This window comes from Amborella trichopoda, chromosome 13, assembly GCF_054954075.1.
Source record: "Amborella trichopoda isolate Santa Cruz 75 chromosome 13, AtrichopodaSantaCruz75HAP2 v2.0, whole genome shotgun sequence".
Lineage (NCBI taxonomy): Eukaryota > Viridiplantae > Streptophyta > Magnoliopsida > Amborellales > Amborellaceae > Amborella > Amborella trichopoda.
In genome coordinates this window covers 29,167,253-29,311,431 of record NC_142348.1, presented here as the reverse complement: position 1 = coordinate 29,311,431, position 144,179 = coordinate 29,167,253, and the positions used below count along the sequence as shown (strand labels likewise).

At 37.9% G+C, this 144,179-nt stretch overlaps 1 protein-coding gene, 1 long non-coding RNA gene and 1 other non-coding gene across 8 annotated transcripts; 2 read left to right on the top strand and 1 right to left on the bottom strand.

Annotated features, from left to right (window-relative positions):
• The first annotated feature begins 38,077 nt into the window (after window positions 1-38,077).
• Window positions 38,078-48,411, top strand: LOC18444947 (pentatricopeptide repeat-containing protein At4g21300). 5 transcript variants are annotated; one of them, XR_016047231.1, is made up of 4 exons: window positions 38,231-38,597; window positions 40,915-41,340; window positions 42,682-43,664; window positions 46,104-48,411. It is a non-coding gene; the product is annotated as a pentatricopeptide repeat-containing protein At4g21300 (transcript). The 5 variants fall into 5 exon arrangements; XR_016047232.1 differs by lacking the exon at window positions 42,682-43,664; XR_016047233.1 differs by lacking the exon at window positions 40,915-41,340 and having other exon boundaries at window positions 38,248-38,597.
• Window positions 48,412-89,073: 40,662 nt separating this feature from the next.
• On the bottom strand, window positions 89,074-142,033 carry LOC18444952 (uncharacterized). 2 transcript variants are annotated; one of them, XM_011629021.3, is made up of 19 exons: window positions 141,778-142,033; window positions 141,496-141,655; window positions 125,340-125,411; window positions 125,117-125,188; window positions 124,870-124,941; window positions 124,638-124,709; window positions 124,406-124,477; window positions 124,148-124,219; window positions 123,918-123,989; window positions 121,361-121,432; window positions 121,172-121,243; window positions 120,660-120,731; window positions 118,095-118,163; window positions 115,346-115,411; window positions 115,149-115,193; window positions 110,778-110,842; window positions 89,838-90,217; window positions 89,526-89,724; window positions 89,074-89,440 (listed from the first exon to the last, which is right to left on the bottom strand). In XM_011629021.3, the coding sequence occupies exons 1-19, from the start codon at window positions 141,872-141,874 to the stop codon at window positions 89,262-89,264; spliced, it is 1,980 nt and encodes a 659-aa protein (XP_011627323.1). In that variant the 5' UTR covers window positions 141,875-142,033; the 3' UTR covers window positions 89,074-89,261. The 2 variants fall into 2 exon arrangements, with proteins under 2 accessions (XP_011627323.1, XP_088711483.1); XM_088855357.1 differs by lacking the exons at window positions 89,074-89,440; window positions 89,526-89,724; window positions 89,838-90,217 and adding an exon at window positions 96,503-96,824.
• On the top strand, window positions 135,613-136,534 carry LOC148779150 (uncharacterized). Its single transcript, XR_016047228.1, has 2 exons — window positions 135,613-135,943; window positions 136,038-136,534. It is a non-coding gene; the product is annotated as an uncharacterized LOC148779150 (long non-coding RNA).
• Window positions 142,034-144,179: the final 2,146 nt, after the last annotated feature.

Sequence of the window (144,179 nt, the reverse complement as noted above, 5' to 3'; positions counted from 1 at the left end):
CCCTCATCCTGCTCCAGGATAATCACACTGTCCTCCAATTTATCTGGTAACTCTCTACTTCCAGACGCACCCAATCTTCCCCTCTTCATCACTAAGTGAAAGGGAAGAAAACGATCTTACACCATCTTTTAGATATGATTTCAAAAGCCAAAATAGATGATCAATGGAGACCAAAAGACTCATTTGTTCTCCTGAATATTTGCTATACGTTTGAAGGGGATGAGGGTTCATTTCCAAAACTTGCATGCATCCCCATCAAAGCACATTCTTTCCCGAAGTCCACCTGGTTCCTCAGGCCCTTCAATCGGATCCAAAAAACTTCTTTCTAAATCTCTATCTCGAAATTCACCTCCTAAAATATGTGTCAAAATAGATGAAATATCTGAGATATCCAAAATATGCTCCATTGGGACCACCATTTCACCTAACAAAAAAGATGATTTTTTTATACCACATCCTTGGTTTAGATTAGCTTTAAAATTTCCCTCCTCTATTTGCGAGCAATTGGAAACTATCGTATTAGATGATGTGGTAGATTTAGCTACCAAAATAGTCTCTCCACTATCTTTACATTTCAGTTTCCAAATCTTCTTAGTTTGAATTGTTGAACGAAAAGAATTTGAATTAAACTTCTTCTGACGTGCACGTGGCTCAAATGTAGCCGACATATTACTGCAACTATCTCGAGACGAGGCATGACAGAATTTTGCTGCACTTTGTTGCAGAGATCATTAGATGTCACAAAGCGATGAGGCCTTTTGTTAAGTACTTGAACCCATTCATCAACATTATTTGAAACTATTGGACTCACCTTCATTGTGATACCCCCTTCTTGAATATCATAATGCCTACTTCCTTCTACTAACATCTACCAATAAATCATCTTTTCCTGTATATAATCTGATAGGGTTTGGCCGAGGAGCGAACTTATGACATATTGGATCCTTTTAAAAATCCCAATCAATAGAATGAAACTCTCCATATCGAGTGGCTAGGTCTTGAAAAACACCAAGGTTCCAAGCATGAACCAAAATACCCCAAAACCTAACCCACACCAAGTTCTTAGGAATGAAGGAAATATGAGTGGAAGATTTCCATTTATCAACGGTCAGCTATCTCCTTCCAACTCTCCAATGGCTAATACGAATAGCTTTGGATACATCTTCTTCAAAAAAATGCAACTTTGTTTCTTCTTAAAATCTTAGTCACCGACTCATAGGATAGTATCCACGCCCATCTTGCCCAGTGGCTTAACCCAAAGATGTCCACCAAAGGTGGAGAAAAACATCCAACTATTATTGAAGAAGGTTTATGTAAATTATCTAATAAAACTGATTTGTTAACCTTGATAGTAGGGCAAGAAAGGTCAAGCTTATCTGATCCAATACTCTCCCGTACACCATTCTCCTTTCTTCCTCCTTTCTTCCTCCTTTCTTCTTCTACTAACCTAATACCATTGGGGGCCTATTTCCAAGCTCAAACGCTTTCTTCCTCCTTTCTTCTTCTACTAACCTAATACCATTGGGGGCCTATTTCCAAGCTCAAAATAGACCAATTTAGATTTGGTTCAAAATAAACCGATTTGTTCACATGGTACAACTCACCCTCAAGCTAAAGGGAATTTTATATGAATATATAGAAGACCTCGAAAATACGAGTTCTCTTGTCTTGGAAGCCAACCTTGTGCACAAGAAGGTCCACAAGCTCATTCGTGTTGAAAAACCCATTTGTGAATTGGTGGCGTTATTAGAATACATAGAGGAAACCTGGCCGGAAAATCCCATTTTCCCAATGATCCCCTATGAGAAGGCTCGAGCTCGATTATGAGCAAACTTCATTTGATTAGAAGATAATATTTGTAATTTGTGGTTGTGCGATATATTGAAGGTCTTAAGACTCTTAAATCTAGATATGCAAGTTTCTCAATTGAATTTGTGGATTAGACTAGTACTAAGTATTTTCTCTTAATGAGTAGTGTCTTGTCGAATTAATCAATGAGACAAAGATAATATAAAATTTTGGGATCGATAAATCCCCTTAAGCTTATGCCTTGCCCTTGGGGAAAGTAAGCATATAATATCAATTTCTTTTTGGGACAGGTTATGGATATGAATAAAGGTAATTCAGAAGTATTGAGGTTAAAGAAAATCCCCAAGTTGGTGTTCTGCTCATGAAAGTAAGTGTACAATTTTCTTGTGCTGTTGCACCAAATCTTTTCTATTAAGTAAATAAATATGTCCTAATCCATTGATAACAACATTTAAAGAAAAAGTTCAATTATGCTAGTTTCTAGGTTTAAAACAGTACAGTATGCTAACAACTCCCGTAAAAAACCTGGTTAATGGTTCACGACAATATTCTTTCTCTCAAAGTAGATCAAAACTTATGGTTGTGATATATGTTTTGATAGATTTTAAGCACAAGAAAGACACATATCAATCATTTAGGTACTTGCATATCTACATGTATGTCTTCTTATTAAACTACAGTTAAGAGGTAGACAAGTGTTTCAAGAACAAATAGGATCTTATCTTTGGAGAAGTATAGTATGTCACATTTGAAAAGAACTCATGGTAGAATTCATTTTTTTTAGGATAGAAGGGGTACATGAAAGGTACACACGAATTTTTAAGAGCACATAAGAGGTTGTACAAACTAATTTGAGGGTTATTATATAATAATTCATATATTATATTGAATTATTGATAACCGACTTGTTAAGTGTGGGGCTATGGCTCTGAGGAGAGGTTTTGAAGTTATTGGGAATATTTGTTGCAAATACAATAGAGTCTTAAATGTGGTGATTACTGGACTACTTCTTCATTGCAAAAGTTGAACAAAGTTTTTCCCTGAGATTGAAGATGACGTTTTATAAATAGTATGAGATAGATGGTTTAATCTCCATCAAGTCATTATCACTATTGGTATTTCAGGATAGTCTATGGTGGATGAACTAAGAGAGCTAAGATTTGGAAATGACTTGTTCTTCAAGCATATTTTTGGGTTTTAGGCATATGGAATGTGCTAATTATGGATTAATAGAGGAAAAGAGGGAGAGTTATGGTCAATATTTGCATACTGTGTAAGAATGATGAAGAAGATGGGGATCACTTTTTTCTAGTGTATCTATTTTCTCAAAAGATTTGGAGTTGGGCCCGCATTAAGTTGGGTTTTGGGGAGGTATTCTAATATCATGGATCACCTAAATCTTGCTAATCTCCCAGAAATAGGCAAAAATCATTTGGAAAGCTTTTTAAGCAGCTATTCCATGGGAGATTTGGAAAAAATAAATAGATGGGTTTTCATTGGCTAATTTTTTAGTGAGGACATTATTAGAAGTAGGATCATGCAAACCCTATTCAGCTAGCGGCGACCAATAAGTACTGTTCGGGTATCTCTAAAGTGGATCTTCGCTTGAACTTGGACAATGTGGTTAAATTAAAAGTAGTGAGAAGATGAATACTTGAAGATGGAGACCACGACTTCAAGGTTCACTCTAGGTAAACTTTGATGGAAGCTCTTAAGATAACCCTGGCCTAGAAGCAGTTGAGGGTTTAATTAGAGATTATTGGGGATCTTTCATATTCAGGTATGTGACAATGTGTAGATACGCCATTTTAATTCTGACAAATTATGTGGTTTCCTCAACCCTTAGGATCGTATTATCCTAGTAAATCCAAATCTATAGCCCACACAACCTACCATGTGACCCAGAACCATTTTGCCTACCCAGAACCCTGCAGATACCCTGTTTTGACCCAAAGTCATGCAAACGCCATGTTTTACTAAAAAAATCACCAAAAATAGTAAAATAACTCTTTTTAACTCAAAATTTCTCTGGGAGCTTCATAACAACCTGCACTATTAACTTGACCAAAGAAAATTTAGTTTCAGACATTTTGGGTATAGGCGACACTGCCAGTGTCGCCCAGCCTAGATTGGGAGACACTATTGGTATCGTCCACCAGTGTAGGCGACGCCTCCAATGTTGCCCGGGTGACACCACTGGTGTCACCCAGCCAATTTGATAAAAAATTGGCAGGACAACTCATTGGTCAATCATGGGCAAAAAGTTTCCATTTTGGGTAATCTTGATCTAGGCGACAGTGCCCAGCCCAGACTGCCCAAAAATGGTAGTTTCCGCACAAGAATGATCCCCTGCCATTCTAGGCTAATTTTCCCTCATTTTGGCCAATTTTGGCTGGGCAATGCTGCTAATGTTGCTAAGAGCCAGGACCTCAGATAAGCAGTCCATGGTTGGTAACTGACTGGTGATGGAAAGTTTCCCCTTTTCCAAACAATTTCATTTTATAAAACCTCATTTCGTGGCCATTTAGGGAGAGGAAGATTCAAACCCTTGCCCCTTTGCTCAGAGAAAGTTAAGCCTAAAAACCTAACCTAAAGACCCTAGCCCCTTTGCTCAGAGAAAGTTAAGCCTAAAACCCTAACCTAAAGACCGTATCCCGAAGCTTGAGAAACCTTAAGCCATGAAAGGATAGGTCCAAGAATCCTGACCATCTTTAGTCATCTCTAGGGCACAACAACCCTTTAAAATCAGAGATCTTCTGGTCAACTTCTAAATTAGAGAAGCAAAGAGGACGCTGATTCTGATACGAGCAAGCCCTCGAAGGCTCAGGGGTCCCTGGCCATCCGGCCCGGTTTGGTATTATTCTCTTACCCTTTCTTTCTTCTTCTTCTTAATGTTTTGATTTTATTTTGATTAATTTTGGTCAGTTTTTTGCTTTGAACTTGTGTTTTAATGTTTTGGATCATGCTGGCTTTGCCATAGATCTGAGAGAAGATCTGCTCGTTTCTAGGCAGATCTAGCCTCAAATATGAATTCGATTTTTCCCACATTCTCTATCAACGTCTTTTAAAATCATTTTGTGGCATTCAAATCTGAAGGATCTTCTTTTGAATATCGCTCTGATTTGCATCGTAAACAATTTGCCGCCCACCGTGGGGCCTTTCGAGCTTGATCCGAGCTCCGAAACACAATTTTTATTTCACTGTTTTTACTGTTTTCAGTCACAAAAAATCGGCTGTGACCAGGACCCAAGGTTTTGGTGCTGTGAAACCCTGTATGTCCTAGGCGACACCGGCAGTGTCACCTAGGTCCAGGGTGACATGCCCCCCTGTCACCAAGATCCGGAGGTCCCAAAACATTTATGGGACCCCCGAGTCATTTTCCAGGACCCTTTTTATGTCTGATCATCAATTTTCAATTAAAAATAATTTTTAAAAAAATACCAAAAAAATATTCTTCTTAGTACAGGTCTGTTTTATCTATACTTTTCTGTTTGATTTTAGTTTAATTAATTTTATTAGAAATCATGATTTTCCTGTCTTTTCATGTTTAGGTTAACGTTGATTCATCAGATTTCATAAAAAAAATAAAAAATTGGGGTGACACCACCCGTGTTGCCCAACTGTGTGTGTGACACCACCAGTGCCGCTTGGGCGACACCACCCGTGCTGCGTGGGCAACACCACTTTTGTCGCTCAATTTCAAAGGTCCCGGAAAAATTATAGGACCCCACAACCCTATTCCAGGAACTTTTTTGTTACTATTCATCAATTCTTGGGTCAAAATAATTTTTTCTAAAAAAATACAAAAAATATTTTGCTTAAAGATAGGTCAGTTCTATTTGTGCTTTCTGATTTTATTTTAATTTGTTAATTTTGATTGAAATCATGTTTTCCCTGCTTTCGCCATTCTTAGTTTAACTGTATTTCATCAAAATTAAAAGATAAAAAAAAAAAAAAATACATCGAGGGTTGCTTGCACCCTTCTTGAATCGTGTCCCATTCGAGTCACCCTCGACTTGGCTCGTGCTAGACTTAGCACGAACTGTCCTTGGTCTCATTGTTTCGACTGTCCCTTCTTAGGGGCTGCTTACCCCCCCATCTATATTGTACTTCGAGTGCGCATCGCTAGGCATGACTAGTGCCAAGCACACACTTTATTTCTTCATTGCATTGTGTGCTTGACAATTGTTTTTTATTGCGTTCTTCTTTACACACTCCAGCACACACCGGACCGGGAATGCCCAGGAAACCAATAAAAAAATATTTCGAATACCCCCCAAAATCCCCATTAACGATGTGAGGGGAACCTAGCCTTAAGAGTCGAGGGGGGTTGAGATTCGCGTAACTTTAACTTTGAGCGCCCCTCCGTAATCCTTGCCTCAAATCAACTCCGCGTATAGTAGGACCTGGTGAAAATCCTATAACAGGAGGCCAAGACTTATGTGGGGACCTATATCAGCCTAGCCACAGTTCAATAGTTAGGAACCACTCTCAAGCCAAGCTTACCTATAATCTAAGTCAAATGTTTTTGTGTGTTGTGCTTGCTTATTTATGTTGGTTAATCAGTTCGGACCCTCTTTTGGTCCGAGCAGATCCCTCTCGATTCAAGTTCAGGCTTGTACCAAGCTTAGCCCAAGTCCGAACCAGGTTTCGCCTTGGTCCGAACTTAGGCCCCCTTCTTGGTCCAAGCCTAGGCGAGCCGAGATTGGCACCGTTCTACGTCTAGATTCTAGTCTAGTCTTAGCCTAGGTCTCAATTATGGCTTTGCCCCTAGAGTCAGGCTAAGTCTGCCTTAAGTCGTCGAGTCTAGATCTTACCAACTCTAGATTCTAGAACCCCACCAAAATCAATCACCATGTCAGTCACTCAAGGCGACTATGATGATTGCTCCACGGTAGACTTTAAGCCTAACCTGCCCAAACCTAGAAGCCAGTATGATGTGATCCCTTGGGATTATCAACATAACTCAAGTCAATCCATTATCCAATGCCTAGGTCTTCAATTAAAGGCAGAGTCCCAAGGGTCCACTCCTAATCCTGAAATCTGTGTGGTCCGAAAAGTCGACTCTACCCAAAAAACTATGAATCGTCAAGGGGTTCGACAGGGCGTCGTCCTACAGGGGCTTTTAGGCAACCAAAGTAGAAGCCGAGCGAGGGAAGAAGTTCACGCCGTATCTAATGCCCATTCCCAGAACTCGCACCGAGATAACTCTGGGGCACAACGATCTTAAAACCAAGACCCACCTAGGTCTTGGGAATCTAACCTAGCCTCGAGCCACCATAATATAGCTCGTGTTGACCTGAACATTGTACAAAGCATAGGTGTCACGCCCCAAGAATTTACAATACTGATATTCCTGAGATGTGACAGTCAAAACATATATACAATTCTTTTTAGGACAAATTTACAATGGCGAATTCTTACAAAGTAACAAAAGAAAGTTTAAGCACAACTACACCATCTTCCAGAGTTGATCTTGACGAGCACTCAAAATGAAACCGCAGTTATCCTGAAAAAAATGTTTACCATAATTTGATGAGTTTGGTTACTCAGTAAGTGATCATTATAATCCTAAAAATAATCATGGTTGAAAGATATCAATATTTTAAAAAAGGAGATCTATTAACAGAAATGCATCAACAGTTTCACTTTAAAAAATGCATGATTAAGTATAATTCGAATAATTGAAATGCGTATAACATTTTAACGTCAGTGCATAATTCAAAAGATTTCACAAAAGACCCTACTGGCATCCCAAGTAGGTCACCTATATACCCCATCAGCATCCTAATAGGTCCACTTAATACCTATCGGTGTCCCAGATAGGTCCACTTAATCCCTGCAGGTCCACTTATACCTCATCGGCGTACCAGATGAGTCCACTTAATCCCTACCGACGTATCGAACAGGTCCACTTATACCTCACCGGCGAACCGGATGAGTCCACTTGCATACTTAAAGTATTTCTAAATCTTTTTAAACATTCGAAAGCAGCAATATCATGTTTATTGAAAGTTTAGGATTGTTACAATAGGTCTCAATTTAGACTGAATCTTAGGCGAGATGGGCATCCAAGCTGCCCTTAAAGTGTAGTTGACCTAGGTTATATTGTTCATGCCTCATCTTACGGGTCCATCCCAACCAATTTAGTGGTATAGGTCAACCCCTAGCACAACCGAGTCAGCTAATTCTTCAATTGATCTCTCTAGTTCATCCGGTCCAACAAACCGTGCAATTTCTGCAACCGGTGGCTATACCTATGGGTCAGTACGCCCCTCAGGTACAAATGTATCAAACCGCCCCGGTGAATGTAGATCATCAATCTCAGGCCCATGTAGGCCAACATGTACCCTTTCTTGACTCATCAGTCTATGCTTGGGAACCCACCGACCGATGGGCCTACTATCATGCCAAATACCCAACACTAAGGCATCATAAAAGCAATGCAGGATATGCTTGTAAGAATGGGCATGTACGAAATTCTACCCCCGAAGCCCTATATTCATGAGACCCTTGGAGGCATGGAAGACCTTCCCCTAGGATTTGTCATCCCAGAATTTAGAAACAAGTTTAATGGGAAGAGCGACCTCGATACTCACGTCAACGCATACCTCCTCTCCATTTGAGCTTTGCGAGATAAGCCTAACCAATTGAAGGCCATATTTTAGCAAACATTGACCGGCGAGGCCTTAAACTGGCATCGGAGAATAATGTCTGCTCAACCACACATCACTCTAGACGAAATGTTCAACCTATTCGTCTCTCACTATCGCCGGTTGACACCAAGATCTCTCTTCTTGAGCAAGCTCAGTGCAACGAAACAAAACCCAGGAGAATGCTTTGAGGATTTCATCGGTCGATTCTGCGAGGCGGCGATGCGGGTCATAGAATGTCCACTTTTGGACCCAGCCAAAATCTCCACAACTTTAGAGAATGCCACTCCTGAATATAGTACTTTCTTTAGCCAAGGTCTTATCCCCCACTCCTTCGACTCCATGATTGAGCTTGTGGCACGACATGAAAGGCCAAGAGGGACACCCCTCAACACCATGCCCGTCAAAAAACCAATAACAACACCCCTAAATAAGAACAAAAACAATAACAAGGGGAATGCTTCTGTTCAGGTTAATGAGATTGTCGTTAATGGGCCGGTTCAAGGTCAACCCCTCAGCACAACAATCGGAACCAAAACCGAAGGAGTCAGCTTAGAGCCAACGCTCAAAATAATAACCAAAAGTGAGAGGATAATTTCACCCCTCTCAAAAACCCATTAGAAAAAGTGTTGGAATTACTCCTGGCTAAAACTATGGTTTATCTCCCGCCACCATCTGGACCACCATTTCAAGTCATGGATAAGAGCAAGTGGTGCAAATGGCATCAAAACCATGCTCAAGATAATCAAAACTGCTTGTATTTGAAACAGGTGATTCAAGGGTTAATCAATAGGGGGGACATCACTGTCACACCTAAAAATCAACGTGTCGAAGAGCCTAATCAAAAGATGGGTATCTTCACAAATGCTCTCCCTAAAAATATGGTCACAACGATCAAAACTTCGGGATTTCAAGACAACTCAAGAGAGAATGTCATCATTCACATGATTGAGAGTGGAGACGAAGAATATGATCCCAGTCATTCATATTTGTTTGTGATCATCACTTTAAAGAGTCCGAAGAAGATTTTTTTTTTTAAGAGGAAACCTTTCACCTCCAAACCTCGATAACCTTCCCAAATGGGACCAATATGGCGAAGATGATACGTTAGAAATCGATATGCTCAGAATCAATGAAAAGGCATCATCTCCCAAACAACGGGCCAACACCCCGAAATCTCCCATTACTCTCGCTAGGGTTGACCCTATCGAGCTTTAGGCTAGCGACGTTGATTCCCTAACTCAAAGAGGTCGAGTGTTCAAACCCATTCAATTGATAGCCGATACTCTTGATGAAAGAATGAGAAACACCTAAAACGCCAAACAACTAGCAGGGGTTGCAGATCACAAACCGAATAAATAAATTCAAGGATTCGCAACCACCTATGATCTACCGGCTCATGTCAAGAGAATCCAGGCTCAAATCTCCATCTTGAAGCTGCTTGCCAATTCACTAGCACATAGAGCCCAGATCGAAAAGGTTATCGCCAAGACACACATCCTGAGCAACACACAGCTAGATGAGTTGTGTGGAATGATCGACCAACTGATGGTACCAATGTCAATCGTGTTCACAGACGGTGACATCCCAGCCAGCATCAACCGCTTTCATGTCCAACCTCTGCACGTCACCATTTTCATGCAAGGATATGAGATACGAAGAGTGCTTGTGGATAATGGGGCATCCTTAAACATTTGCCTTATGAAAACAATGAAGTAGATTAGAAAAAGCCCCGATGACTTCGAGCCATGTCAACTAACTATCGTTGCATACTACGAGACCAAAAGACAAGCTGAAGGCAGTATGCCTCTCACACTCAATCTCGGCCCTATTGCCCAAGTGATAAAGTTTTATGTCTTAGACATAAAACCTTCATTCAACATGTTGCTAGGAAGACCGTGGCTGCATGAAAACCTCGTGGTCGCCTCTACACTTCATCAATGCCTCAAATTTCTGACTAAAAATGGCATTGCAAAGGTATGTGTTGAACCCCTTTCTTTTCTCAATCTTAGTATAGGTAACAGGAAGCTAGCGGTAGGGGTCGAGCTTGGAGAAGTCCCATTTGCTTCCTTCGAGCATGCTGATTGTGCCACCTTACGCCTAAAGGTCGGCGACCGCATTCCCCAAATCTTGCATACTTCTGCATCGATGGATGACATTATCTAATGTCAAAATCGATATGATTTCGGGTCGCTCGAGGCTTCTCCCAAGGCTTCCAACTAGGCCAAGGCTTGGGAAGTCATGAGCAAGGCATAAAAGAGGCGATTTCATAATTACCCAAAGCCAAAACTGAAAGTGGGGATCGAAGAGGACTCAGATGTTCTCTCACCTTATTTCAAAGCCGGATGAAGCCTTTAAGCCATCCGGGCTTTGTATTTGGAGGCATTCAAAGCCTCGACCCTCTCGATTCCCGTCCTTCAAAACGGTCAAAGGTGATCCTTGAATCTAAAGAATAATTCCTCTTCCACACCTCAACACACACAAGAACTAAGGATTGAAGACCTTTTTGCTGACTTGGATTTGGAGGTATACACAATTGGCTTGGACACAACCAAGCGTGCTTATCCGTCTATTCAAACCCAGGGACGAAATTAGTCAATCACTCTCTTGTCTTGAGAATCGCTGGAAGCATACCAGCGACACCTTCAAGTCTTGGTGCCAAAAAATGGATCGGTGCAGGGTGGCCATCTAGCCGCCCTATGCGTCCAGTCCCCAACACATCTCTCGCGAGTCCCATAAAGGACTCCCCTTGTGTCATTTCAAAATCCGTCGAAAATTCAAAACATGTTAAATTGATAATAATGAAAAAGAATTTTAAAAAATGACGAACACCCAAGATAGCCAAATAATGGTGCACAATACCCAAGATGGCGAATTGGACGACCAATATAAAGATCAAGAGAGCCAAGAGTCTGAAGAAATCCCTCAACCTGAGGAACTCACTTCATATGTTAAGCAATTCAGGAAGAGGTTCGATGGTGACCCAACGGCTATCATCGAAGAGACGATCGACGTAAATCTAGAAACTGAGAGGGACTCAAGGTTAACCAAGATTGGAACCTCCCTATCTCTTGAGGAGCGGGAAAATATGATTTCCTTTCTCAAGGAATATTGCGATGTCTTTGCTTGGTCATACGTTGATATGCTAGGTTTAGATCCCACATTAGTGCAACATCACCTAATATTCAACGAAGGATCAAAGTCAGTTTCCTGTTACCAAATATAGATGCGTTGGTTGACAACACTACGAGACACGAAATGTTGTCGTTCATGGATGGCTTTTCGGGTTACAACCAGATCCTCATGGCAGAAGAAGACCAGACCAAAGTGCAATTCATAACGCAATGGGGAACCTACTGCTACTGTGTCATGCCATTTGCCTAAAAATAGCTGGGGAAACTTATCAACGGGCAATGACTAGCATCTTCCATGACTTAATTCACATCATCATGAAAGGCTATGTCGACGACATCCAGGTTCGATCCGCTCACCAACTTGAGAACCATTTTTGAAAGACTCCGAAAACATTAACTCAAACTCAATCCACAAAAATATGCCTTTGGAGTTGAATCTGGCAAATTACTAAGCTTTATAGTAAGCCAAAGGGGCATTGAGGTGGACTCGTCCAAAATACGAGCCATCACTGAAATGCCCCCTCCCCGGAACATCAGAGAAATCTGTGAGCTTTAAGGTCACGTACAATCCATAAGGCGTTTTATTTCACAATTAGAGGACAAGTGTGCGCCATTCAATAGACTCCTTAAGAAAGATACCCCATTCATATGGGACAATGAACGCTAAGAGGCGTCCGACCAAATTAAGGAGTACCTAACCAAACCTCCCATCCTAAGTCCTCCTAATCCAGACAAACTCATATTCCTATACATATCTGTGAAAGACAAGACCATGGGGGCAATATTAGGACAATACAACGACCATGGAAAGGAACAAATGATGTACTACATCAGCAAAACCATGGTCAACTATGAGACAAAATACATAGACGTGGAGAAGCATTGCTTAACACTTGTGTGGTCCATGTAAAAATTAAGACGCTATATCTTATCTCATACAGTCAAGCTCATCTAAAAAATAGACCCACTCAAGTACCTATTGGAGAGACCAATCCTTAATAGTTTAGCAAAATGGAGAATGCTATTGAGCGAGTTTGAGATCGAACATGTCACTTAAAAATCTATCAAAGGACAAGCCATTGCTAACCACTTAGCAAAACACACACTGTCAGATAACACTTCCATTAACACGGATCTCCCTGATGAGAACCTCTTCACAATTGAGGACTCAATTTGGGAGCTATACTTCGACGGTGTAAGGAATGAATACAGGCAGGTGTAGGTATCATACTATGCTCACCTGAGAAGATTTTAATGCGAACAACTATCAGATTGAATTTCTCATGTACCAATAACATTGCTGAATATGAAGCCTTGATAGCCGGGCTCGAGAACGCTATGGGAATGAAAATCCAGCAAATGTGAGTAATTGGTGACTCCTTGCTCATCATAAACCAAGTTTAAGGGATTTGGAAGGTGAAAGAAGAAAAACTCAAATCCTATCAAGAAAAGGTGGAAAAGATGATCCTATATTTTAAGAAAATCACCTTTCATCACATATTTAAGGAAAATAATCAGTTTGTCGACACCCTTGTGATTGTTGCTTCAATGATTGATATTGAGAAATCATCACGCTGCCATTTTACATCAGGAACAAACATAACCCTTCCCCACCAAGGATCAAAAAAGAAATAGAGTAAGAAAATGAGAATGATGGGGAAGTGTCTCTCGTGGAGTCAGATGCGTTAGTTAGGGCAAACCATGGTTCCACGATGTTTTTTCCCTACTGAAAGATGGTTTATACCCTGAAGGAGCCACCAAAAAGGATAAAGAAGCCCTTCAAAGGTTTTCTATGGGATTCTTAGTAAGAGGTGATCTCTTGTTCAAGAAGTCCTTCGAAGACATCATTCTGGTCAAGTCAAAGACCAGGTCCGAAGGCTCATTCTTAGTTCATCCTTGATTCAGTTCATGTCCACATCCGGTCTGAGTTTCAAAACCCTCTAGGTCCAAGCCCAGACTTGCACCCAGCTCAGTCTAGGTTCGAACCAGGCTCACACCTTGGTTCGAACCTAGACCCACCATTGGTCCGAGCCAAGACTCGTGCACCCATCTAGTCTAGATCTTAGTCTAGGTTCTAGCATAGGTCAAAGCTTAGAGTTGCCTCTAAAGCTAAATTAGGCTTACCCTAGTTCTGGGTCTGAACCAAAACCCATTGAGTTTAGCAAGTCTTGGTTCCAATCTAGTCTTAGCCTAGATTGTCGTTAACGGACCAGCTCAAGATTCAGCCACTCAGCACAACAATCAGAACCATAACTGAAGGGGTCAGCCTAAAGCTAACACTCGAAATAATAACCAAAGGCAAGAAGATAATTTCACTCCTCTCAAAGACCCACTGGAAAAAGTGCTAGAATTGCTTATGGCTAGAAACATGGTTTATCTCTCGCCACCAACTGAACCACCATTTCAAGTCACGGATAAAAGCAAGTGGTGCAAATGGCATCAAAACATTGCCCATGACACCCAAAACTGCATATATTTGAAACGGGTGATTCAAGGGTTAATCAATAGGGGGGACATTATTGTTGCACCTAGAAATTAACCCGTCGAAGAGCCTAATCAAAAGATGGGTATTTTCACAAACCCTCTCCCTAAGAATATGGTTACAACGACTGAAAAACTGGGAGCTCAAGACAACGCAAAAGAGAACGTTGTCATTCACATGATTGAGAGTGGAGACGAAGAAGATGAAACCAGCCAAATCATATTTTCTTGTGATCATCACTTTCAAAAGCCCGAAGATGATCTTTTGAGCCTTTTGAGAGGAACCCCTTCATCTCCGAACCTCGACAACCTGCCCAAATGGGATCAATATCGCGAAGATGATATGCTAGAAATAGATATGGTCAGGACCAATGAAAAGGTATCATCTTCCAAACAAGGGGCTAACACCTCACAATCTCCCATTACTCTTGCTAGGGCCGACCATATTGAGCTTTAGGCTGGCGAGGTTGATTCCTTAACCCAAAGAGGCTGAGTGTTCAAACACATTCAACTGATGGCTGACACTCACAATGAAAGAATGTTTTTGCCAAACAACCAACAAGAGCCACCGATCACCAGCCGAATAAAGAAACTCAAAAATCTGCAACCACCTACGATCTACCAGATCATCTCGAGAAGATCCAGGCTCAAATCTCCATCTTGGAGCTACTTGCCAACTCACCAGCATACAGAGCCCAGATCGAAAGGGTTCTCGCTAAGACACACATCCTGAGCAACACACAACCGTATGAATTATGTGGAATGATCAACCAACTAATGACACCAATGTCAATCATGTCCACGGACGATGACAACCCGACTAGCTTCAACCGCTTTCATGTCCAACCTCTGCACATCATTGTTTTCATGCAAGGATATGAAATACGCAGAGTGCTTATTGATAATGGGGCATCCCTAAACATATGCCCTATGAAAACGGTGAAGCAGATAGGCAAAAGCCCAGATGACTTCGAGTCGTGTCAACTAACTATCGCTGCGTACGATGGGACCAAGAGACAAGCTGAAGGCATACTACCTCTCACACTTAAGATCGGCCCAGTCGTCCAAGTGATAATGTTTTATGTCGTAGACATAAAACCTTCATTCAACATGCTTCTAAGAAGATCGTGGCTGCACGAAAACCTTGTGGTCGCCTCTACGCTCCATCAATACCTCAAATTTCCAACGAAAAATGGCGTCGCGAAGGTATGCACTGAACCCCTGTTTTTCTCAATCCTAGCATACATAACGGGAAGCTAGCCGTAGGGGTCGAGATTGGAGAAATCCCACTCGCTTCCTTCAAGCAAGCTGATTGTGTTACCTTACGCCTAGAGGCCGGCGACCCTGTTCCTCAAATTTTGCAAACTTCTGGATCGATGGAGGACATTATCCAATGTCAACATCGATACGATTTCAGGTCCTTTGAAGCTTGGCACATGCTCCTCTCCCAAGGCTTCCAACCAGGCCAAGGCTTGGAGAGTCAAGGGCAAGGTGTAACGAAGGTGATTTCTGAATCACCCCAAGCAAAAACTAAAAATGGGGAACGAAGAGGACTCGGGTGTTCTCTCGCTTTATTTCAAAGCCAGATGAAACCTTCAAGTTATCCAAGCTTTGTATCCGGAGGCATTCAAAGCCTTGATCCTCTCGATGCCCATCTTTCAGAACAGCCAAAGGTGATCCTTGATTCCCCAACAGGGAATAAATCTTCTTCCACATCTCAGCATATACAAGAACTGGGAATTGAAGACCTTTTTGCTAACCTGAACTTGAAGGTATGCACAATCGACTCTAACACAGCCAAGCGTGGTCATCTGCCTACTCAAACTTAGGAACAGAATTGGTCGATCACTCCTCTATCTCGAGAATCACTGGAAGCATACCAGTGGCACCTTCAAGTCCCGATGCCAAAAACCGGATAGGCGCAGGGTGCCATCTAACCACCCTGCACGTTCAGTCCCCAACATTTCCCTCACGAGTCCCATTAGGGACACCTCTTGTGACATTTCAAAAACTGTAGAAAATTCAAAACATGATAAACCTGATAATAATGAAAAAGAATTTAAAAAAATAGCGCTCACTCAAGATAGCCCAATAACGGTGCATAATACTTGAGATGATGAATTGGAAGAGCAAGATGAAGAGAGTCAAGAGTTTGAAGAAATCTCTCAACCTGAGGAACTTACTTCTCATGTTCAGAAATTCAAGAAGAGGTTCGATGGTGACCCAACAGCTATCATCGAAGAGACGATTGACGTAAACTTAGGAACCAAGAAGGACCCAAGGTTAACCAAGATTGGAACCTCCTTATCTTCTGAAGAGCGAGAAAAATGTGATTTCCTTTGTCAAAGAATCGCGATGTCTTCGCTTGGTCATACGATGATATGCCAGGGCTAGATCCCACATTAGTGCAACATCACCTAATATTCAACGAAGGGACGAAGCCTGTAAGAATGAAACTCTGACGCCAAAAGACCCACCTTGAGCTCAAAATTAAAGAAGAAATCGACAAACTACTCAAGGCGAAGTTCATTACCCCCGTCGATTACTCGGAATGGTTGGCCAACATAGTTGCCGTACCCAAGAAAGATGGGAAGATCCGAGTGTGTGTCGACTACCGAGACCTCAACAAGGCATGTCCAAAGGACAACTTCCCTTTACCAAGCATAGATGCCTTGGTCGACAACACTGTGGGGCATGAGATGCTATCATTCATGGATGGCTTCTCGTGTTACAACCAAATCCTCATGGCAGAAGAAGACCAAAGCAAGACGTCATTCAGAACACAATGGGGTACCTACTATTATAAAGTCATGCCTTTCGATCTAAAAAACACAAGAGCAACTTATCAATGACTAGCATCTTCCACGATCTAATGCATACCGTTATGGATGACTATATCGACGACATTCTGGTCAAGTCAAAGACCAGGTCTGATAATCTCACCAACTTGAGAACCATTTTTGAAAGACTTCGGAAACATCAACTCAAACTCAATCCACAAAAATGTGTCTTGGGAGTTGAATCTGGTAAATTACTAGGTGTTATAGTAAGCCAAAGGAGCATTGAGGTGGACTCGTCTAAAATATGAGCCATCACTGAAATGCCCCCTCCCCGGAACATCAGAGAAATCTGTGGGTTTCAAGGTCACATACAAGCCATAAGGCGTTTCATTTCACAACTGGCTGATAAGTACGCACCATTCAATAAACTCCTTAATAAGGACACCCCATTCGTACGGGATAATGAATGCCATGAAGCATTCGATCAAATCAAGGAGTACCTCACCAAGCCTTCCATCCTTAGTCCTCCAAGTCTAGATAAACCCCTATTCTTATACATATCAGTGAAAGACAAGACCATGGGGGTAATGTTAGGACCATATAACAACCATGAAAAAGAACAAACAATATACTATATCTACAAAACCATGGTCGACTATGAGACAAGATACACAGATGTGGAGAAACACTACTAACACTTGTGTGGGCCATGCAGAGACTAAGACATTATGTCTTATCTCATTCAGTCAAGCTCATATAAAAAATTGACCCACTCAACTACCTATTGGAGAGGCCAATCCTCAACGGACATTTGGCAAAGTGGAGAATGCTATTGAGTTAGTTCGAGATCGAGTATGTCACTCAAAAATATATCAAAGGACAAGTCATTGCTGACTACTTAGCTGAACACACACTGCCAGACAATATTCCCGTTAGCACAGATCTCCTGATGAGAACCTCTTCATAATTGAGGACTCGATTTGGGAGCTATACTTCGACGGTGCAAAGAACAAACACCGGTCAGGTGTAGGAGTCATACTATGCTCATCTGAGAAGATTTTAATGCCAACAGCCATCAGATTGAACTTCCCATGTACTAATAACGTTGCTGATTACAAAGCCTTGATAGTCAGGCTTGAGAATGCCATAGGAATGAAAATCCAGCAAGTACGAGTGATTGGTGACTCTTTACTCGTCATAAATCAAGTTCAAGGGATTTGGTGAGTGAAAGAAGAAAAGCTCAAACCCTATCAAGAAAAGGTGGAAAAGATGATTCCATACTTTAAGAAAATCACCTTTCAGCACGTAACTAGGGAAAATAATCGGTTCGCCGATACCCTTGTGACCCTTGCTTCAATGGTTGATATTCCTTTAGAAATCACCATGCTGTCATTCTACATCAGAAACAAACATGACCCTTCCCCACCAAGGCTCGAAAAAGAAATAGAGCAAGAAAAGGAGAACGATGGGGAAGTGTCTCTCATGGCTTCAGAGGCGCTAGTTAAGGCACAACCGTAGTTCCACAATGTTTTGTCCTTGTTAAAAGATGATTTGTACCCCGAAGGAGAAAGGATAAAGAAGTCATTCGAAGGTTTTCTATGGGATTCTTAGTAAGAGGTGATCTCTCATTCAAAAACTCCTTCAATGGCATCATTTTACAGTGCCTCGATCAGCAAAAAATCGACCTAGTACTGACAGAGTTACACAATGACGAAGGTTATTCTGGGGCAGCTGCCTTAGCTTAGAAAATCAGGCGTCAAGATTATTACTGGACCATTATGGCCGAAGATTGTTGGAAGTTCGTTAAGAGGTGTCCCAAATGTCAACTTTATGGAGACCTCATCCATGCACCGTCCGTACTACTCAACTCAACACCGCCCATATGGCCCTTTGCCATGTGGGGTCTTGATATCATCAGAATGATCTCACCGAAAGCCTCAAATGACCACCATTTTATATTAACAGCTACATAGTACTTCACAAAATGGGTAGAGGCCGCATCATTTGTCAAAATTGAAGGACAACATGTTGCCTGTTTCATAAAGGACAACATTGTATTAGGATTCGGAGTTCCTGAGTCCATCATTACTAACAATGGATCCAACTTCAAAATGAAAAGGTCACCAAGGTATGCAAAAATTTTGGGATAACGAAAAAATTCTCCACACCTTACTACCCTCAAGGAAATGAACAAGCAGAGGCCACGAACAAAGAACTTCTCAAGGTTATAGACAAAATAATAGAAGGTGGTAGAGATTGGCACGAAAAGCTAAATGATGCGCTATGGGCCTACCGGACAACCGAAAAGACTCCTACTGACATGACCCCATACTCATTGGTGTATGGTATGCAAGCAGTGCTACCTATTGAGGTTGAGATACCATCGCTCCGAGTACTTATTCATAAAAATTCAGATGAGGAACAAAAGATCGAAGCACGAATTGCTGTCCTCATTAATTTGGATGAAAAACGACTACGAGCAATAAAATATCGTTGCTTACCAGCGTAGAACCGAGAGGGCATACCAAAGAAAAGTTCTTCCTCGACAATTCAAAGAAGGAGACATGGTACTCAAGAAAATCTTCTACACTCTTGCAAATCCACACCCTTTAGGCAAGTTCAAACCTAATTGGGAGGGGCCATTCGTGGTTACCCGAGTGCATTCAGGTAATTCTTATAAGATAAAAAATCATTAGGGGTACGAACTCAACGACCCCGTTAATGCGTGTATCTCAGAAAATACTACCCATAACGGGCTAAAAAACGTGATGAAAACCTGAAAAGGCATCACAAAGAAAAATAAAAACATAATAAAAACAAAAAAATGGACGTGGTGAAACCTGAAAAAGCATCACGGGTAAAAGGAATAAAAAGATCTCATAGAAGGAGCTTTCGATGCAAAACATTCAAGTACAAACAAGTACTTGCAAGTTTCAATAATACTGCACAAGCAGACCCTGAGGATGAAGACTCCTCCTAAACCCTGCAGGTCCCCAACAGAACCAACTCAGAAAGATGTAAGAGGGTGACATGAATGGAAAACAGAAGTGATTTCGACGAACCCTGAAAAACGTCGAGGACCTCCAAGATGGAAGCCTGACATGAATCTTTAGGGCTCTTCATGGCTCCACGAAGCAGAGGATGAAAGCTCCAAAGGTAAAAAGACAACTTCGTGATTTTTGAGTTCTCACGATCCCACAAGGGAATCCTTTCATCATCTTTGGGTAGAATATAACAAAGAAAATGACCACCAAAGGGGCCACAAGTGGCAAAACTGTAAGGCCCATCCCTTTTAAAAATGTTGTTTCAATTTGATTGTTAAAATCATCCATTTTCAAAGGCTTTCTCCTTTTATAAGGGACTTCCTCCATCACTATAAGAGGCTAAATTGTTAGTCAATCTGACCTCGCTCTCGAATCCTATGCCTGTTATGAAGGCTTGAAACCAGCCAAACACTCCATGGTTGTATGAGTATAACTACCAACTACCACCTATTAAAGATGGGTGAATCTCACCAATGACGAAATTGGCTAGTCTAGGAGCGCTTTTCTCTCGACTGGATCCCCTGAGGCAAAATGAGGTGAGCTCATCCCCGTATGTGCATATGACTGTTCGATAGCCGGAGATTCGAGACAAGAGTTTGTAAGAAATTCAGTTTGAGAAATGTGTGCAAGGAAAGTGTTCTACTATGCTTGAATGAATCAAATGCACACTTACTACAATAATGCCCAATAGGGGCAATAAATAATAATAATAAAAAAACAAGAAGGGGTTTTTTAAACTCCCCATAACAAGGAGAAGGCTGCAAAGGACCTCCCAACAGGGGCAGAATTATCCCAAAAGTAAAATAATATATATATATATATATATATATAATTTATTTATTTATTTATTTATTTATTTATTTACTATTATTTTTTTAGGCAGCACCACTAGTGTTGCCCACATCTCTCATATCACATTTAAATCCCAACTTGTATGGCAATACTCCTAGTGTCGCCCAAGTTTTTTATGTCAAAACCTCTTTGTTTTTATTCCCAAACTTTCAATAAAAAAAAACTTGTTTTTTAGATGGGCGACACCAGCTGTATCGCCCAAACCTGGGCGACACGCCCTGTGTCTCTCAAACGTTTTTTTCAAAAATGCCCCCACTTAATTTTTGGGACTTCCAAGGATCAAACATGGTTTGTCATGGTTTTTTATGATCATTTTCAAGAAATTTTATTAACTTTTAAAATAAAACGCTCCTCAGTGGCATGAGCCTAAACTGCTAACCAATTTTCCAAAAAATTTCAAAAAAATTCAAAAAGAATTAAAACGCTCCTTGGTGGCACGAGCCTAAACTTCCAACCATTTAAAAAAATAAAAAATAAATAAAAAAGACAACGCTCCTCTGTGGCATGAGCCTAAACTGCCAACCAATTTTCCAAAAAATTTCAAAAAAATTCAAAAAAATAAAAATGCTCCGCAGTGGCATGAGCCTAAACTGTCAACCAAGTTTCCAAATTTTCAAAAAATAAAAAAATAAAATAAAAAAGAGAGAACACTCCTTGGTGACATGAACCTAAACTGTTAACCAAAGTCCGATCTAGGGCATAACCACCTTGTTTCAATCGGAAAACGTCAAACTCGTGCGACGTTAAAGTGCCGAGACAGGAAAAACGTCAAACTCGTGCGACTTTAAAGAGCCGAGATAGAAAAAACGTCAAACTCGTGTGACATTAAAGAATCGAGACAGGTAACGTTTAGCCCCGTATGACATAAAATGTCGGATGTGTTCAGGGCACAACCACCCTGTTTAATGTGTTCAGGGCACAACCACCTTGTTCAAACGTCTAACGCCATATGACGCTAAAGGTCAGGTATATCCAGTTCATCGCCAAACTCGTGCAACATAAAAGAGACGAGACAGGTAACATTTAGCCTCGTATGACGTAAAATGTTGGAGGTGTTCAGGGCACAACCACCCTGTTCAATGTGTTCAAGGCACAACCACCTTGTTCAAATGTCTATCCCCGTATGATGTAAAAGGGTTGGGTATATAGTCCATCAATGCATGACACTAAATTTCTTAGAGGGCTCTATGGTTGCAGGAGTTAAAACTGCTAACCAACCTTGTTTTTTAAACATCTTCCTCTTTTTAAAATTTTCACTATATGTTTTGTATTTTCAAAAACTTTAATTTCTTTGTTAAAATCGTGACCTATCTCTGCTTCGAGTTCTATTTCAAATCTCCCCCTACCTTCAAAATTTCTAAAAGGTATTTTAAAACAAAGGAGCTTGGACACTCGTATATGATGATTGCCGCATTTGCCGCATTGCAGCCTCGTCTCTCACTTCGGATTTGGCCGGACAAGTCACTTCCTATAGAATGCCTTTCCCTATAGACATCCTTAGGAAACCCTAAGGAATCAAAGAAAATGCTAGGGTTCAAAATTCAAATTGTGAAAACCCCTGAAGTTAAGTGGCATGCCTAGGAAATCCGACTCGAGTTTCAAGCTTGTGTAACTCATCGACATCTCATGCTAAAAACCCTAGGAAGAAAAATGCCTTAGGTGGGTGAGCTTGGTGAGCGCAATAACTTGGACAGAAAGTTGGCGTGCCCCTTGACCACGTGACTTCAGGAAAAAATTTAAAATGCCTACTTTATCTTTGACATTCACCTACCCCTCGAAGGACAGGGTATGCCAAAGTGTCTACTTCTTTGCCACTCACCTCTCCCCCGAAGGATAGGGAGTGCCAAAGAGGGGCAACTATAGACACCCCATTTTAAATCTGGCACTTTCTGTGGTTTCTTGACCTTTAGGATCATACTTAACCTAGGAAACCCAAATCCATAGTTCACACAACCTATCTTGTGACCCGAAACCAGTCTACCTGCCTGGAACCTGCAGAAACCCTGTTTTGACACAGATTTTTGTAAACACCCTATTTTACCAAAAAAACCACTAAAAATAGCTAATAATTTTGTTTTGACCCAAATGTTTTCTGGTAGCTTCACAAGACGATGAGGAACACACTTGGAAAGAAAATTTTGAATTTGGAGAATTTTTTGTTTATGCAGCACGGAGCATGCTGCCAAGGCGACATGAGCCGTGCTGCCCAGCCTTGGGCTACACAGGGCTTGCCGCCCAAGCGACACGGGGAGTGCCGCCCAGCCATGGACAACACGACCCATCCACCCAGTCCAGATCAATTTTTTCAATTTAACTTGGGCGGCACACACTGTGCCGTCCAGGTGACACGTCCCATGCCACCCAAATCTGCCTCCCTAAAATGTTATCTTTGACTGGGGGGATTTATTTGTTGCGGCAGGATATCCTTCCCAATGCATTTTGACCCCTATAAACCCTCTTTCGTGGCATTTTGAGGAGGAGAGAGATTAAAACCTGGGGACAGCTAGAAAAACTGGAAAGAGCTGCATTAGAGAAAATCTGAGAGAAAAACTCAGAGAGAAAACCTTAACTTAAGCTAAGCCTGAGAATGCTAGTTCTAAGCCATTTTCAGGGCACAACCACCCTATTCAATCAAGACTTGCTGGCCGACATCCGAATCAAAGAGGCAAAAGAAGACTGGCTCTGATACGGATGAGCCCCAGAAGGCTCGGGAGTCCCGAGCCATCCGGCCCTATTCGGTATCATTTCCTTCATTTTACTTCTTCTACTTTATCATTTTTATTTCATTTTGATTTATTCATTTGCTTAAAATCGTATTTTATAATGTCTTGGATCATGCTGGTGCTGCCACAGATCTGAGAGTAGATCTGCACGTTTTTTGGCAGATTTGGCCTCAGATCTGAATTCGGTTGGTCCCACTTTCTTTACCTTTTTATTTCCATTTCATTTTCATTAGTTTAAGGTGTTCAAATCCGAGAGATCTTCATTACTAGATCTGTTAGATTTTGCATCATAAACACACGTAGGCAATTCTTACAAAATAAAAAATTAGGAGGGGTACGAACTGAACAACCCAATTAATACGATGTATCTCAAATAATACTACCCGTAACGGGCTCAAAAGCTTGGTGAAAACTTGAAAAGGCATCACAAATAAATAAATAAATAAATGGACATGGTGAAAACCTGAAAAGGCATCACGAGTAAAGAAAAAGAATAAAAAATCTCTGATTCAAAACCTCAAATACAAATAAGTACCTGCAAGTTACAACAGTATTGAATAAGCAAAACAATCAAGTACAAACAAGCATTTGCAAGTTCCAACAATACAGCACAAGCAAACCCTGAGGATGAAGACTCCTCTTAAGCCCTCCAAGTTCCCAACAGAGCTAACTCAGAAAGATGTGGGAGGGTGACATGAATGGAAAACCGAAGTGACTTCGATGAACCCTAAAAGAACGTCGAGACTTCTCCAAGATCGAAGCCTGACAAGAATCCAAAGAACTCTTCATAGACCCACGAAGCACAGGATGAAAGCTCCAAAGGTAAAATGACAACTTAGAGACTTTTGAGTTCTCACGATCCCACAAGAAAATCCTTTCATCATCTTCGGGTAAAACATAATAAAGAAAATGACTACCAAAATGGCCACAGGTGGCAAAACTATAAGGCCCATCCCTTTTGAAAATTCTTTTTCAATTTAATTGTTAAAACCGTCCATTTTCAAAACCCTTTTGAAAATGACATCCTCCATCACTACAAGAGGTTAAACTATTAATCGATCTGGCTTCGTTCTCGAAGCCAACTTCCTATGTCGGTTATGAAGGCTTGAAACTAGTCAGGCACTCCAAGGTTGTATGAGTATAACTACCAACTACCATACATCGGAGATGGGTGGACCTCGTCGATAACAACATTGGCTAGTTTGGAAGCATTCTCTCTCTCAGCTAGATCCCCTGAGGCAAAATGAGGCAAGCTCATCCCCGCATGTGTATGACAGTTCGATAACCAGAATTTTGGGACAACAATCCTACAACTAGGGTAGCTGAGTTTGTAAAAATTCCATTTGAAACGTGTGTGCAAAGAAAGTGTCCCACTCTACTTCGACGAATCAATTGCACATGTATAGATGAACCAATACCCCATAACAAGGGCAGCAAAAAACAAAAAAGAAAAAAAAAAAATATAGGGGATTCCACAATCCCAGAGGATCAATCAAAATGAGAAATAAAGTTATGGATGTCTCAAGATTTCGACTTTATTCATTCATTGAAAATGAGCTTATTACATGCACTTACACAATCAACTCTGGTCCCGAAACCAAAATTTCTACCGTTCTAACATACTTCAATGAAAATAAAACTACTGAAAAATAAGTGTGATCATGAGTTCAACTTATTCATGTCAAGAAAAAAAAAAAAAAAACTTTGGCTTATTCAGTCTTTGACTTGGGATCAACATTCTTCTCCTTGAGTTCCGCCATGAAGGCCGCCCATCGAGCCAATTCAACTTCAGCATCTTCCAAACTAATATCAGAAACATCCTCATTCGATTTAACCCACTTATTTTAAAAAGAGACATCGTCTTCTCCAGAAGACACGAGATCTCGAGCTGGGACAGAACGTTCATCACGGAGTCTCGAGAACTTTGAACACAACGGAAGAGGGTAAGCATGGTCTCACCAAGAATAGTAGTTGGAGGTGGTCGTGGGCTTGTCTTGCTTGATCAACCCCTTACTAGAAGAATACTTCTTTCCCTTCCACGACAAACCCGCCTTGACCAAAAGGGTGGAAGAGTATAGTCGAAAAGGAAAAATAAGGCGGCAATCGATCGCCTCTCTTGAGGAAATATAATTTTGAGTTTGACGGAACTAGTGATGCACCCTTTAAGAGAAATACCCCTCTTTGAAGTACTACCCCGCCATAATAAGACATGAATACCCCATAGAAGGCAGAAATAGGGGCACATTCTCAAGACCCTTGATCACCCAATCAAAAGACGACAACTCGTCCAAAACCGTCGATAATATTTGAAGTCTCGAGGTCGCGTGGAGTCGTTGACATATGCCACTCCAAGAGCAGCAGATACAGTCGTCGTTGATAAAGGGGGACGAACAATGACAATGTGTTCATAGGCCCAAATCTGCATATAACAGGAGCCAAAAGGACCCCAACAGGTCAGTAGCTAACAATCTAGAACCTTAGAACCATCCGAGGTAGAATGACCTGGGCGACACTACTAGTGTGGCCCAGTCTGACCTGGACGACACCAACAATGTCGCCCACACTAAAGACTCCTAGATCAGTCCGGAATGGTTCCAGTGACTTTTTATGGAAAAAATATGAGATCCAGAGACGAAAACCAAAAGAAAAACTGAGTTGCAAGGGAAAAAATAAAATAAAATTGAGTTTGACAATATACTTGTAGAATCAAGGTACTGCCCTCGATGAATCGGTTGCCTCGCGTGACCCGATCGTAGAGACCCCGATAAATGCCTGCCAACATGGCCTGAATAATGGTGTAACCCACTCGCTCCCAGAAGGCCTGGACTAAAGGAACAAGAGAACTACGAACCGTCTTACGACCACTCGGAAAAAGAAAGGATCCCAACAGCACAAACAGGAAAATATGAATTTGTTTGACCGCCCGAGACCGCTCTCGATTCTAGACTAGCAACTCCATATTGAGCCACTGACTGTGTGAGGAGTAGGCAGCCCCAACAGCCACATACCCATGATGGAATGATCGTTAGTGGCAGTGGAGGGTTGATATGCAATCCCGGCCAAGCTCTAGCCAGAAACCCTGGCAATTTCCTCCAAAGTTGGCATTGTCTCTCCCGTAGGAAGGAAGAAGGTGTTTGTTTGATAGTTGAACTTCTCAGCAAGTGCCTCGCAGAGCGGAAAGTTCACATGGCAAGAGGCCATGTTCAAGATACCTATGATCGAAACTGGAGTAAAAAAGGCCGTGAGCTCGGGCTGTTGCCGAGCGAAAAGAAACCAATCCCTGAACCAGCTCTTAATGACAGGGAAGCCATTGACACGGCAAGGAACTTCCCCCGATTGAAGGCCCTGCGAGATATGGGAGGGAAGACCTTCAGGGAAGTCCCTAACCCTATAAAACAAAGGAAGAACATCCTCCTCTCCTCCATTATCGCCCGCTCAGAAACCTTCCCTTTACCCTTGGAAATAGCATTGTCATTCCTAAGAGCCGTGAAAGCCTAATAGTGAGAACAAGAAAAACTAGTAAGATCAGAGGGAAGATGATGAAGAGGGAAGATGATGAAGATGAGAAGAAGAAAGAAGAGCTTGAAGGCTAAAAGGAGAATGGGAAAAAGGGGGATTTTATGGAAAATAGGAAATCTCACCCAAAACTCATCCTGTAGGTTTCCATTTCGGCTAACAGAAGGTTGAGGCAACCTCAAGACCTTCCAAAACAAGAAACTTGAATGTTGGAGGCCGTTGGTCTGGGCGACACAACTGGTGTCACTCAAGTCTGTACCTTGTTTAGGGTGACACTACTCGTGTCGCCCAGGTGACGCCCCTGGTGTCGCCCAAATCTTCATGAAACAAACTCCCCTACTTAATCCCAACATTTCCAAATAAAAAAATATATTTTTTATGGACGGGCAAAATGCAGGCATGTCACCCAGCCTGTGAGAGCGACACCACTAGTGTTGCTCAAATTTATTTTTGCAAAATTTCCCCTAGTCAAGTCCTAAGACATTTCATGATCAAAACTATGTTCTTGTTGAAATCAACTGTTTTCAAAGGATTTTGAAATGAACTTTTTCAGACGGCTTTTCAAATGCTCCTCGGGGGCATGAGCCTAAATTGCTAACCAAGATTCAAAAAATGTTGAACTCGTGCAACGTAGAAGAGCCGATACAAGAAAACGTCAAACTAGTGCGACATAAAAGGGCCAAGACCGGAAGAGCTTCAAACTAGTGCGACGTAAAAGAGCCGAGGCAGGTAATGTCTAGCCCCATATGACGTAAAAGGGTTGGGCGTATTCCGTCTAGCCCCATATGACGTAAAAGGGTTAGGTGTATTCCGTCTAGCCCCATATGACGTAAAAGGTATCCAGTTCAATGTCTAGCCCCGTATGACGTAAAAGGTCGGGTGTATTCCATCTAGCCTCGTATGGGGGTGTATTCCGTTTAGCCCCGTATGTGGTAAAAGGGTCGGGTGTGTGGTCCATCGCTGCATGACGCTAAACTGCTTAGAGGGCTCTATGGTTGCAGGATTTGAAACTGCTAACCAACCTTGTTTTTTGAATATCTTTCTCTTTTAAAATTTTTTGCTATATGTCTTGTGTTTTCAAAAACTTTAATTTCTTTGTTAAAATCGTGACCTGTCCAAGCTCTGGATTCTATTTTAAAAATTCCCCTTGTTTCAAAATTTCTAAATTTTTTTTTTAAAAACCAATGAGCTTGGACACCATATATGATGATTATCGCGTTGCCACGATTAGTCTCTCTCTTTGGAATCGACTAGACAAGTCTCTTCCTATATAAAGCCTTAAGAAACCCTAAGGGAATCAAAGAAGATGCCAGGGTTAAAAAATTTCAAACTATGAAATCTCTGAAGTTAAGTGGCATGGCCAGAAAATCCAACTCGAGTTTCAAACTTGTGTAACTCATCGACATCTCATATCGAAAATCCTAGGATGAAAATGCCCTAGGTGGGTGAGCTCGGTGAACGCAATGACTTGGAGGGATTAGTTGGTGTACCTTTTGACCACGTGATGTCAGGAAGAAATTTAAAATGTCTGCATTATCTTTGACGTTCACCTACCCCTCGAAGGATAGGGAACGCCAAAGTATCTACTTCTTTGTCAACTGTAGACACACCATTTTAAATCTTACAAATTTTGTGGTTTCCTGAATCTTTTGGACCGCATTATTCTTGTAAACCCAAATCTATAGCCCACTTAGCCTACCCTGTGACCCATAATCATTTTGCCTACCCAAAACCCTGCAGATACCCTATTTTCACCTAGAGTTTGACAAACGCCCTGTTTTACCAAAAAAATCACCAAAAATAGTAAAATAATCTTTTTTGACCCAAATTTTCTCAGGGAGCTTCACAACAGCCTGCACTACAGACTTGACTAAAGAAATTTTAGTTTGGGACATTTTTGGCCTGGGCAACACTGCCAGTGTCACCCATCCCAAACTGGGGCGACACAACTGGGTCGCCCACTAATGTGGGCGACGCCTCCAGTGTCACCTGGGTGACACCACTAGCATCGCCCAGCCCAATTTAATCCAAAATTTGCACGACAACTCACTGGTCATTCCTGGGCAAAACGTTGTCGTTTTGGGTAGTCTTGACCTGGGCGACACTAGTAGTGTCGCCCAACCCAGACTTCCTGAAAATGGTAGTCTTTGCAAAACAATGATCCCCTACAATTTTGGGCCAATTTTCTCTCATTTTGGTCAATTTTGATTGGGCGACACTGCCAGTGTCACCCAGACTCGAGAACCCAGATAGGCAGTCTAGGGTTGGTAACTGGCTAGTGATGTAGAGTTTCCCCTTTTCCAAACAATTTTAGTTTATAAAACCTCATTTTTTTTGCCATTTAGGGAGAAGAAGATTGAAACCCTAGCCCCTTTGCTCAAAGAAAGTAAAGCCTAAAACCCTAACCTAAAGCTTGATAAACCTTAAGCCATGAAAGGATAAGTCCAAACACCTGACCATCTTCAGTCATCTCTAGGGCACAACAACCCTTTAAAATCAGAGACCTTCTAGTCAACTTCAGAATCAGAGAGGCAAAGAGGATGCCGGTTCTGATATAGGCGAGCCCTCGATGGATCAAGGGTCCCGAGCCATCCGGCCCGATTTGGTATTGTTCTCTTACTCTTTCTTTCTTCTTCTTCCTACTATTTTGATTTTATTTTGATTAATTTTGATCAGTTTTCTATTTTGAACTCGTGTTTTAATGTTTTGGATCATGCTGGCTCTGCCACAGATCTGAGAGCAGATCTGCTCGTTTTTTGACAGATCTGGCCTCAAATATGAATTTGATTTTCACCACATTCTCTATCAACTTCTTTGAAAATCAGTTTGTAGTGTTCAGATCTAAAGAGCTTCTTTTAGAGATCTCCCCGATTTTCATTGTAAATACAATGTAACTAATAATGAGGCTTAAATATATATGTGATTATAGGGGCTGAGACCTTTTAAAGGGTTGCAAGTGGGTAAGACACTTTTATTGGAAGGAGGTCGACATAATGTAATTTAATGCTGTAACAAAGAGCATAAAATACTCTCGAAACTCATAAAGGTATGGTTGCAAGTTATAGATTTCATCGGTAGATTTAATATCTCCATCACTCATGTCTATGAGGAGGCAATCATGAGGCAAATCAATAGGCTAAATAGCGGGTTGCACTTTCGAGCTTATCTTTTTGTTCATGATTTAATGTAATATTTGTTTTATCTTACTTTGTTTTGATAATGCAATTCCCTAATTCCAACAAATTAAGCAATTTCTATAAATAAACATTTACACAAAAACACAAGTACCAAGATACATGACTATGCAGATACAAGAGTCACTAAAAAAAAATATCAAAAGAAAAGAATATGCAACTCCAAAAGTCAAATATAATTATTCTTTAACGGCATGACTCATCTCTTGCTAAAAATTACGTGGCTTTATCAATCATATGCGGATTACAACCTTTCATTCAAGTACATCATTTATTCAAGATTTTCATGAAAAATAGTAAAAAGAATAAGATGATGCAATCTTTATAAGGCCTAGCTTAGGCCTCATAAAAAAAAGTAAAGATTTACTTTAAAACCTTTTCTCAAAAACACTTCAAAAAATTCTTATGATGGCTCTAAAATCTATTTTTCTACTGCCAATTATAAAATTTGTAGCCCAAAAAATGATATCTGTGAACACTTGAAAATGGATAATATGTTATAATATACACTATTTTTAGAACTTGGAATCCTGATTTTTTGAAAAACATATTGGTTAAGGTTGAAATGGTGGATTTTAAGGTTTAATAGTTAAGAGAGAGACTGAAACTGTCTTAAGAAATATTGTTTAGGCATTCTTACATTATTTACCCTTAATGGTAATTCTGTCTACTATATATAAATGAGTAATGATCCTATAGGACCCTCCTCCACCCATGTGTGTAGGACCTCAAACGATCACTATCAAAGTTGGCACAGATATCTAAACAAGTTATCACATAGGTGTGAGACTTGATTTTTCTAAAGATCCGAACAAACTTTAATGATGATTTTTTAAGGGTCCTACACACATAAATGAGAGAGGGTCCTAAAGGATCATTTCTCATATATATATATATATATATATATATATATATATATATATATATATATATAGCATATAGTTTGTCCTCTAGTATCTACTTGAAGTACATTGGGACATAAAGTAGTCATAACTTTATAATAAAGTCGATATATTATGGCAATATTTTGGGATCCTATTCTCATATCAAACCCTTGTGTTTTTAGGTTTAAGGATAAAACATTTAAACTATTAGAATCTGTTAAAGATACAGAATAATTAGAAAAACAATTAAAATATATTGGTCCACTAAACAGACTGGATTCCACCATTCCGAGTAGTGAATCAGAAAACCGATTATGCCTTGTATCTCTTAGGCATACAAGGACAGAATTGTTTAGTCATAATCGTGTTAATGGTTTAACTGCTATTTGTATTAAACCAATATGTAGATATTTATAATTCTTATTTTTATGTTCTTGTAATATTTTATTTGATAAGAGTTGAAAGTCTTCCTGGTTCGTAGTAACAGACAAAGTTTGTTCTACTGTTTTTATAGCATAACCTATTTTTAAATTAAATGTTCTTTTTTTATAAATATTAAAGATGGGTACTTTTGGTATATTCCAATTTTGTATTTGGTTTTCAATATCATTTATCACTATTTCTTCTTTGTTCTTAATTCGTAGAGTATTACTAGTTTGACTAACAGCTTTATATGTAAGATTTCTAATAAAATTTTCCATTTGTAGGTTGCGGATGAGTGTTATCTGGACAGTCCTCTTTGACTACCTCTTATATCTGTTTCGACCTCAGCAGCTCTTTTGGCCTTAACGGTATTTAGACTGGGTGTCTGAGCGTCTCTAACCCCATGATATAGTTCTTGGAACAATAGTATTAGATTTTTCTATATTTGTTTGAAATAATATAGTTTGAAATAATATAGTTTGTCCTCTAGTATCTACTTGAAGTACATTGGGACATAAAGTAGTCATAACTTTATAATAAAGTCGATATATTATGGCACTATTTTGGGATCCTATTCTCATATCAAACCCTTGTGTTTTTAGGTTTAAGGATAAAACATTTAAAATATTAGGATCTGTTAAAGATACAGAATAATTAGAAAAACAATTAAAATATATTGGTCCACTACACATACTGGATTCCACCATTTCGAGTAGTGAATCAGAAAACCGATTATGCCTTGTATCTCTTAGGCATACAAGGACAGAATTGTTTAGTTCTAATCGTGTTAATGGTTAACTGTTATTTGTATTAAACCAATATGTAGATATTTATAATTCTTATTTTTATGTTCTTGTAATATTTTATTTGATAAGAGTTGAAAGTCTTTCTGGTTCGTAGTAACAGACAAAGTTTGTTCTACTGTTTTTATAGCATAACCTATTTTTAAATTAAATGTTCCTTTTTTATAAATATTAGAGATGAGTACTTTTGGTATATTCCAATTTTGTATTTGGTTTTAAATATCATTTATCACTATTTCTTCTTTGTTCTTAATTCGTAGAGTATTACTAGTTTGACTAACAGCTTTATCTGTAAGATTTCTAATAAAATTTTCTATTTGTAGGTTGCGGATGAGTGTTATCTGGACAGTCTTCTTTTACTACATCTTATGTCTGTTTCGACCTGAGCGGCTCTTCTGGCCTTAACGGTCTTTAGACTGGATGTCTGAGCGTCTCTAACCCCAACTCTCCGACCAATTTTCTTAAATGGACAATTTTATTAGATTTCTTAAGATGAAGTTGTTTTCAAACTAGTGATTCTCTACAAGATATGAACAGTGAACAAGTGTGAATTGGTATGGCTTTGATACCATAAACGCGCCAAGAACAACCAGTTTAGAATACGACCTACAAATCTATTTTTAAAACTCTATCTTAGGAACATGAACAGAGTATAATTATACTTAATTAATTGTTGTAAGATTCCTATATAATAAAAGAATAAAAATATTATATAGACAATAGAGATTAAAGAAATATCTAAGACAATCCAAGAAGTATGAGTTGAATTCCTAATTTTAATATTGAATACTAATTTAAATTGCATGAAGAATAAACAGAGTGATCATATAAAACCTTATAGAATATTGCAACTCACTGTTTACAATTACAATAACTGGAGAAGATACTCCATTCAGAAGGACAGTAAGAGGGAAGAGAAGGGATATTACAATCACACATCTAAAATTACAAAGTAATAGAGGTTACCAACTGTATATCGCTTATACAGGATTGTTATGAAAGCAAACCTACTGTATGAGAATTTACAGTAGTAAAGAAAGGAGAAAGAGAAAGAGAGATGAGGAAGAGATGACTCAGGGATGTGATGAAGAAGGTCTTCTCGTATGGCGTCCTTGAAATTCGACCTACCTTCTTTGTTGAGGGAAGTGGTATTTATAGATGCAGGGAGGTGCAGATGTGCGACAGGTGGATGGTTGGGATGCTTTTATGGTTCATGCTTATCTTCAGGAAATCTGGCGGTGGTAGGTGAGCTGGCTGATGGTGAAGGAGATGGAGCGTCGATGGCGATGGAGCGTCGATGATGTGGTTGTGAAGATGCTTTATGGATAAGGGTGGGTTGTTGTCGTGGCTCAAAAATGTCGAGGATGTGGTCGTTTCCCATTTGTCTACGAAGGATCTGATGTGACAAATATTTAGTCAAATCAAAACGGAATCTTTGACATTGTAGTTGGGGTCTTTTCGTGATACGTGGCAATCGCTGAGGTGAGGAGTTCCTATGCAAGGGAATATTTACTGTAGTTGGGGTCTTTCAACTAAAAAGAAATATGCTTTTTGCTTTTGGGTCATATCAAAAGAGAATAAAGATAAAGATGAGGTCATATCAGCTGTGGCTGAGGTCTTGTCTTCTGATGAGTCGGGTCTTTGGTTCAACCTTCGGGTTTTTGACTAAAATCTTCGAGGAGAGGATTTCCAGACGGAACAGTTTCTTCTGATGTGGTAGGTATTGTTGAAGGGTCGGCAAAGATTGCAAAGAGTTGTTTTTCAATATCTTCGAGCGTAGCATGGGGATGAGTTTGTTTCATTTTTTGAATATACGAAGAAAATGTATTTAGGGTAACAGTATTATTAACATGAGTATTATAACAGAACTCTGAGGAAGGAGGAATACTCTTGAGTGGAAGAGATTGTGGGTTAGTGCTGAATATATCCCACCATTTAATTTTTACAGTTTTCCCAAGGCGGGGAATGTATTCAAAATTATTTGAAGTATTTTCATTAATATCATATTCCCATTTGACGATCCATGGGATCTGGTATATGGCCATGACATACAAATGGTAGTCGATTTGGTCAGAACAAGTATTATGCTCACAAAATTTAGTTTGGAAGGCTTGAAAGGAATCAGGTATGATTTGGGTAGAAGACCCCCCAAATAAAGAACCAATGACGGATCCAACTGGGGAACCTTTCAAGTATGGGCGTTTTGAATTGAATATACTATGAGTGAGAATTATTTCGATTTTGGTAAAAGAAGACTTTATGCCAAGCTTCAAGATATTCTGCATATCGATAAGATTTATATTGATATTCTGTATTTAATAATTTTTTTTCTTGTGTGGGGTTATTACCCCAATCTTCATATGATAAAAAATTTTTGATTTGTAACTTGCAGTAGGCATATAAATTGGTATTGCCTTGGAAGAAGTGGACAATTGATACTGAACCTGTTTCCATTAAAACAGACTCATATCATTCTCTAGTTTTGATGCCATTAAGAGGACTTAGATGGTTTTGAAAATATAGGGGAGCTAATTTGTTTGAGTTGATATGAACATGTTTGTCATCAATGATAATATCGGCAATGAAAGCATTGTCAATGTATACTGACTTAGTTGAAGAGGAGGATGATTTATATGGGATTTGGGCTGGAGAAAAAGCAGGACTAGATGATGTATTATGCTATGGACTTTGGATAAAATATTCGGGTACATTGGTAGATCGTAAAGGAGATATGGGTTGTAATTGTAAAAACGGTTGGCTGAGCACATGGAGCTCAGCTTGATGCAAAGGAACTAAGTCCATAGGGGTTTTTCCCTGAGATTTTTGAGATGTATTAATATTCATATTCTTATGCTTATAAAAAAGTTGCAATCCGTAAGGGAGTGGCTCTTCAGGTGGAAGAGGTGGTAATGTACGGCCCCCCTGCAAAAATTCACGGGTAAGAAAATCAGGTAAAGAGTTAGAAGCACCGTGAAGATGTTTAATGGAGAAATCAAAAGCAGATAAAATAGCTTGCCAACAGGCAAAGATTTGTTTGGAAACTAGATTTTGAACATCCTTTTGCAGGATATCTTTGGCAGCTTTGCAATCAGTTCGAATAAGAAAATGTTGATTAAGAATATCACTTTGAAATTTGGTAACACAATGAATAATAGCAAGTAATTCTTTTTTGACAATAGATTATTTCTTTTGTGTGGGATTCCATGCTTTCGAGGTAAAGCGAATAAGTTGTTCTTTGGAATCTATAGATTGTTTTAAGATTCTTCCTAATCCGATGTCCGAAGCTTCACATTCAATTATTTTAATGGCAGTTGGATTAGGTAAAGTTAAACAAGGCAATTCTTTAGCTTTCAACTTAAGTCGTTGAACAGCAGTTGTATGAAGATCCGTCCAGGGTGGAAGATTCTTTTTGAGTCTATCATATAACGGTTTTGCATTAAGAGCAAGATTCTTATAAAAATCACTAATATAATTAAGACATCCTAAAAATCTTTGAAGTTCAGTTTTATCGAGGATTTTATCAGGAAATTTATCAGCAAATAAGATAGATCTATCAATAGGAATGATAGTGCATTGATTAATGTTATGGCCTAAAAACCTGATCTTAGTTTGAAATAAATTTATCTTTTTAGCTGAAACAACTAAGCCAACATGTTTTACGGTATTGATAAAAGTATTAAGATGTTTAAAATGCTGATCAATCGAATCAAAAAATATTAAGACATCATCAATGTATACTATCATAAATTTATAATAGGGATTGAATACATCGTTCATGATTTTCTGAAATTCAGAAGGAGTATTTTTAAGACCAAAAGGCATAACATTCCATTCAAATTGGCCGAATGGTACATTAAATGTTGTTTTGTATTTATCTTCCTCTTTAATTTGTATTTGCCAGACACCTGACTCCATATCAAACTTAGAAAAAATGACTGCATGTACAAGTCTGTCTAATAAATCTTTTTTATTCGGAATTGGATATCTAATCCATTGTAAAACTTTATTAAGAGGTTTATAATTAATAACTAAACGAGGAACTCCTCGTTCTTTTTTAGCATTCTTATTTACATAAAAGGCTGAGCAACTCCAAGGAGATTGACTGGGCCTTATAAGTTTTTTCTGTACTAAATCTTTTATTTCTATTTTACATGTTTGTAATAATTCAGTGTTCATTTGAATTGGTCAGGCTTTTGTAGGGATTTTCTTTTCATCAAAATCAGGCTCATATGGTAATCCAATAATATGTTGTTTTCGATTCCAAAATGCATTAGGTAATTCATTACAAATTTATTTTTCAATTAAAGTTTTGAGTGTTTGTATCTTGTGAATTACTTCAGTGGATTGTAATTTGTCACTTATTATTTTATGTTTTATTTCTGTTTGTAAAGAGCATAGGAAATTCTCTTTTTGTTTGATAATTCCTTTTATATTATTTATTTCTTTAATTTTAGGTTTATCTAAAAATTCAAATTGAATAGTAGTATTATCTAGATTTCCTACTAATGACATGTCACTACTGGATTGAGAGTCTGTATCGATAGTTGTAAGAGAATCATATAGTTGTACTATATTAAATAACTGATTTCTGACTACTTCATCTACTATAAAAGTTTCGATTTTCTTTTTCACTTTACATTGGCTTTTATAATAACCAACTTTTCCACATTTATAACAGACGGGTAATTTCCTTTTACCCTTCTTTTTTAATGTAGAATATTTGGGAGCAAAGCGTTTGGTAAATTTGTCTCTTTTCTCTCTATGTTTATATCTCTTAGAATGATATTTTTCCTTTTTTCCTGATTTGTGTTTCTTTTTATGGATTTGATTATTACTTTTGTCTATATGATAACCAAATTGTTAACAAAAATCACCTAATTCTTTTTTACCAGTCATTTGTTGTTTATTTAACTGTTTTTTGAGTTTCATATCTGTGCATAAGGCTAAACCTTCTGCACATATTTCAGCAGATAATTCTCCTAAAGTATATTTAGAGTAAGATATTACACCATTATTTTTATTCTTTAGTCTTTCTTTGACTTTTTCGACAAATAAATAAGGTAATCCAGCTATAAATTTTTCTTTCCAGTGTTCTAGCTGACTATCTTCTCTTAATAATAATAGGGGAAAAAATACATCTTTATACCGTTTATAATGAGATAAGGTAGGACATTTTAAATTAGACAAAAAATTCTCAGATCTTGCAGCTAAGACGGCTGTATTTCCTATAAAATGAAGTGTAATCTTATATATTAATGTATTTACTGCATCACTTTCTGTATAAAGGATGTCTTGATTCTGTTCATTTTTCACAGTCCATTGTCTTGTACTATTTAGTATTGTCTGTTTAACATGTTCTGGGAGCTGGAAATCCCACCATCCTCGAAGCCATCCTGTAAACCCATAGATTATGGCTTTCGCGATTTCTTGGTCATGTGTTCCTACCATTTTGCATGCAGATGCATACATGGTCATATGTCGCATGGTGTTTAAAATTTGATGTTCAGATATTCCATCAATATTCCAGTTTACTAAAGCTCTTCCTGAATAAGAAGAAGTATTGAATATGAAGGTTTCTTCAAATTGTATATCAACTGTTTTATTTATATATATATATATATATATATATATATATATATATATATATATATATATATATATATATATATATATATATATATATATATATATGAGAAATGATCCTATAAGACCCTCCCCCACCCATGTGTATAAGATCCCCAACGATCATCATTAAATTTGACACGGATCTATAAAAAAGTTAAATTTTATACCCATGTGATAATTTTTTTAGAGATCCGTATCAACTTTAATAGTAATCTTTTGAGGTCTTACACAGATAGGCGGAGGAAGTCCTATCGCATTGCGTATGGGAGCTCCGTGCGCCAAAGGTTTCAATGGGGTCGCATTTGAACCGACGGTGGTCATTCAAAAGGGGAATTCGCGCGGGGCATAGACCTGTAACCCTCTCTCCCTCGCGCATGCGTAGCCCTGCAAATCTCCCTCGCGTGAACGCTACCTACTACGTCAAGCCTCTCTCCCTCGCCTGGTATTCAAAAGGGAAAATCTCTCTCTCTCTAGAAACTCAGCAATTATCCAGAGCTCTCTTTCTCTCGCAGCTCACCAAATATCCAGAGCTCTCTCTTTCTAGAAGCTCAGCAAATATCCAAAGCTCTCTCTCTCTCTAGAAGCTCAGCAAATATCCAGAGCTGTCTCTCTAGAAGCTCAGCAAATACCCAGAGCCTCTTTCCTCTTCAAAGTTCAAAGCTCAGCAAATATGCAGGTAGTCTTCGAATCTCTTCTCTCTCTCTCTCTCTCTCATTCATTTGGACGTCCGAGCTAGAAACCCCCAAAAAAAACTTCGTTGAATCTCCATTGAAGCCAATCAATAAAAAAGCTCAGGTATTGTGTATTTTTGGATTTGGGGTTCAATGGAGCTGATTAAGCTGAAATTTTTAACACTTAAGCTGTTTGCATCTGTATTTTTGGGTTTTTTGCTTTGAAAACCCTATGATGGGATCCTAGGTCTGATACATTCAAATTGCATGCATCTCACGGTGATTATTGCGTGTTTTATTTTCTCCCACTAGTATGTATTATATGTGAAATTGGGTAGACCTTGGGTGGCAGGCTTGCGCAATCTGGAGAGTATAAATTTGTCATTTACTCAAATTACTGATAGCGGTTTGAGAAGGCTCTCTGGTAGTATAAACCTTCTTGAGCTCTTAGAAGGGGGGAACGCTCTTTAAGCTCATCAATGTCGATTTTGTGGTTTTTTGAGCTAAAAAAAAAAAGAACCACCACCCAAAAATCCAACAGTGAGAATTTCTTTGAAAAAACCAATGATTTATAAATGAATTAAAATAATTATTTTCTTTTGAATATATATAATGAAGAACCAAGAAAACCCCTCTCTTGCTCGCTGTCACAGAGGTACGAATAGACCGTTGGCGCACGGAGTTCCGACCGTCGGTTCAAATGCAATTTCTGTAAGGCCTAGGCCACATAAAAAAAGTAAAGATTTACTTTAAAACCTTGTCTCAAAAACACTTCAGGCGTAAAAAATTCCCATGGTGACTCTAAAATCTATTTTTCTACTGTCAATTATAAAATTTGTAGCACAAAAAATGATATCCGTGAACACTTTAAAATGGATAATATGTTATAATATATACTACGTTTAGAACTTGGAATCCTGATTTTTTTACAAAAATAATAGTTAAGGTTGTTAAGGTTTAATTGTTAAGAGAGAGACTGAAACTGTCTTAAAAAGTGTTGTGTAGGGCATATTTTCATGTTTTGCCTTCAACAGTAATTATGTCTAATATATATATATATATATATATTAATTTGTAAATCGTTGGTGTGTTAAATGAATGAGTACCAGCGTACTCTGTCCTCTAATTTTATAGGGTTTTGTATTCTATCATGGTATTAGAGCTTTTGATCCTCCACTTCTCTCTACTTCTGTCAACGGGGATGTAATCGGCAAGGGCTTCATTTATCTCTCTCATCTTCTCTACTCTCATTTAGATCTATTTTCTCTCTCTATATTTGTTCGTGGATTTTCTTACTGCAATTAGTATTTATTTTGTCCTCTTTTTTCAAAAGCTTTGCATTGTCCTCATCTCTTGGTCTTTTGCTCCATATCCCATTGGTTTGTCTTCATCTCTTGGTCTTACATATAACATTAGAGGTGTACATTGAATATCATTTGCAAATTGAAAATAATGTCATCTTCTTATCGTTTTTACCTGAAAGGTGTAAACTTCTACCAACTCTATGCCGAACTACTCTCTGCGAAGCCAAACCTGAGTTTGGCAACCTTTGTGCTGAACTGCCCTCGGTTAAGTCAAACCAAAATTCAGCACTCCCACCTACCGAAGTAGGTTCTATCTTCCCTAAAAACTTTGGCAATTGTGGTGCCGAAGTAATCACTATCATTCCTCATAATTGTGTCTCTTCTAGTGAGCACATTATTTCCCAACCTCCAAGTCAAGTAGTTCCTTTTTTTTAACTATGGCCTCTCTAAGCTTTCCATCCTTCATCTCCATTAAACTCAATAGAGACAACTACCTCAAATGGAAAGCCCAAGTTTTAAATTGCATTGAAAGCTTGAATCTTGAAAGTCATATTGATGGGTCAAGTCGGCCACAAAATGAATATATTTATGAGGAATTAAAAGAAAATCAAGGCACCAATCCAAAACCATCAAAGGACCCTAAATTTTTGGAACGACAAATGAAAGATAAAACACTATTGAATTGGTTATTTTCTACTCCCTCTGATGATCTGCTTACTGAAGTGATGCACCTAAAGATAGCTCAAGAAGTGTGGTTGACACTTTACAATACGTATCAAAGGGAAACATTTACCAATTTTCTTCAATTTAAAAACAAAATTGATTAACTTACAAAGGGGTTTTCAATTAGTGACTAAATGGCTAAACAAGTTCAAAACTATATGTGACCACCTTGTTGCAATTGGTAGTCCAATAAATGATCCAGATATGGTCCTCTATATTATCAAAGGTCTTGGTTCAGAGTTTAAGTCCTTTGAGACCTCCCTGATGACTAGACCTCTATTCCCCTCCTTTTCAGAGCTGCGATCTGCTCTCCTCACATATGAAGCTTGGTTTGTATCTTTATCGGTTGTTGAAAGTAATCATCAAGCTTTAGTGAACACATCACCAAGGCACACAGGGTGATATTGTCGAGGACGTGGCTGTTATGAAGGTAGAAGAAGTGGAGATCGTAACCAATATCAATAAGGTATTCTTGGAGCAAATCCATCTTACCATCAACCTCCTCAGTAAAGGAGTATGCCACCTCGAGTAACTTGCCAGTATTGTGGAATACATGAACATATTGCTAAAAACTGTTGGGACAGTAAAACTGCCCTATCGTCCCACGATGTGCTAGAGCATAATTTCAGTAATCTCTCAGCCACTGTCCCAACAGATCGTTCCTGGGTTATGGACTCTGGTGCAACTGTTCATATGATAGATGACAACTTTCAACTTCGAGGTATGATTCCTTACCATGCCCCTTGCATGGTATTTACTAGAGATGGTACTGCCTTACTTATAACCCATATTGGAACTGTGTCTATTTCTACTACTTTTGGTATCCCTAATGTTTTACTTGTTCCCAAACTAAAGAAACAACTCATGTATGTATCTCAATTTGCTAAATAAATTTGCTAAATATTTGAAGTGTTGTTTTGATTTTACTCCTCTTGGTTGTGTTGTGAAGGATCTACAAAGTAGGAAGGTGATTGCTGAGGGTGTATGTGCTTCAAAATGATAAACTTTACGATCTAGCTACAATTACCTCCAAAGCTAGACGATGAGCTTTTATTTTGTGGCATGAGCGCTTAGGTCATCCTAATTTCACTACTGTCAGTCGTCTTGGAAGAGAGTTATCTCTATGGAAGAGAGTTATTTCTACCTAATTTTGTTAATGACCTATCTCATGGTTCATTATGTCTTCTTATTAGTTAGGAAAATAACCTGAGTCTACACTTGACTCATCAAATAAAAAATCTAATAGTCATCTTTATTTAATTCATAGTGATGTTTGGGGTCTAGTCCCAATTACTTCCATATTTTGTTATAGAGTTTATGTTATTTTTGTGAATGAGTATGCTCGATATATTTAGATATATTTCTTGAAACAAAAATATAATGTGTTTAATTGTTTTGTTAAATTTCACACCTATGCTGAGCATTAATTTGCTTGTAAACTCATGGCCTTTAGGTTTGTTGGAGGAGGTGAATTCACCTCTTATGGTTTAAAGAATATTTGAGTCTGCATAGAATCCATCATCAATGCTCATATCCATGCCCTCCAACACAAAATGGTGTTGCTGAGTGCAAGCGTTGTCGTATTGTTGAGAGTAGGCTTTTCATGATGTATGCTAGTGGCCTATTACAATTCCTTTGGCCATAAGGCTTTTCCATTGCTATGTATCTCATTCACAGATTGTCAAGCTCTACATTATCTTTCATATCTCCATTCCAAAAGATTTTTTGTAGTAAACTAGATTACTTTTTTTTTCGTGTCTTTGGTTGTGTACGTTTCCCACATATTCACTCTTCTCAAATAAATAAATTTCATTCTAAGGATCATGAGTGTGGGTTTGTTGGCTACAGCTCAGAATATAAAGGTTATCGATGTTATGACAAACTGTCAAGATGCTTCTTTATTGCAAAATATGTAACATTTGATGATTGCTTCTTTATTGTAAAATATGAAACATTTGATGAAACTAAGTTTTACTTTAAAAACCAGTGTTCGCTAACTAACACAAGTCATGGCATGCCAAATAATGTGTTTGTACTTATTTCACAGCTTTTTTAATTACAGGAAAAAACACACTTGCAAGCTCTTATCTCTTCTGAAGTTATAGATAAACCATCTCAGCCACATCACCCTCATAAGTCATCTCGTTACTCTGATAGGTCTGATCTACAACCTATTTTCTCAGCAAACACTTCACCACCACCTTCCCGCTCTCATACTCCAAACTTGGATGCGTCTCTCACTATACCACATGATTTACCTAAAAGACCTTTAGATGTTTCACCTATACCCCTACGCCGTACGTTTCGCTCATCATAACCTCCTAAGCATCTTTTACACTATCAGGCGTACTCTGCAACCATTCCCTCTCGTGACATTAACTAAGTCCATAAAAACAAAATACCCTATTGAAAACTTTACCTCAAAGAGATTTTCTCCCAATCTTCAAGCATTTGCAACACGAGTTTCTCAAATTCCAAAACCAACCACCTATGCAGAAGCTGCCTCTAACACTGTTGCCTCTGACACTAGGTGACTGATCTCAATGAAAGAAGAGATTGATGCACTTAAAAGGAATCATACTTAGGAATTAGTGTCATTACCTCTAGGCAAAATTGTTGTGGGCTCAAACTACGTGTACAAAGTTATGGTCCAATGAGAATGACTCAGTTGAAAGGTTGAAGTCTAGACTAGTGGTCAAGGGGTTTAGTCAGGAATATAAAATTGATTATGATGAAACCTTCAGTTCAGTTGTGAAGGCGCCCACTATTCGATGCATCCTGGCTCTATCATTTATGTTTAATTGGAAACTCCATCAACTTGATATCAAAAATGCATTCCTTCATGCCGATTTGAAAGAAGAATTGTATATTCAACAATCCAAAGGACTTGAAGATCCCTTACAACCTCATTATGTCTGCAAATTGAAAAGGACTATCTATGGACTCAAGCAAGCTCCTTGGGCATGGTCAGTTGTCTACTCCATCGTGTTGGTTTTCAAAGAAGCAAAGTTGACTGCTCCCTATTTTTAAAAAGATCATCCTCAGGTATTATCCTTCTTCTGTTCTATGTGGATGACATTATTTTTACTGGAATTGATAATCAAGGCATTAAGCATATTAAGAAAAACTTAAAATTGGACTTTGAGATGAAAGTTCTTAGAGAATTGAAATATTGTTTGGGTATTGAAATTCATCGAATAGTGAAAGGCATTGTTCTCACCCAACATAAATGTATTTTTTACTTACTCTCTAAAACATGGATGTTCGGATGCAAGCCTATTTCAACTCAGCTGAAGTAAATAGCAAGTTAAGGACTGAAGAAGGGGAATTGTTATCTAATCATTCCTTGTACGGAAGTGTAGTTGGTAGCTTTCAATATTTCACATTCGCATGCCTTGATATTATTTATGCAGTAAATACAGTATGTCAGGTCATGTAGGCACCCCGATAACTCATTGGGAAGCCACAAAAAGGATTTCGATGTATTTAAAGGGTTTTATACATTATGGTTTATTTTATACTTCCTCTAGTCCACCTGACCTCAAAGCGTACTCTGATGTTTTTTGGGTAGGGTGCCTTTGTTCCTTTGCCTCATCAACTAGTAAACATGTTTACTAAACCTTTGACAAGGCTAAGACACCACGAGTCCACAAACATGCTCTCAATGCACAAGATGTATGCTCGGCTTGAGGGGATGTTAAGAAAGATTGAAACTGTCTTTAGTAATATTGCATAGAGCATTCTTTCATTCCTTACTCTCAAGAGTAATTATGTCTACTCTATATATATATACACTAAGTTGTAAATCGTTGGTGTGTTGAATGAATGAATACAAGTCTCTTTCTCTCTCGGGTTTTCATATTCTATCATTTATGTCCCCAAAACTGAATGAATACAAGTCTCTTTCTCTCTCGGGTTTTCATATTCTATCATTTATGTCCCTAAAACTGCAATTTTGGATGTGTTTGTAGTAAGGCTTTATTTTTTTTCCACGAGGCCTAAGCTTTATTTGAACGAGTTCCAAAAAGGAAATACATAGATGTCTGCATGCAGTACACATGATTACATGAAGGAAAAAATTTATATAAAGTTGCAATTAGAATTAAGGTGTATCTCAAAAATCCATTAAAAAAAATGCTATTTTGATGTTGAAAACCCTTTAATTGATCATCTCGACATCAGGATATATAAATATGAAATAAAAAAAACGATTTTGAGTCCCAATAATAGTACGAGTAATGATCCTATGAGACCCTCTCACACCCATGTGTGTAGGATTTCAAAAGATCATCATTAAATTTAACACAAATTTCTAAAAAACGTTATCAAATGGGTATGAGACGCTATTAAATTTAGCACAGATCTCTAAAAACGTTGTCAAATGGGTATGGGACTTCACTTTTCTAGAGATCTATGCCAAATTTAATAGTGATCCTTTGATGTCCTACAAACATAGGTGTGGGAGGGTCTCAAGGTCATTTTCCTAATAGTGCATCTTGCAACGCATTATCTCGACCGTCCATTTTCAAGATTTTCATGTGTTTCTAGACCATATTTAAAGTTTAAAATTTATACTTAAATGAAAATGGATTCTCGTGCCATCCTAATAATTTTTTATATCTAAATTATACCTTATCTTAAAATTTGAAGGTACGCATTAAGTTAATTGTTTGAGGTTGCAACCTTATGCAAACCACACCATTACATGAATCCCTCTTACTACAGTTATTTATGCTCCCATCGTATACAAACCCAAGTGTGAGTACAAAGTCCACATACTCCGCAGCCATCCAACCCTATCTCGCCTGTGAAATTGTGAACAGAAGAACTACTCTCTCTCCCTCCCCCTGTGAATACAAGAACTGTTCTCTCTCTCCATGTGAATAAAGATACTACTCTCCCCTCTCTCTCTCTCTATGAATAGTAAAACCGCTCTCTCTCCCTCATTGTGATTCATTAGAATGAGCGAGTACTGGTAGTACACATGGTGGGTAGCGTTCAATTGCTGCAAGTTGAGCCACCAACTTCCCCAAATCGCCAACCTCAACCACCAGACCACTCCTCCCTCTCTGCACCCGGCCATTCACCCACCACTCTCTCTCTACAAAGAGGCAAGCAACTCCACGCCCTCCTCTGCAAGCAACCCCAACTCATTTCCCCCCATGACCGTCTCCAACTTCTCTCTCTCTATGCTCGCCATGGCGCTCTTCGAGAGGCCGAGCTCGCCTTTCTCACGACACCACACAACCACAGCAATAGCTCCTTCTCTTGGAACCTCATTATTCGTGCCTTTACGTCGAGTGGCTTCTACTCTGATGTTCTCAATATCTTTGTTGAAATGCTTGAGTCCAATTCACTACCAAATCGATTCACCCTGCCCTTTGTTTTCAAGTCTTGCGCTGTTCTCCAATGCCTTGGCCCTGTTAGAGATATACACACATTGGTTTTCAAGGCCGACTGCCAATTTGATGTCTATGTTTGCAGCTCTTTGATCGACGCCTATGCGAAGTGTGGAAGAGTTTGTGAAGCTCGTCGAGTGTTTGATAGAATGGGTGAAAGGAACATTGTTACTTGGAATTCCATGATTGCCAGTTATGCGAGAAACGGCTTTCTGGAAGAGGCAATGTGTTTGCTTTATGAGATGAGTAGGGAATTTGGGGCTTCTGTGAGTTCTTGGAATTCTCTGATTGCTGGTTGTTCTGAGGCCAATGCTGAGCTTGTGCTTGAATGCTTCGCTTTGATGAGCTCAGCTTCGGTGAAACCCAATCTTAACACGCTCAATACCATCCTCCCTTTGTTACCCACTTTTGCTTCTTTGGACCATTGTCGTGAAATCCATTGTTTTGTGATCAGGAATGGCATCCCAGATCATGGCATTGTGTCTGTGCTTGTCATCCTCTATGCCCACCATTGCTGCATGGACTGTGCATTACGAGTGTTCGAAGACATTCAGTTGAAAAGCACAGCTGTATGGAACACAATGATAGCTGGATTTGTTGATATCAATAGGCTTGACCAAGCTTTCGAAATGGTTAGAGAGATGAAGAGGCTTAGTAGTGAGAGGCCTGATAGGTCGACCCTCACTCTGCTTCTTCCTGAATTGCATCGCCTAGGCACGCAGGCTAGCAAGCTCGGTGACTGCATCCATGCCTATACTTATCGTAATGGTTTGGAGTTGGACACATCAGTGTTCAATGCTTTGGTTGCCATGTATGGAAGGAGCAGGCGCATAGAGATCTCCAGAAAAGTTTTTGAGAGAACTCAAGGGAAGGACATTGTTTCTTGGAACACCATGCTCTCAAATTATGTAAATAGTGGATATTTCAATCAAGCTTTCCACCTCTTCTCCCGAATGCACACTGAGGATGCAAGGCCTGATGAGTTCACAATTCCATCAGTTCTTCAGTCATGTGGACACTTTGCATCAGTCCAAGGAGGTTCCTCTGTCCATGCCTATGCCTTCAAGGGAGGGTTTATAGACGACTTGTGCGTAGAGAACTCCCTCATAGATATGTATGGGAAATGTGGGTTCGTTGAGTTTGCAGAAAAGGTGTTTAGAGAGATGCGACAAAGAGATTTTGTGTCATGGAATGCCATGATCTCTTGTTATGCCGCTAATAAGCATCCCAATGAGACCCTCTCACTCTTTGAAAGCATGCAAAACCAAGGCTGGAGACCAAATGGGGTGACCTTTGTTGCCATCTTATCAGCATGTAGCCGTGGCGGTTTCGTTGATCAGAGCTTGGAGTACTTGGCCTTGATGAGTAGCAAGTATGGCATTGAACCAGATATTGAGCACTATGCTTGTGTGGTCGATGCCTTAGGCCGTTCAGGTCAGCTTGATGAGGCATACGAGCTTATCATGAGTATGCCCATGGAGCCTGACGATTGCGTTTGGGGTGCATTACTTGGTGCCTGTAGAATTCATGAGAACGTTGACCTAGCTGAAATAGCAGCGAGGCATCTGATAGAGTTGCAGCCTGAGCATCCTGGGTATTATGTACTGCTTTCGAATATCTATGCAGATGCTGAGAGGTGGGGAGATGTCGCGAGGGTTAGGGCAGCTATGAAAGAGAGGGGAGTGAAGAAGTACCCTGGTTGTAGTTGGATTGAGTTCGACGATGGTGTCCATATGTTTGTAAATGCAGACAAATCCCATCCACAATTCGCTGAAGTATATTCCACCTTGAATTGGTTGAGTGCACATTTGAGAACCGCAGGTTATGTGCCTGTTATGGACTTTCATTTGCAGGATGCTTAAGAGAACGAAACAATGGATTCCTTTCTTCTTGTACGCTAAAGGCCTCAAATCAATTAACTGCACATTTGAGAATAGTGGGTCTTTATTCCTGTTACAGACTTCAAGTGTGGGGATGTTAAGAGAATGCTGCTATGGAGTCTGTACTTTGTGTAAACTGGTGCCACAATAAAATAATTAGCCTTTACCATTGGTTGATAATGTAGGGACATATACTGGACCATCAATCAAGTGATGGCACATTTGGGACATAATGTGCTGTATCATTGTTATGGACTTTGTCTTGCAGCATGTTAAAGGGTGTGATCCAATGAGTCCAATGAGTAATCCAATTAAATAATTAGACCCCATGGGTGAATGACTAGCAAATGTATGTTATCAGTAGAGGACAAATGCAACTTGCAGATGTTAAATTCAGAAAATATAGACTGCAAAAGAACTAAAACCCAAGTTGTAAAGGCAAAGAAGAAATTGTAAGATGCTCTATGAAAAACTGTCCAAGAAATACATTTTTGGCATGACAACATATTGATATATCTCACTGTCAGTGAAGCCTACTGATAAGGATCCTTCGCTCTCATTCATCAAGGCATAGCCATAGCAAGTTGTGCATCACGCTGAGAAAACATTGTTGACGTTCATAATTGAAAGGCCAGTGGTAGGGGAAACTCTTTGGAAGATGAATATGGCTTCTTCACAGGACATGTAGATCCCCATGGGCTGATGAGAGGTACTGCCACCTCTAATTGTGGTTGAACTGGTTTTCCAGTATTCAAATCAACTTGGCCGAGGTACTCGGGCCTTGGTCAAGGCGATTTACTCGGACAAGTCTGAGTAACTTGCTCTAGTCTAATTCATTTTTTTTAAGAAAAAGAAGATAAAATCCAGTTATATATATTATAAATCCCACATTCTTATCATCAAGCAAGACTTGCCATGTTGGATATTTTTTTCCCCCTAAATAGGCCACTTTGCAAGAGGTCTAGACCTCTATTCAGGTGGGAGGCTAATTTTTTTTTTAAAACTCCAAAAAAAGAACGTTTTTAAAAGCGGGAAAAATTGGCTACTATGGGGATTAGAACCTAGCAGAGTTGAACTTTAGGTGGTATTATTAACCAAAATGACACTTCAATGCATCTAATTTAGATGTGATGTATTAATATAATTAAACTAAAAAAAATATAATGTACAACCAACTTGCCTAAAACTCGCTTCGCCCATAGAGTGAGGCCGAGTTGCCTCGGTTGAGTCTTAGGATCATGACATCGTGTCTGTGCCTCAATCGAGTTTCAGGCAACTCAAACTTGCCCTATGGGCTAGGCGAGTTTTGGGCGAGTTGGTTGGACATCATATTTTATTTAGTTTAATTATATTAATACATCACATCTATATCACATGCGTGGAAATGTCTTTTTGGTTAGTACTACCACCTAAAGTTCAACCCTGCGAGGTTCGAATCCCCATAGTAAGCCACCTTTTCCCACTTTTAAAAAACTCATTTTTTTGGAATTTTAAATCCCCATAATAAGCCACCTTTTCCCACTTTTAAAAAAGTCATTTTTTTGGAGTTTTAAAAAAATCACATGCATTGAAATTTCTTTTTGGTTTAGTACTACCCACCTAAAGTTCAACCCTACCGGGTTCCACCTTTTCTCGCTTTTAAAAACATCCTTTTTTTTATAACCTCGCCCGAATGGAGGTCTAGACCTCTTGCAAAGTGGCCTTTTTACAAGGAAAGCCATAACTAACACAACAATTGTTGCTTGATGATAAGAATGTGAGATTTATAATATATATAATTGGTTTTTATCTTCTGTCACTTGAAAAAAAAAAAAACAAGAAGACTCGGACGAGTTACTCGGACTCACCGCCTCGGCCAGGGCCCGATTACCTTGGCCAAGTCGATTATTTGAACACTGATTTAAACTGAATGTGGGAACCTAGCTATTTAGTTGGTCCTTGAGGACATTGGTGTATTGTTTATTGTTTGAAAAAATAAGTGACTTCATATGTTTACTATAAGAAGATGTCTGTCACTTAAAAAAAAAAAAAAAAAAACAAGACTCGGACGAGTTACTCGGACTCACCGCCTCAGCCAGAGCCCGATTACCTTGGCCAAGTCGATTATTTGAACGCTGATTAAAACTGAATGTGGGAGCCTAGCTATTTAGTTGGTACTTGAGGACATTGGTGTATTGTTTATTGTTTGAAAAAATAAGTGACTTCATATGTATACTATAAGAAGATGTACAAGTATTTGTATAATGAAATCGAACCCCAAACAGGGGCGCAAAAATCTCAATCAGATCCCAGAAAACCAGAGTAAAGCTTTATACAAGAAAGCTTTACACATAGTAACCGTGAAGAAGCATGCATACAGACAGTGAAGGTATTGCTGGCTGGTGAGGGCATCGGCCTTTGAATTCGAATTGTGCCAGGAATGGTTAAAGGATAGGAAAAGGTAGTCCAACGAAGCATCCACTTGATTGAAGAGTTGTTTCAAGTACTGGCCCATCAAATGAAACTCAAGCAGTCGCTTTCAATTTGAAGCGAGGAACCACATCTGCAGTCTTAGAGTTTCAGGCCCTTAATAAGGGTCCTTGCCTGAGCCATTGTGGAATCAATATTTCCAATGAAGCCTAAAAATGATATAAATGCCAGTATTATTTCTAAGCAAGCCCCGAAATCCTGATCTGCTTGAATTGCTTAGGAGGCAACCATCAAAATTCAGTTTAATGAGCCCATGGAGAGCCTTCCAGGTGCTGACTTGATTATGAGCCCAGAAAATCCTATGGTGATGAACCCAAAACATCACAATGGCCTTAAACTTAGTTTTGCGAGGCTTGTATACCCATTTCTCTACCCTGAAAACTTTTTAACTTCCAAAAGAGCAACCACGCCATGAGAATTGGGGGAGAACCCCCCCGGGTAGGGGGGGGAGATGGTTGGACATCACTTAAACGGGCCAAAAATATAATTCCAAAATTGTATTGCCCCTGAGCAGTGTAGGAACAAGGGATCTATGGATTCCTCCTCTTCACCTACTAGTTTTACGGCCATACTCTTCTTTGGAGTTGATTATATCATGATTGCTCTAAACCAGTTAAATGCTTGAAACTTCAGGGGCCCAATAACAAATGGTAGGGACACTGTTTGACAGGATAGAAATAAAGTACATGGAGGAGACTAAGAAGTGCCTTGATGACACCGGGGGCTATGCTAGCTTGTCAAGAACCTGGGGATGTCGAGGTTTCAAGAAACAGAGCCAAAAGGGAGATTTCCATGTCCCTAAATTCTCCCAAACCTATGGAATACTCTCAATGTGAGTGAGAGTGTGCTCTATTTAGGTAACTAGAACAAGGCATGAGTTGGGAGCCAACTCTATTTGGGATGTAGTGGTACCGTCCCTCTAGCCTTGCCGTATGACCAGGCCTTATCTTGGAAAACTGATCCACAGCTTGGGCTAGAAAGGTTTAGTCTATATGATGTGCATTCCCAAAAAAAGGCCCACCAGTGCTCTATCGAAATCGGAATACCCTAGTGGTGAATGCTTAGCTATGAAATATAGATACACCTCTTGCGGTTTGACTGTGTGTCGACACTTGGTAGACACTCACACGCTATAGACACTTGTGGACATGCATACGACACCTCTATTAAGTGTCCGCTACCATGTTTCTTTTTCAGATTTTTTTTTTTTATATTGAGGTATCTTTTTTTTATATATATAAACTTCATTTTTCATTGAAGAATATTTTATTTTAAAACTAATAAATAATTTAAAATAAAAATAAAAAATATTTCTATTCGTTAAATTAGGGTTTCCATAAGCTATTGGTACTATAAATTAAAAATACAATCTATTACAACTACCATGAAACTGTTTAGGGCTTTTACCTCCCTAACTAGTTTCTGCCTTTGCAAGCTATAGACCATTGGTTTCTTCTTTTCCAAACTATAGACTACTGGATATTTATATTTCTTCAACTTTTTTGCTCTTTTATTTTCCTTGTTCCTTGCTCCCTGTAAGATCTTTGTTGTTCCATCTTTTTTGCAATTAATAATATGAATTGCATTATATATTGCCTTGTCCTATCAATTGACTCTATTAGTTTTGAAAGCTTGGATTTTGGATGAATACATTAGGACTCTTTTCAATATCCACACAATAAAGGTGCTACATTTTGATTTAATAATTAGGTAATATTTTGTGGTTTTTTTTTTTTTTTTTTTAATATCATGACAATGCAACCCTGAATTGGTCTTTAAGAAATTTTAATGAATAAAATTTAGATTCACAAAATAACATTTTGGAACTATTAGTTTAATTATATTTATTTTTTGGATGCTTTACTATTGGTATATGACATGAAAATTTGCATGTGTAAATGCATATGTGAACTACACAGGTTTTAAGATATGTATATATAAAAGTATGCATTTATGTAGATATTTATATATTATACATACATGTGTGTGGATGTCATGTTTTCGACACTTTTATCTGTGTCATAAATAGGACCCCCGTATCTGTGTCTATATAACATAGATGCTGAGCCATAAGGAAACCAAGACACTCATGAGTGGAGCGGAACAAGAGGAACCAATATGCTTTTCAGTTGGCTAGGAGGAAACCAATGCACTCCAATGCAGTGGAATGATGGCCTATGAGGGTTAGTGCCTAAAAGCCCCAACACAGTAGGAACACAGTATCCTACACAACATACACACATGATAGTTACATTCGACCAAAGATTGGTCAAAGGCCTAGATGGGTCTTCGTGTGCATGTTGTTAATCATAATTGGTCATAGGTATGTTGGTTTTGTTATACACTATTGTAACTTATTCTAGTTGTAAAGGATAAATATGTAATTTTTGAATTTATTTGGACCCTTATCTAACTCTTAATTGTGCAACCCTTCTCTCAAAAATGAATTGGGCGTCATGTCATTCTTCTTGCGTTCTGTCTATCCATCTCAAACTCTATCACAATTTGTTTTTCACTTTCAAGTAGTCAATGTGATATTCTAACATGTTATTAAAGCTAAGTTCAACTATTAAGGTAAGTCACTGATCAAAGGTATCAAATTATCTCTTGTCTCTATTCTTTGTTAGTCATTATTTAGATTGATCATGTTATTGTCAATATTGATGTGAAACCTTAGATCTATCCCTTTTAATTTAGATTTCTAAAACTTTTTTAACCTTGAATCTTTTCTTCTCTTGAAATCTCTTCTTTACCCTAATTCTCTTCTTTACGTAAATCTCTTCTTTTCATATGCCACGAAAGCATGCATAAAAACCTAGATCTCTCTTACGTGAACCTCATCCTCTCTCTAAATCTCTTATTTACACTAAACTCTTTGTTTTGACATTTGTTTTGTTGGGTAAGTAAAAAATGGTAAAGTCAGTGGAGATTTGGGCGCCTACCTTTTGGTCCTTATCCTTTGGTGAGAATAGAGTCAGAGACCTCATCATGGGGCTCAACAATACTACGGTCAAAACTTTATGACATTTTAGCAAAAAAAAATATAAGTTAATAGAGATTTGGGCTCCTACCCTTTGGTAAGAATGGAGTCAAAGACTTCATCATGAGGCTCGTTGGTACTACCTCCAAAAAGCCCCAGCTCATTCTCAAGTTAAAAAGAAAATTATTGCCATTAGCTTCTACTCATTTGATCCCATGAAATCTTCCGGTCTCCTCAATATTTCTTTACCCAAAAGTTACCATTAAACTTTCTTTTTCCAATTTCACGGAAAGGAGTTGGATTCCTTTCATTAGAAGCATGTGATTGATGGGTCACATTGATGGATCGTGCAAGGCACCACCACAGTTCATCACTAAGGCCTTGTTTGGTTCATAAGTAACAGGTTGCATGCATAAAACTCTTTGCTATGAAAGAGTTTTTCAATCCTAGTTTTTCCTACATTTCATTTTACATGCTTGGAATTCGAGTGTACCTAGTTTCTGATGTTTAGCAACTTGTTTGGTAAACTATCTCATGGAATCTGGATTTTAGTCGTTCATTTGCAATGTTGATGATTGGATATCAACATCCATCCAATAAAGTTGATTTCTTCGAAACAATCAATCTATAGTGTTTTAAAATACGGACAGTTTAGATGAAAAGTTTTGTTCGCTTTATTAAATTATGCGAGCATAATTAACTGATGGTTTAGATAAAAAGTTTAGTTTACTTTATTAAATTAAACGAGCTTCAAGCTTGATTAACTAATCTGAGTATTTTTTTCTCTCACTCTCTCTGTCTTGTAATATTTTTTCTCTCTCCCTACTTTAAAATTCTCAAAATATTATTTGGATTGGATTTATGTAGGAAGTTAGGGGACTGGCTTAGCTGGAAGAGTTCAAGGGCTTCACCAGAAAGTTATTTTGAACATATCCTTTGATTATGGTATTCCATACCTCTACATTTTTTTCAGATAATCGATCGAGGACCTTCCTTGCTAAATATATGACTGAAACCCCACAATAGGCACAGATCAAGCGCTAGTAGCAAAAGAGCAATTACAGTAGCTTGGCCAATGCTTTAGGAGCAACTCATAGAAAGAGCCTAATGGTTTAAAAGGAAGCTGGAAAAATGTTTTTAAAACTCCCAACAAATTGCCATTCTTGCCGTTTTAACATAAAATTAAAGAGCTTAAGATCTTTTGAAGCTTGCCCATTCCTAACAAACCATAAAATCATGGTGTTATAAGTGATTGTGTTTTCAAGGCATTTTATCAAACAATGACTGCTCCGAATGAGAGTCCACACAATTACAGTTCTAGTTTAGCAGAGAATTTGATTTGGGTTCACCCCATTGAGTATAATCTATAAGTGTATAGTCACACCCAATCTTAACTCTTGCAATTCAATTAACGTATAATGGTCCTGTTTCAAGCCATTGGAAACTGATTTAGAATAGAACCAAGAGATTTTTCAGGTCCGTGTATTATACATGTCAATTTTTGGCTTAGAGAAAGTGTCAAAGAGTTTTGTGGCTTCATCTAAAAAAAAATCTAAAATATCCTTTTTCACACACCTTTTCTCTCTCTCTCTCTCTCTCTTCGGCAATCAAGACAATGTGCTCCGGCGATACGAAAACTTGCTCCGACAGTAGACCTTCTGGAGCCAGGGCACTCTTGCGGTTGATTACGTCACTCCGATGGTACAAAAACAAGCTCTGGCATTACAAACATTCGCCCCGGTAGTACACCTTTTGGAGTCACAGCGCTTCGGTAGTGAGGTAGTTCACTCCGGCAGTAGACGAATTTGCTCCGGCATTACGTGATCTCGCTTCGACAGTACACCTTTTGGAGACATTTCGCTTGAATGCGCTCCGGCAGTAGGGTCATTGGAGCCACAACACTCTGACAGTGCATTAGGGCGCTCCGACAGTGTTTTCAGCGCTCCGGCTATAGATGAAGAGGCTCCAGTGGTACACCTAGTTCCTGCAGTGTTATTCTACGCTCCGAAAATACGCAACTTGGGATCGCCAATTGAATTTTTTTGTATGGGAAGGACATTTCCGTCCCAAAAATAACAACTTTTTACCTTGGGGGATTTTGCGAAGAAAAGTTGTGGGAAAAAAAGTTAAGAGGAAAGGTTGACTAGGGGATAAGTTACGTAAATAGTACATTTTGAGGGAATTACGGAAGGATTACGAAACTCATATACCGAATAATCTCATGCCAGTCTAATGCATTTGAGGCAGGAACTTGTGAATTGCACAAAAGGAAGATAAATCCATATTGGAGTTCTAGCTAAAATCAAAGGAATATGTGATCACATTGCTATGATTCAGCATCCTGATACTAACAAAGTATAGTATAATTTGCGTTGAAGGGTATTGGATATCAATCTAAGATTTTTGTTACTAGTGTTTGCTCTATACCACCATAACCCACTTTTGTAAAGTTATGTCATCTACTACTTTAGCATGAAGCTATCTTTCCTATTAAAAGGACAATACAACAATCAAGTATGAATTTCTATGATGTTTTATTTATTAATAACAGTAATTCATCCTCCTAGGAATGGTTTTTGTGCAGCTAGAAGCAGAGTAAGAAATGACAGAGGGCATGGGGGTCATGGTAGATGTGGATTTTATGCTAATACTGCTAGGAATAACATCCTACCTCCACTTAACAACAATAATAATAGGAGTTCTCATAGGAATAGTGGTATATTATGTCAGATGTGTGGAAGGTGTAACCACGTAGCTTCTAACTATTATATAGATATGAATGGAAACCCTGCGATACGAAAGTAACCAGCATACTACTCTAAATATATCTATTAATAGGGCAATGAGTAATGAAAGTGGTTGGAGTTCATATTATCATAGGACAACTGGCTGCATTGAGTACATCTAGGGAGAATCTTGTCATTGCATCACCATCTAAAGTTAGATAGATCTTTGATAGTGGAGCAACCATTTGACAAGAATTTGAAGTGTGTTCTCTTTCCTTGTCCCTTGCTCAAGTAGCGGGTGAGATGGGTCCTCTCACCACATTACACATTTTGGGAGTGCCATCATTCAAGCTTCTAAACATCTTATACATCTCAAAAATGTTTTCCTTGTGCTAAATTTAAATATAATCTTATTTCTATGTCATAGTTGGTTAAAGAGAATCATGTCTTCTTTGTTTATACTCCTAATTGTGTTCTATTGAAGGACCAACTATCCAGGGCCATATTAGCTAGTGATTCATGCATGAAGAGTTGTACAAAGCCGATGATGAATCAAATAAATTCCAAACTCTAGTCATGTCTTATCATGTTAATAAAGATGCCAATGTGTGGCATCATATATTAGGTCATTGTAGTATGAGGTCTTTAAATAAGTTTTGTAAATAAGGACTTATTTCCTTCAATGTTGGTCATCCTTGTGGGTTTATTTTTCATAGTTGTCAATTCGAAAACATGCCAAATGTCCATTCTAATATAGAAACGCTTCTTCTCCATATGAGTTAGTGCATTTTGATATATGGAATCCAGTGCTAACTACATCTCCTTCCAATTCCTCTATTATGTGAAATTTTTTTATGACTTCTCTAGATTTACATGGATTTTCTTTCTTAATAAAAAATCCATTGTGTCTGAGACGTTTAAACGTTTCAAATTGTTGATTGAAAATCACTTCCATAAGCAAATTTGTACTTCCATAGAGATAGAGGGGGGTAGTACTAAGGTGGATGTAATGGTGAACTTATAAAATTTGATGAATCTTAATGCTCTTAAAGCTAGCCTGAATATCAGATGTATTCCACCGCCTATAGAAGCCTTTGATGGAAGTTATCCAGGGAATCCGGGACCAGCTGGTTATGGAGGGGTTCTTAGAGATGGTTATGGCAGGATTGTTTATTCTTATATTGGGCCTTGTGGTAAGGCGTCGGCAAATCATGCAGAATTTTGTGCATTGCTCTAATGCCTGAAGTTGATATCTCAAAGACAAATTGGGGTACCTTGCATAAGTGAAGGAGACTCACTATAAATATGGGTACCATTCAAAACCAGGTTTTAACGTAATGTTTGACATAATAAGATTTTGATTCAAAACCTGGGTTTGTTAACCTATGGAGCGAATTGAGCACTTGGACAATGTGAAGTGTCCGCTAAGTTTGCTATTAGGCAGAGACCGTAATGATCATATAATGTGCATTCATAGGCTAAGATAATACAATCATGCTACATTAAGGCCCAAGAAATAGAGGACCTGGTTCTAGATTTCCTTGAAAATAGTTTACATTTCTTTTTTGAGGATAACATATTAGGAGCCTAGGCGTGCGAGAGAGAAAGAGAGAGACTGATTAATTGAATAAATCAATAATTAAAATAAAAAATATAACCAATTCGTTACAATAAGCAGATAATGAAGACCCAACTAGAGTCAACTACAAGAATTACTCAAAGAGAGAGAGAGAGAGAGAGAGAGAGAGAGAATTCACATGAAAAGGAACTTCAGTTAGCCCACATACAAAAGTCCATGTCTCAATTTCTCATGTTCTGAGAGCTTTGGCTATCTCAGAAGCTGTAGAGATATAGATTGATATCGAACCCTGCAATAAATCCCACACCAACACTAGTTTGCCATGTTGATGTACAAGGAAGGTGCCAAATTAAATCACCCGGTTTTTTATCTTTAGAAAAGTTAAAATCAGCAAGACTAAGGCTATGAATCAAGCCAATGGAAGAGTTAGTTCTCTTCTCTTTTTCTCAAAAAAACTCTATATAAAAAGAAATAACTCTCCAATAAGATAAGCACTCCCCTATTAATTACAAAACAAACCTCACAGAGTGGAAAAAAAAAAGAAGCAAATAACTCTGTTTATCTCCCCCGTGTATATATCTCTCCCCCCACATCAATCTCTCTCTCTCAAACATTAATCTCTCATTTAACTAACATGACCTATAAGTTTCTATTTTTCATATATTTGTCTCTCTAGCTTCATATGGGACCCACCAAGAATAAAGGATGAGATCTACCCCACGTGATTATCTCCTCGTCCTTTCCTTAACAAATAAAATATGCTCCCATCCTAAAGATATTTGAACTTATCCTAAATAAATTTTATTAATTTACTACTCTTGTCCCCATACTAAAACAAAATACACTCTTGTTCCCTCATAACCACAACCAAAGCCCGACGACATAAAATTATTTTCATTCAAGTCCCATGGTTATAAAAAAAATAAAGATAATATCCTAGTAAAAAATAAAAGTCTACCCTATCCTTGAAAATCAATTTTAAAAAAACAAAAGGTAAATAAAAATATTTAATTAGCCTAATCCTTAAGCGTCTCAGGTGCGATTCGCATCACATATAGAATGAGAAGTTCTATAGAAAAGCCATAAAAAATCCAAGCTCAAATCTAATGTTTTAAATGGTAATCGGGGTGAACTGCATTGCCAACGTCCTCAAGTTCAAAGCCACATACACAAGATTAATACCCCTTTGTAATAGACAACCAGTGCCAAAGATTGTAAAGTATCTTGCGTTTCACACCCTACCGACGCAGCCCCTCCCTCAATGATCCTCCTTTTTTTTTTTCCTTCCAAATCTCCCATAATACAGCTCCCCGAAAAATCTTCCAAATCAATATCCCGCAGATTGGCATACTAGGTACACTGAGATGATTAATAATATTAAGGTGGCTTCGAGGCAGCAGTAAAGAACAATCGATAAGGTTGAAAGCCCAACCCCATAAGTTGCTAGCAAAAGAGCAGTGAAGAAAAAGATGATTACCTGTCTCTTTATCGTTCTTACACATTGTAGATACCGCAATCCCGATCGAAAAAACCGTGGAAGACCAAAATTCCCCAAGCATGCCATATGGAAACTTGAACCAATTATAACCTGACCATAACCGACCTTGAACTATGCCTGATACACCCAGACCCGCCTATCAGAGCTTGAAGCACCAAAGAATGCCCTTGAAGATTGAACAAGGTAGATCGGAACCAAGAACTACCAATTTGGAAGCAATAAGGAAGCAGACAGTTCCGACACTATTGGCAAAGGTGCTGGCGTTCTTCCAAATTCCGGCAGACTAGATGTCCAAAACTGACCAAGACAACTCATGCCTTGAGATGCAAGGTGTGGTGCATTGTGTGGCTCGCTCCGGCCATTTTCTGGGGCAAGTTCATAATTTGTGACCCTAAAATTTCTGAGGCTTATAACTTTTGATCCATAAATTCAATTCGAGCGGTTTGTAGACCTTTGGAAAGCTCTCAGGGTCTACTGCAGCTCTCGGGTAGTTTTAGGATAATTCTACTTGGCTTAGGTCATCTACGATCTACTAGGATTTTGTATCGTCTTTTGGTCTCGAAATCAAGGCTTTAGGAATTCCCTAAGCCCGCATTTCGATGGGGTATCTACAAGTATAAATTTTTATGATATTTTATTTATTAACAACAATTATTCATCTCTTAGGATTGCTTTTTGTGAAGGTACAGGCAGAGCGTGGTGATCATGGTAGAGGTGGATTTTATGCAAAAACCATTAGGAGTGGCATCCTATATCCACCTAACAACGATAATAAAGGGAGTTTCAGTCATGAGAGTAGTGGTAAATTTTTGTCGGATCTGTAGAAGGCGTAACCACACAACTTTATATAGATATGATGGGAACCGAAGACTGTGAAATGTAAACGACCAACGTACCGCTCTAAATATAATTATTGATGAGGGTGTAAGTAATGAAAATGGAGTTAATAATATCCGAGGATAACTGGTTGCATTGGATACTTCTATGAAGAATCTTGTTATTGCATCACCATTTAAAGCTAGGTAGATCTTGGATAGTGGAGCACCAAACTATTTGACAGGAAATTCATATATATTCTCTTCCTTTGTTCCTTACTCAAGTAGTGGGTCTGCTATAATTGGAGATGGGTCCTCTCACCAAATCACATATATTGCAAATGTCACCCTTCAGTCTTCTAAAGGTCCCATACATCTCAAAAACATTTTCCTTGTCCCTAATTTCAAAACATAATCTTATTTTTATGTCATAGTTGGCTAGAGAAAATTGTCTTCTATGTTTTTACCCCTAGTTTTGTTTTATTGAAGGACCAACTATCTAGGGCCACATTAGTTAGCAGTTCACATGAAGAATTGTACAAAGTTGATGATGAGCCAAAGAAATTCCAAGCTATAGTCGTGCCTTGTCATGTTCATAGTCGTGCCTTGTCATGTTCATAAAGATGCTATTGTGTGGCATCATATATTGGGTCATTGTAGCATGGAGTATCTAAATAACTTTGGTTTCCTTCAATGTTGATCATCCTTGTGAGTTTCTTTGTCATAGGTGTTAACTAGGAAAACATGCCAAATTGCCATTTATTTTTAATTACAAGTGTTTCTTCTCCATATGATAAGTGTATTATGATGTATGGGGTCTAGTGCCAACTACATTTCCTTCTAATTTCTTCTACTATGTGATTACTTTCTTCTACTATGTGATTACTGTAGACACCCCATTTTAAAATTGGTAAATTTTATGGTTTTTTTGGACCCAGAGGACCATACTATTTCAATAGACCCCTAAACCATAGACCGCCACAATCCACGGCCACATCCTATATTCTACATCCCTATTAGGTCTCTAAGAAAAATAAAATTGACGTCCTTATTTTTGAGAAGGAGGTGGCACATGGGAGACTAGGGACACCTCTTAAAAAGGTGGGACGTGTAGGTTAAAAAGAGGAGAGCTGGGACGTGGGAGGCTAGAAGTTAGAGAGAGAGAGAGAGTTCAGCGAAAGAAAAACCTAACCTAAGAAACCCTAGTTCTAAACTATCTTTAGATCAGAAAACTATTCAACTAGGCTAAGGGTTGGTCAACACTTGAAGAAAGAGAGATAAAGAGGACACCGGTTCTGATACGGGCGAGCCCTCGAAGGCTCGAGAATCCCCGGCCATCTGGTTCAGTTTGGTATCATTTCTTACTCTTTTATTATTTATTTTATGTTTTTATTTTATTTTTAATTAAATTATATTAGTTTTTATTGTTTTTGATTTCGTGTTTCATAGATGGATCAATGCTGGCGTTGCCACTAATCTGATAACAGATCCGCTTGTTTTTGGGCGGATCTAGTGTCAGATCAGAATTCGATTGTCCCTACAATCTCTATCATTTTCTTTTAAAATCAGTTTGTGGTGTTCAGATTTGAGGGATCTTTTTCTGAAGTTCTCTCTAATTTTGCACTATAAACAGTTTGACGCCCACCATGGGGCATTTCGAGCTAGATCCGTGCACGAAAAAAAAAAAAAAAAGAAACAAATTGTCCATAGGAAAACCTTACTTTGATTCCTCCCTATAATTTAGTATTTCTTTTATTTATTTGTATGCTCGTAAGAAAAAAAAATGATTGTTTTTTTTTTTTGTGGCCTTTATTATTCTCGTTGGCATCATTTGAATATCTCTTTGTTACCCAGTTGCCTTCTAGATAGAGCACGTTTATTCTTTTGGTGTATCTTTTGCATCTAAGGGAATTGGATAAAGGTTTGGGCCTAGGTGTTTATCTTATGTTTCCAAGGGGATAAAGGTTTGGGTTTCACGCACGTTTTAAAGTAATATGAATAAAATAACAGTAAGAGAGGCTTTTGAACTTTAATAAGAAAAAGAGGTCGCAAGGACCATGGTCGCGAGGACTCTGCCTTACTGATATGCTTTCGATTCGTCCGTCTACCTCAGCAACAAAAACTGTTGCCTGAGTATATTTTTCAAGCTTGCCGGCTAGACCTTGTGCTTCTAATAACTGCCTTGCGCGCTCACAACCGAGCGTAACAATTACAACTTCTCTCGCGGATCACAAAATTTTTGGTTATTATTTTATTTTTTTTACTACCTCGTTAGTTTTCTGGATTTTTTTTTTTTGGTCTCTATTAAAAAAAAAAAAAAATTTTTTGAGGCCATTTTATTTAAAAAAAAAATTAAAAAAAAAAAAAAAAAAATGTGTTTTGCTCTTTTACTATTATTATTATTTCAAAAAAGTAAAATCTTTTAAGGACTTTTTGCTTCTCCAAAAAAACAAAAAAAGACAAAACAAAACCCTTTATTTCTTTTGTTTTCCTTCTTTTCTTAGTAAAAAAAAAATCAAGAAAATCACTTTTTTTTAGTCTTTGCCATCTCCAAAAATAAACAAAAAAACTCTTTGCTTCAAAAAAAAAAATTTAATTTGAAAAAAAAAAAAGAAAAAAAAATAGGTTAGTTGGTGTGAAAAAGTTGTTTTTATTTTTGTAAGGCCTTTCTTCCTCCAAACCAAAAAAAAAAAAAAAGTAGGTGCTTGAGGCCTTCTTTCTTATCTACTTAAAAATAAAGAAGAGGTGTCTTTAGCCATTTTTATTTTAAAATAAAAAATCATTTTCCTAAGACAAAAAAAAGTCAAATTTTTTGGGCATCTCTGTCTTAAAAATATATATATATTTTAAAGGTAATCTTGCTTTCAAATAAATAAAAAAATTAATGCCTTTCTCATTTCTTAAAAAAAAACAAAAAAAAAAAATTGCTTTGCAAAAAAAAAAAAAAAATCACTTATGTTACAAAATTTTCTTTTTGTAAGTCATTTCGTTTTCACAAAAAAAAAAATTAAAAAAAAAAAAAGAAGAAAAAGAGAGAGAATCTTCACTTAAAAAAAAGAAAAAATTGTCAAAAAAAAATCTCTTTCATTTATTTGCTTCTAATTCGGCATTTGCCGCTTCTTTCTCTCCTCATTAAACAAAATGGGGTTTAAAAAAAAAAATTCCAAGGTCACCTACACTCTCTCTCTAATTGTGACTTGATCGAGTCACCCTCGACTCGGGACGCGCACAACTAGGTACAAGTTGTGCCTGATTCCACTTTCATTTACTCTATACCTTCTTGGGGGTTACTTACCCCCACATCTGAACTATGCTTTTGGTCAGTCCAAAACTCGACCCGAAGCACACCTCACTTGGCACGATTTGCGCCAAGTGCTCACATTTTTCTTGCATTGTGTGCATGCTTGCTTGCTACTTTATTTTTGCTTGCGTGCTTCTTTACACACTCTTACACACACCGGACTGGGAAGGCCCGGGAAACCAACAAATATTTTCGAAAACCCCCAAAATCTGTGGTAACCGCGTGAGGGAAACTTAGCTTTGAGAGTCGAGGTAGTTGGGATTCGTGTAATTTTAAATGTGAGTGCCCTTTCATAATCCTTTGCCTCAAAGCAACTTCGCGTATAGTAGGACCTCGTGAAAATCCTATAACAGGAGGCCAGGACCTATGTGGGGATCTATATCAACCTACCTGCATTTCAATAGTTAGGAACTCACTCTCAAGCCAAGCCTACCTATGATCTAAGTCAAAAGTTTTATGTTTTGTGTTTGCTTATTTTTGTTGGTTAATCTTAGATCTTAGACCGAACCCGCCTTTAGTCCGAGCTGAACCCTCTGGGTCCAAGTCCAGGCTTGTACCTAGCTTAGCCCAGATCCGAACCAAGTTTCACCTTGGTCTAAACATAAATCCCCTCTCGATCCGAGCCGAGGGCACGTTCCTAGTTCATCTTTGATCCAGTCTGGGTCCATACCTGGTTTGATCATCAAAACTCTATGGGTCAAAGTTCAAACATTTACCTAGCCTAACCCAGGTCTGAACTAGGTTCACACCCAGGTTCGAACCGAGGCCCCCTTTTGGTCCAAGCCTAGGGCTTGTGCCTGTCTCAATCTTGATCCAGTTCGAATCCACACCCGCTCTGATCTTCAAAACCCTCTAGGTCCAAGCCTAGGCTTGCACCCAACTCAGTCTAGGTCCAAACCAGCTCACACCTAGATCCGAACTTATACCCACTCTTGGTCCGAGCTGAGACTCATACCCATCTGGTCTAGATCTCAGTCTTGGTTCCAGTATAGGTCTAAGCTTAGAGTTGCTTCTAGAGCTAGACTAGGCTTACCCTAGTTCAGAGTCTGAACCAAAACCTATTGAATTTAACAGGTTTCATCAAGTTTAGTCCTAGCCTAGATCTTATTTAGGGTTTTGCCCCTAGAGTCAGACTAAGTTTACCTTGAGGCGTTGAGTCTAGATCTCACCGAGTCTAGGAATCATGACCCATGATCGTAGCAGAGCAAGGTCTAACCATGTGGCCCCCAGCTCAGTCTAGATCTAGAGAACCTAGTCAATTCGAGAGGCACTGTCACAGTGCTCCTTCACAAATCATCCATAGCACTCGTGTCAGTAAGCCGACTCTCGACCCGCATGGAGCCAAACCTAGTCGTCCAAGCCGCCATCAAGACCACCATTTAGAAGTCACAAGCCAACAGGTTGATAAGGTTCGTAACACCTTGAATAGTCAAGGGGTTAGGCTGGGGGCAATCCGTTAAGGCATAAGGGTTAACCTCAAATCCAGGCTGCACAACAAGAATAAGGCCTCGACCCAAATCTCTCAGTCAGCCGATCTCAGCCTTATGAACCCCCATGGTCAATTAGCAGTCCAACATTCTAGTCTTGGCAATCAACCAGTTAGTGGGCGAGTGGGTTCACAAACAACTAGGGAAAGTCTACCCAAACAACCCATCACTAGTAAATATCAGGGTTTGGACCTGACTTGATATAAAGACAATCATAAGGTGCATGCTTACTTTCAAGATCTGCTGAATAGAGGATACACCATCCAACGTAGTCAATCCAGGAAAGTGAGGTCGGAAGCTTAAGCTATGGGCCAAGTCCAACATTTTGGCTCAAACCAGAATAATCATAAGGCTGTTAGCTTGCCAATCTAACCCACTATGGGCCAGGGGTCTAGTTCTAATCATCACTCGAGCCCAAGACTACCTAGAGGGCAGACTCCCTTTGGCCGTAGTTATTGCATTCTTTCACTATTTCAGTCCAATGTTGGGGCAAGAGAATACCTTAACCCTGGGGATAGATCATCCAATCAAGGTCAGGGTCAGGTAGACCTAGCCGCCCAAGGTCAGAGGTCAAGCCGTCATAGCAACTTGAATCGTCTATCCCAGTTAAGTGGTGATCTTATCCTGTATGCCTCCTAACATGGCCAAGTTGTGCAACCTCTGAGTAATGAGTATACTCTGGCCAAATTCAACTCGGGTGAGTCTACAAACCGACAACTGGCACATCAAGTTCAACATATTCCTCAGGCTCAATCCTTAGGGCAACCCGCTATATGGGCCTCACAGCCAGTTTATACAAGCCACATACCACAAAGTCAAGTTCAACAGATCATACAACCGAGCCATTTCATAGCTATAACGACGGCTCAATTCCCTCGTATGAAACTCCTGCAAGACTCTTTAGGGAAAATGAGAATATGAGATTTCTCAAATTCTAAAGCTTATGTACAAGAAATTTTAGGACACCTAAAAGATCTACTAGTAGGGCTTGTGATACCATAGTTCAAAAACATATTTTTAGGGAAAGAGGATCCTGAGGCACAAATTAATGCCTACTTACTGATGGTTCGCACATTGCGAGACCGACCCAACCAACTTAGCGTCATATTCTTGCTTAACTTATCAAAAGAACCATTGATGTGGCACCGAAGATTCATGAAGGATAACCCTCAAGCAACTCCTGATGAAATGTTCACGCAATTTTCGTCCCGTTCTAGCAGAAGAAGGACAAGACTTGTCACCTTTGGTGAGTTACCTTCCACCAAACAGAAGTCGAGCGAGTCTCCTTCCCTGTTTATAACCAAATTCAGAGAGTCCGCTATGCGAGTTTTTGAAACTCCACTCCCTGAAGCCGTGAAGGTAAGCATGGCATTAGAGAACATGACTCCAAAATATATCATGTTCTTCAATATGGGGGCTATCCCTTACTCATTTGATGTTATACTTGAAAGAATACCGCGATATGAGCGAGCCAAGGAAGATAAAGTCGCAGTCGAAAAACCATTTCAAGAAGGAGAAGTGAACATGATCAAGAAAAGCAACCCGTTTGCAAATCATTCACAAGAAAAGACTAAAATTTATTCTACCACATAGAGAATGCAAACTTCCACACCAAGGGAATTCACTCCCATAGGTACAGCTCATCGAGGAGAATCACAAGTTGTGCTCAAACCTGAAGAACATGCACAAAGGCCTTCGAGCACAAGAAGAAATCAACTGGAAAGTCAGTAGATGAAGAACAAAACGAACATAACCTCACCCAGGAGTTAATGAACAAGGATACTTAAGATCAAAGCAGTGAGGATGACCTTAGCTCTAAGCCCATAACCAAAGAAAGGGTAAAAGAAAAGGATGTTGCATATGAAATTTCACTCCAAGATACACTCCCAAAAGTGGCAAAAGAAATCCTCATCATCAAGAGTCACACTAGGGCATATGAATCCTTCAACTCGTACTTCCAAGTTAATATAATAAATGATTCATACATGTATGGTAACAAATCAAACTTGCAAGAGCAATATGAACTTGAGCATAAGCTCAACCAAGGTTTTGAAGCTATGGATTCCCAAGCTCATGACGGTAAGAAAGACCTTAAGTCTTGCACAACAACTCGTGAGGGGGCAAATGAGCAAGTGCTAAAAGGAAGCTCTTCACCTCAAAACCATGACGACCCACCTAAGTGGGATCAATATGATGAGGACGACATGTGAGAAATTGATGTAATCCAGATCAACGGGAAGGGATCATCTTCCAAACAAGCGGTCAACACCTCAAAATCTCCTATTATACTTCCAAACAAGGGGCCAACACCTCAAATATCAAAAGAAGTCGAACTTTTGGAAATTCTAAGGGGCCCATCTGGGCCACCTTCACCAGACTTCTTCGCCAACTCACCTCTATGGGATGAGGAGCTAAACTTAGAAGATTTAACTGAGTCACCTATCGAGGTGAACCCAGTTATCGATGATGGAGAAGTAAAGAACCTAAATTTGACTCTTCTCAAAGATTTGGCATCTTCACTAGAGTTGATAAAACTCGAACCTCTGGAAATTCTAAAGGGCCCACCTGGGCCACCTTCACAAGGTTTCTTGAATGATCCACCAATCTGGGATCAAGAATTAGATATTGAAAATCTGACCATATTACCTCCTCAAGAGGCAGGCTCTCTAAAAGTCATTAACGACATGAGCATAACTCCGATAACTGGAGCACCACCATATCAAGAGAATTCATCTTGTGAAGAACAAGTTCCCAACAGAAGAAAAAACTCTGCAGGTGCAACCCCATCAAAATATTCAATAGGGGCAAACTCCTCTCATGAAGATGATACAATACGGGCAACTAATGAGATTGAACCCCTATTTGTTGATTCCCAACACGTTATAAGGCCATTTAATTTAATAGAGGAAACTAATGAAATTGAACCCTTCTTCTTTGACTCCCAACATGCTGTAAGGCCATCTAATACCAACTCAACCGCTCCTCTTATGCGAGAGTCTCACATAAACTCAAGCACTAAGAAGGAACCTACTACGAAATTATCCTCCGAAAAACAACACAAAATTTGCAATGAAAAAAATAATTAAAAAGGAGTTGGGTGATCACTCACCCCCTGCAAATAATCAAATGAAGCATTTATGTTTCACACTTCAAAAGGCATTAAACACCTAATGTGTAACATAAAGTACTACATTAACGAGAAAACCCTGATGAGCCTATCCGTCCATACAGAAGACTAAGAGATTAGGAAACTGAGAGTGATTTCTAGTCCGAAAATCACGGTTCAAGTGGAGCAGTTTAAAGGAAACGTTCAACGGAGATTCAACAACCATTGTTAAAGAGATTTTGGATGCCAACCTGGGTCAAGGGAAATAAGATGAAAATCGATATTAGAACCTCCCTGCCACTTGGAAGAGGGAAAGATGATCGAATTCTTACATGATCTTAAGGAGAATTCCAAAAAAAGAAAGAGGGGCACCTTGGACTCTTCTTCCTCCCCCTCTTCCTTTGTCATTGTTTTCTTCTTCAAAATAAAAATTCCGTTGGACTAAAAATCCGAAAGGAACCCCAAGCATTAGAAAAAAGACTACTAGGCGGAACACCTGAAAGGGACCCCATGGCGATGAAAAAGAAGAAGTTCTCTCCTTCATTCTATTCTCCAAAGTCCTCTCTCTCTAAATATCTTCTCTTCCTTCTTCCTGAATCAAAATGGTGTCAAGAGAATAATCAATGAGCATTAGCCTAATGGAACATTGTTAAGGTCCTTGATCATCTAGAGCTTCGAAAGGTGAATGGTGGAGGAACGAAATCGGAAATCCAAAGAGATTCTAAACACCCAAGGGCAGTATCCTATATTTTCAAAACTATGATTTGCTCAAAAGCTCCAAAGAACTCTCCTTTGAATTGAAATACAAGAGCTGAGTTTGAAAGATAAAAAAATACTTGATGATTCCTCGTCCCGAAGATTCAAGCAAGTACCCGATACACTTACATAGGTCCACTAAAGGGTGGTGGTCACAAGTGGTTAAACTGTAAGACCTACATTAAAAGAAAACTACCCCCCAACAGGCGCAGCAAAAATAATAATAGTAATAATAATGAAAAATACTAAAAACTCCACAGTCGTATGAGTATAACTGCCGACTACACCGTCTATCACTGCATGACGTTAAACTACATGGAGGGCTATATGGTTGCAGGAGTTAAAACTGCTAACCAAAATTTGTTTTTCAAAATCTTTATCTTTTCAAATTTTTCATTAAATGTCTTGTGTTTTCAAAAACTTTAATTTCTTTGTTAAAATCGTAACATGTCATTGCTCTAGGTTCTATTTCGAATCTCTCCCTCTTTTCTATAGGTTCTTTGCCACTCACCTGTCCCTCGAAGGATAGGGAGTGCCAAAGAGGGGCAACTGTAGACACCTCATTTTAAAATTGGCAAATTCCATGGTTTTCCTAAACCCATAGGACCACGCTATTTCAGTAGATCCTTAAACCATAGACCACCACAATCCATGGTCCCATCCTATGATCCACACCTATCAAATTCCCAACTTTTAATAGTTATCCATTCTACACTTAGCAAATCCCCAGCTTTTAGTAGTTATATATTCCAAACCTAGCAAATCCCCATGTTTGAGTAGTTATCTATTCTACATCCTTATTAGGTCTCTAAGAAAAATAAAATTAACATCCTTATTTTTTGGAACGAGGTGTCACGTGGGACACTAGAGACACCTCTTAAAAAGGTGGGACGTGTAGGTTAAAAAGAGGAGAGATGGGACGTAGGAGGCTAGAAGTTAAAGAGAGAGAGCCCAGAGAAAGAAATCCTAACCTAAGAAACCCTAGTTCTAAGCTATCTTAAGATAAGAAAAACCATTCAAGCAACCTAAGGCCTGGTCAACACTTGGAGAAAGAGAGACAAAGAGGACACCGGTTCTGATACAGGCGAGCGCTTGAAGACTCGGGAGTCCCGGGCCATCTGGTTTGACTTGGTATCATTTCTTACTCTTTTATTATTTATTTTCTGCTTTTATATCATTTTAATTAGATTAGATTAGGTTTTATTGTTTCTTATTTCGTGTTTCATATTCAGATTAATGCTAGTGCTGCCACTGATCTGAGAACATATCCGCTCGTTTCTGGGCGGATCTGGCCTCATATCAGAATTCGATTTTCCCTACATTCTCTACCATCTTTTTAAAATCAGTTTGTGGTGTTCAGATCTGAGGGACCTTCCTCTGAAGATCTCTCTAATTTTGTACTATAAACAATTATATTTTTATTCCTTCTCTAGATTTACATGAATTTTATTTCTTAATAAAAAATACAATGTGTTTGAGACGTTTAAACGTTTGAAATTGTTTGTTGAAAACCACTTCCACAAGCAAATTTTATACCTCCATAGTAAACGGAGTTACGAAAAAGAAGCATAAATGTATAAATAAAGTTGGATTGTCTGTTATATTTTCTAATAGAGTTCCACTTCCTGATCATCCACATAATGACGCAAGTGTTATAATTATCCTTATGTTTGTTGATGATATTATAATTATAGATAATTCATATGTGTTGATTGCTAATGGGAAGAGATTTCTTACTAATAAATTATTTTGGAGGACTAAGATATTTTCTTCATATGGATGTAGAACGAAATGTTAACAAAATTAAATTGTCTCGACAAACCTTCAATTTGTCAAAAAATTAACGTGGGGAATTGTAGGCATTCTGGAACCCCTTTTGCCAAAATAAATGACTAAGTATGAAGGAACGGAAACTATTAAGTGCATAGTTATCAAGAACGTACCAAGCAAGTACTCCAACAGGTTGACCATTGACCAGTGCCTTATCGGTATGGTTCACAGTAAAAACTAGATTTGGTCGAAAATGGGTTAAAACCAATTTTGATCAGTTTTGGCCTATTAGACTAGCAAATTTTAACTGCCTCAACCATCTAATGAAATCTGGAAAATATTTTAAAAGTATTTCATATTTTTCGAATATGATATTTATTTTTCTTTCATTTTTTCAAAACATCCGGTCCAACTGGTTTCACTAATAGTTTGACCAATTTTGATTGGACCAAACCCCTCACTAATTTAGTGGCTGCTCTTAAGAGAACTAGAAACATACAAAGAGTATTGTAAGGTCTTTCAGTATCTCATACTAACATAACCATATATATCATATGTAGTAAATCATGTTGGGAATCCCATCCTGTGGGGGAGGTACACCAATGGAATTATTTATTTGTTAAATGGACAATTTGGAAAAATAGAAGAGGGTGACTTGTTAACCAAGTCCTCATCCCACACAAATAGGATATCATGTATGGTTTTGGTATGGGAAGATATTTCTCTTATCTCTTTTGTAAAAGAGAGATTGTGATGGACCTCCTTTTAGGAGGTTATGGATAAACTTCCATATATGATTGTTATCCCTTGGCCCATACATAAAAGGGAATATGTGAGGGGTGATTAACAATATTGGTTGGTTTGACCAAAGCCATATCTCTTGAGCCATTCTTTTAGCAGAATCTTCTTGGTGTATCAGAGATACATGAAACCTTTTTTTGTAGAAAAGAAGAAGAAGAGAGAGAAAGTAAAGAGGGTGTTTTCCTTTTATGAATAGAGAAGAGGAAGAGAGAGTTATCACTCTTCTTAGAGAGAAGAAGAAGATGAAAGATAGTCAGTGAATCATTTTCTTAAATTTTTTTATTGTGAGAGAAAGGAGGTAGAAGAGAGGGAAATAAGAGAACGAGAGAATATTTTTTTTTAGAGAGAGAAAGACTCTAGAAAGAAAATAAATCTTTGAGATCAGACAGGAAAATCTTAGAGAGAAGTCTTTAGATGAAATCATGATCCCAAGAAATGTTGTTTCTTGGAAGACTATTGTAACTTGTGAGTGTAATAGTGGATTCTTTTTTATCTCCTATAAACGTAGCCTAAAAAAGTAAATCACATAAATCTGATGCCAATAATATTTATTTTTTTATATGCTTTATTGCATGTTTTCTCACTCATACATACACACATTGACTTTGATATATTTTGTGTCTCTATATTTCTTGGTTCCGCTGCATGCATCCGCAATCGTGCGAGAGGACTCTAAGTTGGTGAGCCCAATAAATCAAGTATGTCCATTTATGCATACCCCCCTTCATCTCATATGGAAGCCTTACATGGTAAATTCAGATACATGAAAGGAATAGTGAGCCATTGCACAGTCTATCATAAAATGATGTGAAGAATATGTAAAATGAATCAATAATGGAATATTCATAGTCTACCATAAAAATGATGTGAGGAATTTGTAAAATGAATCAATAATGGAATATTCATATGCTGGTTGCACTGGTGACATATTAAAGAAGGCCAGTATTTGAATTTTGTGTTTATCTTTGAGAAAACTTAATATCTTGGAGAAAAACCGAAAGATAGTAGCTGGTCAAGTACTAAAGTTGAATCTCGGTTGTTAGGAATTATATAAGAGAACTTATGGATCCACAATTTGATTACTACATTAGGAACTAACCAAAAATAATGACCACATTGGGCATAAAAGTTCAAATATCCACATTGTTTTGTAATAACATGTGTGCCTTAGCTTTGGCAACTAATCTAGAATTTCATGATAGGTGTAAGCATATTTACATTAATTATCATTTCATGAGGGAAAAGATTGAAGCTGAAGAAATTGAGAGAGAGCGTTGATCATAATCGGTCTGGGGTATATTAGTAATCTTATATACTATTGTAATTTATTCTTGTATTTTTAGTTAATATATATTATAAAGGACAAATATATAATTTTTAAATTTATTTATAATCTTATCTAACCTTTAATTAATTAGAATTAGAAGCAATATAAATATACATCTTTGAATGCAGCCCCTCACTCAAGCATGGATTAGGGGTCACGTCACTCCCCTCACTCAAGCCTGGATTCGGCGTCACGTCACTCTTCTTTGACCTCCTTTCTATCCATTTCTACATGTGGTACAATTCATTCTTCTCTCTCGATATTCAAGGTAATGCTTTAATACATGTCTGAGATGAACTTTCCTTACAAGAAGATACTTGAAACCAATGGTTTAAAAACCGGATCGGTGATCCGGATCGGGCTTTTCAAAAACCGATCCGGATCGGCGAATCGGCGATCCGGATCGGAATCGGGTGAATCGGTCAGAATAAAGCTTCAAAAAAATCCAAAAAAATTATTAAAATTCATTATAAATATTGGTTTTTAGGAATTCAATAAAAAATGAGGGTACTCCATTAAGAATTTTCATGTTTTTGAATGAATATGCAAATATTGATATGTTCTTTCCCTGCATGAACCGCCGTTCAGCATTTAATTTACAGTATTTCGTGCTCATCCCTACACTGTTGCTATTGGGACTCGATATGTGAATAATATGGTTGGGATAGGGTGGCCTCGGAATCATCATCTCTCTCGTTTCCTCTTTGAATAATATGGATTAAAAAAAAAAAAAAACAAATTTTCAAAAAAATCTATCATGGATTAAAAAAAAAATCACAAATTTTCAAAAAATTCTATCATGGATTACAAAAAAAAATTCGATCATGGATTAAACAAAAAAAATCACAAATTTTCAAAAAATTCAATCATGGATTACATAAAATTCGATTATGGATTACATAAAATTCGATCATGGATTACAAAAAAAAACAAACAAAAAAAACAAAAAATTCAATCGTGGATTACAAAAAAAGAAAAAAATAGTTCGATCATGGATTACAAAAAATTCAATCATGGATTACAAAAAACTCTATCATGGGTTACAAAAAAAGCAAAAAACAAAAAATTCAATCATGGATTAAAAAAAAACAAACAAACATTTCAATCATGGATTACAAAAAAAAAACAAACATTTCGATCATATATTACAAAACATTCGATCATGGATTACAAAAAATTCTATCATGGGTTACAAAAAAAAAAAAAAAAACAAAAAAATCGATCATGGATTACAAGAAAAGAAAACAAACATTTCGATCATGGATTACAAAAAATTCTATTATGGGTTACAAAAAACCAAAAAATTCGATCATGGATTACAAAAAAAATCTATCATGGATTACCAAAAAAAAAAAAAAAAAAAAAAAAAAAAAAAAAAAAAAAAAAAAAAAAAAAAAAAAAAAAATCCGTACGGAATCGCCGATTCACTGTTCGGACTCGCCGATTCCGTACAGTGAATCGGCGATTCACTGTACAGAATCGTCCGGTTCTCTCTAGAACCGGACAATTTCCGATTTTCGGGGCGATCCGGTTCCTTTTTCACTATTTCCGAGTCGAACCGGGCGAGTCCGGTTCGACTCGGCGTTTTTTAAAACGCTGCTTGAAACACTCCTATATGGTTATCTTGGCATCGTACTATAAATTTGTCTTTAGGAGATGCACCTAGAATCTAGGGCTACTTATGAACTTATGAATTATCATTTCTATATCTTGATTAGCTGTGATGGACCAATCATAAGCCATTTACATAGTTTTATTGGGTTTGTTCGAGCGCTAGATGAGGCCAAATGTAGGGGTGGCAACCGGTCGGGTCGACCCAAAAATAAAAAAATGTATATTTGAAAATATTTAAATATTATGGTATATATATATATATATCATAAATAAAAATATAGTTACATTTAATTAAATATTATTAAAATAATAACCCTATTTGGGTTGAGTCCACGAAGACTCGGACCCGAGTAGTGTTCAGGTCCAAACATTTGGACTCAGACCTGTTGGGTCCAATTTTTGGACCCATACCCGGACCCGAGTCGGGTCTAGTCATCGAGTCTTGGGTCGGGTCCGAGACCGGGTCCATTGCCACCCCTAGTCATATGGTAGTCATAGAGGGTTTAAGTTCCAGCACAATCTTTACAAGTTTTCCCAAAGTGACTTTTAAGGGTTTTAGAGGAGAATAACAACGATTCTATCTTCTCTACTTAATCAGCTAATTTATAGGATGCGATTTTTTGTTTTAAAATAAGGCTATTATTGAAATAATAACTTTTGTTTTGAAATTAGTTATTATGTTTCTTTTGAAGCAAGGTTTAAAAAACAAATTGGTGATCCGGATTGGCCACCTCAAAAATCGTATTGGATCGTTGGATCGACAATCCAAATCGAAGGATCAGTGATCTGGATTGGAGAATCAATCGATGTTCACGGGAGCTACAATAATTTTAAAGATAAAAAAAAAAATTAAATTTTCTTTGAAACGTTATAAAACTGTTTAAAGATCAAAAAAATTTTAAAATTTTTTTTGAAAATAAAATCAGTAGTTTGGGTTAGAATCGGTCTGGTCTTGCTATGATACTTCCTCGATAAAACCGTTTAAGATAAAAAACTTTTTCAAAAGTTTTTTGAATAAAACCGGTTTAGAATCCGTCTGGTTTTGCTCTGACAGATCTAGTCGGTTCAGCGGAAGCGGGTTCCCGATCGAGAGGGTCACATTTTTACCCCATGAAAGGAGCCGTAGAGTTTTAACACCCAAAAGAACTCCACATACTTAAAAATGATTAACTGTTTTGTGCGGGCAATGCCTGCACAGAAACTGCGCCCGAAAAATTTGGATGGTGGGGGCTTGTGCGCGCATTGCGTGCATGCCCAGGGAGAAACCACGTCAAAAAATAGGTGGAAAAATGTCACATACTAATTTGAATAAGGTTTCTATGTCCATGTAGAAATGAGTCCCCTCTTAGAATTTTATTTTTGAGATTCATTTTTGGACTTAATTTTTAAGGACATATGTTACACCCCAAGAATTTACAATACTATTATTCTTGAGATGTGACAGTCAAAACATATATACATCTCTTGATAGGACAAATTTACAGTGGCGAATTCTTACAAAGTAACAAAAGAAAGCTTAGGCACAACTACAATATCTTCCAAAGTTGATCATGACGAGCACTTAAAATGAAACCGCAGTTATCCTGAAAATTTTTTACCATAGTTTGATGAGTTTGGCTACTCAGTAAGTGATCATCATAATCCAAAAAATAATCATCGATGAAAGATAAAAACAAACTTTCAAAATCGAGGTCAATTAAAACAATGAGAGCACAAGCATTTATAGATAACAATTTCACTTTCAGAAATGCACAATTAAACATAATCCAAATGATTGAAATGCATATAACATTTTAACGGCAGTGCATAACTCAAAGGATTTCACAAAATACCCTACTGGCGTCCCAAGTGGTCACTTATATACCCCATCAGTGTCCTGATGGGTCCACTTAATCTCTATCGGCGTCCCAGATAGGTCCACTTAATCCCTACAGGTCCACTTATACCTCACCGGCATACCAGATGAGTCCATTTAATCCCTGCCGGTGTCCCGGATAGGTCCACTTAAACCTCACTGGCGAACCGGATGAGTCCACTTGCATACTTAAAATATTTCTAAATCTCTTTGAAGAATTGAAAGCAGCAATATCATGTACTCAACATATCACTGAAATCATTAATATGAATTTCACTGAAACCATTAATAACAGTCACTTTCAATAACATTTCAAAAATAACCAATCAAATATTTTGGGCTCAAATTTAGAAAGGTAGCAGTACGTAAAGACATTTTAGCATAATTGGCAGTTTAATATGTATAGAAAAACTCTTATAGAATTCAAGAATACAGAATTATCACAATTTACGAGATGTCAATTCGCAATTAAACATTTCACAACAATGCTATAATCAATTGCAAAAATATGAGTTTTTAAATAATAAAGCAGTCATTGCACATGAAATTTACAATGTCTAAATATTCAAAAACAGTAGAAAGAAATCTCACAATTTTACAAACAGCAGAAATATCACATTTATTTCTAATAATTTTATTTCTAAAATTTTCTAACAATAGACAAGAAAAATAAAAAAATAAATGTATTTCTAAGAATTTACAGCATTTAAAATTCCTAATATTATAATTTTATTAAAAATATTATTTTTCAAAATAATGAGGTCACTTGCGCATAAAATTTATTGTGCCTAAAATTCATAATAATAAGCAGAAATAATTATTTCATTTTATTTTTTAAAAAGAACAGATTCTTTTTCAAGATAATGAAGTCACTTACCTAAAATATTTAAGAGGGAGCTTCTGATAAAAATTCGGCTAGAGAGAGAAATGTCAAAATTTTCTAGGGTGGGAATCCTCGCCTCTCGTATTTAAATTCTTAGGATACTATATTATATTCTGTTATTAAGTTACACCTCACACGTGAGGTGTAACCATTTAAATTACACTTTAAACGCTTAAAGCTCACATCCTTTAGTGGACGTGGCAAGAGCAGCAAAAGCTTTAAACCAAAAGCTTTTGAAATTAGTGATGGTCCCTAAGGACCATCATGCTCATATGAACCATTACTTATTAAAAGTTTCCCCTTTTTTCTTTTTTTTTGAAATTTTAGAATTATTACATTCTTCCCTCCTTAAGGAAATTTAGTTCTCTAAATTTGTGTACCTGATTACTGAAAAAGATAGGGATATTTTTCTCTAATATCGTCTTCTCGTTCCCAAGTCGACTCTTCTCTTGAATAGTACTGCCATAATATACGGACCAAAGGAATCTCCTTGTTGCGCAACACTTCTATCCAGTATCAAAATTGGTTCCTCAATGAATGATAGGTTCTTCTTGATCGGTAAAGGTTCATATTTCAAGATATGGGATGGGTCAGGCTGATATTTTCGCAGTGACGATACATGGAAGGCATTATGGACGTTTGCCAATTCGGGTGGTAAGGCAAGTCTATAAGCGACACCTTTGATTCTTTCCAGGATTTCAAATGGTCCGATGTAACGTGGGTTGAGCTTTCCTTTCTTGTTGAATCTCATAATGCCTTTTATTAGTGAGATCTTTAGGAAAACTCGATCACCTTCCTCAAATTCAAGATCTTTCCTTCGGTTATCGGCATAACTCTTTTGCCGACTCTGAGTTGTCTTGAGCCTTTCTCGAATTAATGCTATATTATCTGTGGTTATCTGGACAATTTCTGGCCCCAAAAGCTTCCTTTCACCAACCTCGTCCCAACAGATGGGTGACCTGCATTTCCTTCCATACAGGGCTTCATATGGTGCTATCTGGATACTGACTTGGAAGCTATTATTATAAGCAAACTAAATCATGGGTAAATGGTTATCCTAGCTTCCTGTAAAGTCAATGACACAGGCCCTCAGCATATCTTCCAAAGTTTGGATGGTCCTCTCTGATTATTCTTCAGTTTGGGGATGAAAGGCAGTGCTAAAGGTGAGTCTCATCCCCATGGCTGACTGTAGCCTAGCCCAAAATTTAGAAGTAAACCGAGTATCCCTGTCTGATACAATACTGACCGAAACTCCATGCAACCGCACTATTTTCTTAATGTACAACTGGGCCAGTCGATCCAAAGTGTACGTTGTGCGAATTAGCAGAAAATAGGCAGCTTTGGTCACCCGGTCTACAATGACCCAAATGCTACCATGTTTTGAATTTGTTGTAGGCAAGACAGAGACAAAATCCATAGAGATGTGCTCCCACTTCCACTCTAGCACGGGTAAAGGCTGCAACAACCCAGTGGACCTTTGATGCTCATCTTTTACTTGCTGGCATGTTAGGCACTTAGACACAAATAACGCTACCTCTTTTTTCATATTATTTCACCAAAAGGTTTTCTTCAGGTCCTGATACATTTTAATACTTCCGGGATGTATCGTATAACGAGAGTGATGTGCTTCTTCCAATAAAGTTTTCTTCACACTCTCATCATTTGAGACACAAATCTGATCTTTGAATCTTAGCAAATCCTCACTACATATAGAGAATTCGTCTCGCTTTCCTTGCTTCACCTCTTTTACAATTGTTATAAGCTGAGGGTCTTTCTTTTGTGCCGATTGAATCTATGGGATTAATTGGGGTTCTGCCTTAATGTTGGCAATCATACTTACCACACCATTAATGGACGGAGCCAGATGTCAATCCACTATTTCCTCTAACAATCTCATTTCTTGGATCATTAAATGAGCTAAGACTCCCGTAGATTTCTACTTAGAGCGTCGGCCACAACGTTAGCTTTTCCTGAATGATAATGGATTATACAATCATAATCTTTTAAGAAATCCATCCATCTTATCTGCCGCATATTTAAATCCATCTGAGAGAAGAGGTATTTCAAGCTCTTATGATCTGTGTATATTTCGAATTGCTCACCATATAGATAATGCCTCCACATTTTCAAAGCGAATACTATTGCAGCCAGTTCCAAGTCATGAATTGGATATTTTTTCTCATATTCTTTCAACTGTCTGGATGCATATGCCACTACTTTCCCATATTGCATTAATACACAGCCCAAGCTTTTATGTGAAGCATCACTATAAATCACAAATCCCCTACTCCTCTCAAGAATAGTTAAAATAGGTGCTGAAGTTAATCGAACTTTTAGTTCTTGAAAACTCTCGTCACATTCACTTGTCCACTCAAATTTGATATTTTTCTGTGTCAATCGAGTCAATGGGGTTGCGATTCGAGAAAATCCTTCTACAACTTTCTGTAATATCTTGTCAATCTCAAAAAGCTTCGAACTTCAGTTATATTTCTTGGTTGTTTCCAATTAACAACGGCTTAAACCTTTGAAAGATCAACTGATAAACCTTTCTTTGATATGACATGTCCTAAAAATGTCACTTGATCAAGCCAAAATTCATATTACTAAGTTTGGCATACAATTTCTTTTCTCTTAATATTTGCAATACCATTCTTACATGCTGCTCATGTTCCTTCTGATTCTTGGAATAAATTAAAATGTCATCGATGAATACCACAATAAATTTATCCAAAAAGGGCTTAAAGATCCGATTCATCAAATCCATAAATGCAGCTGGTGCATTGGTTAATCCAAAAGGCATGACTAAAAATTCATAATGGTCATACCTTGTTCTGAAAGCTGTCTTGAGAACATCTTCACTTTTAATCTTAAGCTAATGGTATCCAGATCTAAGATCAATTTTAAAAACCTTGTAATTGATCAAATAAATCATCAATTCTAGGTAGATACTTCTTTTTCACTGTCACTTGGTTCCAGTGTCTATAATGGATACACAATCTTATAGTCCCATCTTTCTTTTTAACAAACAATACCGGAGCACGTCAAAGGGACACACTAGGCTTGATAAAACCTTTATCTAATAATTCTTCCAATTGTTGTTTTAGTTCCTTAAGTTCTGCAGGTGCCTTAGAAATTGGGGCTACCCTTGACAATAATTCAATAGAGAATTCAATTTCCCTGTCAGGCAGTAATCATGGAATTTCTTTCTAAAAAATGTCGAAAAATTCTCGGATAACCGGAGTGGTATCTAAATTTATCTCTTCCTTCCTATCTTCTTTGATATAGGCAAAAAAGCCTTGACACCCTTTTCGAATGAGGCGATTAGCTTGAATACAGGAGATTAAATATGATGGGGAATCCTCTTTGATACCATTGAAGTAAAATACTGGTTGATTCGGAATACCAAAAGTAACCATTTTCTTATAACAATCAATACTTGCATGGTATACAGAAAGCCAATTCATGCCTAAGATTACATCAAAATCTTGAATTTCTAGGAGTATTAAATCAACCAACAGTTCATTTTCTTCTATCTTTATTACATATGATTTGTACACTATATTGGTGTCAATTAAATTTCCCATCAGTGTGGTTACCTCTAGAATGTATTTTAATTGTTCTGGTTCTACCTTTAAGTGGCATGCAAAATGTGGTGACACAAATGAATGAGTAGATCCAGGATCAATCAAAATATGAGCTGCTTTTTGGAAGATAATAAGAGTACCTTGGATCACTGATTTTGAGACCTGAGCCTCGTGCTCGGTGATCGCAAATACTCTTTCCTTCATCTGAGGCTTTTGAGCTATCTCTCCCTGCTTTGGAAGCTGTTGCATCTGTAAGCTAGGACATTGTCTAATCTGGTGCCCCAATTTTTCACATTTAAAATCGGCTTCGGTATTGCAATAACAAGGGCTGGATCCATGGTTTTTCCCACATTTTTTACATGGGGCCTTGGCTTCTTGTTTGCCCTTTCAAACTGTTGTTGATTAGATGGTATGGGTCTAACATGGCTTTTTTTATTTTTCGTCTTTTGGTAATCTTCGAAATCTTTTTCAACAATTAAGGCTCGATCCACTATTTCAGCATAATTTCTCAATTTTAAGACTGATATTCTGCTTCTAATAGCTGGTCTGAGACCCATTTCAAATTTCTTCACCTTTCTTGCCTCATTGTTAATCATATGTGCTGCAAACCTGGCCAATTCAGTGAACTTGGCCTCGTATTGTACTACTGTCCGATTTCCTTGGATTAATTCCAGAAATTCCATTTCTTTTTTGTCTCGAATAAAATCTGGGAAGTACTTTTCATTAAATGCCTCTATAAATACTTCCCAAGTCAAATGTTTATTTTCATTGGCCAATACTCCTTTTGTCATTCGCCACCAATGTTGTGTTTCTCCTTCTAACATAAAAACTGCCAAGGCCACCTTCCTATCATCAGGACATTCCATTACCTCGAATACTTTCTCCAATTGCATAATCCATCCCTCGGCTGCCAGTGGGTTTACAACACCCTTAAAAGAATGTGGGTTCAATTTCTTAAATTGTTCAATATCACTCCCACCATTTCCCGTAACTGACTGCTTGGGTGGATTGTTGTTTTCCATCTGACGTTGCATTAGAGCAACCATATTTTTCAAGGCTTTGTAAATTCCTTCCATAATAGCTTCATCTATTCTGGATCTTGACTTCGTCCCGGTCTGTACACGCAATAAATATTATTTTAAGTATATTCTTTTTAAATTTTTTAAGAATCTTAAACCTATTGCTCTGATACCATATTTGTCACACCCCAAGAATTTACAGTATTGTTATTCCTGAGATGTGACAGTCAAAACATATATACATCTCTTGATAGGACAAATTTACAGTGGTGAATTCTTACAAAGCAACAAAAAAAAGCTTAGGCATAACTACAATATCTTCCAAAGTTGATCCTGACGAGCACTTAAAATGAAACCGTAGTTATCCTGAAAAATGTTTACCATAGTTTGATGAGTTTGGCTACTCAGCAAGTGATCATCATAATCCTAAAAATAATCATCGATGAAAGATATAAACAAACTTTCAAAATAGAGTTCAATTAAAAACAATGCGAGTACAAGCATTTATAGATAACAATTTCACTTTTAGAAATGCACAATTAAACATAATCCAAATGATTGAAATGCATATAACATTTTAACGGCAGTGCATAATTCAAAGGATTTCACAAAATACCCTACTGGCGTTTCAAGTAGGTGACCTATATACCCCAACAGCGTCCTGATGGGTCCACTTAATCCCTATCGGCGTCCTAGATAGGTCCACTTATACCTCACCGGCGTACCGAATGAGTCCACTTAATCCCTACCGGCGTCTCGGATAGGTCCACTTAAACCTCACCGGCGAACCGGATGAGTCCACTTGCATACTTAAAGTATTTCTAAATCTCTTTAAACATTCGAAAACAGCAATATCATGTACTCAACATATCACTGAAATCATTAATATGAATTTCACTGAAACCATTAATAACAGTCACTTTCAATAACATTTCAAAAATAACCAATCAAATATTTTGGGCTCAAATTTAAAAAGGTAGCTGTTCATAAAGACATTCTAGCATAATTGCCAGTTTAATATGTATAGAAAAAGTCTTATAGAATTTCAAGAATACAGAATTATCACAATTTATGAGATGTCAATTCGCAAATAAACATTTCACAACAATGCTAAAATCAATTGTAAAAATATCAATTTTTAAATAATAAGGCAGTCATTGCACATGAAATTTACAATGTCTAAATATTCAAAAACAGTAGAAATAAATCTCACAATTTTACTAACAGCAGAAATATCACATTTATTTCTAATAATTTTATTTCTAAAATTTTCTAACAATAGACATGAAAAATAAATAAATAAATTTATTTCTAAGAATTTACAGCATTTAAAATTCCTAATATTATAATTTTATTAAAAATATTCTTTTTCAAAATAATGAGGTCACTTGCACATAAAATTTATCGTGCCTAAAATTCATGATAATAAGCAGAAATAATTATTTCATTTTATTTTTTAAAAAGAGCGGATTATTTTTCAAGATAATGAAGTCACTTACCTAAAATATTTGAGAGGGAGCTTCCGATAAAAATTCAGCTAGAGAGAGATCTCAAAATTTTCTAAGATGAGAGTCCTCGTCTCTCATATTTAAATTCTTAGGATGCTATATTATATTCTTTTATTAGGTTACACCTCACACATGAGGTGTAACCGTTAAATTACACTTTAAACGCTTAAAGCCCACGTCCTTTAAACGCTTAGTGGACGTGTCAGGAGTAGCAAAAGCTTTAAATTAAAAGCTTTTGTAATTAGTGGTGGTCCCTAAGGACCATCATGCTCATACAAACCATCACTTATTAAATTTTTTTTTTTTTTTTAGAAATTTTAAAATTATTGCAACATATGATCTCTAACATAGAGATCATGAGTAAGAAAAAATAAATAAATTTTAAAATTTAAAATAATAATTTTACAAAGAAGCTATATGAGTTATTAGTTTCAATTACTTATTTACATCGGTCAGCTTTATGCATCGGGGGCCAACAAATGTAGGAATGTGTCCTGTAACTCATGAAACAATTTTCTTAATTTTAAGCTATCATGTAGGACCTATTTTCCAGGGCTGCCACGTGGCATACTTTTCATGGGAGGAAAGCAGGTATGAACCACCCTAATGGAACTTCTAAGAAATATAATTCCAAAACCAGTTAGAAGTTATTATATGAAATCAATTTTATTGTAAAACAGTCCTATAAAATCTAACATCTGGAATAGTATAAGGTCCCTAATTAAGCTAGCATATTACTATTTTGGAATCTTGTTAAATTTGAAATTCTCACATAAGCTTCTAAACATCCATTTCTTTTGTGTTTACAAATTCGACTTTTATTTTTTTTACCAAGGTTCAAGAATTTCATTAAATTTTAAAGGGATATTACATCGTTAGAAATAGTAAAAGAAGAGAAAGAAACACCCTTTTTTACCAATGCATAAGTGATGTCATTAGCTTCGAGGTAGACGTGGGTGAAAGAGACAAAAAAACAATCCACCACATCCAAAATTTGCAACAAAAGCAAACACAATTCCCATGGACGCTCTGCTCCGTTTTTGCACCACCGAATAACATTTAAGAAGTCCCCTTCAATTAAAAAATTAAAACATAAATTCTTCTCAATGAAAGTTTAGACACCCCTAAACAAAACAATGAATTTTACATTTATTTTCTCAGTTATATCTTGTGCATGACTACAGGCCTTGCGTTCTCGCCTCCCTAGGGTTGGCAACACTGACATTTCTTTTATAGTTATTTCAATATAAAAGGGACAAAAAGTTTATGCTAAGTGTCAATTTTGTACTATCGAAGTGGGGTGCACCTCAAAACCCATCCAAAAAGCTTGTTTGGAAATCTCACCAATAGGTCATCTGATTTCAAGATGTACGATGTGAAAAAAAAAAAAAAAAAAAATTTAAAGTATTAAAAATAGCATATCTTGTAACATATTATTAGGATCATATACTTTTAAGTGTTTGTATATTTGCTTGATCGGCACATTCTTTAAAGCTTTACATTTAATAATTAAGAGTGAAATAGATTTTGAGGCCATTGTCAAAGTTTTCGACACCAAAACTCTATCTTTCAACAAGATTCCAAGGTACAACTTACTTTGATTGTTTAAAGTGGGAAGTTCATAAAAACCTCACCTATATAAAAGTGCTTGTCAAAGTGCTTGTCAAAAGAAAGAAAAAAGGAACGTCAGAAAAGAAAAAATTAGAAAACCATTATTTTGCTTGGATTTCTCTTGTCAAGTAATCAAAAACATGTTCCTTATTGTTCGAGGCATGAAAACTTAAAAGGTGAGGTTTGTATATAAGGCATTAAACTAAAGAGAAAGTTTTTATGTTCCTCCTACAACATAGAAGTTTCATGTTCCCCTTTATCCAACCGTCCATTTCTTAATGGAGGGCTAAGATTGTCCCAATCACAATGTCACGTCTCTACACTGTTTTATTTTTAATTTTTTTTTAAACTGTTTTGATACCAAAATTTGGACAGTCATTCCTATATTAAACTCGCACTAACGAAAAATATAAAAAACAATATTTTCAATAAAATAAAATGACCAAAATACCCCTGAAAGCTTCATAGGGTATTTTGGTCATTATTTTTATCGAAAATTTATTGTTAATATTTTTTATAGGTGCGCCCCAATAAGAAGATGGCACGTACCAAATTTCATTTTAAAAAACATTGTATTAAAAAAATTAAAAATAAAATACTTTGAAACGTTAGATCTAAGATCAAACGGTGAGTGACTCTCTTGATAAAAAATGGATGGCTAGATGGTAAGGGGAACATAGAACTTTTATGTTGTAGGGCAAACATAAAAAGCTTTCCCTAAACTAAATAATCAAAGTAAGGCACACCTCTATACTATGCCAAAAAATTGCAGTTTTCATGTCAGGAAACCTTGCAATGGCACGGAAATCAATTGTCACTTCTAATTATGAAATTTGAATCACATAAATCTATAAATAATTGAAATTTTTGAAAATGGACAATCAAGGTAATACGCAACCAGATGTGTTGGTTTCACACTTTGAAATCCTTTCTTTTTTCTTTTTCATATAACATCTCAGGTCGATATGATCAATCAACCTCGTGATTTTCCAAAATTGAAACACCTTTTCAATAGATTTTTTAAGTGTGCTTTATTTTCAATAATATGAGGTTGACACCTTCTATAACCTTTTTCAAACTTAAGCATGAAGAGAAGCATTTAGAATAGGGAAATTTCATTTTACCGTGATAAATTTGACATTTATTGTTTTCCCTCAAAATTTGAAATTCTCACATTACCCATGATCTCATTGACAATCTTTACCAAATTACCTAAGACTAAGCTTCCCATCACTAGCGAAGAGTTCAGACTAGCAGAGAGAGAGATGGCTCAATGGCTTCATAGTGGAGCTGTCTTGAGTTGCCCTGATTGTCCTCTTTCTATGCGGGTGTACCTCATGTGTATCTATGTGTGTGGGCGTGCGCTTTCAAATTGCAAATGAACAGCTGCATTTTTCTGACGAACTCTAATGCTAGGTTAGACCCAGGAGTGCAGTAGTGGATTTCGGTGCTGTGAAAATATTGGATATCCTGCTACCATCGCATGGAGAAGCACATAATTTTTTCCAACTCTTATTTAAAAAAAGGTTGCCAAACATGTTTTTGTGCAACTTACCCTGGTTATACAAAATGTGATTTTGGATACCCTTGGATCTAAAGGACCCATGAGTTCTTATAGATTGCTTGTAATAATTTCTTCAACGGCGAGTATGCCTATAGGGGAAACGATGAGAACGCTTGGGCACGTCGCTGCAATTTTTCCTGGTGCAAGGATTGCCTTTCTTCTTTGATTTTAACTCCAGTTTGTTGTACTAAAATTTCAGAGTCAGAATGTGTAAGACCATTGAGAAAAAAAATTTTAAATCTAAAAAATAGTGTACCTTACAACACATTTATTTAAACCGTTTATTTTCAAATTTTCATGTGTTTATAGATTTACTTGATTTGAACTATTTTTGGAGTTTAAATTTATATAATTAAAAAATAAATAAATTCTCAAGCCATCCCAAGAATTTTTTACATCTAAATTATATCTTCTCATAAATTTATAGATGTGCCTTTCTTTGATTATTTAAAGTTGCAACCTTATGCAAACCACACCCTATATATAATGTCCAAGTTGGGTCGACCTGAACCTGAAACCGACCCGAATGCCACTTGAGTCCAGCCTATTGGACCTGGACCCGGACCCGGACCTGCCCCACAGGGGTCCTAGGCAAGGAGATATGAATGACTGCTATATTTGCAGCAGTGACTTTTGCGAGCGTAATACGGTCGCAAGAGAAGTATCTTGCCGTTCAAGCAGTAAAGCCTTCTCTCAAATTTCCCTTTAACCCTATTTATCCCATTGACTTTCTTTCTTGCCGAAACAAGTGAGGGACGGATATTTTAAAGGCCGGCTCTTGATCCCACAACTGTTCAGCCAACACCAGTTCTCAGTCTAGAGATACACAAATGCCCATCATTTTGGACTCGAAAAGGTTAAAATTAGACTTCTAAATTGCCCAAAGCACCGTAAGAACAACCAAATGTCATCAACTCGTCGGGGATCTTCATCTCAAAGTGTCATCGGCATACTATAGTGGGCAATTCGAGGGGAGGGGGAGAACCCTTTGACGAGGCTGCTGTACAGGTTAAAAATAGACTAGCTGAAAACCATCAAGACTAGGTGCCTTCTCATGTCCCAACTTACAAATAGCCCTACGGATCTCTAATCAAGAGAGGGTTGTGGCGAAGGGTCTCATCAAAAATACTATCACCCTCTTTAGGCCATGAGATCAAGTCGGGCCTTCTCTTGTTGTTTGTTATTTTGTGAAAGAAATTTATGTTAACCCTAGATCTTTGATACCAATACATTTATTGTTTTTATCGGGCCAAAGGGCCCTCAATTCCTCCAGACATCAAATTTCGCAATCTCCTGGAGAAGGGGTTCCTATGTCACGTGAAAGGTTATAAATATAGTTGTAACATTCGCACTAGAAAGCTAATTTAGAATTTTTTAATCATATTTATGCAGCCCTTAAGGTTTTTCCCAAACAAGCTAACCTACCCCTTTTGAGAAATAAAGGTTTTCAGCCCCTTGCCCTTGGAGCTGGTTTACGCTTCACTAAGAGGGTAACTAATTTATATGTCTAGAGGGTGACAATGTTATTAGAATCCCAATCTAGGTCTTAACAAAACAGTGGCCTGAACCACTTGCTGCGTTCAGCAAGCAAGAGATAAGAAATACTTGGTGTAAACTCAATTTCGCCTATAAGACAAGCAGTGCTGTTAGTAAGGATGCCAATTAACTCTGTTTCCAGCTTCAAGCACAAAGGAGGATCAAATCCTTGCATGTTATGACAGAATGTCGCTAAAAAGCTTTCCTCAACAACACTTCTAACATCAATGCGAAAAAACACGAAAAACATGCTGGAATGATCCCTTAATTCATGACACATGCATTGAATCCTAGCTCCCACCAAGGGTGGCAACATATGGATTGAATCGTAGCTCCCACCAAGGGTGGGAACATATGCATTGAATCGTAGCTCCCACCAAGGGTGGCAATGGACCTAAACCCGATGCAAGAACTAAGGGGTAGACCCGACCCAGCTTCAAGCATGGGTCCAAAAATTGGACCCAGCAGTTTGGTTCTGGGTCTTAATCTTGGACCCAAACACTATCCGGGTCCAAGTCTGGAAGTCTGGTAATACTTTTTGAGGCCCCAATATATGAAATATATTTAAATATAGTTAATTAAATACATAGATATTTTAATTTTTGGTCGTGTCCGAGTCCAAGTCCAAGTCCCACACTATATTTTCTGATCCGGATTTGGATCTAGTGAATCAAGTCCGGCCCGACACGACCCGTTCCCGCTGCCACCCCAAGCTCCCACGGAATGTGTCGAACCCCAAAGATGAGCTCAAGAAAGTAGCACCACAAGCCACATGGACAGCACTGGCTGCATTCATTATAATTTTCATTCATTCAAATTAGGTTTTTTCTTACTGAGTGGCAAAAATAAAAGATTGGCTTCAAATGAGGGGCTAAATGGCTAAAGGGTGTCACAACAACGGGAAGGCGTATTTGTTTGCCAGAAGATAAACGTTCCCACGAACCAAAAAGTTCTTTTTTCAGGGAAGTGGAATGTTATCTTTATGGAATGCTAAAGAAGTTCTAAGTACATCTGTTTGATAATCTAAATGTTGAAGTTTGGATACCTGTATTTGACAACTTACTCTCATGTAAGTATATTATATTATATGTTAACTATTATTGAAATATTTAATAATAGTGAATAGCGATCACCAAGTGCAGTAATCAACAAAAAAGTTCGGAGAGTTTGGGTTCTTAGGGCCCCCAATGGAACTTCAACTTTCCTATTCTAAAAGAAAAAGGGAACTTTGTGGTAATATTTAGATTCCTTTTACTATATAGCAGTTCTCGCGCAGCCAAACGTGGAACGCTATCTTTATGAACCCAAACGTTCCTGCAAATAAACATGCCCTTAAAGTAAACTATTGAAAGAAAACACAAAGCAAACACCACACAAATGCAGACATACAAAGCAAACACCACACAAATGCAGACATTTATAGAAATGCATACAGAGGTCACATGAATACATATATACATACATAACATTCGCTATTAAGGACCACGCAAATACAGACCAATATACATTTGCCTGTTATTTGATCCATGTAGATGTTCCTTCACTAAACAATAACCACTCTTCTTACTCATGCATCACACTTTTCTCGGTGAGTCTGTGTGTACTTTGAAGTGCCGATTCTCATCCTTCTTCCGCCACAAATAGACAATAGATGAAGCGATCAACAAGCCACCTGCACCTCCAAGCACAAGCCCCAAAAGAACTCCTCTACGCCTTTTGTCATTTCTTGATGAAAAACTAGCACTTGTGGAACCTGCATAAAGGAAAAACTCAAAACGAGAGAAGAGAAAACATGACATCATTAGCAATCGGATATGGTTGTGGAACTCATTGACAACCTTGTTGATAAATGCGCATCGCAGATACTAAAGGTCCATATGTTCCTTGAAATGGAATGCAGCAAGTTCCCTTTCCAGCCCAGAAAAAGTGGATCTCTAGGACATTGTTCGTTACATTTGCATCGAATGTTTTGACAATGGCTCTGTAAGCACCTTTTGCTTCAGCCTTGATGTCAAAGTCTTTCAGAACTCTCTCTCCCTGCATTTTTTTTCAATAATTTAGGAACTAACTGGGACTTTCTCAGTAACTGCATTAGCGCAAGTATGCAAGAGAGAGAGTGAGAGAGAGAGAGAGAGAGAGAGAGTCCATACCTGTATGTAGACATCAAATATGCGCCTTCCCAGCCCTTTCCAGGATACTGAATCATCCATAACTATCTCTGCAAAGTGAAGTTCTACGTAGTATTTCCCATTAATCAGGCTAGTCCCATAGTACCTCAATGAACTTTGTGAAATTCTTGCTGTCTTATATAGCTCTGACTCTAAGGTACCCATGATTTGGGAGTCGGTAGATGCAATAAACTTTGGGCCATTAGGATTGGAGATGAAGATACCTGTATTACTCACTGACCAAACCTGCTCTGTGCTTGTGTAGAAGGAGGCAGACCCAAGTGTCTCAGAGTCATCAGAATAAACAATGCCTGTAGCAGATGTCTGCTCTGGGCCTCCACAATTTACCGAAAATGATTTATCTGCATTAATAATCCACAATTTACCAAAAATGATTTATCTGCAGTAAGAAAGCTATGTAAAGACTGGAACTGATTATCCATGAAAACAAATTAACAAGAAGTCTTTTTCCCTTTCTTTAAGGTAAATAACTCCAAATCTAGAAATGTGAGGATAAATATTAAGGTAAGTAAACTTTGTGCCACATGCAGACCAAAGAGTCGCAACAGGGTGCAACTAAATGTAGGAGAGAGATGAGAGAGTACGAGCAAGAGGGAGAACAGTAGCTCTTTCAGAGATGGAACAAATGAGAGAACACAATAAACAATCCTTTCTCCTGCACAGTATCCCATATTTTTTTTTTTTTGAGAATGTACAATATCCCATCTTTTCCACAGCACAATGGCCGTCGCATAGTTACTGGAATCTCTCAACCAATGTCGCAATTCCGACTCGGAATCCCGTTTCCGTGATTCTGACAAAGAATCTTCAAGGAATCCATTTCCATAAAGTCAGGAATATCGATTCCTTATTTTAAGAATCATGATTCCAACAATTACAGAATCTTGATTCTGCAATTGTTGAATCTTGATTCTGCACTTGTTGAATCTGAACTCCACATATAATGATATTCGATTCAATTGTTTTCGAATCCATATTCCTGAACATCAAGTACGCAGTTGGTGTATGTAAGAAATCACGAATTTATCAAACACCAAATCGCTTCCACCGCCATAGAATCTAGATCTGAGTTTTTTGGAATTGTGATATCACAAAATGAAATACTAATGTTCTACGTGCACAAATATGTGACTTATGGCCTACTTCAAATATTTATGGATTTCGATTTCAGTTACTTGGAAACCAGACCGGATACGATTGTCTCCTATAGTTCATCTGTGACCCGAATAATAGATTTAGGTTTGATTCGGATCACATTTCTAATAGTGCTAGGAGTGGCTCGGATCATGTTCTAATAATGCAAGGATTGGCAGCCTTTTTTGAAAATGTAATTGGTAAAGAGTTCTACATTCAAATAGGAGTACAACTACTTTGAACTATAATAACGAAATCAAAAATCACAATTTAAATATACATGAGATAATATTTGTATCTTTTGTAGACATTTCCCTAGTGGACTACGAGTGTCTATAAATTGAACAGACTTTTGATACTATGTATGATGCTCAATAGTCAATCGACTTAAAATCTAAGGAGCCCTTCTTCAGGTCTTAGATACCTCTTATCTCAATTGCTTGATGAAGTTCTAAGTTGTTAAGACGTGAGATGTCGTTGATGTAGGAATCTTGAGTCTTCTAAGGGGGTTGGAACTCGACCCCATAGAGTTACAAATCTTGATTGCTAGGTGGGTCAAAACTTGATTTCAAACTGATATGAATCTCGATTTCAAATTGGTATGAATCCCAATTCCAAATATGTCAGAAACTCAATTCCAAAGATGTTGGACTCTCAATTCTATATATGAAGGAATCTCAATTTCATATGGGTTGATTCCAAATAGGTTGGAAACTCGATTCCAAGGAGGTCGAAATCTCGACTCCATATATGTAAAGATCTCGATTACATTTGGGTCGAGTCTCGATTCCTATAGAGTGGGAATCTCATTTCCCACAATTCTCCTTATACAAACGTTCATTTTGAAACAAGAATCTTCCAGCTAGTTGCGAATCTGTGATACCTGTTCCGAAAACGATTCAAAATCTTAGGCATTTCCAACGACCATGGGTCGTCAGCTTCATGCCTAAATAAGCCACCCTCCCCACCACAAATTTCTCACGGCAACACATTCCACCCTCTGCTTCCAAAGCTTTCCCCCATCTGCTCCAACCCTAACAAACTGAGCAGACCAACTATTCTTCTCTTACAAAGACAACTTGAAAACCCAGACCTTCAGCCCAAGCCCTACCACTTCTGAAGCACCACAACAAAGCCACAAGCTGCATACTCTATATAGTCACAGCTCCAAAATCCTTAAAGAGCATTCTCCAAAGAATGCAAAAACCAAAGCCACTCGAAAAATGAATCCCAATCCACAGCCCCTTGTTTCATACTCAAACAAACAAACATTCCATTCAAACCTTCCCCCTCTTATTAGTGATAGCACACTGCTTCGATGGTAAGCATGGTACCTCTCCGACGATTAAGAAGGGTACTGCTCTGGCGATTAAGCAGTATGTCACTCCAATAGTTAAGCAGCATTCCCCTCTAGTAGTTACGCAGCATACCACTCCGGCAGTTAAGCAGCTGATTACTCCTATGGTTACTCTAGCGGTAAAGCATCACACCACTCCAGCAATGAAGAAAGACGACAGACCAGAGCCGACAGTAAAGCAGACGCATAAACCATAGAAGAATATTTTGATGGCGGCTCATTTTACACCGACAGAGCTTCCATGGAGTTTTAAAAGACCATCTGCTGAATATGCTTCCACCCTCACTCATTCACAAAGGTCAAGAATGCACACACCCTCAGGAGGGTCGAGAAGGTTCTAAATAATTATGCAATACAGAAGATGTAGAAGGCTCAAATGCAAGGTGATGTGCCTCGTGCGGAAATGTGGATGGGATTTACTATTCGAAAGGCTCGAGGCAAGCCCAAGTCGAGGGCCAAGGTAGGCCGAAACAGAACCAACTCTGGGATGTTCGCAAGATTCCCTCAAGAACAACGGGAAATTTTCCAAAATAATCTATTCTTCCCACTATCTATTAGGGAAGATAATGAGGACCTCATTGATACTGCATCCCGCAATGTGGTACAGGCCCAGTAAGAATAGGACCAAGATGACCTATTGCCCAAGAGTTAAAGATAGGTTGGGATTGGACAACTTTTCATCCATGTCATACACGGAAGAGCATCCACCAGCAGAGAAAGAAACTAAGAAGGGAAAAAAGAAGTCAAAAAGGATAAAAAGGAAGCCGCTCGGAGAAACCAGAGGCAATTCCATTCATCCCAAACCTATGTCGCACGGAGCATAGCAAGGGCTCATAAAAAGCATATGTTAACTAATAATGAACAACTAGAGCTCCAAGAGCTGGAGGATGGCAGAGCTCAGCCCGCTTGTTCTTTCCAATCAGAATGCGACTCGGTGAAAAATTACCAGGTCGAGGAGGGACCACCCCAGTGGCCAATGTAATGATGGCTGGGGAAATAAGCGATATGCAAGCTGCACCCGGTGAGGTCAACTGCCTGAGAGCCCTTTTCCCTCAAAGGGAATTAGAATTCCTAGAACGAAATGCCGAGCTTGAAGCTTTAAAGCAAGCTCGCGTTCCTCAAACAACGTCAGAAGGTGCATCCAATCAAGTATCACCTAACCAGGGTAGGGGCATGCCACTGTCACCAGCACCACCAACAATTCCTCTGGCACCTAGGATAGTCTCACAAGCTACCGCAGCCTCAGACTGGCAATGACGCCCGAGGTCATCAGAGACTTGGTGATGGATAGCTTCACTTGCCAGGGATGCGCCCTTGGACACATATCAAATGCCATGCCTCTCGTATAGATGAAATCCCCTTTCCCCCAAGGTATCAGAGACCTAAGTTTCCCAAATTTGATGGCCATGGGTCTCGTCATCAACATATAGTGCATTTCATAGCAGTTTGCGTTGATACAACCAATAATGACCACCTTCTCATGCATCAATTCGTCCAGTCGCTTTCTGGACCTGCATTCACGTGGTAATCATGATTGCAACTGGGTTTGAAACTTCCATGGCGAAAGATGCAGGAGGTTTTCTGAAACGTTTCCATAGCGGGGAACGTGATGTATACTTGTCTGAACTCTTGAAAACAAAACGAAAAGTACATGAACCAATACAGCAGTACATTGCTCATGGAGGAACCTCAGAGTATGATAGTCGACTCCGCTGCCCGAACAACAGGAAGTTCACATGTGCATAAAAAACGTATCCCGACATCGTACAATCTCTACGCCTCAAATCTGCTAACATTCAGCGAGCTTGTATATAAATGCAGTATCCTCGAGAGCTTAATGGAGGGGTTAGGGTATACACCTAAACCCTTAACCTTTACGAGAGATGGCGAGAAGGGAAAGTCTAAGGGTAGTCAATCCAAATAGGCCATGACCACCACAATTGTGACCAAAAACAATAAGGGAAAGAACTACCCACCTGCAAAGGGTTTGGGTATTCAAAGCAAAGTACCCAATCTGCCCCTCAGGCAGATAGGACACCTGGGAATCCACAATGTGTGTTGCTGAAAGAAAGGCTCAATAAGGAATATTCCTTTGATAAAAGAGGATGTCCCAGAGATCTTGGAAAAACTCACCTCAGATATGATGGAGTTGCCACCACCCAGGCACCCTGACCAAGGAGGGCGCAAGGATCAGTCCAATTACTATATCTTTCATAGGGTGCATGGGCATGTCACCGAAAATTGTTTTTCCCTTAAAGATGCCATCAAAGAGCTCATAAAGTAGAGGAGGCTCAAGCTTGGGCCACAACCTACCCCAGATGCTGGCAATGCATCTGCTAACCCAATGTTTACGACAAGTGAAGAACCAACTCTCCAGTCGTCAAATGGGAGGTCAATTTATGAAATCGGCTTTAGGCTCACCTGTGATGATATATTTTATATATATCAAGAAACTGTCACAGGCGGTCTTATTATCCCACCAAGGCAACGTAGGGCCCCAGCAACAAGCAACGCCCAAGAAAGGGATACTGTTCTTGTGATAGGGGCCTAGATTATGTTGCAGCGCCCAAGAAAGGGATATTGTTCTTATCATAGGGCCCTAGCTCATGATCTATTTCACTGTTGGGTGGCTAGAGCCAGAATATGGCAAGGGCCATCTGAGGTCCCTATATTGCAAAAGGTTAAGGGATGCCCTTACCCCGAGATATTCAAATTATGCTCTGAATACTTGGAGATCCTCAATTCTTCAGTAACCACCAATGATATATCTGAAGGTGGATGGACCACATACATAAGCAAGAAGGAAAAGATGCGCATGCAACAGGAGGGATTGGAAAGGGCAGGCTTGCCTATTATGGAGGAAGCATTATGCACCACTCCTAAGAATTTACAGATCTCCCCTAGTCGAAAATGAAAGGCCTCTCCTACATCAAGAGGGAAGAAGCAGCGTCAAAATAGAAGGAAGGTGCAAATCCTCAAATCTGATGAGGAGGAGCAACTTCCTACTATACCGCCTCTTCCGACTCTTAAGGACTTTATCTCGAAATCACTCTTGGGTGACGAATCAGATGAAGAACCCCAAAAGACAAATAGGGTGACATTGCTGCTTGTCACATGGTGTGGCTAACTGAAATCGAGACAGAATCTCAGGTCCTCGAACTCAGACTGACGTTAGGAAAGAAACTCACTGAAATATAACCCCAACACCTAAGTGGCGATCATCGTTGAAGAAGTACAGCCAGAGGTTTCAAATACTTCTATCAGTCCTCGACGAGTGGCGGGAACTAGCTGAGAGGGCAATAAATATAATGTGGTGGCACATCTGGAGAAGATCCCAGCCACTTTGAGCATATACGACGCCCTCATGCTATCAAAAGATCTCATGACTGCACTTATCCAGGCTCTATCTTCCCTTGAAGACTTTTAGGCACAGGTCAGTCAAGTGGAGTTCGATCCCGCTTTTCTCTTGAAAGCCATATCAGTCACGTTCTCAGATACAGATTTGCAATTAAGGACATGGTCTCATGATAAGCCCCTTCTTGTATCCGGCTATCTTCGCGGAACTCATACTACGACAAGGATTATGTTGGACAGTGGGCCAGCCATTAACCTACTACCCTTAAAAACATTCTGGGCATAAGGGTTGGATACAAACAACCTTCAATCCAAACCATCTAATGATACAAGGGTTCAACCAGGCTACCCAAAAATCCTTAGAGACCATAAGACTCTGATTGAAGATCGAAGAGTTGGACACATATCTCTTTCCATGTGATTGATTGACACCTCACATAACGCTCTGCTGGGATGCCCATGGATGAATGGGATGCATGATAATGGGATCGTCCTTCGACCCTACATCAATGCTTTAAATATTTCCAGGGCAGAAAGCAGCACACGGTCTATGCCGATCGAAAAACCCTTCTCCAAGACAGAGATCCACTATGCAAATGCAAGGTACTATATAACAAAAGAAACTCCATTAGGTACTAAAGCAGAGCACATCCGTCCAACGCTAAAAATAAAATGGAAACTGTAGCAACTAAGTAGTATAATGATGAAGAAGGGATCGGTCAGGATCATTGATAAGAGCGTTCGATGCCCAAGATATAAAAGACAAGCCCAAACAACTCACCTCCATCGTCCCTGAGAGGGTAGAACCCAAGGAGGCTCATGTGGTCAAGATATATGAAAATGTCCCTCCTCTGTCCATCACTTTCAAATGGGGAAAACAAGCGTACAAATCAACGCCACTAAAAGATGGCTCCTCTAAACCGCAATGGCATATATGTCCACAAGGGCACAACATGATGCTTCACATGGAATATGATCCGATATCAGGGCAAGGTTTGGACGGTGGCAAAGGATTGATTGCTCCTTTTCTGGTAACAGACGAATTGTCACGAAGATCATGTAACACTGAGAGGCTGGGCTATTCACCTCCTTTGGTCATCTAGCTGAAACCAGAAGGAAAACAAGCAAAAGCTAGTGCAAGTTATGCTAGTATCATGACGGCAAGCAACACAGCGGAATTAAAGGGATTCATTAAGACGGAAGAGGACCCACGTCAATTGCTGGTGGGGGTGATATTTGGACACTCAAATTTAAGATAAAACATATAAAATCAAGGGATGGGATTAATCTCAATATGTGAATCAAATGGTCATCAAGCATACACAGGCTTAAACGAATGGAAGGACCTTATCAATGCGTTGATCAATATAAATATTTGTGAAATATCTCAAATATCATATCAAGAGGACTAATATTAGCAGGATTTGCCATCTAAGGCCTTATATGCTTGAAAGTTCTACAGTCGATCAATATGCACCTTAACCGCCAGACATACTTAGAGCTTGTCATAAGCATCGCAATTGAGACCAAACTGTGGGCAGGTACTCCCACGGCCATAATATCTCTCTCCTCATCATATTGGAGAAGTTTGGATAAAAACTGACAAGTTTTGAGAGACTCCTTCAATTAAATGACTCTTAACAACTGGACCCATAAAAGACCTCATCAAATAACATCATATTAAGGTAAAGCTTTGCAGATATCATAAATTGGCCGTAATATGCCTTCAGTCCAAAATTCATCAAGTTTGGGCATCATTCGATAGGATCTCCTGACTTGCCATCGGGTAAAATAGGCTTACCTGACAAACTCACTATTGGTAATTGGGAATTGCTTTGTGTTAAAACCCGTTGTTATCTATGTTTTGGACCTAAGTTTCCTAATTATTATGGGCACTTTTGTCCATATCATAATTTTTTAATAAAATATAAGCTAAGATGTGAGAACGGGTAAGGTGAACCTCACGTTACTCTCTCCTCTCTTCTCTTTCATCTTTTCTCTCTTCTCTCTTTCTTTTCGTCTTCTTTTCCCTCTCTCTCTAGTTTTGACAGAATTTACTTTTCACAGCACTGTTCACAGTACAGTTCATGAGTATTGTTGACACTCTATATTCTTTAATATGGTATCAAAGCAAGTTCTAAGCTGATTCTTTTGTCTTTCATTTTCTTTCCTTCTTTTATTTATCATAAGACCCTAATTTGTGACGTTCGATGCTGCTGTGGTGTTCAATGCTACTATATGTTATTTCTCTCCCAAGATCAAGATCTATAGAGAGATCATGATTTAGAAAATAATAATAAAACCCTAACTTGTGGTGCTCGATGTTGTTGTTTGCGTGATTTCTCTCCCGAGATCAAGATCTAGAAAGTGATCGTGACCTAGTTTCAAGTTGCTGCCAGTCTATGCTGCTGTGTGTGTGTTTTCTCTTTTGAAACAAGGACTGCAGAGAGATGGTGACCTAGTTCCAATGTTGACAACAAGGTGATGCTCAAATGTGTTCAATGTGGAGTTGCACTAATTTCTTCAAGTATGAGAATGTGACCAGATCTGAATGATAAGTATCTCTCTCCTTTTTTTGAGTCTTTCTTTAACGTTGTACTAGGCTTGTGTGAGTAACTAAGATTGGTCAATCGTGTTGTCCTTATTCTCCTTTATCTTTCTATGCTCATGGATAAGGAAATTAAACCTGAAATTCTTAGTCTTCTAAAATTGTGGAGATACATATCACCTCAGTAAAATTAAATGAGGCCAATTATGTTTATGGGCTTAACACGTCAAAGTATCGCTTGGTGCAAGGGGGAATATGAAATATTTGACTAAGGACAAGCCTAGTAGTTATGATAGTAGATATGAAGAGTAGATGAGGGAGAATTATATAATCATGACCTGGTTATGGAGTAGTATGGAACCCCAAATCAGAGGCAATGTGATACTTCTTGATACAGCTAAGGTTGGGGCAAGGTTGGTAAGCCTGTTTGGGCAGACTACGTTACACATCTAAGAGTGATGAACCTTTATCTTAGTGGACTCAGGGATCACCGACAATAGTTGGATTCTGTTGGTGACACTATTGTGCTTTTCAAAGAAGAATATAATAAACTTGTTAAACAAGTAGAGCAGCCTATGGTTCCCTCTCCCACTTCTACTGCCACCCTAGCCAATTCAGGTACTTTTGTGCTCTAGTCTCTCATAAACCTATTATATGGGTTATTGACTAAGGACCATCTCATCACGCCTAGTGAGTCATCTATTTTTGTATCTCTAAATAAGTGTATTCCTAATTCCTCTGTTACCTTGGCTGATGGATCATTGTCCAATGTGTCATGGCATAGTACAGTTGGGCCCCTTTCTCCATCATCAGTACTATTCGTTCTAAAGTTTCATTTCAGTTTATTATTTAGAAGCAAATTAACCAAATCTCTTCATTGCTTTGTAACTTTTTATCCTTCTTGTGTCTTTCAGGATCTGAAGATGATGAGGACGATTGGTGCCAGGTATGAATCAGGCAAATTGTACTACTTGGATCATAACCTCATTGGTGTTGCTCTTCACTTTGCTGATTCTCCTAATGGCATTATCGGCTTCATCCTTCTTTCAAGAATTGTTAGTCCCTTCTTTAGAGCTTGTGTTTGCTTTAGAGTGTGAAGCATGTCAATTAGGTAAGTATCATAGGGCATCATTTCATCCTAGAGTTGACAACTGGAGACTTGTTCGGTTACAGTGGTTCCTTTCAATATAAAGGGTTCAGCTATACTACAAAGTTTGTATGATAGTAGGTATTTTGTAACTTTCATGGATGATTATTCGTGATGGTCTAAGCAGGGTGATGACCTTAAACTTCCCCTTAACCCATCCCATGCCCGGTTAAAAGGGCATGGTTGTGTTAGGTTGGCAGCTAACATAAAATTTTTTCAAAACTCATCATAAATCCTGATAAACTTGTAGCATCAGCTTATGCCAGGGAATTCCCCAAAAGCAACGCGCTATACCGAAATCCGGGTATAGTGGGAAATGAGCAAGAGGTAGCTAGGGCGTTTCTCAGAAGCGACAAGCAGTACTAGACCCCAAGTACAATGAGAAATGAGCAAAGCGTTAGCTAGGGCATTCCCCAGAAGCAACGCACTGCAGCACCGCCCGGTAAAGAAGCAGGTTCAAGAGAATAGGATTCGTTTAGCCACATGTAATGGAAAAACACTTATATGTAAGAGTATGGAGTTAGTGGATACAATGAGACGAAGGAGAGTAAACATAGCTTGTCCATAGGAAACTAAATAGAAAGGAGAAAAGTTAAAAAAATAGATAGGTATAAACTATGGTATACAAGAAAGGATAATAATAAAAATGGCGTAGGCATAATAGTAGATAAAGATTTAAAAGATAAAGTAATTAATGTCAAAAGAATAGGTGGTAGGCTCTTATTTATTAAACTCTCATTAAAAGAAGAGATAATTAACGTAATTAGCGCTTATGCACCACAAGTATGATTAGATGATATAATTAAGAGACAATTTTGGGAGGACATAGATAGAATAATCCAAGACATACCAAACAGAGAGAGGACCTTTTTAGGAGGGGGCCCAAATGGTCATGTAGGAAAAGATAGTAGAGGATATGAAGGTGAAACTATTCTAGATTTTGTTATGGCCTACGACCTAGCAATAGCAAACACTTACTTTAAAAAGCGAGATGAACATTTAATAACCTATAAAAATGGAACACATAAAAGCCAGATAGACCTCTACCTAGTTAAGAAGGTAGATAGACCATCATATAAAGACTGGAAGGTTATCCCAGGAGAGAGTTTGACTACCCAATATATGCTCATGGTCATGGACGTCTGCATAAAGACATGAGGAGAAGGGTGGAAAGTAATGGGCGTCCAAGAACTAGGTTGTGAAATTTTTAAAAATGTGAAAATAGACTTAGTTAGGGATAAATTAGTTGAAGAAAGAAAATGAAACTCTGAACATGAAGCCAGTGTAATATGGATTGAGATGGCAGAATGTATCAAGAAAGTGGCAAAAGATGTTTTAGGAGAATCTAGAGGGAAAAGAAACTTCGATAAGCAAAACTTGTTGGTGGAATGATGAGATTCAGAAAGACATTAGCAAATCATGTTACAAAAGTTGGTAGTATGATAGAAACAATCAAAACTTAAAAAAATACAAAAATGCTAAGAAAAATGCTAAACAAATAGTAAATAAAGCTAAACTTAAGGCATATGATAATCTATACAATAAACTGAGAACAAAAGAAGGCAAAAAAAGATATCTTCAAATTAGCAAAAATAAGAGAGAAAAGTGTAGGGATCTAAACCATATTAAATGCATTAGGAGTGAGGATCAAAATATCTTGTTGAAGGATGACGAAGTCAACGAAAGGTGGAGTCCATTTTCAAAAATTATTAAATGACGAACACAATGAGAACATAGTGGTAGAATGGACTATTGGTACAAGTGACGGCGGAGGTCATAAATACAATCGTAGGATTAGGATGTTGGAAGTGAAAGAAGCTTTGAAAATGATAAAGATAGGAAACGCATTATGATCAGATGATATCCCGATAGAAGTTTGGAAGTGCATGGGAGAAATTAGTATTGCGACTGGCTGACGAAGTTGTTCAATAAGGTGTTGAGAATAAAGAAAATTCCAGACGAATGGAGAAAAAGTATAGTGGTCCCCCTATTTACACGAACAAATGAGACATACAAAATTGTGCAAACTATCGAGGGATCAATCTTATGAGCCATACTATGAAGCTCTGGAAGAGAGTCATTGAGCAACGACTAAGGCATGAAACGAGTGTATCGGAAAATCAATTTGGTTTTATGCCAGGAGGATCAACAACGGAGGCTATTTTCCTACTTAGGCAACTGATTGAGAAGTTTAAGGCGAAGGGTAAAGACCTCCACATAGTCTTTATTGATCTAGAGAAAGCTTATCAAAGAGTACCTCAAGATTTAATTCGGCAGGTGTTAGAAAAGAAAGGCGCCTCTAAACACTACATCGACTTGATGAGAGATATATACGATGGAGCACTAACTAGTGTACGAACAACTAATGGAGAGACGAGCAAGTTTTCAGTTATAATAGGTCTACATCAAGCGTCAGCATTGAGCCCATACCTCTTTGTCTTAGTTATGGATGACTTAACTAGGCACCTACATCACGAGGTATCATGGTGCATGTTGTTCGCAAATGATATAGTTTTAATTGATGAGACTCGAAACGGCGTCAACACAAAAAACTTTTGAGGGATGCTCTAGAATCCAAAGGTTTTAAATTTAGTTGAACTAAAACAAAATATATGAAGTTTAGTAATAATAATAGTAGAGATGAGGAAGTAGTCAAGATTGACGACCAGAAAGTACAAACAAGACCGCACTTTTGATACCTTGGGTCGATAATTTAGGAAAATAGAGAGATCGAGGAAGATGTCGCACACAGACAGTGATTTAAAAAGCGGACCGCCGAGCACCTGGGCGCATCGCCCAAGCCTAGGCACCCTAAAAAAGCAGTGGTTCCTGATCACTCGCCTCGGCGGCCACCCAACGCTCAGTCCTGGACGACTGCCCAGGTCTAACACCCGGCCCAGAGGTGTAAATAGCTTTCAGTGGGGGCATTTTTTGTCCATTTGTTTTATACTAACGGGTCAAAAATGTTTGAAACGTAAAACTTGTTGAAGCCCATTTTCGAGAAAGAAAGCCCCTAAAAAACTAGTGTTTTGGTGACTTCTTTAGGATCGAAGGGTTTCTCAAAGTTATGAGAAATTGATCAAAACATCAACCATTGATATTAGATTTAATTTTTGATGTTTTATAAATCTATTGGGGGGTTTTTTAGAAGATTTTGACCTTAGAAGCATCTTTGAGGTGGAAGTTTCGAGATTGAGCAATCAAACTCAAAGTACGTGATTTTTTTTTTATTGCTTGTATAAATTGCATTATTTTGAAATGTCTTCTTCAGGATCTAATAAGAGTGGTGATCTCGATTGGAAATACGGCTCCAACCTAGATCTTAATGATAAAAATTGCATAAGATGCAATTTTTGTGAGAAGGATACAAAAAGGGGCATAAACCAATTTAAAAAATAGCTTGCTAGTATCGGGGGGATGTTGCTCCATGTAAAAAGACTCCTAATGCTGTTAAAGAGGAAATAATCAATTTTTTTAATATGGTAAAAATGAAAAAAGATGAGAGATTTACCTCCATAGTAAAGATTAGGTCTGGGGTTCAGGTCAATTATGATGATGATGATAGTGATGAGGATGGAATTGGGAAGGGATGCCAAAAGGTAGAAGTGGAACAATCCATTATTAGGGGAAAGGAAAAGGGAAAGGGAGTTGTAATTGCTTCTGATTTTGGGAGTAAGAAGCCTTAGGTTGGAGGCTCTGTGGATAATTTTTTTGCCTCGGCCTGACCTTGAGGTTGTAGGAGAGAAAACAAAGAAGCAAACCACTATTGAAAATAGAATAAAGAAAGAAGAGAGAGATAGAGCTTCTTATTATCTTACTACATGGTTTTATGAGGCGAGCATTCCTTTCAATACCGCTCAATTAAGCAACTTCTATGCCACGGTAGAGGCAATTGGCCAATTTGGACCTGGGATGAAACCCCGAACCCCATATGAGCTTTCAAAGCCTCATTTGAAAAAAGCGGTGAGTGTCACGAAGGAAGCTGTAGAAGTTACGAAGAATGCATGGGCTCAGTATTGGGTTTCTATTATGACTGATGCTTGGAATGATAGGAAGAGAAGAAGTCAAATGAATTTGCTTGTGAATTATCCTTTAGGGACTTTTTTTTTTTAGGTTTATTGATGCCTCTGATCATATCCATGATGCCCATTACATATTCCAATTTATAGAAAAGGGAATCAAGGAGGTTGGGGAGCATCATGTTGTACAGGTTGTCACAGACAATGCTGCTCCTAATGTTGCTGCAGCTAATTTGTTGTGCATAGCTTATTTTAGAATCTTTTGGACACCATGTGCATCACATTGTATAGACCTCATGTTTGAGGTTCTTGGTGGTTTAACCGAGATATCAGGTGCAGTGAAGAAGGCAAAGTCAGTTACAAATTTCATTTATGGCCACTATCTCACCCTCAGCACAATGCGCAGATTTACAAAGAAGAAAAAGATTGTGAGGCATGGGGTCACGAGATTTACGACATGGTACTTATGCCTAGATAGCATACATTCGAGGAGAGTACAGTTGAGGCAAATGTTTACCTCAAGTGACTGGAGAGTATGCAAGTGGTCCAAGGATCAGGCTGGGAAGAAGGTGAAAGATATTCTCCTTTCTAAGGTTTTATGGAGAGGAGTGAAGGGCACTCTTAAGGTATTTTTTCCTCTTGTCAACGTCCTTCGCATTGTTGATAGTGACAAGCCTTGTATGGGCTATATATATGAGGCTATGGAGAAATGCAAAAGAGAGAGAGCCCAAAATGTTGATGATGATGAGAACTGCTACAAGCCTGTTTGGGAGATTATTGATGAGAAGTGGGATAGGCAGCTACATCGGCCATTGCATGCAGCAGGTTATTATTTGAACCCAGCATTTCTTTATATTGACAAGGATATACACACAAATGACACAATTATGGTTGGAATTAATAAGTGTGTAGATATGCTAGTCCCTGATCCTGATATCTAGGGTATTATATGAGCTAATGAGCTGATAAATTAGAAGTGCTCATTAAAGTCTTTTGGGAGTCCAATGGTGATGAGGAAAAAGACCAAAATTGATCCACGTAGTAATAATATTCTTAAGTTCATCAAGTTCAAGTAATCAACTTTCATTTTTATAATTCTATTATTTATTTATGATTTTATTCTATATCTTTACAGCCAATTGGTAGAGCTAACATGGGTGTAGTTCTCCAAATTTACAAAAGTTGGCCATTCGGATCTTAAACCTAACCACTTCTTCATCCGATTGTGAGCGCAATTGAAGTACTTTTGAAGGGGTAAGGCCGTAAGGCTAATTTGTATAATTGTATTAATAATACATGAACCATAGTTTTTAATTAGTTTCATTTGATTTTGTTAGATTCATACAAAGAAAAAGAATAGGCTTGAATCAAAGAGGCTCAATGACCTAATCTATGTCAAGTATAATCGATTCTTGAAGAACATGTTTGCTAAGAGAGATAAGAGAGGCCCCATCAGATCAAAAAATATGGACAATGCTATAGAGTGGTTAGTTGATGATGATGAGGTCAAGGGGCATGAAGGATTGACATGGGACATGGTCATGGATGCTTCAGGGACATCAGTTGAACCTCTTAGGGCCACTAGATCTTCTGCACAGAGAACGATGGTGGAGGAGGAAGAAGGGGCAGATTCATAAGAGACAGAGGAGGACAGCCAATATGTCAAAGAGGGTGATGACTCCGATGAATATGATGTCAATGCAGTTGACCCTAATTTTTCTGATGATGAATGATGAATGTTGAATAATTATTAAACTTTGAACTTTGATTGAACTATTGTCTATTGAAGATTCTTTTGAGTCTTCAAGTATTACTTTCATTTTTGTTTTCTTCCTCATGGTGGTGTAATACTGTAATGTGATATGTGGATAGTGAATTTGTAGTTCCACTAGTTTGGTACTATTTGGTAACTTTAGTTCGGTACTTTGGTTGGTTGGTAATTTTTTAGTTTTAAATGGATATGGATTATGGACCGACTTATGGTTATGCTTATGGAGTGTGTGCTAATGTGTAGTATACTTTGAATTCTGATGTGCCCTAAATACCTAGTCCATATATTTTATATAATATATAACTATAGATACCTTTTTTTATTCAACTGGACCGCCCATGTTCTAGGCACCCACCTAGGAGCCTGTCTAAGCGCTGGGCGGCCTAGCCCCTCAGGCTGCTTAGGACCCGCCGAGCGCTTTTTGAAACACTGCATACAAAATTAGAGCTGGTTGGGTGAAGTGGAGATGTGCAATTAGAATTTTATGTGATCGTCGCATACTAATGAGGTTGAAGGGAAGTTCGATAGGACAAAAATGAGACCAGCTTTGCTCTATGGGGCGGAATTGTTGGGCGGACAAAAAACAATATACCCATAGAATGAGTGTAGAGGAGATGAGGATGTTGAGATGTATGAGTGGCAAGACAAGAAGGGATAGAATTCGAAATAATTCTATTCGAGAGAATTTAGGAGTGGCACCAATAGGCGAAAAAATGAGAGAGAGTAGACTTAGGTGGGCTGGCCAAGTGTGGCGCCGACCAAGTACAACACCTGTTAGGAGGTGCGAGTTAGTTCAAGTGGAAGGACTGAAAAGGGCAAGGAGTAAGCCCAAAAGAATGTGGTTGGAAGTAGTCCGAAAAGATATGAATACTTATGGCCTCACTGAGGATATGGCTTTTAATAGAGCAGAATAGAGAATCGGGATTCATGTAGCTGACCCCAATTAATTAGGAAAAGGCTAAAATGATGATAAAGATGATGATGGATGATTATTCACAAATGACATGGTTACATTTAATACAACAGAGATCTGACATTTTCTCCATTTTTAAATTGTTTCACAAGGAGTTCCAGACTCAATTTAATAAGAATGGTGTATTTTGCGTTCTGATAATGCTAAAGAGTATCTTTCTTAATAATTACAAAATTATTTTGCTGAAAATGGAATTTTGCACCTAACTTCTTGTGCACATACTCCTCAACATATGGGATTGCTAAAAGGAAAAATCAACACTTACTTGAAGTAGCCCATTCTTTGCTTATTAATATGCATGTTCCAAATGTTTATTGGTGACTGCATGCTATTTAATTAATTGTATGACCTTTTCAATCTTAAATAAAAAAACACCACACTCGGTTCTCTTTCCTAATGCTCCCCTGTTTGTTGTTCCTCCTTGAGTTGTTTTGTTTGTTTGCTTTGTTTAAATGTTAGGTACCGATAATGATAAGCTAGATCCATGAGCCGTCAAGTGTCTCTTTCTCGAATATTCATGCTTTTAGAAAGGTTATCATTGTTATCATCTTGGTTAACGAAATAAAGTTGTTTATGCTGATGTTACATTTTTCTAAAATACTCCATATTTTTCAAAAGAGAGTCGTCTGCTTGATACAAATATTTGTTATCCTACTTCAAAAGGAGTCTCAAAGTCCTCGCCTTCTATGATTCCTCTTCCTATTCTTGTTCATACTTCTTCTTTGCCTGACTCCACTGAATCTAATACACCTACACATTGTTAAATGCAGGGTGGGCATCCCCCACTGACTCAGCCAGGCACTCAATCATCATCATTGTCTACTGATCCACATCCTTCTTGTTGTGATGATGTACCGATTGCCAAAGGTATCAGGTCTTGTACTCAACATCCGATTGCACATTTTGTTGCCTTTACATTTTTGTCTCCATCATATCAAAATTTTGCTCTAGCCCTTTCATCTATTTCTGTTCCTAAGTCCTACCAGGAAGCACTTTCTCATACTAGGTGGCAGAGAGCAATGGAAGAGGAGATAGATGCCCTTCATTCAAATGATACATGAGAATTCACTGAGTTAACAGTTGGAAAAAGGAATTTTAGGTGTAGATGGGTTGATGCAATCAAATATCAACCTGATAGCCCTATAGAAAGATTAAACGCCTGATTAGTAGCTAAAGGATACACACAAACATTTGGCATTGACTACTCTGAAACATTTGCTTTTGTTGTTAAACTAAATACAATTCAAGCAGTTATATATGTGGCCACCAACAAGGAATGGCCATTGTGGCACTTCCTCCATGGCGATTTACTAGAAGAGGTGTACATGGAGCAGCCGCCTGGGTTTGTTGCTCAGGGGGGGTCGGATATAGCGTGTAAGTTGAAAAAAGCCATTTATGGCCTGAAACAGTCCCCATGGGCTTGGTTTGACAAGTTCAGTGAAATTGTTATAACATACGGATTTTGGCGCAATCATGCAAATCATTCAGTGTTTATTTAAAGACAGGACTCTAGAATAATTGTTTTAGTTGTCTATGTTGATGATAGTGTTGTTATTGGCAATGATCAAGAAGGAATCAGTTTTTAAAGAGACATCTAAAACAATATGTTCATACTAAAGATTTGGGTCAGCTAAGGTATTTTCTAGGAAATGAAGTAGTCAGATCAAAGTATGGCAGTACTTTGTCTCGAAGAAAATATGTGAGTGATTTGTTGGCAGAAACTGGAATGTTGGGTGCTCGACCAGTGGATACTCCTATGGATTCAATTATGAAATTATTAACTGATTAAGGGCCATTGTTTTGAGGATTCAGGAAGGTATAGAAGATTGGTTGGTAGACTGATTTATTTGATCATCACCAAGCCTGATATTGCTTTCGCAACAAGTTTTGTGAGTCAATTTATGCATGCTCCGAGGATTCCTGACTAGGATGTTGCTCGTAGAATTTCAAATTATCTGAAGGGAGTCCCAGGTCGAGATCTGATTTACAAGCAAAATAATCATTTGGCATTGAAGGTTGCTTAGATGCTGATTAGGTTGGTTCACCATTTGATAGGCAGTCCACAGGTTTTTGTACATTCATTGGTGGAAACTTGGAAACATGGAGAAATAAGAAACAAAATACACTACATGTGAATTGGTACTGGAAACTTCCATTCATTGTACATTCATTGGTGGAAACTTCCAGAGGCCTGCATCAAGGAGGTCCACTATCTCCATTCCTCTTCACCATCATGGTAGAGATTTATCCATTTCGATATCCAGACTTTACAAGCAACTATTAAGTAGGTTCAAATCTTTCTAGTGCCGGCCCCTCGGTTTCCCACATCCAATACGCAGATGGTACTTTAGTCCTACTATGCGAGCCCCCAACAAATCAACATCATCTGGTTGTTCAGAAGCTGCTTGGAGCTCACAACTGGTTTGTGGTCAATATGCCCAAATCTGAATTGTTTGGTGTTGTGATGCCCCATGACATGGTTGAATTGGGTGAATGGATGAGACCCAACCAAAAACGTACATTGGTATGCTACTGTGAGCCAAGGAAAACTCAATGGGCCGCCATCGTGAAAAGGTTTGTTTAATCAGACTTGCAGCTTGGAACGGGTAGTTTCTATCTCTTGGAGTAAGCATTACTTTGATCGAAGCAAGCTTAACCGACATTCCGAAATGTCCATCTACAAAATTCCCCTGTCAATTGTGAAGAAGCGAGAATGCTGTACGCGTGAATTCCTCTGTAACAGGGCGGGTCACTGTCACAAGCCCCATCGGTTTGAAGGGATGTGGACTGCAAACCTAAAGCAGGCAAGATGACTCGGCACCCTTAAGCATTGCAATAGTGCTTTGCTAGGAAAGTGGTGGTGGTGCTTTGCACACGGCAACGACCAGCTGTAGCAGCAATTTGTGAAGCACAAATAGGGTACCATTGACGCCATCTGGCTGCCAATAGGCCCAGCCATTGACCGAGCGTTTGTTGCTGGAAACTGGAAAGGCCATGCCAAGCTGCATAATGGGTTCTCCATACTGACCAGATATACAGCCAAAAAAAGGAACCTGATCAAATTCTTCCGCGACCTTTGAAAGGTGAGAACACCCTGCAAGAGCCTTCCCTAGCTTCTACGCCATTGGCGCCAACAAATATATCACTATTGCTGCCAACAAAGATATCCCTCTCTCTCTCTCTCTCTCTCTCTCTCTCTCTCTCTCTCTCTCTCGCTCTCTCTCATGAAACACAGGGTGACCAGTTTGTGTGGTTCTCATGTTTCTGCCAAGACCTTTGCAACTGGGAAATCGACCTTGTCTATTCCTTACAATCGGTCCTTGTGATGGTGTGGTTGCTGCATCTAAACATCTACTTTATCCCAAGAATAGGCCAAAACAGGATCATCTGGTTCCCCCTCCCTTCCAGGCCCTTCTCAGTTGCATCCTTCCACTCAACCATTACTAACCAATTTCTTTGCTAAACATTTCAAAGAAGGCCCTACCATTAGCCTCATCCAAAGTTGGGGTTTCTCCTGAGGTTTCTAACCACCTAATTGATGCATCATATGTCGGGCAGAGGAGGAATCAATCCCCCATCTGTTCATCCATTGAAAGTTCACGAACCAAATATGGCCCTTCCTACTAGATTTGTTCACCTATTGTGGGTTGTGCCCGAGCCACCATCAGACAACTGTTTTGGTATTGCACTTTACCCCTTTTTACACCTGTGGGCATTCACATATGGCATCTCTCAATATTAGCTACAAATATGGACCACATAGATTGAGCAAATTAGGTAAATTTTTCACAACACCAAGAGAACCCTTGCAGTCCTCGTAGACCCATAAAAGCAACAACTACTTTATATCTCTGGCCTGCAAAGATTTTAAATTATTCTCCATTGTAGGCCTGGACAGCAAATGGAAATATATTATTTGCTCTATCCCACCCAGAATCTAAAGATCAGCTCAGTGGATCCTACCTCCTCAGGGCTTCTTCAAGTTAGATCTCGATGGAACATCTTTCAGTATCATGGGCCTTGCTGGTTTCAGGGGTATCTTTAGAGACCATAGAGAACACACCCTTCTCTACTCCAACCCAGCAGGAATCACTGAACATGCCAAATCCCAAATTTTGCTGATGGGGCTCTAACTTCTTGACAAGGTCTAGGGTCAGGACCTAGTGGTGGAGGGCAACTCAATGTCAGCTCATGGGCCACTGGTGTCTAACTTCACTGCTGGCGCTTGTAGAGAAAGTTTTATCGAACATTTCAAATAATGAAGTCCATTAGAGTCGCTTTCAACAACATTTTGAGATAGGCAAATTCAGTTGCCACCTCCATTAGTAAGGATGGGGTCGGTTGTCCAGCACTACTTATCTAACGACCACAACCTTTGGAAGACACGTGAACACTTCCTCTTGATCACACAAACATTTTGTACAAACAAACAGTTTCCACATTTTGTGACTTTTAGACCAAATTTTGTACATCTCGTTCCATTTTTGTATGACTCATACAATCAATACAGAGTTTCTTCATCAAAAAATAAAACATAAAAATTCAGGTAAAGAAAAACAGGATAATCGTAGCAGAACCGGAAGATGGTACCAACTTACAAGTTGGAACTTTGTCACTGCATGAGTAGCCCTCCTGTAGGCAGCGAAATACATCTGAAGTCTTCCTGTAACCAACATTTTAGAATGCCCATCAAATGCTGAAAGTATCTCAAAATGACTATCCTCCATACATCCCAAAAATTTCTAAGGCATTATGAGTTTTCATAATGAGGTAAGATATGAAATCTAAGAGTTATGGACAAGTTCATAAATAAATCAAGAAGCAAATTTCAAGCAATAAAAAAAGCTGAAAAGAAAAAAATGGAAATTCTCACTTAAAATGTCAAGGAATTAACTGTATTGGTATCTGCTTTTTTCCTTATTCCTTGTCATTACATATATGTGCCGTTTGCAGCAATAATTATATGCGCTATTTATATCATTTGTGCATGGTAGGCTCGCAGATATTGGCTCACTAGGCATGTTGACAACTAGAAACTATTTTTAACCATTTGAGCGGCATTTCTTTTCTTCCACATAGAGTCGAAGCAGGTAATATAGTCCTTGAGGCATCTTTCTAACAGTGTGTTAGTCCCCTGTAATGTGTATCACTAAGACAAGCATCTTATTTTTACATGGCTTAATGGATTAGTTTAGATTTCATGATTACACCAATTTTCTTCCACATATAGTCGAAGCAGGCATCTTTCTAACAGTGTGTTAGTCCCCTGTAATGTGCTTCACTAAGACAAGCATCTTATTTTTACTTGGCTTAATGGATTAGTTTAGATTTCATGATTACACCAAACAATCTAAATATGACAGAAATAACAGTTTATATTCGCTTGCAAATGTTGTCTAACAAAAACACAGAAAGAACTAATAAGATATGAACACGAACTATTACTACTTGGATGCAATATCCGAATCTCTTGCACAAAACATAATCCCAATCCTTCCTGCTAGTGTTACTGCCACACGCTGCCCAAAACAAAACAACATGTGCCATTGTGATAAACGTATCTCAATATTATATTTAAGATTAGGCAACATTTTGTGACTCAATTTGTTTTGGCTAATCTAGGGGGAGTTTGTGAGGGAGGTTTGCGAGGGGTTCCACCCTTTCTATAAATATCATAAAAATTGCAGAACGACATAGGACTGAGTCATTTTGAGTTAAAAAAGGGGTGTATAATCATAGTACAAGTTACCTTCCTCATTCTTCAATTGGCATTTTGTAAGAGTCTATTTTTCTCATTATTACACCCACCTCATTTCGCTCTCATCCAGTTTGTAGTGGCATTTCCCATCTCTCATAGATGATTCTTTCTCTCAAATTTCTTGGGCAGTTGATCTTTCCTTCAGGATACAATTTCTAGTCTTAGCATGTATGGATCATCAGATGGCTATTGGATGATGTGCCATCATGAGCACACCAATACCTTTCTTGACAATTTATCGATACTAGTGTTGTGAGAGATGCCTTTCAAACTTGGAGTATAGATTTGTCGTTGAACTTCCTCTTGAACATTTTGCCATTCAATGCACTATCCTAGGTACCATAACAGTCCTAGATTGGAAAGTTGATTGATTTTGGTTGCCTGATGAAAATTAAAACTGAACTACAAATAGCCTATAGGGCACTTCACATAAGCAGATTGCAGAGGAATGGAAAGGAAGTGACTGCTGGAAATATACCACGTGAACATCTACTAAAAATCAGCTGATAGTCACTATCACCTGAAGTCCAAGCTGGATGGCTGATCAACCACAATTTTTTATTTTCCCCCCGAAATCCTCATCTTGAAATATTATCTATTCAGTTGACTGTAATCAATATGAAGATTGAAAATCATGTGAAAACTTGATTATATTTTTTTTTCTCATAGTGATTACAACCCTATTCTCCAAGTAATTCCTAATCAGCCTCTTAATTTGGGCCCACCAGCAATTAAAAGCAACAAAGTAGAGAAAATCTGATGTAGGAGAATTTGAAGGAACAATAAAATTAGCAAGAAATGAATCCAAACACAAGAATAATTCAAAGAAACTTAGGGTTTCATCTCTATACCCAAATTAGGGTTCCAAAAGCCTAAGCTTTTCTCTCTTGCAATTTCTAAAAATCATGTAGAATGGCCCCCTCAAGGCCCCACACACCTCTAATATATTATAATTTAATGTTCCAAGCACAAAAAGTGTTCAATTAAATAAAACGTAATGACATTTTTACCCCTATAAACAATACCCATGAACAATACTCTTGAACAGTAATTGTAAATAGTACCCATGAAGTAAATAAAAAAATAAAAACCCTAGAATCCCAAAAAAACTAAATAACTCCAGAAATATTCCCTAGAACTAAACCTATAATATTTATGCTTTGAAATTGAAAAAAAAATTAAAAGTAAGACTAATTTTGCCCTCCATCATTTCCCCCTAGTTGGAGAAAACTTGTCCTCAAGTTTTGAAGCGTGCTAAGATAAATTTAGCATTCAAACCACCTTCTTCAACCTTCTTCTTCTTTGATGGATCAAATATTATTCATGGTAAAAAGAATTCATCAAGAAACGGATCCTGATATGTATATTAAGGAATCAATGCAAATTTATCAAATTTGGCTATTCTTGAACTACATTGAAAATCATGTAAGATACTCAAAACTCAATTTTTTTGGCCTTTAGAGGTTTTCTCGACATCTATTTCAATATTCGCTGAAATTAGGGCCACAATTTGTTGTTTGTGAGTTGACTACATTTCATTTGTGCTACGCTGATTCCAACACCCTAAATCTCTTGAATGCTTTATCTTTTCGATATTAATGAGATCTTCAAAGGCGTTGATTTCAATCAATCCTCTTGCTGGCTTCTCTCCATATACTTCACCCTCTTCCACAATATCTCCATCATCATCTTGATCCTTATCATAGATCTGATCTCCTAAAAAATCTTGTTGTTCATCTGAGTATGTATCGAAGATTGGTGGTGAATCCAAATCTACAACTTGTTGATTTTCGATGTAATCTGCGTCAAAAACAAAATATCATCCTTCAAATCGAAAACCCTCTAGTGATGTTCCCCACATCTAGGTCTTTTGTCACTATCCTCAAACAGGACTCCACACGGGGAGCACAAAAGTAAAAAAGCTTGTACTTGAGATCCTCTTGAGCTAAAAGATCACTGCATCAACTGCTAAACTTGCCTTTCAAGTTCCTCAATTCTCTCATATATGGGATCATGGAGCCGATATACGAAATTCCCCCTTCTACGGCCCTTTTTCACTGCCATGGATTCACCGAAATCACAAACCACAGGCACAATAATCAACAAAGAACTGCTCAAATCAACAAGATCTAGGTTGTTTTGGCAAAACTTTGGCCAAAATCAGCAAACCCGATACCCCACTGTAACTTCCCCGCTTAGTTGTTCATCTAGGGCACCAAACATTGACGCTATAGTACCATCAATCCAGTGCTTTTGTACAGTGCTACAATACTTCCGTACACTGCTACAGTACCTTTCGTGTAGATCGCTAGTTCTGATACCAATTTGATGCAGAAAATTTGAGGGAACAATAAAATCAACAAGAAACAAAGCCAAACACAAGAATAATTCAAAGACACCTAAGGTTTCTACTCTATACCCCAAGCTAGGATTCCAAAAGACCAGGCATTTTTCTCAGTCAATTTCTAAAAAGCATGTGGAATAACCCCCTCAAGGCCCCACACACCTCTTATATATTATAATTTAATGTTTCAGTACAAAAAGAGTCCAAACAAATTATTCATAACGACAGTTTTACCCCTATGAACAATACTCATGAACAGTAATTGTGGATAGTACTCATGAAGTAAATAAAAGAATAAAAACATTAGAATTCTAAAAATTAAAAAACCCTAGAAATAAACTCTAAAGCTAAAACTATAATATACATCCTTTGAAATTCAATAAAAATAAAAAATACGACTAATTTTTCCTTCCATCAAAATCTAAGCTTCCACGACCACAAACGAGCAAAGGAACCAACTCCAAAATAGACAAACAACTAGACAGTTGACAATAGGAAATCTTTAGTGCAAGACAAGGTGCAAATTGCATAAAGAATTTTCTTTTAGTTGAGGAAATTACATTTATGCCTAAGCATATCCCCAAGTTCTAGTTGCCCAAACAATCACAAGGAATAGATAGTCCATTACTTGTTAAGGTTATAATGATCAACATATGCAAATAAGGGGCTTTAACGAGAGAGATTAGTCTAGGAATCAGGTATGAAAACAAAAAAGACTCATGACACCTAATAAACCTAGACATGAAAACTTAAGGTCAGAACAACGAAAATTATGTTATCAGTCAACAATTAGTGATCCATGCATATTACAAAAAATAGAAAAAGCAATAAACAGAAGGTACAATAATGCAATTGCGAGTATCGCACCTGTCATATAAAGTATTGACATCCACACGAGTTCCCACCAAATTCCTAAAAGGAAGCAAATCAAACAGGTAAATTAACGTTGTCGTGTTTTCACAAATCACAGATGAGCTAAAACATAATATTTACAATGCATGGACCCATGGCAGGAGGTCTACAGTCATTTGTAAATAAAAAAGTCGCTAAAAACTTAAACTTACACTACAAGTCCACTTTGTATGTCATTCGATAGATAAGTTCCCCAAAGTTGGTTGAAGGACAGGTCTCTGTAAAATAAGAGACATCAAAAAACATAAAAGATTAGAACTTAAGGTTCTTCTTGAAGGATTAGACTCCCATTTCTAAAAATGGCAATTTTAAGGTGATTCTTAGGCAACCATTATTGAAAGTATGATATTTTTACACTCCTTGAAATGCTCCTAGTCCCTTGCATCTGGAATCAAAGCATTTGAAAGGAAATTATGATTTCTAAAATGATTGGTGTCAACAAATCATCCTTTAAATAACGTTTTTTCCCTCCCCACATCAATAAAAGTAGGTAAACATTAATTAATTCTAACTTCCACATAATGAAAAAAAGTAAAAGGTCGCGAGGACAAAGTAAAGTAATAACTTTTACACGTATATCAAGAGATATTATTTAATTAAACAGAAGTATACAATATTTTAAATCAAAATATTCCAATTATTTTACATTCCTTAGAATGGACACTGATAATAAAAAACATTGAGAATAAGTGAATAAATAAAAAAGTGGAACACACATAGTTGCTTAATAAACAATAGAAAAAGATTAAGAAATTACTATAAAGAAGTAATCTCAAACATGCCTATGTTATATATTCATTATAGATCATATATTATGCCTCAAATTTGCCTATGTTCTATGTTCATTATATATGATATATTGTGCCTCCAAATCTAATAGTACCATAAAAAGAAGTAATCCCAAATACCTACAACTTTAGGAACTAACAAGTAATCTCAAACTTCCCTATGTTCTATGTTCATTACAAATCATATATTATGCTTCCAAATCAAATAATACCATAAAAAGAAGTAATCCCAAATACCTACGACTTTAGGAACTAACAAGACCTTCTAATTCCATTTTGTTTTCATTTGGACCACAAGCAAGTTCCAATTTCATCAAATATGTAATACACTAAGTGGCAAATAAAAGACTCAACTATTTGAGGTAGTAGAGGTAAAAGCATCGACTTAGACACATTTCCTTGATTATTTGCTTGTGTATACATACTTGGAAGTCCTTCTAATATCCAAGGACAAATGACCCACAAGATTATGTACTATGTTGTGTCCATTTTTGAGGAGTTTTTATTAGGAAGGGGAACACAATGTTTGTCCCATCCATAGTGAAGTGATTACGAAACCGAATCGATTTAGGAATCGAAAGTGCGGAATCGCCACTTGCTAGAAGATTCCTATTCCCAAAATCAACATCCGTACAAGAGGAATCGTGGGAAAAGAGATACCTATTTTTAGGAATGGAGATTTGACGAAAATAGAATCGACATCTCTACATAGATGGAATCGAGTTTCCAACCCAGTTGAAATTTACCAAGGAATTGAGATTCCTTCATTCATAGAATCGAGATTCCAACATTTTGGAATCGAGAGGGTACTGAGAGGGAAATAATACATGTCTCAATGCCATTAATTGACTGCCATGCCATACATGCATATTTACATTATTTGTAACATCTTGGAGTTGCAATCTATCCATTGAATCAATACAATGCATCTTAAAGAATTAAGTAGAGAACGTGGACCCCCACTTTTGTTTCTATTAGTCATTTCAGGCCAAAAAGGATGACTACTTTGTAGCTTGACATAGTGTGTCTAGCTCTAGTAGTTTGATGCCTCGAAAACTTCTACACATCACTCCTTCGAGAAAAACAAAAAGAGAGAAAAGGGGGGAAATGGTAGAATTTTGGCAAATGTAGAAACCAGTTTGTACAAGTGTAGAATTGAGATTCACCAATTGTGGAATCGAGAATCATTAATATTGGAAACGAGATTCTATAAGTGTTGCAATCGACATTCTCAAAATAAGGAATCAATATTCTAAACTTCACGAAAATGGGTTCTACGAAGATTCCTAGTTGGAATCGTTGAATTGGGGTTCCGAATAGAAATCGCGACCTCCGGTGAGAGATTCAGGTAACTATGGTCCCAAAATTGGTTTCTTTTTCTATCGTGGCCATCAACTTGGCAAAAGGTGATCCAGGTGGATCATCATTTTTGGAAAAAGTTCATGTTAAAAGTTCTTTTATCTAAGTTTTATAGTTTTTAAATAATATATAAGTGGTTTAAGAGGTACATGAGGGATCAATTTGACCCTCTCTTCACTCTCGCACATCTATCATATTTCTTCTCTCTTTCTGTCATGTCTCTCATACCTCCCTTCTCTCAATTCTTTTTCTTCTTTTGCTCTCTCTAGATTCTTTGACAGTTCCAACTGGAGAGATCAATTTTTGTTTCTGCAAAAGACAATGTTGGAGAAAAACATTGTTTATTACCAAGCAAGCTTGCAGTGTACCGAACTCCTGCTTACCTTGAGGGTGGTTGCTACAAATAATTTCTGGCTTTTATCCTTAGGTCTCTTACAATAATCATTCATGGACCAACTTGGAGCAAAATGTAAGACTATCAAAACGAAATAACCAATGTTTTTCATATATAAGATGTTCTGACTATCTGAATGAAATTCCACAAAAGAGTGTTCACAAAAGAAAATTACATCAATAAAAATATAATCTGCTTATTCATGTAATACATGTAACAATTTCTAATAATCACTAGGCCAAATGCTATTTTTCATTTGGAATCGATCAATAAACACAACCTCATCTACAACTTGATAAATTTGAATCCCGTAATAAAAACAAAAGGAAGGAAAAAATCCATTACTATTATTCAACTCACAATGCCATAAGTTTTGGTGGCATAATTTGTGATGAGAATGGCCCAGAAAGGTTATTGTTCCCAAGATACCTGAAAATGATAAAAGAAATCCATTTCTGAGCACTGCAAAAAATAAATGTAATTGAATAAAGCCCTCGAAGTGGTTCAAAATATTCAAATAGTGAACATCAGGCCAGACCACAAAAAAGAAAACTACCTTTATAAAGTAGCTATCTTATTTAGTGTTGGTGTGCAGAATATAAAAATCAATGGAAAAAAGTCCAAACATTATTAATTGAATACATATCATCTTGATACATTAATAATAACTTCACTTTAAAGCTGCAAAACAACAATAGATCACAAAAGCATCAAAAATGCCATGTTACAGAAGAATAAATGATGTTATCTTACAGAAGATCCCTTTTGGCAGAAAAGGCCGCCACACCTTTATCATAAGAAATACTCCCCATCAATACAAACCAAAGTCAGATCCCTTTACTTCATATTGGTCATAAAGATAATTCAACCTACAGGGATCTTACATAATGACAATCAACCTTTATTTGCACATTACCAATGCATTGAAGAGGGTAAGTTATAATCATGCAGGACTGCTAAAGAACAATTCAATTGTTGGTGTATTTGGCAAAACTGTATAAGGCTGAAACTTTGCCATCTATTCGAATACATGTAGAATTCATCCACTAACAGGATGATTTGAATGGATGAGAAAATTCCATCACCGCAACAAGATAGAGAGAGTATCTTCTTTCTAAATTCTCCATTAAAATACCTTTTAATCAGATCGAGTGGAAGTGAGTGGCAGCAAGGGAACTACATTGTGGAATTGAAGCACACTTAGTATCTATAGTCTAAACAAAAAATCAAGAAGAAAAAATGGATTGAAAACAGAGAAATTGGTCCCCTTAACACAACACAGCTGCTTGAACCATTTCATCCAGAACCCCTAAAATGAAACTCTAGAACAATTTATCGACAACTGTAAGACTGAATACTATTCTTCTCAGTTTTTATCGTGTTATGGTTGAACACTTTTGAATCGTTTGTACAACCAGAACAAGGAATTCCTTTTTCTCCCATAATCACAACTATGTTTCCACCTCAGCACCAAAAAAAAGGAGAAAAAAAAAAAAAAATTGATTTTCATAATTCACTGAGTTCCCTAATCAAAAGAAGGGTGGTTGAAACTTTTCATTGTAAGAAGACATTAAGGAATATTTGCGATGCTTTGATTGTCTCTTTGATCAGTATTCTTTTTCTTCTTTACTGTATGACCAAATTCAGAAAAGAGGAACTTATATGTGGTTGTCCCCTACCTAGCGCATTTTCGAGAAACTTATATTCTCATCTCTCCCAAATCCAATTTGGATTATATGGAAAGAAAGAAGCTGGTCAGAGAGCGAAAATGATCATTATACCTTTCAACGGGCACAAGGGACATGATACGGAAAATTCAGAATAATATCACGGAAAAAATAATACACCCAAGAAATGAAAGAGAGAGTAATATATGAAACATGAGAAATTCAAATTCCCAATTGACAGTGAATAAGATAGAGCATATGTAGAGTTGTCTTAATGTATATAGAGAGATAGAGAGAGAGTTGTAGTGAGGATCTTTTGACTCACCCAAGTTTGCTAGAACTAGCAAATTCTAAAGCTTTTTCCTTTTTTTTTAAAGAAATATTTGATTGTATTAGTAGCCGAGTTCTAACACTTTCTTCATAAATAAAACTGGGGCAAAAATTTGACCATTCTTTTCCCCCATTTCATGGCAACTTCTTGTTGGACCTAACCCAAATTTCAGTTGCAGAGCACATTTTCCATGATCTCTCCATTGAATATATCAGATTTGAGGGGGGGGATCAAAATTTACGGATTTGAGATATTGATATTTTTTATCAGGTTACGGCCCCAAAAAAAGAAAACTTGCAATTTCAACCGTTGCTTAATCTTTGACGAAATTTGTTATCTTAGCCCATTTTTAGGTTCTTTATCAAATCCCACATAAGAAACCACCAAAAATCTCAAATTTGCGAGAATTGAAAGTCAAAATATAATACACCAGAAATTCTCAAGAGCTCGGATCAACCAGATCCGAATCAAACCCTTAAAGATTTAAGATATTTGATGCCCCTTTGACATAATAACATCATAGCCAAAAAAAGTGAAACTTATATGCAGCTCTCCAAGCATTTCTTCATTTGGTATACAGCAGCAAGACAATATTTGGCATGAGCAAAGCCAATCCCCAAAGGCATAAAAGTTGGATATGTTCATAATAGATAAATTTGCTGAATTAGTGATAGGATTTCAAGTGGCAAACTTTAATAAAATTTCAGCATCTAACTTCTGCAGAACAAACATGCAACATGGACAAACGAAATATTCTTCAAAAGAACATCTAGAATTATTCATTCTTTTCAATTAACAAAAAAGATTACAGCTAGGAACTCCATCGATATGTTAGAAACATTTGCAGAAAAACTATTCTGATACAATCTTCAAAATGAAGTTGTCAGTTAAGATAAATGACTAAGTTGGGATGAATAGAAAACTCACAGTATTTCCAATGATTTAAGATTCTGAAATGAACTTGGTATTTGACCTGTTAACTTGTTAAAGCTCAGATCCCTGACACAAAGATATTGCAGTTACAGTAAGAAGAAAAGAACTGATGGTATAAATAAGTTTTTCATTGTTCAGCTAAATAGATCAACAAAAGCCTTCATTGGCCAGTAAAATTAAACAACTTATGATATTGGCAGATCTTCCACAATTCAATTTATTGTAAGCTGTTCAGATGGTAATACTTAATATGATAAGTACTTCTAAGTAGTTTGGATCCCCCCCGATAGTTCCATTCATAACTTACAAAGGTCACTGTGAAAGGGAGAAGTTTTAAGGACATGCTACACCCAAGTTTTTGATACTATGAGAAATAAATGTTGTATAACATACCTCCTAGAAACTCTCTAGAACATTCTGGATAAATAGAAACCGAAGAAGCACGTTATCAGAATTCTATTTAATTCTTATGCCTTCTACTTTTCAAAAATATGTCAACAACTTACAGGTAAAGCAAATTAGGAAAATCTCCAAGCTGTACCGGAAGTTCACCAGAAATTTGGCAATTTCTCAAAGATCTGAAATATAAACAGGCATGGTATCAAGGTTTAATTAGACTGGAAAGTGAACACACATACTCCAATTAAAAGTTTTATATTGTTTCTACTCAAGGAGTTGAATGGCACAGCACGTACAATATGGATAAACTTCTTAGGTTTTTCACAAATGAAAGAGAGGATTTCCCCAGCATTGGTCCACCAAGTCTCCTATATGAGAAAGAAGGTTGAATCAGTCATCCAAAATAGTTGTAAACTTCCAAACGCACAAAACAAAAGACAATAAAATACTAACAACTCAGTTACTTATTCAGAACAACATATTAAGCCTTTAAATGCGCTATTAGCTAGCAGATGGGAAATTTGATATAATGCCAAGAAATTGGTTCAAAAGCAATATTTGTTGTGAATAATTGATTTTTTTATCTATTTCCCTTGTATTTAAGTCCCTAAGGACATTTTCATCATTTCCCTTAAGGGGTATTTTGTAACTTCATATTTTTATAAGTAATAAAGTGCATATAAGTATGGGTGTGGGTGTCCAAGAGACACCACCATGACTCTCTTCTTCCCCTTTCTCACATGACTCTCTCCATCTCCCTCATCTATCTCTCCAACTTTCTCTCTTTTTCTCTTCCAATATGTTAACAGGAAAAGCGTAAAACGAAAAAGGATTAATGCAACGGACCCCAAATAGTTGGGATAAAGATTGGATGATGATGATGCTAATGATGATTATGATATGTTAACGGTGGGAATGGAGGCCAAGACGTTATGTTTAGGCATCTGTCCCCCTAACCACCTGTGCCTTACCCTCATTTTCTTTCTCTTCCTACATCATGATCTTCCTTACACTTTTTTATTTCCAACCTACTAGAGTGTTGTATTCAGTGTTCGCAAAACTGGCTGATCTAACTGGTAACCACCCGGTTAGATCGGAACCGGCCAGTGGCCGGTTCCTGTTTTGGGCGGTTTTGGTGATCAACCAGTATTTGTAAACTTTATATAAAATATTGCTTCAAACTTATATCACTTACATTACAATGGTTTACTGGTTAGCATCAACAGCTTCACTGTACGAACTATGGTTCGAATCTCGCGCCAGCGTTTTTACGTTTTGTCTTTTAAGTTATTGTCGACTTAAACGTTAGATATAATATTGCTTAAGGTATTGTTAATTTAAACTTTAGATATAATATTACTTCACATTTATATCAGTTTTTACGTTTTGTCTTTTAAGTTATTGTTGATTTAAACTTTAGATATAATATTACTTAAGTTATTGTTGATTTAAACTTTAGATATAATATTACTTCACATTTATATCAGTTAAGTAGTACGTGAATCATGGATCGAAACTTGTTGCCAGTGTTTTTGCGTTTATTTACTACTACTTAGTTGACTAAAAGAATTGCCTATATTATATATAACTTAATTTTTTTTTCATTTTCTTTTAAAAAAAAGAGTTGGTCAAGTCGATTTTTTTAACACTATTTTAATATTCTTTACATTATGGTAAATATAAAAAAAAAGTTGGTCAATGATACTTTTATATTTTCCCATCCTTTTCAGAAAATTTTAAAAATACCCCTAGGTACAAATCGATTCATTAAAATCCATTTTTCATTAATTTTCAACTTCATTTGATTGTGTTCTATTTTAATCACATTCTTTATATGCTTTTCATATTTTAATAGATTTTTTTTTGTATCTTTTTTAGTTTTTTTAACACTTTTTTTGTAGTACAGGATTTGCTCGGTTAGAGCGGTTGAATAGGCCGGTTTACTGGTTAAATCGCTTCCGGGCCCATGTCCGGTTAACCGTTCCGGTTCGATTTTGCAAACACTGGTTGTATTAACATGGTCTCCAAGCAGGAGGCTTCGAGATATGCTTTCGAAACCCTAAATTTGTAAAAATTAGGTATGGACAAAAAAAAAAGGCCTAACTATTAAGGGTTTCATTTCGTTTTTCAATGAATTTGTGATGTGTGGTTCAAGAAACCAAATCTGAAAATTGATGGTGGCCGAAACCCAAGATTAGGTGTGTGGATCGAAAAAAACACAGATCTAAAAATATGAAGTGGTGCTCAAGAAAAACAGGTTAAAAAATCATTTGCAAAAGCTCAGAGAGCTACAGGCATTTTAAAAGTTGTCCACTAAGGGCCGCAAGAGGTACCTTATCCCTGTCATTGATGACCTCTACTGTTTTGTCCATTTATACCTAATATGGGAAAAGTCAAAAGCCCTAAATTGTTTGAAAAAATACAAAGCCGAGGTAGAAATCTAAGAAAACCACAAAATTAAAGTACTTAGAACAAATAGAGATCAACAATATTCATTACATGCATTTAAAGAATTTTGTATTGAGCACAGTATCATACACTAATATACTATATTATACACGGAATCTTAGTCAATGTGCCTTGTCACCACAGGGAGATTTCCATAATGGGCAAGTATCCAATAATAGTTACTTTACGTTTCCTTAATAGGCCATGAACCCCATAATAGTCACTACACATATTTCCTTAAAAGGCGTGGGGCCCCTAATAGTCACTAAACTTCTTCTTCTGATTTCAAAAATTTCAAGTATAGTATTTCAAGTGAAAAATCCTAGAGCAGTATAAAGTAGCATGTATATCATAAGTGGAGCCCAACCCTTTTTAGCATATAAATTAGAACTAAGAAATACCTACAGGTCTGTCAGCTTGGTTAGAGCAGCAAAATTTGTTGGAATTGGGCCATTCAAAGAGGTCCCCTCGAGACGCCTGTGTCAAGTAGATAAATACCAGGTAAATCACAAGAACTTATTTCCCCCAAGGTAATGTAGTTTATCTCTGTTATTCCAAAAGATAGACGGGAACACAGAGAACACAATATTTGTAATTCCAGACTATAAAAATAATTCAAAGGAACAAAAACATACAGGTTCTCAAGGTTCGTCAGTGTCCCAAAAAACTCTGGCAAGTTCCCTGTGAAGAGATTATCAGATGCCCAACTGTTAAACAAGGGACACTCAATCAGCATTCCAACTCAGGAAATTAACTGAACATGAAACTTGTACACTATTCTTTAGTATATCTTCATACAACAGAGTGTCTATTTAGGCTAGAGCAAAAATAATTAGTAGAGGCAAAATATAAATTAAAGAAGATAAGGTCCAACACAAAGATGTATATATTACAGTATCCTCAATGCCTTCAAGTTCACTAATTCTTTTGGAATATTGCCACTCATCCCACTGCTGTCAATGTACCTGTTTGACGTTGATATATCTATAAGATTAGGGATCAGATTATGTCAATGAACTTAACTGAACTGACTAGTCGTAATTTATACGAGAGAAGTTTCTTTGCCACATGTTTGGAAAGGCAAAGATTTATTCAAGACCAACCATACAGAAGAACTGCACTTACAACTGCTCCAGGGGGGTAAGATTCCCAAGTTCTTTTGGCAAAGGACCACTCAAATTATTTGAACTAAAGCTCCTGAAAAATGCAATAACTAGAGTCAGAGCAACTGCAAATATGCCATTAGCTTATAATTGGAGAAGTTCATGAACCCCAGTCAAGCTCACATGTGCTTTTTACAGAGAGAATCCACAAGAAAAAATTTGGATACTGAATCATATGTGAAAAGAGAACTTACAATGAGATTAGTGATGTGAGATTGCCAAGCTCTGCAGGCACTGGTCCTGTGAAATTGTTTATACCAAGGCTCCTGATTGGGTTCATTAATTATCAAATATCCAATAGCAAACCAGGGTTGCATGCCACCAAATTTTGGGGGATACAATTCAAACAAAGATAGTTTCCAATAGATGGATACAAAGCTCAATGTTATAGGGGAAAAAACGAAGAATCAATTAGAAAGATAGACTATCAAGATAACTCACAAGTATCGCATCTTTGACAGCTGCCCAAATTGAGGAGGTATTGACCCATTTAATATATTCTGAGCCAGATTCCTGTAGGGACCATGGCAGTTCGAGATGACTATGTTAGACATCCCAATCCATTACTAGCAAAATTAATAAGATTAACCATGTACACATAGATGGGCACAATGATAGATAGTACGTTCATTGATATGTGAGAAAGAGAGATGTTGGAACTCACAAGTCCATCAGCTCAGTCAGATTGAACAATGCCATGGGGATTGTTCCAGATATATCCAGGGCATAGATTTTCCTTCATTCCAACACAAAGAAAATATTAGAAATAAAATGGATTATCAGGTAAACATGAGTCCACAGTTGATTCAATGAGAAAATTATATGCATTACTAAACAAACAAAAACCTAGAACTAGTACATTTCTTGGAATGCTTCATAGAAGTTGCCTTCCATGATAAATCCCAAAAGCCATTTTCATATCAGAGCTCATGTAGTATTACTTTACTCAAGAAAGCAAAACTGCATCCCCAAACAGTTGGCAAACCGAGATAACCCCGATTCCTACTTGATGTGGAGAGCTCCCAACAACAACAAACCCAACACCTCACCAATTACCCGCAAGCCCATTTCAAAAAAACAGTAGCCAAGAACAACAAACTGTCCAATATATTACAGAAAAATATAAAAGGGACCAAAAGCAAATGAAATAGGAATCCGAAAAACCACAACATAAGCACAAAGCAAAGGCATACACCAATTTACATTGTTCACTTCACCCAAAATGGGCTACATCCACTGGCTATAGGCAAGGATGCATTCACTACCGAAGGAGAAAATTCATCAGTTTTATAGAGATTACCTTGCAGTGAAAAAGAAAGCTCATATTGATTCCTACCACAATACCATCATCAATTGACTCCTTAATATGATATCGTCGACCAACTCATTACCGCAAAGGAATGCCAATGACATCCAGCTCAATACAAGGGAAAAATAAAGCTAAGGTTTGCCAATGGATGAGGAAAACCCTTTAATCTCTCTTTCTCCTTCTCCTCAGTTTTTCTTTTCTCTATCGACAGATGACTAATATGTGCCCCCACATAAAGATCATTTTGCATTTGACCAAAATACCTACATACAAGGAGGAAAATGTCAAATGGGAGGCAATTTTATATCACCATCCCAACACTCTCCACCTTGATACAAAATCACACCCTTGCCTTGCCATCACTACTTTCCTTTCTTGAAACCAAGAGAAGCTAGGCTCCATTCTAACTTCCTAGCTTCTCTACTTAAACAGCCTTCGTAAGCATAATCAGTTCATCTTGAACTTGACCAGTCGAATTCTCCCATCTTCAACAACTTGTCGAATGTAGTGATATTGGACCAATATGTGCCTTGACCTCTTGTAATGTACCGGATTGTTAGCCAAGTGAATAGCGGCCATATTGTCACAAAATAATTCCATGGGCATGAACATAATACCCATCTCATCCATCAATCCTTAAAGCCACACTACTTAGTTTGAAGCCTCTCTTGACGCCATATATTCGGCCATGGTAGTTGATAGCACTATCGTGTCTTGGAATCCTTCATCCAACTTATCAATCTATTTGCGAACCGCATAACAAATGCGGTAGTTGACCTGCCTTTATAAAGGTCACCGACAAAATTAGCATCCACAAAACCTTGTATTGGATTTGAGTCCTTGCTAAACGTGATTGTGTAATTAGTAGTGCCTCTTAAATACCGAAGCGCCATTTTGTTGCTTCGTAGTGAGCCTTTCCCACGTTCGCCATAAACTGACTTAGAAAACCAACTACATGGGCAATATTCAGTACACACCAAGGCTAACATTAAGCTACAAATGGCACTTGCATAGGGCACCTTAGCCATATTTCTTCATTTTTCCACCATCTTCAGACTTTGCCTTGAAAACAATTTGAAGTGAGGCACTAGGGGTGTCTTCATAGGCTTTGCATTTCTCATGCAAAATTTGTTAAGCACCCTTTCCATGGAAACTTTTTGAGATATTAACAAAGTTGCATTGTTCTTCTCCCTTTCAATTTCAATCCCAAGTATTTGCCTTGATAGTCCAAGATCATTCATCTCGAATCTTTTGCTCAAGGATGTTTTGAGCTTATCAATTCTAGCCTTATCCTTCCACACAATAAGCATGCCATCCACATATAAAACTAAACTCATGAATGTATCATCATCAAAGAACTCTAAATAGATGTGTTGGTCCAACTTACTTCTAATGTAACGAAGGCTTATCACAAACATAACAAATGTTTTATACCATTGCCTTGATGCTTGCATAAGTCCATACAAGGACTTCTTCAATTTACACACAAGTCATTTGCCCTACTCAATAAGGCGTTCCAGTTGCTGCATGTACACTTCCTCTTCAACTTCCCCATGCAAAAAAGTTGTCTATGCGTCCATTTTGCTCGAGTTCTAACCAAACATAGTAACTAACCCAAGCACAACCGAATTAAGCCCAACTTGACCACTGGTATCATCAAAGTCAATGCCTTGCTTGTATAAACCCTTTAGCCAATAATCTTGCCCCCTACTTTCAAACTTGCTATTAGGCCTCTTCTTTATCTTGAACATGTACTACATCCAACCACCCTCCTACCTCTTGGTAGCTCTACCAAATCCCAAGTATTGTTTCTTTGAAGAGCCGATATCTCTACTTCTATTGCTCTCTTTCAATGCGCCAAGTCATTACTTCAATGGCTTCAAAAAATGATGTTCGCTCTTCATTTTCAAGTATCAAAGCATGCAAAGTATTTGGATTCTCAATATCTTTTTTCCCGCTCGGGTGAACGAGTTTCTCTAGTAGAGGGCCTAGGTACCAAAGGCACAGCTTCATCTTGATGGCCATGTGGTGCTTCATCTTCATTTACAGGTTCATCATGTTTTCACCATGATCAATGTGCATTTCCTCAAAAGGTATGGTTGGACTTGGTGGAAGCATTTCAGGGTTACTTTCTAACTCTTGGCTCTCATCTTGCACTTCTTGATCTTTGTCTTTCTTCATCACCATTTTTGCCAATATCGTGATTCATCAAAATGAACATCCCAACTAGTGATTAATTTTTGGGTAATTGGATCCCATAATCAATATCCCTTCACACCCTTGCTACAACCCACAAAGATACACTTCTTTGATGTGGGATCCAACTTATTCCTTTGGTAACTTCAAATAAGTGCATAAGCATCACAACAAAAAAATTCAATTGGAATAATCACTAGGAGTTCCTGAAGCAAAAACAAATCAAAGAAGTAAAAGACATGAATAAAGATTGAGAGAATATACCCTCTCACAGGGTTTGCAAGAAGTCCATCCCAAACAGATCTCTTCACAAGACTCAAAATAAACTCTTATTCTCTTGACTCTAATTTTTCTAATCCAAGAGTTACATATTTATAAAATAAAACAACCCTAAAACCTAATCTAACACTTCATCTTTTTAAAAAATAAACTTTCAGTTTTACCCCTCAATTCTCTACAACTAAAAAAGATATAAATACCCCAAAATAAAACTAGAAACCCAAAAGAATAAACTTAAATTTCAATCTTCTAAAAAATAATAAAATAAAAAATAAAAACCTTGTTTGCATCATTCTCTTAAGGTTGGAAGAAGCTCGAACTCGAGCTTGTTGAATCCATCATATCATTCAATAATTGGAGATGGAGTTCCACCATTTGCCTTTGTAACTTGTCTTGTTCAATGAAACAATTGATCTTCCTTCACATGACTTATATGAGCCAAAACGTGATCTACGTGGCCCAAATATGATGGGTGACTCCACCATCAAGGATCTTAATATGATAGTACATAGGATTGTATGCCACCATTAATACTATATCATCGATGAATCCAGATGTCAACTCTTCAACTTGATTAGCTTCGTTCTTAGATTCTCTTTGCCTTTCGCCTCCCACATTAGGATCATTTGACGAATTCACCCATGTTCTCTTGAAAGTATTCCTCCTTATATGACCAGGCTTCCAACAAAACCAACATATATTCTCTTCATTATGGGGGATTGTGGCCTTTAAAGGCCTAAAGAGCATACAAATAAATTTATTTATAGTAGATTGTGCACTTCAATGAGAGTGTATTGTGGTTGACTAACAAGGTACCTATCCACTTCTAAGTTTTGTTTCTGTGTTTTGGATCTTTATGAAAAGTTCAAAAATTTTGTTTTTAGCTAAAAATATGTCATGTGATTTTTGGGAATTTTCAGAATTTTAAAAAATTTCTAAAAATATGTTAATTTGATTTTTGGAAATTTTCAGAATTTTTAAAATAAATTTTAAATGTATAAAAATCCTAAAAGGGTAATTCCATAATTTTTAAATTTGCAGGGGCATTTTTGGAATTTTGGATTTTCTTTGTGACACCCACATGGGGGGCCTAAGGGCCCAACCCCACACATGTGGGGCCCACGTAGCGCCATCACATGGAGCCCATTATGGCCCACACATCCCATTAAGTGGCACGCCCACTTTTACGTGCCACTTGTTTTTTAAATAAAGAAAAGAAAAAAGGTTTTTTAATTATAAAATATTCTCAGAGGGAATATTTTGGTTAGGTTTTTTATTTTAAAAGATTATCTTAGTAGGTTTCTAAATATCCTCTCTAAATCATGATGGTCGATATCAGAGATGGGCGGCTCAGATTAATTTCTCTCTCTCACCTCACAGATCACCAAAATAATTCTAGATCGAGTTGAACTCCTAATTTAACCGGGATACCCTAAGCCCTAGTGGTCTATCAATAGGGGGTTCTCCCCCTCATTCTAAATAATTGATCTATCTCCTCTCTCTTCTCTCTATTTCTCTCCATGCCTCTCTCTCTCTCTCTCTAAAATAGGCATGCCACCCTCCCTAAGTGTCTAGGGAGGCACGCCTAGCACAAGAGGAAGAGAAAAAAGGGGCATCCCAGCCCTAGGCTTGGGTGTGCCTTTGTCACATGCCCTAGTTTATTTTTTAGGGTCATCTCGGTGAAACCCTAGTTGTGTCTATTACTCTCTTGCCTCAAAAATTCAGCTAGGGTGTCTAGAGGAGCTTCCCAATTTAGATTTGAGTGCGTTGTCAGATGATCAACTGTGAGGTGTGCCAAGCTCTTGAGGGATAACCCTAAACAAAATCCAGTACATCTTCCCTTGTTTATTGAGTTTTCATTTGCTACAATTTTTATTTTATTTTTGCTTCTTAAAGTCCCAAGATTGTATTCAGTTGAATAAGTTCATTTCGACAGTAAGTTTATAAAGAACCTAGATTGTAGTAGGCCGAATTTATTATATTTGTGACACCAGAAAGTAAAATTTCCAGCAATTAATAAAAGAAAAGAAAAAAATCTTTTTTATTTATAGCTCGGAATTCTACATAGCCACCTTTCAGCCATTAGGTTCCATTGATTTTGATCAAAATTTTGAATAGTTTCTTGAATGATTCCTTGATGAATCACCTCATCAATTTGAGGGAAAATTATAAAAACCCCCTCACGACACACTTTTTAGACAACCTCCCCCCAACCACACTTTTTTTCACAACTTTTACCCCAAAACAAGTTTTTATAGAAAAAACCCCTCCAGTCAACAAGGTAAAATAAAGACTAAAATACTTTCCCTTGACTTTTACCCAAAACTATATTTTACAACAAAACTACCTATTTTATCCACGCCTCTCTCTCCTCTTTTACTCTCTCCCTTTCTCTTTACGAAGGACCCCTCTCTTGCTCTCTCTCTACGAAGGACACAGCCCGAGCTCCCTCCCTCCCTCTCTCTGGCTCTCTCTCCCCGAAGCACCCTAGGGCTCGAGCTCTCTCCCTCTCCCTTGCTCTCTCTCCATATCAGTCCAAGCCCTCACTTTCTCTCTCTCAATCAGCCCCATCAAAGCTCGAGCTCAATTTCTCATCCCCAGATCAAGACATCAAAGCCCGAGCTAGATTTCTCAGCCTCAGACCAAGACATCAAAGCTCGAGCTCGATCTTTTACTCCCGACCCCAAATCAGCCCCATCAAAACCCGATCATTCATCCGTTTCTAATAGGTATGAAAGACTGTTTTATTTATTTCTTATAGATACATAAATAAAATCCATGGACTGGTCTCTCAGATAAGATTTTCAGTATACGATATATTGAGAACCCTAAGTTTAAGTAATTTTCGGAACACTTACCAGCCTCAAAATGAATTGAGTGATCCTTGAGGGGCGTTGAGTGAGCTTGGGGAGCTTTTCAGAGTACTGAAAAGGAAGAGTAAGATCAGAGAGAGAGAGCTTGGCCAATATACAGAGAGATCGTCCGAGCCTACTCTTCGTGGTTGAGCACAGGAAAGTTTTTGGTTGTTGTGCAGGAAATGTTTTGGTTGCTGGGCAGGATATTTTTTGGTTGTGAATACCAGTTTAAAGCATAAATGCATGTATCTATCGATGAGATAATGCAATGTACATATTGTGTTTATCTATATAGTTAGATTGAACTATAGCAGAAATGGTATTGTTTACTCAATTTCAAAAAAAAATGGTACTGTTTACTCAATATCGATATTGCTCTCCTATATTGGAGATGCAAATACCCTGTTTAGGGCATACTTTTTCTCCAATTTCAAATGCATTCGAATCATTTATCAGTCCAAAATTTTGCTTGCTAGGTTTTCTAAAATTAGTGATATATGCTCACGTCTATGAAGTCATTTGGTTTTCTTTGATTTTGCAAAAGAAAGGCATTGTGGTAGTGTGAAAGACATTGGGGATTATGTTCTCGCTCTTGGATATGAACTAGATTTTTATTCGTAGAAATCTTGAATTGCATGTTCATCTTAAAAGTTGGGTCATTGTTTGAGGCTCTTTATTTCAAGACTATTTTCTATCATTTACTAAAAACTCGAAAGTCATTAACTGGGTAAAATCGTTAAGATTGCAGTATTCAGATAATCATTGCTATAAATGTTTATGTAGGTTATATACCCTCCAAAAATATGCCTAGCTCTAGTTAAAATTTCGTAGTAGCTCTTTTAACAAAAATTTAGCTTCAGCCTACCAAAATTGGGCAAGTTCAAGGCCAGTATTAAGACATTGTATATGCAATGTGTGGAGTGTAAGGTATTATAAGTCTTGTGCAAGACAAAAGAAAATGGGTGATAGCATATTGATTTATTGCATTTTCAGTGGAGAACTCTGATCAAGTGTCAATGGGACTTTAGATTATACTAGTGGTGATGCATGTACCTTTTTGACTAACAATAGAACTAGGTTAGATGACATGCAAAAAAATGTAGCAGAGCGTTTCTCACTTGATATGTACTTGATATCATTGAGGTATTTTGTCCCAGGAAATAGAAGATTCATTGTGAACTTATTCATTGATGACGATATTGAAAGGATGTTGAACACACATGAAGGTGAGAATGATCTGATCGTCTATGTATTTAATGGAAGTGAACGTAAGGGTGGAAGTACTTCACATAATTCTAGGGCAATCAAAGAGGGCAGGCCCCCCCATTCTCTAATGTTTTCATCTCTGGTTCTGAACAAAGTAATGCATCATGGTTGCTTAGTTCATGGGAGGATGCACTTACCGGAATAAGGCAGGAGTTTGAATCACTAGATGACTTCCGAGAAGCCCTTAGCAAGTTTGCTATAACACATCATTTCACATACCATCATGTTAAAAATGAGAGGTATCACATAAGGGCGAAATGCAAGGGTGATGATAGATGTAAATGGGAGATATATACTTCGAAGTTTAGTAGGGCGAATGTTTTAAGAATCAAAAGATGGAAAAGAGAACACTCATGTAATATTGGGACAAGTAATAATGTACAGAGAAGAGCGTCACATAAATTTGTTGATTTCTTAATCAATGATAAATTAAGTGACACTGCGCATTATAAGGCTAAAGAAATCATGAATGATTTGTCTCAAGATTATGGGTTAGAACTACCCTATTGTAAGGCTTGACAACAAAAAGAAATGGCCATCAAAGACATACATGGTTCATAAGAGGAGGCATACAACCAATTACCGCCATATGTAAACTGTGTGATAGAGACAAATCCTGGGAGTTATGCAACAAAACAAGTATGGCCAAGTGGTAGATTTTGTCGATTGTTCTTAAGCTTTTATGGCTCAGTACATAGCTTCAAAAGTAGATGTCGTCCACTTCTATTTCTCGATGGGACCACTGTAGACACGATACCATAAGACTCTACTTGCTGCCAACTCACTCGATGGGGAAGAACAAATGTTTCTCATTGCATTTGTTGTTTTGGATGCTGAAAGTACTGATAATTGATTATTGTTTATGGAATCTCTGAAGATTGCTATTGGGACAGATCGTGGAATCACTTTTGTGGCAGATAAACATGAGACTGTTAAAGTTTTTTAGAACGCCCATCATGCCTTCTATGAGTGTCATTTAGCAAAGAATTTCAAGAAGTAAAACATAGACCTAATGATGTTAAGAAGGGCAGTAAGTGCCTTTGTCGGAGCATGTAGAGCATACAGGCAGAAAGTGTATTTTGACAAGATGAGTGAAATTAGATCAATTTCTAAGGTCGCGTTCAAATGGTTCATGGAAGCATCACCAGACTGTTGGCCACATCACTCTTCAGGGGTAAGCGATATGGCCACGTAACAACCATTGTAGCTAAATCATTTAACAAGTGGATTCTAGAAGCACGAGATATGTCAATTCTCCAGTACGTTGACTCGATAAGGAGACAAATCATGAAACTAATGGCCACCTGCAAGATTGAAGCTGAAACCTAGACTGCAACACTTACCCCGCACACTCAAGACGAACTGAGAAAGATCATAAAGCAATCCCTTTCCATGAGGGTAACTGTAGCAAATGTAGCAGCAGTGTTTGAAGCAAGGGATGATCACATGAATTATAAGGTAAATATTATTACACGAGAATGTGAATGCCGGGGTTGGGAAATAACAAGTTTGCCTTGCAAGTATGCTTGTAAAGCCCTTCAATGGATAAATAGGGATCCCATTGAAATTGTGAAAACTATTTCACGGTTGCAAAATACCGTGAAACATATTCTGAAGCTAGCATAGTTTGCGTGGACAACTTCCTCCAAATGGAGTCGTTTGTATGGACAACATATACTTAAGTTTGTTTCCTTTCTATTGGAGCACCATAATTAGGTTTGAATGGGTCAATTTCACTCTTTTTTTATTGGAGCACCCACTTGTGGTTATTTTTTGCCAATTCATATGTACATATTCTTTTAAATGATTTGTTGTGCACATGTAAAACTCTGCTAATATAAATAGATCTAGTGATGCAAGACTCGGAACAACCAAGAGGAACAGAGTACCCATCCACTTTGTTTTAGTTCATGATTTACATTAATTAGGTAATTCTCATATTTTTAATAACTAATATCATTTCTTAATGAATTTCATTTCAAGAGAGAGAATATTCACATTGACGAATCAACTAAAGCCCTATTAAAATGGGAGCTCAATCGATGACAAGTAGCTCTGGTTCAAAAGACCAAATTGAGTTCATTATTAGACATTGGGGTCTCCCAATCGATTGCAGTCTACTGAGGACCTTTATAGGGAAATGGTGGAAGGAGACAAATACCGTACGTCTAACCAATGGTGAGATGGCTCCAATCCTATACGATGTGTGGCAGATATTAAGGATATCCGTTACAGGCGAACCTCTAACAGGCATCAGGCCTGAAAACTACGGAGCTTTCATCAAGGAATATCAGGGAGATTGCCCTAAAGAGAATAAGTTGATGCGTCTTAAACATACATGATCGAGGACAAGATTTGGGCAACTATCTAACAAGCCCACCAAAGTACAACTGTTATATCACACTCAACGTATTTCCTTTATTTAGTTGGCACAACTATATTTGCCGACTCATCTAAAGGATCGATGCTTGCAATTTACCTACAACTGTTCCGAGATTTCGATAAGGTAGCGAAGTATGCATAGGGTATTGTGACACGTGCCTTCTTGTATTGTTCCTTATCTAAGGTCGTGGGCGGGGAAACGATGCATTTCAGGGGGTCAGCAACCCTACAGCAGGTAATTCTCACTATATTTATAGTTTATATTTGGAGCTTTACAATGTCTTTGGCCTATTACTATTTTTGGTGCGGTGCTGGGTCTATGAACATTTTTCAGCTCTAGGCACCAAGCCTAAATTGATCAACCTAGGAATCCTTAGAACTTGCATGTGGAAGAAACAATCACGCCACAAAGACCCATTAAAAACGCTTGATGACATCTCATTTGATTTGGTTAGTGGTTTGCTTGTGTGCTTATATAATTGTAGATAATCTATCAAAGACAAATACAAATAAGTATTGATTGTGTCATTTTTTTCGTAGGTGATCTAACAACCATATGAGGAGTTCAGCGATGAGGAGTATAGCCCATTAGATCTGCTTAGTAAAGAAACCGTGTTGTGTTGAACCTACCTAATAAGTTTCAACATTGCAGAGTTCTCTATGCCCGATCATGTGCTGCGGCAATTTGGGAAGGTGCAATGGAGTCTTGTTGAGCCTCCCAAGTGGGATTGGAGGGAGAAGGTCAATATACATCCTACAAGCTGGATTGACAAGTTGAGTAGGCAGATCAGCAACTGGGGGCAACGAGAACGTAACGTTGTCAAGGCAGACATGGATAAATATGGTGGAATACCTATAGAAGAGTATGGGGCCAAGCACAGCATGTTTACACACAGATATAGAAATACCTCCATGTGCCCCCCCTCACAGTCTTAATCACATGTACAATTCTCCATAGGCCATAATGAAGACAAGACATTGGTATCCTATTTAATTTATGTATTTTGTTTTTTTATTGTCTTAATATGTATTCAAACTAATGGTCTATTTTATTTTTTTTATTGTCTACTTGCAGAGATATACCTATATAGGGATGCTACAAGTTGCACTTAATGGTGAGGTATTAACAGGGGAATCCAAGCGTTATGTACAGGCAGCCCGTGATTTGCTATTGAAGAACACTATTGTAGAGACAAGTGGCGAGGAGACAGCACGGACTAGGGGTGAAGAAGTGGAGAGTGAAAGTGAGGACGACGTTGAGGATGGAGGTTTCGAAGAGGACATTGAAAGCCATGAAGATGGTAACGAATGAGATGGTAGAGAGGAGGAAAGCGAGAACGAGGAAGACAATGAGAGGAGAACAAAGAGAAGAGATGACTAGTTTCAAATGCACATCCGTAGCTGGCGAAAAAAGGCTGAGGCCGAGAAACTAACCAACATGTACTTTTAAGTTTAATATGCACTTTTCAAACAGATGTTAAGTAATTTCACTTTTGAAGGGGTATTCTACATAGTTTGATATGTACTTCTGAAGTTAACAGGAAAAGTCAATGATTCAAAGATTAACATGAACATACTGACTTCTTATCAATTTTTTTTTTTTTGGGAATATCTGAATGTATCATGTTTATGTGAAAAGCCACAATGCAACATCATAGGACGATATCAATGTATTTATCAAGCATGATATAATGTAATGCCCAACAGAAAATACAAGTATGATATAATGTGATGCCAAGACCATGAGGCCGCAAAATAATCTCATGCTAAAGTTCTATCAGCCACAACATTAGCTCAATACCGCTTCATACAAATCAATTTCCCATACGATGCCCCAGAATATTCTCAACCCTTCTTTTAGGGTTGAAAAGCTTTAATTTGTCTTGGGGACAAAACCTTACTGTGGCAGGGAATGCTAGTAACATCATTTCATGGGCATCAGGGGGCTCCTCCCCTCGACATCTTGCTCTCATTTTTTATGAGATCATTGACATTTGCAGGGATATGGACGTTTCTTGGACGCATACCTTGAGGACGTCAAACGACTTAGCTGATCTTTTAGCAAAGGATGGGGCCAGGGCTCACACTGAAGAATTTTCTGGGCCACCTTCAACCCAGACCACAGAGGGATTAGGGAGCAGCAGTTCTCGGCCAGCTATTTTTTGACCTATATCACAGAGTCTTTATACATAGGGGCCATCTTATAAGCCCTTTTTTTGTAATTTCATTGTATATCTTGTAGTACCAAGGGCTGCCCTTTTAACCAATTTTGTATAGGGTTGACTAACAACCTTTTTTACAAAAAGTCCCACTGGGTAGGGACTCTCAGTTTAAACACTATGTATAAATACTCTTTTATTGGAGTACAGTTAATTTTTATCAAAAAAAAAAAAAATCCATACGATGCTCAAAAAATTCAATGGGCAAAATGTAGAGTCTGTCTAGCAAAATGCATAGGCGGTCCGGCAAAATTTACATGCAGTCCAGCAATATATACAGGTATTCTGGCATATAGGGGTTCTGGAATAATATGGGGTCCGGCAAATGATACAGGCGATCTGACACAAGGGGTTCTGGCATAAAATAAGCTCCGACAAGTTATACAGGCGGTTCGGCGATAGAGGTTCCAAAATAATATGGGATTCGGCAAACTATGTAGGCGGTCCAGCAATAGGGGTTCTTGAATAATATCGCGGTCCAGCAAATTATAAAGGCGGTCTGGCAATAGATATTCTAGATTAATATGGGCTTTGACAAACTATATAGGCTGTCCAGCACTATGGGTTCTGGAATTCATTTTTTTTTTAATGTTGACTGTGTTCTGGAATAATATCGGGGTCCAGCAAATTATAAAGGCGGTCCGACACTAAAGGTGCTGGAGTAATATTTGGCTAGGGGTTCTGGATTATTAATGGGTCCGATAAATTATACAGGCGTCCGACATATTTGGGTTTTGGAATATTATGGGCTCTGAAAAATAATATAGGCAGTCCGGAATGTGCTTATCCTAGTCTAGCGTGTACAAATCTTGGTCCGGCAGGTTGATGTGATTTGCATGCGGTCCGACACACTAATCAAAGGGTCAAACAACATGTTCAAGCAATCCAGCACACCCATCATTCAATCCGACAGTTGTGGCCTCAGGTTGTCATCAAGCGGCTCGGCACATTATGCACTTGATCTGGCAGTTTTCTTATGTTACTTTTGCAGTTCGGCAATCTCGTGATGGGCTCCGACAGTTTTCGATGCATTGTCGTCGTTCCTGCAGGTAAGGAGTGGTCCAGCAAAACTTTCTCTCAGTCCGGCACTTTAGTTTTCAGTCCAGCATTGTGCAGCCCCAGTCCAGCAGTATCATGCAATCGGTCCAACAGTTGTTGTAGTTTTTGTCCTTTTTTCGTATTGAGCATTAGTCTTTTTTTTTGGGTTAATTCAGTGGGGAAGACAAGCCCCTACCCGTTTCAAGTAGATTAGGAGTTAGTTTTTTGAAGTAGTTAGTGGGGTGGTGTTATTGATGGGAATGGAAACCACAATGTGGCGACTAGGGTGTCGGGTGTTACCACCACGACCTTAGTCCCTTCCCCGTATTGAGCGTTAGACCATGTCAATGTCTGGCCAAACATAATTTCTTATGTACGGGAAAGGGAATTTTCGTCTAAAAAATATGACTTTTTGACTTGGGGGGGGGGGGGGTTGCTATGAAAATTTGTTTTGGGGTAAAAGTTGCAAAAAAGAGGTTGTCTAGAAAGTCTGCCTTGGGGTTTTTTTGTAATTTTCCCTTAATTTGATCAATCCCTTGCCACAAGAGCTTCCATTTTCAATTCCACTAAATTACCTTAAGATGCCTTCTTTCAAAGTTCATCAACAAGGAAAGCACCACAAATTGAGCACAAATCGAGGGAATTTTATTTATTACAACTCGAATTAGAAACAAGGTTATCATCGAATTTCGACAATATACAAAATAAAGTAGCCGCCATATCCTCATCCTCCATTTTCACTCTAATACTTTCAAGTTGGCAAATACTATTATTGAAGTGTGCCAACACTTTTCTTTTCTTCTCAAAGAATACAATTTTCCATTCAACAAAATTTGGTTTGTGAATGATTTTATTTGATACTAACTTTCTAATTGCTCCCCTAAATCTTCTGCCTTTTTCCCCAACAATGTTAAACAATATTTTATTTGTCATCCATAAGCGAATAGTGGCTCGTGCCTTTTGATCATATCCATCCCAATCATCATTGATCATAGTTGCTAGTTTCTTATCAAATCCAAATAATGTTTTGCGTTGCCCCTATGTACCAATGAATCTTGTATTTTTAGTTTCCAAGTTTTATAATCCTTTTTCCCATCAAATTTTACAACTCAAACTTATGAGTTATTAATGTTCCCAAATTACTACACAACTTCTTTGATCTTTAATACCGCTTTTTTGCAAACTGAGATAACCCCAATTCTTACTTAATGGGGTGAGCTCCCCACAACAACAAACCTAACACCTCAAAAGTAACTCAGCAATTACCGGCAAGCTGATTTCAACAAAAAAAGATGTCCAAGAACAACAATATGTGCAATGAATTTGGGAAAAATATAAAAGGGACCAAAAGTAAATAAAATAGGAATCCAATAAACCACAACACAGACACAAAGCAAATGTACACACCAATTTATGTAGTTCACCCAAAATGGGCTACAACCACGGGGAATAGGCAAGGACGCATTCATTATCAAGGGAGGAAATGTACAAGTTTTGTGGGTTTTGTATAGAGTTCTTCATAATATCAAACAGTGTTCCGCAACTTGCTCGGGCCAAGGATTCTATCCTAGCCCAAGCCGAGTTACTCGGGTGAGTCCGAGTGGAATCACCCAAGCTGGAGACACTTCAAAAGACCCAAAAAAAAGTCATAAAACTAAAAAGGAGAAAGTGGTGAGAGTTTGACCATGTGCCCATAAGAGAAGAGGTCTCTGGGCCCGTGCGTCCCTCTCACCACGTTTCACTCAGCCTCTCCCTCTCTCTTTATCGGATATTTCCCTCTCTCTTTAGTAACTATCTCCACCTCCAGGGCTCTCCACATAAGCCCCCTTCCTCTATCTCTCACCCCCTCCCTATTGATCACCAACATGCCTCATGCACCCCCCCCAAAATCTTTCTCTTTGCTTCGTCTCAAATCCCCAAGGGCCGGCCCGGCGATGTGAGACTCGACGGTGTTCTAAACCCATTGTCGTCCACAGTTCCCTTGGCAACGTGAAGGGAAGAGCAGCTCGCAAAGTCTGATGCTCTAAGGGCCCGAACAATTACTTTGTTTGTGATTCGAGTTTCATCTTCAATAACCAACGTATTTATTCTCTCTCTAAACTTTTCAACAATTTTCTCTCTCTAAGATCTTGGAAGTGGTGGCGAGTAGATTGGAGATTTTCTTTGTGATAGAAGAAAGAAGATGCAAGGGAAAGTAACAAAGAGGACGATAGGAAGATGTAAGAGGAAGAGAGAGAGAGAGATTTTATGGGTAGCCTCTCTTCTCACCAAAACTTCATAACCCTTCTCCCTCTCTCTCTCTAACTCTTTCTTTTTCTAGATTTTGGCTAGGAAATATCATATCAGTCAGATTTCTAACTTTTTAGATATATTTTTTTTAATATTTTTTGAGGGAGTTTTGGGTAGGGGAGAGTGGAGCACTAAATTTGCCCCAACTTGCCTCGCCACTAGGGAGAACCCTAAATCTAGAAGGAGGATACTTGAAGGTTCCAAAGAAACCTAGAACAAAATTAAATCATTATCCTAAGAAGTTTCCTAGATACTTCGAAATTTTCAACAATAAATAATTGTTTAAAGAAGTATCTAGAAACCTCCTCTAGAAATATCTTCTTTGACCTATAAATACCCCCAAAGGGCTCCATTCCATCAACTTGGAATTGAGAATTGTCTTTAGCCTTCTTTGAGAGTGAGTGATTCCTCTCCAAGTGGTGATTGATTCCCACGTGAGGTTGAGTGATTCCCTCCCAGTTTCTTCCCTTCCTATAAAAAGGGTTGTATCCTATCTTTTTCATTGAAATAAAATAGTGAAGTTCCATTTTATTATGCCCTATTCCTCAATCCTATTGCTTTAGATTACATCACCTAGCGGTATATTGATATCAAAGAAGGATCAAATTGATTTACCTATCACAGTACCATTATCAATCAATCAACTCCTTTCTTCAACACCATCAACCAACTCCATCATCGCAAAGAAATACCAATAAAATATGGCCAAACACAAGAGCACAACGATTTTCCAGCAAAATTTTCAAGCTTTCTTTCCCCAAAACTTCTCACTCTATCCACTTTGCTCTCTCTACAGATGATTTATATGTGCCCCATCCACATAAGGTCAAACACCCTCACACATGGAGGGAAACTTTAAATGGGAGGTGATCTGGTATCACCGTCCCAAGACATAAGAATTTATAAAAAAAAAAAAATACCGAAATCTAAATAGCTGTTCAAACTTAAAAGCAAAGCTGATGCATAGTGAAGAAGAAGAAAACTCACATATGTGTGACATGGCATGTAGAGTTACCAAAGGAGGAGCAATCACAGCCAATTCCAGGGTTGTTCGGGAAACTCCAAGGACTATTTATGGTGCAGGGGTCCACACTGAAACTCCATTTTCCCAAATCCCAATGCTTAGCAATCGAATTCAGAGCCTCCACTGAACCAACAAATGAGTACCATTCAGAGAGAGAAAGACAGAGAGAGAGAGCCATTACTGTGCTTGTGTGTGTTTACGCCGGCGAGAGAGAGAGAGAGAGAGAGAGAGAGAGCTTATTTCACCTTCGGAAGGATGAGTGAGCTGAGATGCAACGAGTGGCAAGAGACAGAGAGAGAGGGAGCAGACGAGCAGCCGCCAAGAAGTGGTGGAATATGCCATGAGAAGAGCTCCTTAACTTCAAAAGGCAAAGTAAAGTTTGAGTTTCAGAGTCCTTATTTAAGGGGAGAAGACCACAACCCATTTGCAGCTGATGATTTGGTTGGTGAGAGTGAGAAAGGGGCCGGCCTTCGTTTTCAGAGAGGTTTGGAACGACGTCGTTGGCGGCGGGCTGAGAGAAAGAGTGGAGCAAACACGCGCAAAAAGCCGCGCGTCATCAGAAAAGTGAATTCAGAATCGACATTTCTTGCCTTTTACTAATGGATGAAGCTTTTATAAGGCTTAGGCTTTACGAAAACAAAATAAAGCCTCACCTGAAATCTTTGTCTAAAACGTACTTTTAGCAACTAAAATCGGATTTAAAATCAAACTTTTAATACTGACGAAATTTGAAATTCAAACAAAAGATACAAATCTTCATAATCTATGAATATTTAGTTTTAAGGTGAAATAGACCTTCTAGATAATTTGTTATAATATAGATTATTTTAGAGCTTAAAATCTTTTTTTTTTTCCACAAGCACAGAGTTCAAGCTTAAATGATTAATATAAAAAATTTTCAATAATTAAATCACAATTTTTTATGGGTTATGAGATGAGGTTTCACTTACAGCCCATCAAACTATTTTTTTTAAATAAAAGAAATAAAATAAATTCATACAAAATTACAAACTACCTACCTCACTGGCCCCATGACCAGTTCCCATACTGTGAAATCAATAATCTCGACCTTCATGATTGTGGGTCTAAAACATGAAACGAATATTTTAATGCTTAAAAAATGTACCTTGCAAAGATTTACATGGGCTTTGACTTTGAAATTTGAATAAGACCAAGGAAAGCAATATTTATTATTTTTTGTGGGACTTAGGACTTTGACTTTGAAATTTGAATAAGACCAAGGAAAGCAATATTTATTATTTTTTGTGGGACTTAGGAATCTTCTCTTTCCCATGAAAGTTAGGGGGGCACGCTTATATTAAAAATTTTAATATTCTTTAGAGTTTATGGGGCATGCTTAATCTAGTATTTAATTATTCGAGTTAAAGTAAAGATGGTGGCCTTATTTTCTTGGTATTTTAATGGGGGGCAATCTTGAAATTAGCGATGGTTTTCTACTTCCTCTCCAATGCCCCTCAATATCTCCTTTTATCATGAAGTGGGCGATTATTGTGAGTAAAAAGCCCTTGGCAGGGCTGACCTCTATGATAAATAAGGTCTTCAGAGGGCGGACCTCCCCTAAACACAACATTCTAAACGCAAGATAGGGTTCATATGTGTAAGGTTTTCGAGAACATCTCGCTTGCAGGATTGAAAATCTCAAGTACCAGGATCTCATCTAAGATCGTGTACATGATTGGCTAATATACGAAATAGATAAATACAACTATAAATTGAGTGTCAAAGATAAAACAAACAAAAAAAAGCACCACAACAACACACACGATTTACGTTTTAAACCCCGTAGGGCTACATCCACGTCCTTGGGATTTTCAAAATTATCACAATAAAGATTACAGTTTTTTGTTACAAGAGATAATGCTTCCCTTTAAACATCGGTAAAAAATCATGATCGATCTTCCCTTCTAAATCTGCTCTCCTGACCGAGCAACACCATCGATCAATACCTTCTTTCTTACCACAATAGCGCTACTGAAAATACAACTTTTAGATCAACCGAGAGATTTTCTCTCTCTAGAAGTGGAAGCTTTACCAACCTAAAACCCATGGAAATATCGTATCTCTCTCGGAGGCCATGTCTCTCTCTCTCTCTCTCTTGGAGACTTATCTCCATCTTGGAGATCCCTTCCTATAACTCCAAAAAGGTGACCCCAAAAGGATGGTATTATGCCTTCCTTGATTCTCTTTGTAAATATCCCCTTGAGCTCCTTTCTTGGTCCCTAAAAAATCCCCTTCTCTTTTTACCATAATACCTTTAATATTTTAATGAAAACATAAGTATAAGTACGGTGATTTTCCTATCACCTAATCCAACAATCTCCACCTTGATAGCAAAATCATCATAATTGCCTTGGCAACCTTCATTGAATAGAGTTCTTGATTTTTTCTCACTTGCCTCCATTACGGAATTTTCACAAATACTTTGCCTTCATATTTCTCCACCTTAAACCATGTATCCATCAAACTCCACCATTCATTGTTTTCGTAATGCAAGTCTTAGCCCCGTACACACCTTGTGCTCAAATACCAATAGCAGGGTTCTCGGGAATCCATATCTATTTTAAACAAGGTTCTGAAATACAAGGTGCAAACTATTTTTTGTATTCCCTGCTAATTGGGAGAACCT

Excerpts from the sequence above, each read along its gene's own strand:
- LOC18444952 (XM_011629021.3), bottom strand. The coding sequence starts at position 141,874 with ATGGCATATTCCACCACTTCTTGGCGGCTGCTCGTCTGCTCCCTCTCT. Across the intron at positions 141,656-141,777 it reads GCTCACTCATCCTTCCGAAG|TGGAGGCTCTGAATTCGATT; the intron begins GTGAAATAAGCT and ends TTGTTGGTTCAG. Across the intron at positions 120,732-121,171 it reads TTTCCTAATTTGCTTTACCT|GGATCTGAGCTTTAACAAGT; the intron begins GTAAGTTGTTGA and ends TCTTTGTGTCAG.